The 144179-nt window shown below is 44.6% G+C and overlaps 1 protein-coding gene across 4 annotated transcripts; it reads left to right on the top strand.

Moving 5' to 3' along the window:
• The first annotated feature begins 36579 nt into the window (after positions 1-36579).
• Positions 36580-80550, top strand: PDGFRA (platelet derived growth factor receptor alpha). Of its 4 annotated transcripts, none has more exons than XM_045079744.1 (23): positions 36580-36793; positions 45796-45856; positions 47653-47970; positions 50604-50864; positions 52045-52175; positions 53406-53577; positions 53668-53857; positions 56581-56696; positions 57906-58032; positions 59306-59499; positions 60229-60323; positions 60533-60665; positions 62859-62963; positions 63328-63438; positions 63640-63793; positions 64686-64852; positions 67127-67242; positions 67551-67673; positions 68437-68548; positions 69806-69905; positions 70027-70132; positions 72140-72381; positions 77511-80550. In XM_045079744.1, the coding sequence occupies exons 2-23, from the start codon at positions 45805-45807 to the stop codon at positions 77656-77658; spliced, it is 3273 nt and encodes a 1090-aa protein (XP_044935679.1). In that variant the 5' UTR covers positions 36580-36793; positions 45796-45804; the 3' UTR covers positions 77659-80550. The 4 variants fall into 4 exon arrangements, with proteins under 4 accessions (XP_044935679.1, XP_044935682.1, XP_044935680.1 ...); XM_045079747.1 differs by lacking the exon at positions 36580-36793 and adding an exon at positions 37880-37997; XM_045079745.1 differs by lacking the exon at positions 36580-36793 and adding an exon at positions 39529-39656.
• Positions 80551-144179: the final 63629 nt, after the last annotated feature.

Here is a 144179-nt window from a genome sequence, read left to right on the forward strand (position 1 = left end):
ACCTAGACTATTTCAACAGACGCTTAGCCGACTCTTCCATCCATGAAGATCTGGTGCCTGTCTCTGCCTGAATAATTTTCCAATGCAAAACTCTAAAAGACCTTTAGACTCATTAGTCTGGTTTTTAAGGCTCAAGTCTCAAGCCTCAAGACTGTCCAAAATGGCTCCATTAACAATTAGCTTGCATATTTGCTTAATAAATGCTTTTTGACTCTTCAGATTCCAGCAAATTCCAGGAGAAATAATGGCACTGTTTTTTTCCATGTGCTCCAATCCAGATTTGACAGCATTTTCCAAAAACATTGCTCTTCTCAAAGTTACTGATGAACCCACACCACCAATTCCTATAGTCACTTTTCTGTGCATTCGTGTTACCATGCCTGTGGGCTGTAGGATTTTGTCTTTCTTTTACATACTCCCTCTCTGCCATACTGAATGGAGTCAAGCATAATTCTAAAGTTTTTGGCCTGAGAAACCTGAAGAAGGGGGGTATGAATAAATGAAGGGATGACCTATGTTAAAAAACAAAATTCGACCGAGTGGAATGGAAGATCTAATTGGCTTGATTAAGTGATTCATGAATCAGGCAGCATTCCACCTAGGAAGCAGAGAGATGCTCCAAGGTGTAGTACAAAATGGAGGGCTTTTATAGGAAGAAGGGTGCTATAAGGAAGTTATAGCAAAAGAAGAGAAAAGATTATTTCAGAAAAAAATCACTTTCTCTAGGGGACAAGCAGGGGGTCTTATCATGCACATTACCTCATCTTCCTTTGCTGAGGGGTAGGGTTGGAAAGTGCCAATGTGAAGATTACTGATCAGAAAATTCCTGACTGACCTCTTAAGACTACAGTCCACTCCTGGGGGAGGTTGAGGCTACACTTCGGTTAGGTGTTAAGCCTCAGTATGGTAATTTGGCCTAAGTGACTTTATTTTGGGTCTGCGGTTTTCTTTTTGGCCACTGGAAATAGAGAAATTGTGGCTGGAGTTGGAATCGTTGACTGAGACTATGGAAGGGATGCATAATACAAGATTTTGGGATGAGAAAATCTACAGACCACCTTGGGAGTGAGTGACTGAGGTAGCGTAGAGAAAAAAATCATCAGAAGTGAAAGAGTTTAAGAAAATGAGAGGCCAAGATTTGGGGAAGAATATTGCAGACAGTGAAATCAGCAACAATGAGACAGCACCACATAAAACTCTCAATATATGTTTGTCAATTAAATTAGGGAGGGAATATTTTGTAGAGATATCTTAAGAGGATTGTTTAGAGCCTTACTCTAAGAATACATTTCCATGTCTTTTAATTTAGATTAGAGGTCAGCAAACTTTCACCAAGTAGTAATTATTTCAGCTTTCAGTTTACCTAGTCTCTGTTGCAATGCTCAGCTCTGCCACTGCAGCACAAAACAGTCAAAGACAAAAGGGAGGGGACGCCTGGGTGGCTCAGTTGGTTAAGCAGCTGCCTCCGGCTCAGGTCATGATCCCAGCGTCCTGGGATCGAGTCCCACATCGGGCTCCTTGCTCGGCGGGGAGCCTGCTTCTCCCTCTGCCTCTGCCTGCCATTCTGTCTGCCTGTGCTTGCTCTCTCCGACCCCCCCTCTCTCTCTGATAAATAAAATAAAATCTTTAAAAAAAAAAAAAAAGACAAAAGGGAGGGGGCATAGCCAAGTTCTAATAAAACTTTATTTATTTATTTAATTTTTAAAAAGATTTTATTTATTTACTTGAGAGAGAGACAGTGAGAGAGAGCATGAACGAGGAGAAGGTCAGAGAGAGAAGCAGCCTCCCCATGGAGCTGGGAGTCCGATGCGGGACTCGATCCCAGGATCCCAGGATCATGACCTGAGCCGAAGGCAGTCGTCCAACCAACTGAGCCACCCAGGCGTCCCTAAAACTTTATTTATAAAAACAACTCTAAATCAATGTTACCCAATAAAAATATAATTCAAAATGCCTTTTGGTCACTTTTCTTGCAGCTATATGTGACCATGTGACCCAATCCTAGCCAGTGGAAACTGAGAGGACATTGGCCGAAGTGACTTAAAAAAAAAAAAAGCAAAGCGACAGGTGCAGAGAAAGCCTCCTCCTTGCTCATGGCGGACGCGCATGCATAAGGATTGTCGCTGTGGCGGCCATCTTCTGCAAGCAGGCCTGACTCAGACAAAAGGCAACCCTTAAGGTTGCCAAAGCGAATATGGAAAACAACCCGGTCCCTGATGATGTCATTACACTTTGTATAATCAACAATCATAATAGATGTTCTGTCAAGTGAGCTAAAGAGTAGCCTCATAGCGTGAAACTTGATAAGTTTTCATTCAGTCAGTTACCAGCAAAAGCAGCCCACTTATCCTGAGAGAATGATTTAGGATCCTTCCGGGTCTCCGTTAGGGCTGTTTTGGTTGCAAGTGGCCACAGGAATCCAACTTCAGTTTGTTTAGCCAAACAAGGCAATTTTTACAATTAATACACATGAGTGTTTTGTGACACTCAGCAGAAATATGACCAGCTCTCAGAACAGTTGGAAGGGTCAGGATTTTCTGACTCCATTATTACATCTCACCACTTTGAGGTAATAAATTCTTGGGCATTTGTCAGGAAAGAAAAAAGAAATGAAAAGAAATATAATTCAATCCACAAATGCAAGCCACATATGTAATTTTAAATTTTCTGGTACGTACACCAAAAATATAAGTCATGCAAGGTTTATTTTATTTATTTATTTCAGATTTTATTTATTTGAGGGAGCAGAAGCCTGTTGAGGAGCAGAGGGAGAAGCAGACTCCCCGCTGAGCAGGTAGCCTGATGCGGGGCTGGATCCTGGGTCTCCAGGATCATGACCTGAGCTGAAGTCAGAGGCTTAACTGACTGAGTCATCCAGGTGCCTGAGGGTTAATTTTATTTATTTTTTATTTTTAAATTTTTTAAAAAAGATTTTTTTTTATTTATTTGACAGAGAGAGATCACAGGTAGGCAGAGGGGCAGGCAGAGAGAGAGGAGGAAGCAGGCTCCCTGCTGAGCAGAGAGTGGATGCAGGGCTTGATCCCAGGACCCTGAGATCATGACCAGAGTTGAAGGCAGAGGCTTTAACCCACTGAGCCACCCAGGTGCTCCCCTCCAGGGTAAATTTTTTTTTTTACTTTTACTTTTTTATTTTTTATAAACATATATTTTTATCCCCAGGGGTACAGGTCTGTGAATCACCAGGTTTACACACTTCACAGCACTCCCCAAAGCACATACCCTCCCCAATGTCCATAATCCCACCCCCTTCTCCCAAACCCCCTCCCCCCAGCAACCCTCAGTTTGTTTTGTGAGATTAAGAGTCACTTATGGTTTGTCTCCCTCATATTTCATTTAATCCAATATAGACAAAATGTTTTTTAAGTTTTCCATTTGTTTGTTGCTACCATATAGAAATACAGTCAATTTTTACACATTGATTTTTATATCATTTAATTGTCCTTTTGACTATTTTCATCTTAAGGTTTCTTCTTAGATGACGTTTTCCCCCATTAGGTGACATATTTATATTATTGAATATCCACTCCATTTATATGGCATACTTCTTAATTTATGTAGGTCTTCTTGATTTATTTCATCAGTAACTTTTAGTTTTCTGTGTAAGGATCTTGCGCACATTTTGTTACATTTATACCTAAGTATTTCTCTCTTTTGGGGGGTGCTATTGGAAATTATCCAAAATATGCTTTCTGTGTGTAATGAACATAAAAAAAAATTCAGCTATTTTACCTTCTTTTTTTCAGACTGAGTCTTCTAAATCTCATGTATTTGCAGTACAGTTATCTTACCTTGTTTTTTTCAGACTGAGTCTTCTAAATCTCATGTACTTGCAGTACATCTCAATTCACATTAGCCATCATGTCTTAAATGCTTATTAGTCATGTGATTAGTGGGCATTATATTGGATGAGGCAGATCTGGAATTTTTCTTGCTTACTTAAGATCACAAGCTAAGTAGAAAATAGGGAAAACTTTGCTAAATTTGTACTGAACCATTTGCTTTGGGTCTCTAGAGTCTGTGCTTTTGTAGATTTTTTGGTAATAAAATTGTTGCCAGTTATTTTGGCAAAGTTGAGTTGGTTTTAAAGGAGTATCAGTTAGGGCAGGCTGCATCATGCTGGCATAATAAGTAGTCCCAGTGACTTAACATAAGCAAGTATCACATAATGTATTATAACCAACAACATAATCAAGCACATAAGCAAAATGTTGGTTGTGAATTAGTCATCCCCTGAGCCCCAATGAAGCCTCCATATTTTTCTTTCTTTCTTCCATTCTTCTTTCTTTCTTTCTTTCCTTCCTTCCTTCCTTGCTTCCTTCCTTCCTTCCTTCCTTCCTTCCTTCCTTCCTTTTTGAGAGGGTGCATGCATGAGTCTAGGGGACGAGCAGAGGGAGGGGGAGGAGAGAGAGAATCTTAAGCAGGCTCCACACCTAGTGGGGAGCCTGAGACGGGGCTCAATCTCATGACCCTGAGATCATGACCTGAGCTGAAATCAAGAGTCAGATGCTTAACTGACACCAGGCACCCTGAAGGCTCCATCTTAACAAATGGTTCAAGGTCTCAGGGCAGGGAAGGGGCTGTGTCTCTTAAATTCATCTGTTTGGGAGGGTAGCATGTTATCTTTGTTGGCATTTCATTGGCTAAATGAAGTTACATGACCAAACCTAACTTTAAGGATGGCAGGAAAGTGAAATCTTACCTTGTGCTTAGAAGACCAGGGATTTGTATGATTAACCCTAATATCTATCACAAGTTTGCAACCTGCAAACTTCCCAAATACCATGAATTGAAAAATAATCATCATGTAGTAAGTGACTATTTGGTATGCCTGACATGTAAAAATACATATAATGGAAACCTAGGGTCAGAAACTCTTCAATAAATAATGCTGGGATAATTGGTTATCCAAATGGGTGGGAAAGCACAAGTATATTCTTATATTACACCATATTCAAATGACAGTTCTGGGTAGAATGAAGACAAAAACAAAACTCTAGGGCACCTGGGTGGCTCAGTGGCTTGAGCCTGTGCCTTCAGCTCAGGTCATGATCTTGGGGTCCTGGGATCAAGGCCTGAATCGGGCTCTCTGCTCAGTGGGGAGCCTGCTTCCTCCTCCCCCTCTGCCTGCCTCTCTGACTACTTGTGATGTCTCTCTCTGTGTCAAATAAATAAATAAAATCTTTAAAGCAAAAGAAAACTCTAAAACCTTTAAGAGAAAATGTAAGAAAATATCTTTATAAGTCCAGGGTTGGGAAGGATTGATTAAGACACAAAATGTACAAATCATTCATCCATTAACTTATTTTTCCATTTACTCAACAAATATTTATTGGAATTCTACTGGATACCAAGCATGATCTGGGCATTTGGAATAAGAAGAGGATAAAACAAACACAATTCCTGATCCCAGAGAATTTATAGTTTAGTGGAACCATAGAGAACCAAAGAGGATTACAAAATGCGATTAAATTACATTTAATTATGTTATTACAAATCTTTAATTAAATTACATTTAATTATATGAAATTAAAAAGCTTCTAAAGAACCAAAGTTGTCACCAACAGAATAGCAAGACAGACAACAGGCTGGGAGAAGATATTTAGAATGCAGACAACAACAAAAGACCAGTATCTGGGATATATAAAAACTCTTCCTAACCTAAAAGAAAAAGACAGACAACCCAAGAGAAAAATGAGCAGTAAATACAAAAAAGGAAAGCCAAATGGTCAATAAACATGATGAGATGTTCAGCATCATTCATAGTGCAGGAAATGCAAATTACAGGATATCACTTAATGCACAGAAGATTAACATAAATTACATGTATGACAATACCAAGTACTGCTGACCAGTGAGACAGCTTATAAAAGGCTGGGGAGAGTGCCAAAAAGTATGACTATTTTAGAGAGCAATTTGGCTAAAGCTGTTCCCTCTTCCACCCAGTAATTCTACTTCTCTGTACATAACCTCAGTGAAATTTTTGCATGTGAGCTCAAGGGAACAAGCAATGTTTATTGCAGCATTGTTTGTGATTGTGAAGAAATGAAAACAATTGAACTATCCGCCAATAGGAGACTAGATAAATAAATACATTATAATATGTTCATGCTATGAAAACTTACAGCAGTTAAAATAAATGGCCTTGAGCTGCCTGTTTTAAAATGGACAGATTTCAAAAATATAATTTTGAGTAAAATGAACCAAAACTGAAAACAAAAGCAAGCCCCATGCTACTGTGGTTTCAGATGATACGAGCTTGTCAAGTTTTTAGAACTTGCAGAACAATACTGTATCTTTTTTGTGAATATAAACCAGATTTTAAAAAGAATGAAAACATACTTGTGAATGAAAGCATCAAATTTCAGGTGGAGAGGAGACGAAATGGAAAAGGAGAGGGATCTGCAATTTTTTTTTTTGAAAGATCTTTATCCATTTATTTGAGACAGAGGAAGAGCATGAAGGAGGAGAGGAGCAGAGGGAGAAGCAGACTCCCCACTGAGCAGGGACCCCTTACATGGACTTCCATCCCAGAGTCCTGGGGTTCTGACCTGAGAAGAAGGCAGATTCTTAGCCAACTTGAACCACCCAGGCACCCTAAGGGATCTGCAATGAGTATTTCAACTCCACCAGAATGGAACAACAACAAAAAAATTGAAACTGAAATTACAATACAGCATCTCTTCCTGCCCATGGGTCCCGTCCCCATGCTTTAATAAAAACACCCTTTTGCACCAAAGAAAAAAGGAAAGAAATTAGAATACAATTTTTAAAATTTGAATCTTTTAAGAATAAGTGGTTGGTGATGTAATGCCCATCAGACTCAGACACTTCAGGGTGTTTTTTCTAAAACAAGAACATTTTTCTATATAACCAAAATAAATCATCAAAATGGTTAAATTAGAATTGATGTTGCTACTAGCTTGTCTTCAGACCCCATTCAAGTTTTGCCACTTATATCAAAATGAGTTGATTCTGAATCAAGCACTGCATTTAGTGGTTATGTGCCTTTTTTTTTTCTTTTAAGATTTTATGTATTTACTTTAGAGAGGAAGATAGAGTGACTGGGGCGAGGGACCGAGGAAGAGGGAGGGAGAATGCAGAGCAGACTCCGTGCTTAGCACAGAGCCCAACACAGGGCTTGATCGAAGGACCTCAAGATTATGACATGAGCAGAAATCAAGAGTAAGATGCTTAACTGACTGAACTGCCCAGGCACCCCAGTGGTCATGTGTCTTTAACCTATTCTATTATGGAATGGTTCCTCAGTCTTTCATTGACTTCTATGGCCCTGTTACTTTTGACGATTACAAGTCAGTTACTTTGTAGAATGCCTTTCTATTTGGGTTTTTCTGGTTTTCCCTTGAGATTAGATTCATAGTGTACATCTTCAGCAGAACTGTCACAAAAGCAATACCGTGTTATTCTCATGGTTTGTCAGACAGCAAGTTTCAGTTTGTCTCAGTAATAATGTTCATTTTGATCATGTGATCGCAGTGGTGTCACCTGGGCTTCTCTACTGTAAAGTACTCACTTCTCCTTTGAGGTGATAACTATGTAAGCTTCCCATTCCTCTTCAAACTCTTAATTTATTCATTGGCTTATAGCTGTATGAGCTCATGATTCCTATTTTATTAAACAGGTTGTAATTTATTACTATTAGTATTTAATTTTATGTTGAAATCATTTATGTCCTTTTTGACCATTGGGAGCCCATTCCGTTTCACTTCTGTGTCCTTCCACAGGTTCTCATCACTGTTTGAACACTTTCTTGGTTTCTGGTACAAGATGTATGTTCCAGGCTCATCTTGTACTTTCTCAGTGCTAGCTCTAGAATTGGCCCATTCTCTAAGAAGCCCCCATTCCTCTTGGTGGAGAACAATATTTAGAAATCAAGCTCTGTTTACTCTATGTGCTCATTGTGAATGGAGTATCACTGCTCCTAGTGGACAGAGGTAGGAAATATATGTGTATATACCTCTATTGGTTTTGCTGATCTCTAAATATGGAAAGCTTTATGTTTTCACCAACACATCTAATTCTAGTCCAACATCATAGAATTTATCCTAGTTTTCTTCCTTTCCATAGAAACCTGGTTCCCATTATCCTTATTATTTTTATTTGATCAATTCCCTGAAATATAGCGAATCTTCTATCTCTTCCATCACCCTTTCCCTATGGGGCAACTTTCCTCTCCTGTTTGGGCTCTGCCTCCCCATGCCAGAGGTTGTCCTCTGTGTAGATACCCTCCTCATGCTTTCTGGACTCTGATGCTCCATACCCTTTCTTTTACGTGGGGGTCCCATGGATCTGTTGTGCTCGAGCTTTGCTTTTCCATACTGGGCCACTGTAGCTTCCTCTCTTCCCAGTCGTGGAGGCCTACCATGCTCTACCTACCTAAAAGGAAAGAGGAAGGGAGAGAGGATAGGAGAGGGCAGAGGAGGGGAAGGGAAAGGAAGGAAGGGGAAGAGCAAGGAAAGAAAAGGGGAGGAGAGGGCGAGAGAGGACGAGTGGAGCCAGGAAGCGAAGAAAGGGAAAAAGGAAAAGCAACGTGTGGCGTTTTATCTCTTAAAAAAAGGTCCAGACAAATACGGTGAAATACTTAGATTTGACAAAGCTTGGGTAATTAATGGGTATCTGAATGTTTTCTGTAGTATCCTTTGCTTTTCAAACTGTATGTGATAAAATTTTTCCTTTTTAAATTTCCAGCGTATCACAGGCTAACATCTTTGTAAATACAATCAATATGACTATCCAGAAAAATAAAATTAAAAAACCAAACATAGATAAGAGATAGGGCACCTAATGTTTATTATTAGATTCAACAGACATAGGTGACTCTGTGATATTGCTGGGAAAGTTTCTAAACTCACTCGCTCAATTTCTGCATTCTTCCCTCTGTTGACCAGGAAAGCTGTGTCAAGCAGCAGCCATTCCTGGCCTACAATCTGAGTAGTACTGCTGTCCACACTATTTTTTTTTTTTAAGATTATTTTATTTTGAGAGAGGGAGAGAGAATATATGTGAGGTGGCGAGAGGCAGAGGGAGAAGGAGAGAGAGAATCTCAAGCAGGCTCCCAACTGAGCGTGGAGGCCAACCCTGGGCTCAATCTCATTGCCCTGAGATCATGTCTTGAACAGAAATCAAGAGTCAGATGCTTAACCCCACAGAGCCACCCAGGTGCCCCAGCAGTCCACATTTTTGGTGCAGGCTGGCTGGGTGTAAGGGCCCAGAGTGGGATTCGCAGGACCAGCCAAGAGTGTCCTTGGCTTCACACAGGATAGAAATCAAACATGAGCTGAAAGTCAGTGAGAGAAGAGTTTACTGACGATGCAGAGTCTATAGATATGGACAGAGTGTTCAGGAGACTTTGAAAGGAAAGGAGAATGAGTCTCATCTTTGCTTGGGGCCTGTGGTTTTTATTGAGGAGGGTGATCTGCTGTACGTGTCTTCTCTGTAATCCAGGAACAAAGACAAGTGTTTAGCTGTCCTCCATAAGTCACTTAGGCCCTGAGCCAAGGGTCTTAATGAAGTCAGTGGTCTTGGAAATCATTCGCAATGACCCCACCCCGCCACTCCTTAGATGTTATCTATTGTGCTGGAAGACTCCAAAGACATCATTAAATCCTTGACCTTTATAAGAAGGACATGCGTGATGGGTTCTGCAAGGTCTGTGCAGGGGTACAGGTCCTAGAAGCAGGAAAAGGAGGGAAGAAAGCAGTTTTTCGTGAGATTCTTTCAGTTCCCCTGTCTCACTTTTTCATGCTTCACATACAACATTTAAAGAAAAGATTAAAAAAATAGAAGGGGCACCTGGGTGGCTCAGTTGGCTAAGTGGTTAAGCGTCTGCCTCATTCTGGTCAAGATCTGGGAGTCCCAGAATGGAGCCTCCCATGGGGCTCCCTGCTCAGCCAGGAGTCTGTTTCTCATTCTCCCTCTGCCCCTCGCCTCTGCTCCTTCCCTCCCCCTCACTCTTTTTCAAATAAATAAACACAATCTTTTTTTAAAAAATGGAAATATCCTAAAACCAAGGGCCCAGCTTCTGCCTTGAAAAGTCAAAGGTGTGCTCTGGAATTTGCGGGTGTCTGCATGAGGGCCCCAGATGACCTTTTGCAAGTATTCATTCTGCTGTCAAAATACCTTGTCACCCTGTCTGGGGACCAGACAGGTAGGGTGCTCTGACTGTGGCCTCCTGGAGTCTAGAGAGGAGACGAGAGAAGGAGCCAAAAGACCAGGAGGAGGAGGTGGCAACATGGCAGTGTGCAGAGCCAGGAGAAAGCCTCGTCCCAGAGGAGACCTGCACGGTCACCTTCCAACTGCTGCATCTACGTCCTGGCGCTGCCCTGGACCAGGCCGGCTCCTTTCCATCGGGTTTCTGAGTCGTTCAGCGGGGGCCGGCGGCCATTCTGAAAGCCCCACCTTCGGCTCCGAGGTCTGCAGACTGTCCATCTCCCGGGGAGGCTCGTCTTCTGTCATCTGTGGGGAGCGTCCACGGTCCCTGTCGTGTCTGGGATCCTTAAACAGAACCACCGTGGACGAGGAAAGAGAAGGAGCGGATGTGAGAAACAGAACAGAGCAAAAACCAGGCACTGCCTCATTTTCTCTACCTATCCGCACGGACAGGGCTCCATCCAGACATTTCGGGAGCTGGAGGGGTCCGTGGGCCCTGAGCGTCCTCAGCACAGAGAGAACAGGCGTCTTCGGGATTTCCATCAGAGGAGCAAACAGTTTGATTTGAAGATATGCCAGCTGAATGCCAGAAGTCTCCCCAGGAGCCTCAAAGACCATTTCTTTAAATGTGATTTTTCCAGCAAAATATTTACCAGCTTTCTTTTTCTTTCTTTCTTTCTTTCTTTCTTTCTTTCTTTCTTTCTTTCTTTCTTTTTTTTTTTAAGTACCTTTAACTTGGAATTTTCCATAGTATTTCCAAGTTGTTTTTTTTTTAATGAACTCTTCAGTGCAGCCATGTGGAAAATATTATCCTTTATATTTCCTCTGCTAGAAGCCTTCAGATTGCATTTTCCTTCAGGCTAATGGTGTTGCTCTTGGTGGCTGAGAAGCCACCGGGAGAGGTGGCGCTGAGAATTTTCTGGAGGCCAGGGTGAGGCCTGGACACCACTCCCAGGTGGTCTGAGAACAGGGTGTTCGGAAGCCAACTCTGCATTCTGGGTCTGGAATCATTTCTCACTGGGTTTCTCAAGCGGCAGCACCGCTTGTTCTAGGAGACTTGTTTTCCTTCCAATGTGTGAACTGGGATTTTTGGCTGTATGTGCTCATTAAGAAAACCCATGTCACTTGTCACAAGTATAAAAAGAATGTTTCAAATGTTCCTGGAAAACTTTCAGCTGGTTCATGTCCATGCCTAGGTCCTCCCTATAATTTTTCCTATTCGACCCTCCCCAAGATGTCGAGTGGAGTTATTCCTGATGCAGAATGACTGCGATGCTTCAGCCAGGGCTGTGCGTAGGTAATGGATGAAGTCACTGATGTGGATGACTAACTGACATTGTAAAGTTCTTCAGGGATGGGGTGAGGGGGGCTTCTGGGCTGGATTTCTCTTAGTGTGGCCAAGAAATCAGATTTACAACCCATCAAGGATTTAATACCCTTTTGCGGACATGCTCCCAGTGGAGCTTATTAAATACAGAGGCTTATTCTAAAGCAAGGAAATTTGATGGGTGTGAAAGTACAGGGGAGAGAGCCGAGTCTTTATTTCCAAACATTTATTCAGGACAGCATTTTTCCTATTGAAACTCCATTTAAATGTAATTTTTCTGGTGCTGTTTAATCCTTGTTTTTTTTCTAATTTCTGATTGCCAAAAGAAAATGCCCAGTGAGATCCTTCTGTGTTTGTAGCCAACGTTGTTTATTTTATTGAAGAAGGCAGCTCTCGTACTAGTACAATGGCATAGCTGAATACAGCCCCTGGGTTTCAAGGAGTAATAACTTGCATTCAAAATAATATGACTCTTCAAAGAAAGAAAAGACAAGCCACCGACTGGGATAAATGCTTTGCAAAACGTGTATTTGATAAAGGACTTATATCCAGAAGATTCAAAGACATCTTAAAAGTTAGCAATAAAGAAACAAACAATCCAATTAACAAATGGGCAAAAGAAACAGATATCCACCAAAGAAAATAAGCAGACAGAATAAGCCTATGCAAAGGTGCTCAACCTAGATGCCATTAGGGAATTGCAAATTAAAACAACAACAAGACACTACTGTATTTTTCTAAGAATGATGAAAATCTCTAACACTGACAACTCTAAATGATACCCAGGTTGTTGAATGACAGAAACACCCATTCATTGCTCTTGGGAATGAGAAATGGTAGAGACATTTTGGAAGGCCATTTGGCAGCTTCTTAGAAAGCTAAACAGTCTTACCATACGATCCGGGAATCATGCTCCTAGGGATTTGCACAAATGAAAGCTATGTCCATACAAAAATCTGCACGTGAATGTTTATAGCAGCTTTATTCGTAATCACCCCAAGCTGGAAACAACCACGATGTCTCTTGATAGGTGAATGGGTAAATGAACTGTAGTGCATCTCACTATGGAAATGAGCTATCAACTCATAAAAAGCCATGGAGGAGTACTAAATGTTTATTTCTAAGGGAAAGGAGCCAGTCTATAAGACTACGTATTTTATGATTTCAACTCTACGATATTCTAGAAAAAGACTCACTAAAAAGATCTGCGATGGCCAGGGGTTGTATGGGCTGGGGAAGGATGACTCGGTGAAGAACAGAGGATTTTCAGGATGGTGCAACTATTCTGTATGATTCTATAATGGCGGATACAGGACAGTGTGTTTTTATCAAAACATACAGTGTACAACACAAAGAGTGAATGCTAATATTAACTATGGTCTCTGTTAATCATTGTATATCAGTATTGGTTCATGAATGGTAATAAATGTAGCACACAAGTGTTAGATGTTAGTGACAGGGGAAACTGTGTATGTGTGGGTAGGGTGTCTGAGATCTCTGTATTATCTCTCAATTTCTCTGTAAACCTAAAACTCCTAAAAAGTCTGTTTAAAAAAACAACAGCTGGAACAGGACTCAAAGGATCAGTTTTCATCATAAAGGAAAACTGTCTTCCGCTTTATCTTGTTTTCTGTGCCCTTGGCTATCTTGTCCACTGGATCCTTAGTGCTCAGTCTTTACTGCTGAATGAATATGCTCACTAAAGTTTAGCCAATAGAACTCGGCTCTTGTGTCTTTCATGCCCTGTTGGATCAGGTAAATCTTGACCAAATGTGAATCACTGTAATGAGTTAGTATGTATGAAACGTTCAGCATGTGTCAGGCATTTTTCTAGACCTTTGACATAGAGTAATTCGTTTATTCCTCATAAGAACCCTATGAAATAGGTACTTGTTTTATAGATGAGGAAACTGAGGCGTAGAAAGTTTAAGTCATTTGCCCAAGGTTATAAGACTCGTAAGTGGTAGAGTAGGGATTTGAACGCAAGAAAGTCTAGCTCCAGAGGCACACACTCTTCTGACAACTCTGCTAACATAGTAAATGTGGGAATAAGGAGATATACCCACGAATAGTCTCCTTTTGGATGTTTCAATCCATTAGGAGAGCATGCACAAATTCTGCAAACAACAATAGAGGGTTGACCTTTTTCCCCTGGAATGCTCACTCAGGGCCAGCCCAGACTGGCCTGTGTGGGGCTGTTGGGTCATTTCTCTGTGTCCAGAGCTTAGTTATCTCCTTACATACCATCCCAGTCAACACTCAAGAGCTATTGACGTCACTAAGTAATTGCTTCCTCTGTGTTTGTCTACCCCCAATTAAACTCTGGTCAGAGATAACTTCTTAGACTTCACTCTCTACCTGAATGGTAGGTGGTAAATAAATACTTTTGGACTGATTAAGTGTTGGGAGAATGCTTAGTAAGAAAACAAACTTAAGTCCAACTTTCAATAAACCAGTTCAAGAATATCGTGTGTGTATGTGTGTGTGTGTGTGTGTGTGTGTATGTGTTTGCTTATTTTTTGGAACTTTTGGTGGCAAATTTGCACTTCGTTACATTTGATTCGCTGTGAAAGTCAAGATGTTTGATATTCACCCTATCGTTGATGGCCCATTAGTGGGCAAAGTGCTTGAGTAAACAATTAACACACAGGTAGAGAGGAGCTCACCCTTGGATTCCAGGGTTCAGAGGTGAAGGGTCAAAAAGGTAGGGAGGAGACTGTCTTGAGGAATTGGAGATCCGTGTTTTACCGTGATACTGTCACAGATCGTGTGGCTGAGGCAGATCATTTACATTCCCCAAGCCTCAGTTCCCTCATCTGTTATGTGAAGCTAATTCTACCTGCCTGTCTACTTTTCAGGGTTTTTGTATCAACCAAGCCTTTGGTGAGTGAAAGATCAGGATATCACATAACTTGAAAGAGAGAAGGTGGTGGGAAAGGATAGTAATTAAACATTTTGATATTCTCCATCAGAGGTTTACTGTTTGAAACAAGACAGCATAAATACACTTCTGATTGCTGTTTTAGACTATGTAAGAGTTTTTACAGGAGGGTTAGCTCATCTGGGTCAAGGACTGTTGAAGGACATCAAGTTAAGGCCCCTTTTCCTCTCTTAATAGGTTTCCCTTGAATGGGTTTGAAATATTCGTAACCACTCCACTGTTGTGCAGCCGAGTAGTGAGAACACGTGCATGCGGGCTACTCATAGCAATGGTTGTAATAGTATGATTTCTACTGGGGGAAAATGTAAACCATCAGTCCACAATTTTCCTACCAGTTAATCATGGTTAAATAAAGACCAAGAGCAAATAAATGCTAATAAATCATCCAACCTATTTAATATTTGCTGACAGCCATCAGAGCACTTTACAGTCATGGGTACGTGGTGGAAACAGTTACCAGGTTGCCCAGGAAGAGTCACTGTGATGGCACCTTGACTGCCCTTAGCTTTGGAACCAGAAATTAGGAAATAAGGTTTTGGGAGCTAGGTCTAGGCTCAAATAACAGGTAGGAGAATGGTGGAAGCAAGGACATGAGCCCCTTGCCACCTCATGCTCCTACTCTTCCATTGCCTCCCATGGATACTGCTATTGATCCCATCTGTGGGTAGGAAGGTGACAGGACGGAGAGCTTGTCCATTGTCCAACCATCCCTGTTCTTTCTTCCCATCCCCTGAGAATAAGGAAGCCGAACAGCCTTGGCAGAAGTGCCATAGGCAAGCTCCACCAATGTGGAAATTGCCAAGAACTGTCAGTCTCAAGACACACTGGATCAGTCGTCTTCTCACTGCCTCCTCAGCAAAAAGGGGTGGTTCCAGAGAAGGAAGAGAAGGAAGCCTCATAATCAGGAGGCATTCCAGTGTCATGAACTACTTTGGTGCAGAGGTTGAGTTGGGTGTGTGTTTCCAGTCTAAGAAGAGAGGCTTCAGAAAACTACTTTGCAGTTTGAGGGAGACACCTTGGCCCTTAGAAGACAGATTGTCAGAGACAATGTAATTGTCTGAAAGTATGCACTCAAAGTGAGATATGGGAGGAGGGGAGAAGAACGTATTTTGAGGGAAGGATGCATTTTGGTGATTGCAACTCCCTGAATCACACTGATACCAAGCTCTGGGATCATTCTAGACAGGGCTGCAGAGAGAGGAAAGAATTGCAGTGGGAACACTACCCAGAGTAGTAGCTGTGATAGGAGACCCATCCAGGATGGGTTTCTGGAGCCCCTCATTCAGGCTGGACGCTGTTTGAGTTTGGGCCCCCTTCCATTTTTGAGCCTTTAGTGGGTCACCTCAAAGTGGCCCTGATGCACTCCTGGATGCATAGAGCTTCAGGAGACATTTAGTGGTAAGAGGCAGGGGGCTGGGGAGGATGGAAGCTGTTTGAGACCAGGTTACTTCCTCTTTCCAGGTCTCATTTTCATCACTGGTGAAAGAGAATTATGATGATAATTTCTGACCAGTAATTCTACCTGAAGAAAATGAAAACACCTACCTGAAGAGAGAACTCTACACCCTTATGTTCATTGCAATACTTACAATATTACTTACAATAGCCAAGATATGGAAGCAACCTAAATGTCCACTGACTGATGAATGGATAAAGAAGATATGATTTGCACGCAGTGGAATACTACACAACCATCAAAAAGAATGAAATCTTGCCATTTTGCAACAACATGGCTAGAGCTAGAGGGGATTATGCTAAATGAATAAGTCAGGGAAGGCAAGACGAGTACCATATGATTTCACTCCTGTAGAGTTAAATTTTTTTTTTTAAGATTTTATTTATTTATTTGACAGAGAGAAATCACAAGTAGATGGAGAGGCAGGCAGAGAGAGAGAGAGAGGGAAGCGGGCTCCCCGCTGAGCAGAGAGCCTGATGCGGGACTCGATCCCAAGACCCTGAGATCATGACCTGAGCTGAAGGCAGCGGCTTAACCCACTGAGCCACCCAGGTGCCCCACACTCCTGTAGAGTTAAAGAACAAAACAAATGGACAAACACAGGACAACAGAAATAGACTCAGAGATACAAGAAACAAACTGCTGGTTGGGGTGTGGGGGGTGTGGGAGGAGCCGGTGAAATAGGGGAAGGGGATTAAGAGATATAAACTTAAACTTACAAATAAGGCACAAGGATGTAATATACAACAAAGGGAATATCATCAACAGTATTGTAATAACTTTATATGGTGACAGATAGCAACTAGACTTACTGGGGGGGTCATTTCAGAACATATAAAAATGTCACATCACTATGATACACATATGAAGCTAATATAATAAAAAAGTAAGAATCTCTAACTAATAATCTGCTGGGGAGGAGGTTAAACAAAGTAACATGTGTGGCATCTAGCACAGTGTCTCACATGTGGTAAGAATTCCATTATTGTCAGTAATTATCATTTCCCATGATACTTATACTGGAATTACTTGCATATATGCAAGTCACTCCCATTTGATAATAAATCTTAGGGGCAGACACTGAGTATTTCATCTTTGGTTTTTGTTTGTTTGTTTGTTTTAGGAGCTGAAAACCCTTTGGAGGCAAGGACCTTTTCTTATTCCTCTACATATCTGTTCCTAGCAAAGGACCTGGCTCATGGTAAACAATATAGAAACTATGTTGAATGAATGAATGAATGAATGAAAAGTGAATGAATGAATGAATGAACAGAGAAATGAAAAAGACACTAGCATGAAAAGAGTGGAAATCTGAGAACAGAGTGTGACTCCATGTGGCTGTTATTTTTGCTTGAAATTAATTCTCAGATCTCTGCTGGGATCTTGGCTGACATACATTTACGGGGGTTGACTAGATTATATAATTGCTGTTTTCTGTCTCTAACCACTGTGATTATGACTCAAGTAGTGGATACATTTACGGTGCTATGTAAATAGTAATTATTTTAATTATGGTTTGACCTGTACAATATATTCTAACAACGAAGCTGACTGTGCATTTGTGTATATGCACTCTCGAGAGTGGTAGAGAAATCTCCTATTATGAAGGTACAAAGGAATCTCCCCTCTATGCACATGGTAATTTTAGAATTATAACATAGAGAAGTACAATACCACTGTAATTATAGCAAGTTTTCAGAAAGAAATGGCTTTGAAATAGTATATAATCTAAGTGTATTGTATTTAGATAATATAAAATTTAATTTTATTGACACTTTTATTTTTGGTGCCAGGAAAAAGGGTAATGGCAATTTTTCAGGCTTCCTGTAAGACTATGAAAGTGCCTTCTGGATTTAAGTGTGATTTAAGCAACATAACTTGTGCAGAAGCTCAGTCAAGTGGCTGGCATGTAGTAAGTGCTCAGTAAGTATTAGATGTTGTCATTTGGCAACAGCACATATATAAGTAAGCATTTGATGCAGATGGTGCCCTGTATGCATTTTTAGAATGAGCTCCAAGAGGAACTCACATTTGATCTACATGGTACCTGGTAGACCATGATGAACTGTAGCAAATGTTATTTTTTGCACTTGAAATGCACAAGGGACCATTTTAGACACTGGATGGATTGGAGAAAGGTCCCAGCCTCTGGGTAGGACACGGAGATGAATATCATAGAATCTGCTTCTACAGAACTTACAATGAAATGAAAGAAGCAGATGCTCATGGAATAATAGCAGAACTCTAGCTGAGCACTTACTATATGCCAGGCACTATTCTAGGTGCCTTGCTCCTACTAACTTTTATAATCCTCCCACGATGACATCAGTTAAGTAAGGTGTCACAGAGAGCAAGCAGCTCACAAGATTCCAAACTGGGCTGTCTGACCCCAGTCCAGACTCTTGACTCCTACCTTAAATTGCCCCCCTAAGGGCGTGCACAAAGCAGTAACTCAAGTGTAATCTTCAGAAAGGGGTAAGAAAACCGCTATGGGAACATTCCAACCAAGAGATTGGGAAGGCTTCTCCAACGACTGGCCTCTGAATTGAGTTTCAAAGATGGGGGGGGGGGCAGAGACTGTCAGGCAAGAGAGAACAGCTTTCTAGAGCCTTTGATAGCTCTCACCATGCGCCACAATTCTGGAGTAAATTCCTCCTTTGGACTCCTACATCAACTACAGTCCCCTGCTGTAACCCTTAGTACATTTGACATCAATCGCCCCCATTCAATATACCTGCAGGAAATCTCTATCCTGAGCACCTAGGAACTGCTACGATCTACCACTGACTACACTTTTTCTGAAATTAGGTATTTTATACCACAAAACGACTACATTTAATTTAAAATACCATGTGCCGCACAGAAATGTACATTTATATGGTGTGAAGATACATTGAACACACAGCTCATTATTTGAAACATAGTTTTCTGGCTAAATCAGTAGGATTATTAGAGCCAAAGTAAACCCTTTAAATGCATATGTCACGGAGGATGAATGCCTTCCAATTATCTGGAAGTTAATATGGCATTTTAAATGAAAACGACAATAAATTCTACTCTTGTTCTCATCTGAATACTCTGTATTTTTCTATTCTCCTTACACACAGAAAACGCTTAGCCTGTCTAGTCCAGTAGAAAAAATACAGCCACGGTTGTAAGAAAGGTGCTATTTGATGGAACAGACAATAGAGGAAAATTAGGTTAGCACAAGGGAAGCTGAATGTATTTAAGAAATGCACAAAATTACTAACTTATAATAATTAATGCATTCTCAAACTTCTTGCCAGAAACACTACTTTTCATATTATCGAATTCTGTCCCCATTGTTATTGAAATCGTTGAATATCTGAAGCATATTCTTTTTCACCCTAAAATTATTGGCCTTAGGATCCGAACCAGCTGAACCCTACCACCTACAACACCCACTACGAATAATTTAAGCCCTCAGAAAAAGGCATTCCTCTTGGAAGACATTAGGGTGCTTTGTGGGGATATGGAAGATTATTTGATTATTAAAAAATTCATTTCCTAGAATATCCAGACCTTCCCCCAGGGACCAAATCATGTCTTCCTTTAGAAAACCTCTTTAGGTTAACTCTGACTCTGCTTTTATCCCCCAAAGACTTCTTCCTCACAAACAAGCTCTGGCCTACCTGGCTGAGTGTTGCTGGTTCATCCCTTAGGTCCTCTGCCTGTCCGCTTCTGGCTAAGTGTTTTACAGGCACCCAGGGAAAGACTCCTTCCTTCAGTGGATGTCAAAATTCCACATTCAAGGATGGTATTAAACATTATTTTACTCATAGTCTGAAATAGACTGGGTTCATTCACTTGTTCTTTCTTTAAGATTTTATTTATTTATTTATTTATTTGACAGACAGAGATCACAAGTAGGCAGAGAGGCAGGCAGAGAGAGAGGAAGGGAGGCAAGCTCCCTGCTGAGCAGAGAGCGTGATGCGGGGCTCAATCCTAGGACCTGGGATCATGACCTGAGCCAAAGGCAGAGGCTTAACCCACTGAGCCACCCAGGTGCCCCCACTTGTTCTTTCAGTAAGCATTTGCTGAGTGCCCAGTGTGTGCTAAGCACTATCTTCTAGGCATAGGGTCTATAGTAGTTTTCAAAGCTGACAGTCTCCTACTTTTCATGAACTTTAAACTCTAGAGGGAGAAACAAACAAAGAAAAACAAAAAACAAAACAAAAACAAAACGAAGAAGAAGAAAGAAAGAAGAAAGAAGGAAAGAAATATGTAATTACAAACTTTGATCAAGTGCTATGTGATTGGTTCTGTGAAGGGAAGCACAGGAGAAAGTTGTCAGGGATCTCCTCGGGACAGACTCTACATCTGAGAAAGGAACTGTGGAGAGGGGGTGGGACAGAAGGAACTTTTCCCAGGCTAAGAAGAGGTGTGTTCACATCCAGAGGTGGAGGAGAGCTTGACAGATTGACAGAAGACCAGTGTAGAAAGAAGAGAGTGATACAGGGTGACATGACAGGGATAGGCAGGGTCAGCTTTAGGAGTCTGGGTTTTGTTTTAAATTCATGGAGAAGCCATTGAAGGTCACTAAGTAGGAAGTGACATTGATTAGATTTGTGAAAGCACACTGTCCATGAGAATGACTAAAATTAAAAATCAGACAAACATCAAGAGTTGGCAAAGATACAAAGCAAATGGGACATTCATACATTGCTAGTGAGAGCAAAATTGGTACAGTTACTTAGGAAATTGGCATTATCTATTACAACATGTACATTCCCTGACCCGACAATTCCACTCCCAGGTATATCCCCAGCAGAAGCACTTTCATAGGCTCACCAAAAGACAGGCATGAGAATGTTTACAGAAGTATTATTTTCGATAGCTGAAAACTGGAAACCATTCATGTATCCAACAACAATAGAATGATTAAATAAATTGTGAATTACTTCAATGGACTGTTTCCCAGAAATTAGAATAAAGAAACTACAACTACAAGCAACAAAATGGGTGAATTTCATTAACAAAATGCTGATTGGAAGGAGTCAGACACGGAAGATTACACCCTGTTTGATTTTATTTGTCTATGATTCATATAGAATCTATGATTCAATGATCAAGTTTTAAAGTAGGTAAGAGCCATGGTGTTGGAGGGTAGGACATTGGGCACCCTTGGAAGAGGCTTGTGTAGAAATGGCATGAAAGGACTTCTGGGATACCACTCATGAGTGTTCACTGTATGTAAAATCACTGAATTATACACTATGGTTTGTGTTCTTTTTGTATATATGTTGTATTTCAACAATATATATTTGACTTACAAAAAAAAATTAAGAGTTTACATTTTAGAAAGGGCATCCGGACTGCTGTATGGAGAATGGATTGATAATTGGTAAGAGTAGATGTAGAGAAGCAACCCGAAGGTGATTCCTAGAGTGAGAGGAACCTCTTGGCACATGGAGGGGTGGGGGTGCAGTGGAGAGGGAGAGGAAGGGACAGATTTTAAATATTTCTGGAAGATAAAATGGATAAAACTTGTTAATAGCCTGAACACAGGGAGAAGGAACAAAGTAAACACGTAGATGTGGGGGGCTTGGGCAATTGAAAGGATGGTAGGTAGTATCATTACCTGAGATGGGAAATCAAGTTTGGGTGAAAACCTATGGTTTGTAAATCAAGGCTTCCCAGGAGCTCCTTTGGTACAAGGCTGATCTCAAGGGAAGTGGAGAAGGTCCAAAGGACTCAGAATGCCTATAGCCTTGCCACACCTGAGATAGATTCTGTGGGCAGAAAAAGGGGGAACATTCTCATTCAGAAAGAGATTGTTTCTTCCTAAGACTTTACTGTTTGTCTCCAATTCCTCCCCACTCCCTTAGCTCTGGATCTAACAAGCCAACATCTGCCACCAGGAAAGTGACAAGGATATCCTTACACTCCTCTATTAGCCAGAAAGTAGAAAGTTCCCATCTCTTCGGGTCATAGATAGTTGCAATTAAAGAAAAAAAAAAACTTTTTGGGGCAGCTGGGTGACTCAGTTGGTTAAGCATCTTCCTTCGGCTCAGGTCAGGATCTCAGGGTCCTGGGATGGAGCTCCAGCTGAGCGTGGAGTCTGCTTCTCCCTCTGCCTCTGCCTCTCCCCTGTCATGCGCATACATTCTCTCTCTTGTAAATAAATAAGTAAAATCTTAAAAAAAAAAAAACAAAAACCTTTTCTAGGAATAAAAGGAAGGGAACCCAAATACCCAACCAGAGAATGCAAAGAGGGGAAGAAAACAAGAGTGTGTTCTGAGCTGTGTAGGGTCTGACCCAAACAATGGGGCGCTGAGAGCCTGCAATGTTGAAGCTGAAGGGGAGGCATAGATGTCGCATCAGGGTGAGGCTGGGGAGGTAGCCAGGACCCTTTATGGTGGGCTTTGCACCCTGTGCCAAGGGTTCTGAAACTTGATCTTTTTGGAGTTGGGATAGTTAGTCGGGGGGCTGTGATCGGTCTACAGGGGAGATGCTGAAGACTTGAAATAGGGCACTGGAGACAAGAAGGGAGGAGAGGAAGAGATGGTGCCAAGAAGATCTGAAAATCAATCTGAAGGTCTTGGGTATTAAACAGATCCAGATGCAGAAGGAGGTGGGCTAGTCAAGGGTAACGCCCATGCTGGAGGGACCCTGGGGACTGTGACATCAACAAGCAAGAGAATACAGGACAGGAGCAAGTTTAGAGAAGAAGCTTGAAATGGATTAGGTGAATCCTGGTGACAGCCTAAATACTGCTTCCTATAAACCCCCCTGCTCCCACCATATCCAAGCCCTATCCCTAGGCACTGAGTAACTGGTTGGCTGCATTTGTTCAGATGCTAACGCTTGTTTCTTAACAAATAGATTATAAACTTGAGAAAGTGGCTATTTCTTGTAATTTCTGTGGCGTCTGTTCCTGGCTACCTAGCACACAACCTTGGACATAGAAGGTATTTCATATGCCTTTTGAATTGTGTGACATTTATGTAGCGTGAATCATAATACTAGAAAAAAGGCACAGGAACATGAAAATCTACCCTGCTCAGATTATAGGAGGAAAAGCACGTATTTTACTTCTGAGTTCCTTGATTCGCAACTCTATCGCCATTGTATCTACATAAACTATTTCTAACTGTAAAGAGCATGATGGTGGTGGGGAGACCTTTGCTGGGAGCCAGGAGGGTGCCTGGTCCCCTCTACCTGAGAATGATGGCTTGTATTAATCAGAACCTCTATTTTAGTGTCTATGTCACTGCCCTTTTGCTCATAGTGGTGAGGGACACTGGAGGAGCTTGCACATCCAGAAACACTTTTGGAAGGTGTAAAATGGCATGGGAGTGTGAACTTACGGAAAATGGAATAGAAAAACTGAAATGAAAGGGACGTGTATTTCCAGTGGGTTCGAAAGTATCAGAATAATTACAACGTTTTTCATTTGTCCTTTCTGTAATGTGAAGACACGGCTGGCCTTTATCCTCCGGGGGGTAGGAAGTGCTGGTGGAATGAGGAAGAGCTTTTGCGGCACAGCTTTAGAATAAAACTTAACAATGGTCAGGGAGAGGGCGGAGCATTTTAACCAAGCGTCTTGGAAGTCTTGTGCTCAAAAGGGAAGTATTAAGCAACACCCTTCAGACAAGCTCTTCCTCCAGGATCCAGGTGGGGTGGGCGCAGGGAACTCCTGAACACCGAATTCCACTTTCTCAAGTTTATCCGTGGCTTGAGGGAAAGCAGACAGCACACAGATAGGCAGATAAGATAACCACTATCTGAAGTGTGAGTCTGCAGTTTTAAATTGACCTTTATTTGGAAATGCATTCAATCTCCTTTAAATGCCAAAGCAAAACTTAAAGATTCAGCTACATAGCTATAGATAATCATTTATTTTATTTTATTTTTTAAATGTTTTATTTATTTATTTGACAGAGATCACAAGTAGGCAGAGAGACAGGCAGAGAGAGAGAGGGGAAGCAGGCTCCCTGCTGGGCAGAGATCCTGATGTGGGGCTCCATCCTAGGACCCTGAGATCATGACCTGAGCCAAAGGCAGAGGCTTAACCCACTGAGTCACCCAGGCACCCCCAAATCATTTTTTAAAAGACGTTATTTTTTTTATTTAAGAGAGCGAGTCCGTGCATGTGCAGGGGAGAGGGGCAGAGGGAGAGGGAGAAGCAGACTTGACGCTCAGTGGGAGCTCCATCCTAGGACCCTGAGATCATGACCTGAGCCAAAGCCATATGCTTAACAACCATCTCAGCCACCAGGTGCTCCAGACAAATCATGTTCTAAGTGTGTAGAATAAATATATAACATGGATTTTCATCAGCAATAATAGAGTCATTCTGTAGGCTAGGTATTTGTTACACGGTATGAATTGCTGATGCTTACCTGGTTTGGGAGCTACGGAAACAGCAGTTACATATGCTAGAGTTGTCAAATGCACGCCACGTTCTGTCACTGGAAAATTCACACTGATATTTTTTAAAAAATTAATTAATTAAATTTTTGTTAGCATATAATGTATTATTAGCCCCAGGGGCATAGGTCTGTGAATCATCAGGCTTACACATTTCACAGCACTCACCATAGTACATACCTCCCCAATGTCCATAACCCCACCACCCTCTCCCTACCCCACCATTCCCTAGCAACTCTGTTTCATAAGATTGAGTCTCTTCTAGGTTGTCTCCCTCCCAATCCCATCTTGTTTTATTTTTTTCCCTCCCTACCCCTATGACCCCCCTCTGAAATTCCTCGTATCAGAAGATCATATAATTGTCTTTCTCTGATTGACTTATTTCGCTTAGCATAAAACCTTCTAGTTCCATCAACATTTTTACAAATGGCAAGATTTCATTTCTTTTGATGGCTGCATAGTATTACATTGTATATATATATACACCACACTTCTTTATCCATTCATCTGTTGATAGACATCTAGATTCTTTAAAAAAATTAACTAATTATAGCATTGCTGCTATAAACATTCAGGAGCACATGCCCCTTCGAATCAATATATTTGTGTATTTAGGGTAAATACCCAGCAGTGCAATTGCTGGGTCTTGGAGTAGCTCTATTTTCAACTTTTTGAGGAACCTCCATGCTGTTTTCCAGAGTGGCTGCACCAGCTTGCATTCCCACCAACAGTGTAGGAGGGTTCTCCTTTCTCCACATCCTCGCCAACTTCTGTCATTTCCTGACTTGTTCATTTTAGCCATTCTGAGTGGTGTGAGGTGGTATCTCATTGTGGTTTTGATTTGTATCTCCCTGATGCTGAGTGATGTGGAGCACTTTTTCATGTCACATGGATCTTTGACAGAATTTATATGTTACTCTTTACCTTTTTTATGTGTGATAGTCAGGTGTGTCTCTAATTATCACAAGGAGTACTGAAACACATCTTCAATTTACTTTTGTGTGTTTTTATAAATCATGTCATTGTACTCGTATTTAGTAGAGGATGGGCTTGTAGGAGAATTAAATGCCAAGGTTGGAAGTCACGATAATCTTCCCTGAATTCAACTAAAATGGAAATAGGTATTGGACCACATTGATCAAAGTTCTTCTGAAAGATGTAAGCGTGTGTCAGTCCAGTGTGATCCGTGTTTGTAGTAACATGACCTAACCATAAAAGTGTGAGTGTTTGAGTTGGGTAAATCACACTGGTTCGGTTGGCCTTACTATTCCCCAGTGGAACAACGGGACTAACCAACAGTATTAATAGCGGTTTTTTTCACAGGGCTGTCATGGAAAATCATTTAGTAAGAAATACTTTCCATGATGCTTGCCTATTCTAGAGCCCTGCTAATTCCATATAGGAGAACCTCAGAAAACTCAATCTTTGGATCCACAGTCTAAGCCAGTCTGTCAAAATACTAATTTTCTGGTAATACATGCACAATATACTATGTTATTCCTTACCGACAGGTGAAATTTTTATTTTAATGTTTGAGAATTCCAATAATCAAGGCCGACTCGACGTTATGAGGCACTGTTATTTGCTATGGGAGCCAATTCTAGACATTTTACTTTGAGTTGGCCTTAAGTTCAGGCAGGTCCTGAGCTAGCACTCTGAAGTCGGGGCGGGGGGGGGGTAGGGGGGGTGAGGGGGTGGGGAGTTGGCTTTCAAATCTCTAGAGCAGCCGCAGAGCCCAGGGCTCCCCGCGCCTGACCCCGGTGGACAGCAGAGCTGCCCCTCTCTCCGCTCTGGCTTCCTTGCCATTGCTAAACTGCTCCCTTTGCAGGGAACACTTCGCTCCCCTTTCTTCCAGGGTTATTCTACTCACTCGTCTGGTTTTAGCTCAGAACCCACGGCAGGAGTGTTTTTCCCAACCTCTGAAGTTCCCTAAAGTGCCCTAATTCTGTGCTTTCAAGCCTTTATATTTATACCTTTCGGCTCTCACCCACCTTTTCACGCTGACATTCCCCACCACAGAAACTGACCTGTGGTCGGAGATGGCAACGGGCTGTGTCTCCTTTGCATTTTGGCTTCTGATTGCATCATATGCCCCTCCCCTCCCCCTCGCGCGGACACCCAAACCTTAGTGTTCTGAGGATGTCTCCAGTCAGCCTCCGACCTTCAAGACGAACCTCGAGCTTGCCGAGGGCTGGACTGGAACTGAACCAGTTTTTAGGGGTGCCTGGGGAGTCTTAGGGAAGGGAGAGACCCTAACCTGGCTGCTCTCCAGGACGTTTGGGAACAGTCCTCTCCTTTTTACACGCTAACGTGGACGGCCGAGTGGACTTAGATTCTGAGTTGGCCTCTTGCGCCCTCTAGTGGTCCAAGGTCACAGCCGCGCAGAGGGAGAACTCTGGGACAGCTCAGGGTTTTTTCTTTTCGTTAATCCGAGTTAACCATTTAGACATCTACCAGGCGGCGAAGTCATTTCATAAATGCACTTAGGGAGCAATGCAAAAATTAACCAAATGCACGAACAATAAGGAACTTGGAACATTTTGTGGAATCCTTGAGGGGCCTTGGGTTATTCATTTTGTAGTGCAAACTTTTTTTTTTTTAAGTAGTGCGAACTCTTAACCGGCTGTGTGTGCCCAGTGGATAACTGAAAACGTGCTTTAATCAAAGGCAATCATTCTGTCATTGTCAGCCTGTGAAACATTAGCTCAGGGAGCTGCGTGACAGACAGCATGCCTTTCTCTTATCTCCCAAGACTGCTCCATCCCAAGGATGACCCAAGAACCAGATCTGGCAGTTGTGCCTAGTCTCAGTTATATTCAAATTCCATGATAGGCAATCTCTAGGGCACCAAGTGTCTCCTCTGAACAAGGACAGTTCCTCAGATGAGTGTGTTCAATTCATCTGTGATTCAACATCAGCAAATTAGAGTTCCTTTAGGGGCACTGGAAACCGTCCTTTTCAGAAACAGGAGCGCAAGCTTTGCTGTCTTTGCAAATGCCCCAAACACATACTCTTCATGAGACCTAACTTTTTGAATGACTTAAAAATCATAGCAGAATATAGCTACATCCCTCAAAATGGCACACAGCTTTCAGTATCACCTCCTGGGGGAAGATTCCTTGAGGATTTGGAGTGCTCTGGCTTCCTGTTGTAACCTCCCCAAGACCAGATGACAGAGGGGCATATCACATTTGCCATTTAATCAGGGTGTGGGTTTGTTTTCCGTCTGTCTCTCCGCGCACACCCCCCCCCCACCCGCACAGAAGCTGAGCCGCATAGTGCAGAGGTCCTGTTTGTTTCTCTACCACAGCATCCCTGAGTCTAGCACAATGCCTGGCACCTAATATTGGTTAGCTGACCCATAGAACCCAGTGGGGGAAATGCTAAGGAGATAGGCCACAGAGGAAAGCTGGTTTTGCTTCTTATTTTAGGGCTTCACTCCAATCGTGAGCAGTGGTATGTGCTTAAAGACTCAGTGATAGCTGGGTTGGAGGGTCCAGATGAGCACCCAGAGGTCACGGCACATCTACAGCTATAGATGGAGGGCGGGGAGAGGAGACACTCAGGCTCTCATTAGATTCCTGAAGCAATCAGAAATCAGCATCTCCTTGCCACGTGGGCCTGCATCTCTCGACCCAGGGCCTGGTGGAAGCTGGCCTGAAGTCTGTGAAGCTTTAGCTGCAGGATTGTTTCCGTTTTTAATCAATTAATTATTAATTATTTTTATTTTTTAAAAGATTTTATTTATTTATTTGACAGCGATCACAAGTAGGCAGAGAGGCAGGCAGAGAGAGGAGGGGGGAAGCAGGCTCCCTGCGGAGCAGAGAGCCCGATCCCAGGACCCTGACATCATGACCTGAGCTGAAGGCAGAGGCTTAACCCACTGAGCCACCCAGGCGCCCTGCAAGAATGTGAGTGGGCTGAGAGAGCCAGAAGTGTGCGGACTGTAGGAATATGATGAAGGGTGAGATCAAGAAAGCAATGAAGAATGAAAATAGGAGACCAGGAGGAAGGATGGGGGAGAGGGAACTAACCGGTACTTTGTTTTGTCTGAGAGTCCCTTTTCCATTACTATCCAGAGACAAATTAACTTGAATACGCAGAATACCTGAATGTAACACACACACACACACACACACACACACACACACACACACATGCTTAGATTCGCAGGGATACTGTTAAAATGAGTATGTACGTCACCAGGGACACATCCAAGCCTTGTAGGCTTACTGGGGATGTCATGCCACTGTGTATGTGTTTCAACCCTTCTATTCCCAGTTTTCATTTTTGGGCGAAGGTGATTTTGTTTGTAGTTAGAATGAATGAACGCTTTGTGATTTTGTTGGTTAGCATCAAGCCAAGCTGCTGGTAATAGAAAAACTCAACATAAAAGGCTTAATGAGATAGTTTTGTTTTCAATGGGTAGTCTCCTCGGAGGGTGTGTTTGAAGCTTCCCAGGTCAGGGACCTTCCATTTATTGGGCCATAGTGCTTGGTTTCCACTTTCAAGGTTGCCTCATAGTCTAAGATGGCCGCTGAAGGGCCAGTCATACATCTGCTTTCCATCCAGCAAAAAGACCAGATTGAGAAAGAGGTCCCCTTTACCATTAGGGACACTTGTCCGCAATTGCACCCCAAAATTCTGCTTATATACCATTGGCCTAAACTTTTCTTCATGACCACATCTAGCTGTAAAGAGACATGAAACAAAGGCTTTGTCCCAGGAAGCAAAACAATCAGAGGCTCAGTTATGGAGAAGGAAGGGAGAAAGATTACTAGGGGACAATATGCAATCTTTGTCCCTGAAATCATATTTTTCTTTTGGTCCCTGAGAGTAAGCTCTGCCTCAATCTTTCCAGTGCATGGTGAGGGCTGGGGGTGAGGGATAGAGCTAGAACTTGAATGTCCTTAGGACAGGATCTGGCTTCAATCCCACTTGGGTCTTTGGGTCATCTGAATCCAAATCTGAATGCACATGTATTTTTAAGAGTATGACTGACAGAAACCATAATCTAGTATTGCCAGCTGTCTAATCAAGTTCTCACGATACAAAGCTACCAGGTGTGTCTGAGCAGAATTTATAACACTGAACTTAAGTAAGTGTAGAGGGCTCTTTAAATTCAACTAACTCCCATACAATCCCCTGTATTGTATCGGGGATCAGGGATGACAACTGAATATTCAGGAGACAGAGGATTCCTGGGGGTCCTTTCTTAGCCTCTTCTCTGCCCACCGGGAAATGCTGGAGTTACCGGCAATTCTGTTCTGGATTTTCTCCTCTTTTGACTCTTGCCTTCCAGAGCTTTTTCAAATGTACCATGTTTAACAGTGGGCACATCATTTTCCTCCCCAAATTTGTGTTCCTTTTGTGCCCCAACTGAGGAACAGCGCCTGCTAAGCCTCCACTCTCCCCCAGGGCTCACATTCAGGCAGGAAGGGTGTGCGAATAACTTTCCCCTTTCACATTCACTTTCTCCAAACTCCCTGCTTCCTGGGAACCCTGGGGCCAGGGAAGCATCCTCTCCAGCCAGATTACAGTGGTGGCCTCCCCGCCTCCAGGCATCCTGTAGTCTGATCTGGCCTAAAAATCAGCTCTGCTTGAGTCTTGTCCTTCCTTAAACCAATCCTAGTACTTCCCTAGAATTAAGACCAGATTATACAGGGCCCGAAGGCCCACGATTAGGCCTCCTTCTCACTCCTCTCCATCTGGTCCTTTCCAAGTTCCAGCCATTCTATGACCTTGTGCTCTCTCTCACTTCCAAGTCTCTGCATAAGAGATTCCTCTCCAGCTAGACTGTTACAAGGAGAAGATGTCTCCTGCCCCTCTGGCCCCCAGGTTGGGCCAGGCTCCTTCTACATGCTCCCCTGTCGCTGCGCTCCTCTAAAATTTGAGTACAGCGCTGTAGTGCAACTGTATGTTTCACTGGTCGAGGGTTTAACTAGGCTACAAACTCTGCAGGTAGGGCCATATGGATATATTGGATTGGATTGGGAGTTTCTCCCAGCCCAGGCTGGAGATCTCAGTTGTAAACATTCTGGAGAGTTCGGGAAGGTTGTGTGGCCTGTGATTGAAGATGGTGCCTGGTCTGCTTTCTCTGGCCATCTTCATTAGAGTCTCACAAAGCAGTGAAGGTTGTCCCAAAGGGTGCTCTCTCAAGACTCAGCAGTGAGGTTGCAAAGGGGGAAACTTTGGTGGCCAGACAGGAATATTCTAGCAACTTCCTGAAGGCAAGGACCATATCCATTCTGCTTACTACCGTATCACTAATGCCTAACCTAGAGCCAAGACACAAGGCAGATGCTCAGTAAGTGTTTCTTGACTCAATGAATGGACTCTCCAAAGCTGAGAAGAAACTCTGGCTGGCACATACCATGAGTTTTTGATGGGTTAAAAAAATGGAAAAAGAAACTCTTCCAAAACCAAGATTAAGGGGAGAGGGAGTCTGGTGGGAGAGGAGAGCCATGCATGAGGTGCATGCTTGGGGATATCTTGGCCCAGCGGGTGCATCCTGTCAAAGTCAGGGCGTCTGGGGGTGCCTGGGTGGCTCAGTGGGTTAAAGCCTCTGCCTTCGGCTCAGGTCATGATCCCAGGGTCCTGGGATCAAGCCCCACATCCGGCTCTCTGCTCAGCAGGGAGTCTGCTTCTCCCTCTCTCTCTCTCTGCCTGTTGCTCTGCCTACTTGTGCTCTCTGTAAATAAATAAATAAAATCTTAAAAAAAAAAAAAGACAGTTCATTATTTAAAAAAAAAAGTCAGGGCGTCTGGTGCACAGCCCCACAAGACAGCCAAGGGGTTCCCTCACTGATCCTTACCCCAAATTCTCTGCACCGAGTCCCCCCCACCCCTTCCTTCTTCCTGGCTTTCCTGCAGCCCCTCTGGCTGGTGAGGCCAGGCCGGCTTCTCATTTCCAGTTCCTCTCTTTATCCTTCCTCGCTCTGTCTTCTCTAGCCCTCTCGCCTCCGGGTCATTTTCTTCCTCCCTCCCTCCATCTTTCTTTCTTTAAGGATTGTATTTATTTATGACGGAGAGAGACAGGGAGAGAGGAAACACACAAGCACAGGGGAGCTGGAGAAGGAGAAGCAGGCTCCCTGCTGAGCAGGGAGCCCTATATGGGGCTCAGTCCCAGGATGCTGGGATCCTGACCTGAGCAGAAGGCAGAAGTTTAACGACTCAGCCACCCCTCGGGCTCATTGAGCTGCCCTCGGGCTCATTTTCTTAGGAGAGCCTGAGACTCGGAGTAGTGACAGCTGAGAGACATGACACCTCCACCCATCCTTGATTGAGAATATGAAATAGAAAACTGGACTGGCTTTCCCCCATCTCTTGAGGCCAATCCAAGGGAACCGGCAGTGATGATGCGGTGGAAAAGCCTGAAGAAGAGAGAGAAGGATCAGTTATTTAGCTTTTCGCTGGGCTTTACAGACCTCATCTCACCTTTTTTTTTTTTTTTTAAAGATCTTACTTATTTATTTGACAGAGGTATCACAAGTAGGCAGAGAGGCAGGCAGAGAGAGGGGGAATCAGGCTCCCTATTGAGCAGAGAGCCCAATGCGGGGCTCGATCCCAGGACCCTGAGATCATGACCTGAGCCAAAGGCGGATGCTTAACCCACTGAGCCACACAGACCTCATCTCACTTGATCTTCACAATGATGCGGGGACTTAAGGCAGACAGTGTGCCCATTCATGTACACAGGGAAATGGAGGCTAGGAACCATGACCTGTCTTGACCAGATGACACCATACCTGGAGTCATGACCGCGGTAGGCACATCGAGGCACTGCTCTATGCAAATTGCTTAACTCCTCTGACTTTGTTTGCTCATGGGGGGTAATCATGCACAAGCCACAGGGTTGCCTTGGGGATTAAATAATACCCTGATTAAATAATGGGGCCCATTTTCAAACATAGGTACTATACTTAATGTAATTGTAGGACGCAGGTCCCAGTGGCTTTCTGCTTCACAACGCCTCTGCAGGATTTTTTTTTTTTTTTTTTTTAAACATCACAGAGCCTTGCTGTACTCCTGGGACTTGCCGAGGACAAGGCCCTTTCTTCAGTCAGGCTGACCTAAGCACAGCCAGCCCTCCCAGCCCTCCCCGAGCCACAGCTGTGTGTTGGAAAGCTGGCCGCTCTGGCCGGTAATAAGGAGCAGACCTCCCAACTCTTCGTTCCCTCTCCCTCCCCTCACATAGGTTTTCAAATTAAAAGTAACTAAAAGCTAAATCCTAAAAAGAAGGAAAAGGGGGAATGGGAGGCCCCCAAGTGCCCTGAGATGGAGGAAGTGGGGCTCTCTCCCTAGGAAAAGGGTGCCCTAAAATCCAGATCTAGAAGGGGTTCAGTCCTACCGCGCCTTTCTCAACTCGGAAGCGTGTAGGCCCACCTGGCCAGGGCCGGGCCACAAAACAGACCTCCGGGTCTCCCGACCTCTGGGAGGTCTGTAAGCAGGCGGCACGGTTAGGGACCTTAGGAGCATTTGAAGCTGGTAGCCTGCCCACAGGAACTGCTCTGTCTGCTTCTTCCTAGATCCAAATCTCTGGACAGAAAGACCCAAGGAACCCAGAAGAGACGCTGCACCTTTAGCCAAACAGTAACCGCCAAGGAGAGGAGATGTGCGGGGGTTGGGGGGGGGTGCTGGACAGACAACTCCAACCCCCAAGTTACACATGCTGGTCTGGACCCTCCTGGAGAGCTCTTCCTCTTTTTCAAAAGTTGAGCCTCTCGGCAGACTGAGCATGCAAAGAGGCTCGGATCCAAGCCTCCGCCGGCCAGGACAGACCCAGGAGGCAAGGGCGGGGTCCTCGCCGCCCTCCCTCCCTCTCCCCGCGGGGACCCCACATCTGTGCGCCACATCCACACGCCTCGTCGGAGCCTTCCCTAGGAAGGTCCCTTTGCGGGGCCCAGGGAGGCGGCTCTTCCAGGCGCAGGCAAGTAGCGAAGGGGTGGAGGGAGGAAGGGGTGGTTAGCGCCGTTTTGGCGGTTTGCATTTTCAAATTGCGAACCTAGAAATGCGGCCCATTCCATCAATCTCATTTTGGGAAGGGGGGAATCACAAGTTTTTTAAACTGTGATTTGCACAACGAACGGTTTGGAGAACTGCTACAACCCAAGTCTTGTAAAGCAAAAGGACCTTCTGAATTCTCGAAGGAAGCCAGAATTGGGGGGTGGAGCCGTAGAGCAGGGGAGTAGGGAGAAGAAACAAAACCCCAGCTCAGCGGGGAACGCCCACGAGAGCCAAAGGTGCGCCGCCCAGGGCTGCGGCCGGGGTTACGGAGGAGTGGGGGGCCGCAGGCTGGAGCCCGGGAGCGGCGCGGGGGAGATTTTGTTTTGCTTTCAGGGACCATTTTGTTTTGGTTGTGCGGAGTTCGTCAGGCCCTCTTTTTGATGGTTGGCTCTACACATCCCTTTTCTACCCTTGACCCAATGTCGTGTCGCCTCGGGGCCTGGACGAGCGAGGCCAAGCCAGAACGGCCGTGCGCCCTGCGACTTTCCCCAACTTCTCGGCCCGGCTCCACTCTGGAGTTAGGCTTCCTTCCCAGAGGGCCGCGGCGCCCCCCCCCCCAACCCCCCGACTCGCGGTTTGGTGAGAGAAGACTCCTTTTTAACCTCATGATTCCTCAAGGGAAAAAAACACAAGAGGTTAAAAATAAAAACCCGGTTTGGGCTGGGACCTTCGCACAGCTGCCCACGTCGGCGAAAGTCACCCCTCGGCGCGCTCCGGGTGGCCTGGTCCCCTGCGGTGCCAGGGGCCGGAGCCCGGGGACAGGAGAAAGGACCTCGCAGTCCGCCTTGGCCCGCGGCACTTCTTGCCCGCGGCGGCTCCAGGACCACCCAGGACCCCGGGCGCCCAGGGAGCAATCTGGAAAGATCTTAGAACAACAAGGGAAGAGAGCGGCTCGCCTCCCCCGCTTCCATTCTCCCCCCCCCCCCCCGCCCCGCCGCCTCCCGGGCTGACTACGCGGCAGACCAGTCCTGTCCCGAAGGCTCGGACCGGCGGCGCAGGGAGAACAGCCAGATTCAAACCCGCCTATGAGCCGTGGGAGGCGCGGGTGGGTGGTGGCTGCGGGACCCGGCTGGTTTTAAGGCACGAACTGCCTCTTTTCGAGGGCCTGCAGGCCCGAAGTTGCTCCCGGCCACCGGGTTTATTTTGCTTTTGCCGGGGACGCAGATGTTGCCCTCTCTCCATCTTCGCTCGGCCCAGACTCGCCGAAATCACCTCCCCCCGCCCCCCAACCATTTGCTTCCCTGCGCCACCCCCCACCGGTGCGCTGTCCCGGGAGTCAGCATCCCAGTCCTTTAAACCTTCTGGAATGTCACACATGGAAACCTTTAGCAAATGTTTGTTAATGATCATAACAAAGGCATCATTCAAATTAGGCAGGTAATTACTACCAGAAGGACAACTGGGTGCTCGCTGGCTCATCCATTCTCCATGCTTCAAACTCCCGAGGAGTTACTACGCGAAGACGTCCCCGCCCAGCCTGCTTTTCGGGCCCCCTTTAAGCATCTCTGAAATGAACTGTGAAGTTACCGTTTGTGGGCTGGGAGCCCAGGGTTCGGGAGACCCCGGCGCGACCGGGCAGGCAGTTTCCCAGAGCAAAGCAGGCCTTTCCTGGGTAGGCTCCCTACCTTGCTTCCTACTTTTTAGTTTAGGGTATTTGATACAAAAACTTAGATCTCAAGTTGTTTTTATTAATAGCCTGAAAGCCAGCACCCACCTTTCCCTATTATTCCGCACTATAATTTTTTGGGGGGGCTGGGGAGGAGGGTCATGCCTCCCGGTTCATTATCTACAAACATTACGGTATCCTGTTAGCATTCCGAACAAGGGGCTGTTCATATATTTGCCTTCAATGATTTCCTGAAGGAACATGTGGAAGTAATAGTGAGCAATGCAGTCACCCGAACTGAAGATGCACGAGAGGCGGGCGCGCAGAAGAGCTGGGGGGAATAGGGCCCCTAGCCCAGCCCCAGGCGTCTTCCCGAGCCTGACACCCCAGGAACCCATCCCAGAGCAGCACAGGACCCCACACCTTTCTGTGACCCTCTCCTGCCGGCTCTTCTTGTCCACCCTCCTGAGGAAGGAGGTTGATGACTGTCCGACGTTCCAGGCTCAACCTGGACGTCGAAACCCTTCTGAGACTGTGTGTGTGTGTGGGGGGGGGGGGATGGAGGTAAAAAATGACCGCTTCCATCCAACAGGAGAACTCAAAATTAGAGAAGGCGGGGAAGGTGAATGACCTCCCCTCCCCCTCCGTCCCTTGGAAGCCCAACTGCGCCTGGTCTGGTTCCTGGAGCGTGAGCGCCCCCTTTCCTTCGCGAGCAGAATCGTTCTCTCCTTGTACAGTCTCTTGCCTGGAGCTTGGGGATAGGATTTGGGGCTCCGCTCAACCCCAGGGCGTCGGTAAAGTCCGTCCCTTGCGGCGGGAGGGAGCACGGGGAGGCGAACCTCCCCTGAACGAGGAGGTGGCAGATTTGTTGTGGACGATTCCTCAAACGCCCAACCCTGAGCCTTTTTGTGTGAGTGATAGAAGCCAGGGCAACCTCGCCCAGATTACCCCGAAAACAAAGACTCGACAAGATAAGTGGCTCCGAGGGAGTAAAGGTCATTCTGTTGGAGAACGTTCCAAACCTACGCCAAAGACCCTCAGTTCTTTGTACCTTGTTTCAAACCCGTTTTCAAAGCAAAACAAAACAAAACCAAAAACAAAGACCATCATCTTCATATGGGACTCAAGAGTTTGCCTAATCACATTAAGGGATTAGCAACTACCCCGCACTTTCCCTAAAAGACCCCAAGTTGTAAAGACGCAACCGGTTGGAGACCTCTCCGGGCAGCCCCCTGTCTAGCTGGGCTAAGAATTTCTACAGAAGGGACGTTCTCGACTCCAGATGTATACTATTCGTGGGCATTAAATGAAATTTCACAAGTTCTTTTTCTTTCTCTCAAAGAGCATGCAGAAGCAATATAGCAGCGTAGGAAAATAACCCCCTAAATCAGGAGGCGAACTCATTCTGGAAATGATGGGCAGTTTGTATTTTCACGAACCTCTTTCCCGGCAGAACAGCAACACCTCCCCCTTCCACCACCCCCACCCCATCTGGTCTGCTCCCCGCCCCCCAGTTGTTGTCGAAGTCTGGGGGTTGGGACTGGACCCCCTGATTGCGTAAGAGCAAAAAGCGAAGGCGCGATCTGGCTGCGTGGAGATTCAGAGCGCACGGAGTTCGAGAGAAACTTTTATTTTGAAGAGGCCAAGGGGGGGGGGCGCTTCATTTCCTGACAGCTATTTACTTAGAGCAAATGATTAGTTTTAGAAGGATGGACTATAACATTGAATCAATTACAAAACGCGGTTTTTGAGCCCATTACAGTTGGAGCTAGAGGGAGAAAAACAGAGGAGGGGACTTCAGGAGAGGACTGGAAACCGTGGACACTTTTAACTCCATATGTAGGATTTTCATTACGAATTGACATAGGAGGAGAAGGTAAGAAAGGAGAAAAAAAATGATTTTTGTCTCTAAGAGAAGTTCCTTATCAGGCCCTTTGGGCTCGAAGAGAAGAAACTTGACTCAAACTCTGGGCGATGAGGAAAAAAAAGTTGAATTCCAGCTATGTGTCCCGAGAGTCATTTATGTTTAATAAACTTCACTTGGAGGAAAGATTACCGAGAGCTACAAAGTCTAGGGATTAAAAAAAAAATTTTTTTTTCCAGACCTATTTTTAAAAGCAGTGTTTTTCTAACAACTCTATAGCCTCCCAACGAAATTGTTTAGGCTTACATTTTTGAGGTTTCTTTTGGGGTTGGGGGTGGTATTCGTGTATACTGGGACGAGCACCAAGTAATGCTGGGAGTGGGGGCAGAGGTGTTTGCCCTCTTCTTGGCAGTAGGTCCTGGAAGGCGACAGGTTTTTAATGAGTATTTTCATTCCTCGCCCGCGGTTTGGCGGGACAGCGCTGCAGCGGGTGGTGTGGAGCGCGGCTGAAGGGCTGGGGGAGGCGGAGGGAGAGGAGCGCCGAGTGGGGCGCGGAAGGGGGTTGCGAGGAGGGGAGGCGTGAAGGGCTCGGCTGGAGAGGGCCGGACCTCGGGTGCCAGCCGGGGGCACATGGCGCCGGCCGAGGGCGCGTAATTACTGGACCGCGCAGAGCGCCGGGTGCGAGCCGGGGCCAGACACAGCACAACCGGGGCGGCTGCAAGACGAGCAGAGGGGGCGCGGACGGGGGCGAGGGTTTGGGGGGACTCCCCAGCCGTTTGCGGGATCAGTGAAGTGTGAGGGAGAGCGGGCGCCAGTCCCGCAGTGCGCTGGGGTTGCGCGCCCGAGTGCGGGGGCGCAGGCGGCGCGGGCGGGCAGGCGGTCTGGAGTAATGACAAACACATTTGGCCGCGAGTGAAGAAGTCGTCGTCGCCTCGCATTCCAGCAAGTGGGTTTGAGGAATTTCGTACTGCGCTCCAAGGGGCCCTCATTGTGCGCTGTGGTCCCCACCCCCACTCGTCTCTGCGCGTCCCCTTTCCTCGGTGGAATCTTTTTTTTTTTTTTTTTTTTTTTTTTTTTTTTTTATTTGCAAAGCCCGGGGTTCTATTGCTGCCCAGTCCCGGTCACAGGAAGGAAAGGAGGGGGATCGCCAGAAAAGTGCAAAACTTTTCTTAAGGGAAGTTAGGGACGACTCGGAACGGGAAAACTTGTTTCCCAGGTAAGAGAAAGATGGTAGGCGAACTGGCCTCGTCACCTTCCTCCGGGCACCTGAGTTCAAGACCCGCCCCCCCTTGCGTGTCCCTTTCCTCGCGTGGCACTCGCCGCTTGCACTCGCCCTGCGCTGCTTCAGCCTCTCCAGTGCCCCGATTTCACTCTTTGCTCCGGCCTCCTTGCCTGCTTCGGAGCCCTCTCCTCGCACCCCTCCTTCCTCTTCCGTCTGTCCTCATGGAAGTCGGTTTTTACTTGTGATATTAACTTCTCCCGGTTGTGCTGGGGAAACGGGCGGCGTCGGTTTGGCTCGGAAACAGCTGGGATCAGAGGTTCTGTTCGGAAAGGGTCGCAGCCAGCTCAGAGCCAGAGGGGCCCGAGTACGACTGCCCCGGGGGCCAGGAACCGGGCCGCCTGGCCAGGTGTTGCCAGTGCTGCCAGTGCCCTGGCCAAACGTCTCCGACGGGAAGAAGTGCTGGGCCGTCTGTCTGTTGGCTGTGCGTCTAGCCAGCAGCCGGAGCGCCCGTCCCTCTGCTTCCCTAGCCCTGCTAAGACCTCAGGATTGCAGAACGAGTGCTTGGAAGAACTTGCCACTCACCCCATCTGCCAGGGTGAGAGGCAAACCCGGGCTCGAGAGGGAGTGTGGATGGCCTTTATCAGGTCCGGACTGCCCCGAGCCCGGCCCAGCTGCCTGGAAAAGCCCCGGGCTGCGCTGTGTGGGAAATGGATTTTTGGCTCCGCAGCCGAATTGCTCAACGTTTTGGGCCGCCTCGTCTCGCCGCAGTCGCTCGCGACCAGAACTAGGCAGCTTTTTAGGGCAGGGAGATATCCAGAGCACACGGGCAGGACAGTCAGGCGCACAGCTCACGGGACTAGCACCCCTCAGCCCAGCGAGCGTCCGGGCTGCTGGAGGGCAGGGAGAGCCACTCCGGGCTTGCCTCCTCAGCCGCAGCCCTGGTGGCTTCGGCTTTAACATCGCCCACCCTTCACCCGCTTCTGACCCACTCGGACCCTGGCGCTTCTGCTTTGCATTCCTTCCCAGTTTTCTTTACCTTTTGGTTTCCTCCTTCTTGGTTTCCCTCTTTACACTCTCTTATAATAAAGGGGCCCTTCCTCCGCTCCCCGACAGGCGAGAGCCCGTCCATCCCCGTTTTGACACCCTGGTCAGTCCCCGCTTCGAGCCTCTTACACAGTGGTGTTTTTGGTTTGACCCAAGTGTAGCTTGGGTGAGTCCCCACAGCGGGGGTGGGGGGTGGGGCTGGGGGTGGGGGAGGGGCCGGGAAGGAGTGGGTAGCTGACCCTCGGGCCTTGCACCAGTTGTTAAGTGGACCGAGAGGAACTCGAAGCAGAACCGCGGCTCCCGGCCCCAGGTCGCTTTCTTGCTGGGGCGCGGACTGGGGAGGGGTGCAGGGGGAGGGGCAACAGGCCGGGCTTTCCAGCTGCAAACTCGTCTGGCGCCGAGGCGGGCCCGTTTTGTGCCTCCTGGGGACCGGCCGTGGGCGGCGCACAGCGCCTGGACGCGTCCTGCAGACGTGGTGGCCAGCGCCTTCGTGCAGACTCCAGCGGGTGGACTCCCTCTGGCCTCCGGGAGCTGCGACAGGGCTGCGTGTTGCTGATGGACGAGTGGCAGTTCCGGGGGAGAAGCTAAAGCCTGGTCGGTGACGGAAAGGTGCGGCTCTCAGCGTTCCTTGAGTCTTGGTTCGAGGGGCCCTCGAGCAGCCTCAGCCGTCGGGGTGCGAGGGGGTAGGTCCCGCGCGGCATGCAGGCTCCGGGCAAATTGCTTTTCTCTGCTGCGCCCTGGTCGGGCTCTGCCGCTGCATGTCTAATGGTGAAGTGGCTCTGCGGCGTTTCCTTTTGTTTAAAACGGAACAGAGAGTCGGGAATCTGTTGGAAAATAGGTTGGAGTAGCTACACAGGACCTCGGGTTTGGGGCGCTCCACTCCCAGCCAACCGCAGTCCTCCCCTTCCCGGAGAGAGGGAAGCGAGGGGCGCGCGCGGGCGCGAGAGTGCACTGGGCAGCGGGGACAGAAGGGACCATGGGGGGGGGGTGTGGCAGGGGGGAAGGTTCGGTTCTTTAAAGACGAGGAGGGGTCGCAGTCTCAGCGCTCCGCGGCCGCCTTTGCCAGCGGCTGCCCGCGACCGTGTGGCTCTCGGGCCCATAGGAGGCGCTGGCGCGCGGCTGTAACCCTAAACCCCGGCCGCTCTCCCTCCCACCCCTCCCGGCCCCCTCTTAGGTCTCCGCCGAAAACAATGCAAACGCCCAGCGTCGTGCTTCGAGCGCCGCGGCCTCCGCCGCTCTGAGGCCGGGAGTGCGGCCGGTCGGGACGTTCAGCTCCGACCGAGCGGGCGGTCGTCACCACCCGCCCCGGAGTGACAGCGGCCGAGGGCGTGGGGGCGGCGAGAAGGGAAGCGGCCGGCGCGCGTTCGTGTGCAGCAGCGGGGCCGGAGGCGTGACCGTGCGGAACCTCCCCGGCGAAGCTGGTCGGGCCGCCGGGCCCGAAGGCGCTGTCGGGGACCCGGACCCGGAGCCGGAGCCGGAGCGGCGGGCGGGCTGGGGAAGATTCGCGGGGCCGCTGCGCCCTCTAGTGGCCGTCCGGAGCGCGCGCCCGGTTCTCCTCCTGCCTCTGGCGCTCGGCGAGGCGGACCCGTCAGAGCGCGGCGCTGGGCTCGAGGGCCCCGGGCGGACCGACCCCGTCAGCTTCGCCGCGGCCCCAGGGCCTCGGACAGACGCCTGCAGGCACGGTGCGTGTGGGTCGGGAGGAGCTCGGGGGGGCGGCGTGCAGGGTTTGGGGATGCGCTGGGGGCGTCGTCGTGATTGAGTGTGGGACCAGCGGAGGAGGGCGCAGGGGATGAGGTCCCGGGTGCTTTTGGGGGTAGCCGAGGACTTCAGAGACCCTCACAGGGTCTCCGGCGCGGGCGGTCCTTGGCTGTTTTGCGACCCTACGCTGTTGAGCCACGGGAACAGTCGTTTCCAGTCCGCCCGCGGTTCTCGGCTGCGCGGCCGTCGCGGCCCCCGCCGGGCGGTTTTTTTTTTTTTTTTTTTGCGATGGGTGACAGTGGCCTGAGAACTGATGGGGCTGCCTGGCCAGGGTCATGGCGTCGCAGTCGGCCACCCGGCGCGGGCCAGGTCGTTTCTCTCCTGCGGGTGTGCGCCATCCCCGGGGTGGCGAGAGCGTGGGGGGAAACAAAGCCCCGGATCCCCCGACCTCCTCTCGAGGGGCTTCTCCTGCCGAACCCTCGGAACTTGTGCGGCCCGGCGTGGCAGCGCCGTCTTCCGGGCTCCCGAGGCCCCGCGGCCCTAGCCGGCTCGCTCGCAGCGACGGTGCCGGTGGTGCCTGTCCCCCGCCTCCCCAAATTCTCCCAGGGCTCCGAGGACAGTGGAGCATTTTCGGCAACAGTTTGCCTCTTCCTGCTTCCATTCTCTGGGCTCTGGACTGAGGTCACCGTGACACCTAAAAGTACGATGGGAGAATGGAAGAGATTGGAAGTTAAGATTTGGGACATTTTAGCACAGAACTTCCAGCGGTGTGTATGTGTGTGTCTCCACGGAGTCCGGGACGCGCGTCCTTGGACCAACACTGTCATCTGCTGGCCATACTTGAGAACTGCAACGACCCTCTGGGAATGGGCTTCGCGGAGATTCTAATCAAGTTGTGGCTTGAGGAAGATGCATTCCCTGCCTGGTAACCAGGTGGAAGGTGACGACGCGTTTCTTACTGCAAAGCTGCAGAAATCACGGGGCTGATCGCATTTGTTTTGTGGACTTTTGTGTAGTTTCTGCCTTAAGTTTGTTCTTCGCATTTGTGTAGTGAGCAAGCTGCAGCCATATCACGTCTGACTCTCAGAGCAGATCTGTCCAGAAGCTGGGTGGGTATTTGCATATCCCTTAATGAGTGCGGCGCTGGAGTCAGGAGCTTGGTGATCTTGGGTTCAGGTGCACTGTAAGCGACTACACCCAGCTTTGTTTGTCTCATTGAGTCACACCAGTTTGGCGACAATGAAGAGGAAGTCTCCTTTCAGTTGGTGGCTAAGTATCTGGTGCAGAAGAGCAGAAAGGTTTACGGGCTCCGATTGTCCCATAAAATGCTCCCGTGTGAAATAATACTCCAGCCACCACCCATCCCTGGAACGTCTGATGGAGCGCACGCAGGGAGATCAGAACGGCAAAACGCCATCTGGTGGGGTGCGGATCCTGGTAAACACACCCTCCTGTGAAGTTGCCACCGGCGTCGACCCGCATTTTGGATTGCTGGGGCTAGAACTACGAGACGGGCTAGAACGTTTGTCGCAGGATAAAGTGGGATATGTAATTTTCACAGTTAGAATTAACTTAGAGCTGAAATTAACCGAGCCTTGGAAATCTGAATCTTGAGGTTGTCAGTGGCTTTGGGGACCGTGAGAGAGTCTCCTGTGGCCTTTAATCATGCCAGGGCGGGGTGAAATTCAAGATTCAGCGGCTCCGCGGCGGGGTCCGTTGAGCCGTTGGCGATTCGGGGGCTAGCTTTCTGGATTTCTGAGAAGGCCAGCCTGCTCTCACTTCTCGAAATAGTGCCCAAGCTCTGTTTACTCTCTAGCTTAGCATGTTGTCTTTGGTTATTGAGTTGCTTTCCAAGGCTCTTCACTTGTGTTTGCAGAACAGGGGGGTGGAAGCCCATTAAGGACAGTGGGTGCAAACAGATTTCTTTTTCTAATGTGATCATGTGTGCTGGTTTGAATTAAAACAGCCTGCCTTGATCGTCCAGCAGCAGGCCTTCATCTAAGCTGAGTTTAGATCCTTGTCTTCAGTATGCAGGCGATGAAGGGCAAGTTCAAAGGCCTCTGGGTCTGACTTTCTCAATAAGTAGAAGTTAAAGGAGTTACTCTGACGTTCATTTCATCTCAGACATTTGGGCAGGGGGTCACCTGGGTGGCACAGTTGGTTGAGTGTCCCAGTGACTCATGATTTCAGCTCAGGTCATGGTCTCGGGTTTGTGAGATCCAGCCCTGTGTCAGCTCCGTGCTGAGCAGAGAGTCTGCTGGGATTCTCTCTCCCTCTCCCTCTGCTCCTCCTCCCCCCACTCATGCTCTTTCTCTTTCTCTTTCAAATAAATAGTCTTCATAAAACATCTTCGGAGTCTGCAGGACTCTTAGGTCGATATAAAAACCAATGGCTGCAGTTTTCAAAGCGCGCTTGACTAAACTGTAACTTAGTCTTTATAATAACGTGGCAAGGCAAGCCAGCAAGTTAGGTGTTACCATTCCTTATAATAGAAGAAGAGCCAGAGGTTCAGAGAGATGAACTAAGCAAGCATCGATATAGGATGAACCTAGTCCAAAGCGGTTTCCACCGTACTTCGGAGACAAGGAATGAGAAAGACCAGGGAATGCCATGGAGGAACCACGGGTCCCTTGGCCTGAGCGAGAACGTGGCACACATCTCTTTTCCCTATTTCTCTTAACCCTTGGCCTTGATTTCTGCGTTGTGGTTATAGAGGATGAAGCCTGAAACCAACTTGTAGCTGGCATGAGAAGATACGATTATGATTTTTTAACAAAACAGATTTGGATGAAGTCCGCTGCTCTCCTTGCAAAGTGGTTGGTTCTTGCTGACTCCTTTCTCTGAATCTGTACAGTTACTTGTGTTTGCGCATCTGACTATTGGATATGCTCCAGGATGGGTGAGTGGGTGGGGTCTACTGATGACGGGTTGGCGTGTACTCCCTGGGTGGACAAGCCCCAGAAATAACGAGCCAGACTCTTTGAGATCCTTGCTATGTGCCCAGTAGGCAAGGAGGCCTTCCTCTCCTGTTGTTTTCCATTGTCTCTCTGTAGGGCAAATGCTGCAATTACTCACGATGAAATTGTCTTGAGTTGCATATGAGTAATGACGCGAAACTTCCCAAATATGCCTGGGTTTCTAGCCAGGGAACTACTCTTATCAGAGAAGGGAGTTGGAAGTCTTCGGCAAATACATGTTGATTCTCAGTGTTGGGATCGTTATCACTGGCTCTCCGGTCTCGCTCTCATTGCCCACGTAGCTTGTCACTAAAGATTCCTCCCTGGCAACAGGGCTTCTGTATCTGTAGGCACAGAAGGAAAGCTGGTGGGGCTGGCCCAGGGCAAAATGCTCCTCAGAGCCCTTCTCCTAAGCTCGGGAATGCTTTAAAGATGCACCATTGGCAAGTCCTGCTCCAGAAATACAGGATATAAATGTGATAAAACCCAAGACATCAAGCTGGCTCTGGAGGGCTCCTTTGAAGTTGGCTAAGTGGATTATCAGTGGGAGGCTGATATTTATATGTACAAACACACAGGCCGTAACTGCTAATTGTGGTAAATCAGGCTGGCTGGCCTGGCTCGGGGACCTGCTGTGCCCGTCACCACAGCAGTGAGGAAACCCTGCAACCCCTGCCCCCCTCAAGCTCCCGGGTACATGCCAGGAGCCTCAGAAGCCATCAGCGAGCCAGCATTGTGCAAATTGCATTTGGGTTCAAGCGCTGCAATTGTATTTCTCTCACTAGGGTGAGCAGAGAAGGGAAACAGGGCCCCAATTTGCATGAGGAAATAGTGCTGGGAGAGGGAGGGAGGAGACACACAAGGCTGAAGCACTGACCTTCCCTTGAGGGAGACCATATGGTGAATTGGAGAGAGCATGGCTTTTGCATCACACAGACTTCGTGTTAGAATTCTGGCTTTAGCGCTCACTGTGTGACTTGGGGTGACTTGCTAAACTTCTCTGAGCCTCAGCTGGCACTTTTAATTAAAATCAAGTATGTCTCAGGGTTATTATTAGTAGACATGGCATACAGATTTAGCATGTGTTTCCTGTCCAAGCCTCCCCTCCCCGCCCCCTGCCAGCATTCTGCCTTTCACTCTGTCTTCCTCCTGCATTTTCGCGGTAGAATTTGATGTAGCAGAAATCTGGGTTGTGCATATTGGGCCATCTGAAAGCAAAAATGCACAGTGAGGGGCTAACCACAAGCATACATGGAGCTTTTTGTTGTTGTGTTTTCTTGGTTTGTCTGTTTTAGGCCAATTGACTCAAGAATCATGAACACATCTTAGTTTCCAAAGCTAGCCGTGGAACAAATGAAATCCCATGAAGGCCTTCCATTGCATGCTTTGGGGTTTTGAGCAAGGCAGGGACCCTGGACATCCCAGGCTAAAATCACTTAGGTGATTTTTTTTGGTGGGATATCCTAAGGCTTGCATCCCCACTGGTCCTCCCCCTGCCCCACCCCATCCACACCTCTGCATGGCAGAGGGACGTCCTTCAATTGACATGGGTTTTGACTTTAAAAAACATGACATCAGAAAGGCTCCTCCATTAAAAAAAAAATACTTGCTGTAGCCAAAGCATCTTTTTTTTGCAAAGGTTGTGGAGGATGTGGACTTCACCACATACTCTCTGTAGCAAAACATGCCATTGACAACCTATTTTGAGTGAAAACAGCTCCATTAATGGAAGTTGAGTAAATAACGTGGTGCTTTTCACATTCTTCATTTCAGTGGGTTAAAAGGAACAGATCTTCTATACACTTGGATGCATTCTGAGACCATAAAAGCCAGACTTTTCTGGAATTTGGAAGCTGTGTGCGATCCAAAAGGGTTTCAGCTTCAGATGGCTCCTGTCATGATCCTGGGGTCCCTTTGGGCTGTGGGATTCTTTTTTAGGTATCTTAATGGCTTTAACCATGAATCTTAAGGTGAGGTATTTTCGACTAACATGATGCTGTTAACGTTTTCCATATTGCAAAGCACAAAAAGAACGAGGCTCACTGGTGGTTTTATTGGCTAACGCTGCTTCTGTTTGACGTTTGATTTTCCAGTTTTCTGGAATGATGGGGACCTCCCTTGTGGCCCTGCTGATCTTAGGCTGTCTCCTGCCAGGTAAGGATCCCAGTACTCTTTGACTTCATTGTTCTGGGGGAAGCCTTGCCTTCTAAGTTCTGTGCTCTGGGAGTGTGTTCCCAGTGCTCAGCAAACACAGTCCAAAAGTGGGGGGGGGGGATTCGAAAATGATGAGAAGTTAATGTAGAATGACCACAGACCTTCAGTGCCCTTTGCTGTATCCTGTTAACTCCAGTTAAGGAATGCTCACCAGTGGTAATTTTAATATACGTATAATCCTGGCATGGAAACGTGGTAGGAATAATAGCCTAAATTTTGCCCACCGCGCTTTTTCCCTGGGACATGGGTTTCCGGAGACTTCATGAATGTTCGAAGGAAATAATTCATGTCCAGGGAATCATACCTGTCTTTAAGTGGAACATGCTTAGATTGCTGGAAAAATCTTGGAGCCGTCTTTCCCTCTTGCAATCTGATTGGTAGCATATTTGACTCTTGGGAAATCTTACTGACATTTTCTACCAGGAGGATATTATTGGGACCATTTGCGGAAACATTTACTAGCACTTTTTAGTGTTCATCCAGATGTTTGTACGTCACAGATGTTCACCGGGAGCCCAGTGTTTTTCTGGCGGGAGGAGTTAAGTCTGTTCGTGTCTGTAGGGCTTAACCTATATGGGCATGTTAGCAGGAAGCAAGGTCAGTGGCTCGGTAGTTCCAAATTCCACCAAGGATACCCCGCCTGCAGGAGTGGGTGACCAGAGGCACTTGTGACTTCAGCCTGGAGCTACAAGTCACCGTGGGCGCATAGTGCAGTTGGGTTGGGCTCCAAAGGAGGTCAGAGACCACTGATTAATAATGAAGTCAAAATATCTCTTCTGTTTTATAGGGGAAGCGGGACTAAAGTTTTAGGCTCTAAGATGAACTTAGAGTTTTAACTCTTGGACTTTAAATATTCTCCCTTAAAAAAGTTAAAATCCAGGGGCTCTCAGGTTGGCTCAGGCAGTAGATAGAGCGGGACACGCTTCATCTCAGGGTCATGAGTTCAAGCCCTGTGTTGGGTGCAGAGCCTACTTATAAATAAAACTAAGTTAAAATTAAAATCTCTATCATCCGGGACGCCTGGGTGGCTCAGTTGGTCGGACGACTGCCTTCAACTCAGGTCATAATCCTGGAGTCCCTGGATCGAGTCCCGCATCGGGCTCCCAGATCCACGGGGAGCCTGCTTCTCTCTCTAACCTTTTTCTCGCTCATGCTCTCTCTCACTGTCTCTCTCTCAAATAAATAAATAAAATCTTAAAAAAAAAAAAAATCTCTATCCTCCTGCTTGGGTTTCTGGGAGGCCATTAGCGAGAAGGCATGCCCGAGTGTCGTGCAGAATGGAAGAGACTAGTTCTTGAACACAAACCTGCTTTGTGCGTTGTGCAGCCTCCCTGGCCCGGTCCTCACCCCATTCCCTACGAAGGGGAGCACCTGCAGAGCCTGTGGACACTGAAGAAGCCACATGTGCTCGCGTCTCCGCCCTCTTGGGATATTTTATGGTCACACATGGGAGTCTGAAATAGGGAATGGGAATCCGGCGTCCTCTCTCCCATCTGAGTGTTCGCTGGGGTGAGTCCCGGGGTGGGGTGAGGCTTCTGAGGCCTTTGGAGCATTTGCTGCTCTCAGCAGATGCGGCGGCTGTTAGAATGGGGGGCCTTTCATGGGCATCCAGGCTAACGGATTTTTGCGCAGAAGCGGTCATTGTTCCCGTAAGCCGCGGCTGTTGCCGCTGTCAGTTCCCTGGGTGAGACGGTCCTTTCTGGCGGCGCCTATTCAGAGCCTGTTTCCTTTTACAGGGCCCGGCCTAATCCTCTGCCAGCTTTCATTACCCTCGATCCTTCCAAACGAAAATGAAAAGGTCGTGCAGCTGAATTCGTCCTTTTCTCTGAGATGCTTTGGGGAGAGTGAAGTGAGCTGGCAGTACCCCATGTCTGAAGAAGAGAACCCCAATGTGGAAATCAGAAATGAGGAGAACAACAGCGGCCTCTTTGTGACTGTGCTGGAAGTGGTCAATGCGTCCGCGGCGCACACAGGCCTGTACACTTGCTATTACAACCACACGCAGACGGAGGAAATGGAGCTCGAAGGCAGACACATCTACATCTATGTGCCAGGTGAGCTGTGTGGGGGGGCCCCCTCCTTCCCCCGAACCCCGCGCGTGACCCCCCCCCCACCCCCCTGCCACCAGCCCGGTTAACGTCTGGAGAAATAGGAACATCATAAATGTGTAAGGGAGAAAACTTGGAAAGTACGAGAGAACGCACATTAAATCAAGGTCGCTTGGGAGACCATTATCAAGAAATATTTATGGGGGACGTTTGGAAACCACGTGAAGTTTTAGAAATCATTTGTACCATAGCATGTTTTATTCACGTTCTGCAAAAAATCTGAAATGATCTCGTTTTGGTTCAGCCAAGTTTGACAAGTGTTTGGTTTATTTATTGTGTGTCAGGCCCTGGGCGAAGTGTTGGGGACACGAAAAGTAAGTAGGTAGATCGTGTCTTGGAGGTGCTTATCGTTTCTTTTACTAGCTTCTCAATAACCAGGCTATTTTTTTCAGATGGAATGAAATACATATTTTTGATTAATTAGGGGGAGATTTTCCTTTGATTAAAATTTGGGGCAAATTGATACTGATGATGCTGTCTCTGACCGGTGAGAAGCAGGTGCCAAGACAGGAGTTAAAATGGGATGAAGCACACTAGGGATTGAGGAGGGGGCGGCCTGTGAAGGATCCCACAGAGCCTGCCTGGAAGGGCTGTCTACCTATGTTGTCGGTGTGACCTTAAATGGAGGAGAGAAGGAAGGAAGGTAGAGTAGATGAGTCCTAGAACTCTGCGTTGAGAAAGTCTAAGAGGCTGAGGAACCCCAGTGCCCCACAGCCCTTGGCTAGTGACCCCTCCGGATGGCATGGCCTTGGGGTGTGATGGGTTTCAGAGCCTGCCCTTAGAGTGGAGGACAGTGTGGTGCTTCTCCCAGTCGACCCGTTAATCAGCCAGGCTTAGCCATGAGCTTGAGATTCATTTGGTTTGCCACCCAGCTAGTATTCCCCGTGCCCTCCTTGCAGTGATCGAAATCCCCATCTGTATCTGTGTCTTGTGTCTTCGATGTTCCTTTGTGCCTCTCTGTCTCTCTGTGTCTCTGAGTCTATACCATCTCTGTCTGTATCCATCTCTGTCTGTGTCCATCTCTGTATCCATCTCTATCTGTATCCATGTCTTGTCCATCTCTGTCTGTATCTGTCTTTATCTGTATCCATCTCTGTCTGTATCTGTCTCTGTATCTGTCTCTATCTGTATCCATCTCTGTCTGTATCTGTCTCTCTCTGTATCTGTCTCTGTCTGTATCTGTCTCTATCTGTATCCATCTCTGTCTGGATCCATCTCTGTATTCATCTCTATCTGTGTATATTGGCTTCTACCAAGGACAGTTGTTTAAAGGAGGGCCATGATGTTATTCAAACATCACATAGATAGTGCATAATGGTAGGAATGACTTGCATTTTTAAAGGAAGCCTTGGCTGTTGTGTTAGAAATATCAAACTGTATATTTTAACCTGAGATGAATTTGTAGCTTTGCTGAAATCTTGACGAACAGAGTTCAGGGATGTGGAACTCTGAACATGAACTCAGGTAACAGCAGTCTTCGTACTTAAATTAAAAGAGGCTATAGTTGGATTACTTGGCTTAAAGCAGACAGATATACAAACTGTTGATAACTCTTGCCATCCTGTTTTGGCAGAGGTGAGGTAAGGGGGTCTCTGAAGTATATCTTCCTATCTTTCTGCCTTTTCCTTGTAAGTTCTCCCCAGCCCCCAAATCGGCTGCTCTTCTTGTCCTCTGTAACTGTGGGCGGCCCATGGGATCTAGACCCTCTTTTCATGACACTCTTAACTGTCTGGACCCTCCTTCCTAAAAATAAAAGGTTTTGTTTTAAGAAGGGTAGGCATTTAGAATGTCACCCCAGCTTTGTTCACACATAAATGCCTCCTGCTTTGAAGAGAATGGAATATGGGCTTGTTAAAGGCATATGGTGTTTTGATCTTTTGTTTGTTTTGATCTCTTAAGATTGTCCAAAAATTCTTGTTCCTCCCTTCCCCTCAGCACAAACGTCATCCAAGTAGGCTCTGAACTGCTGTCAGTTAGAGATGATCTTACCTGTACCGGTGGAGAGTAAGGGGCCCTTCAGAACCCAACGTTTGACACCCTTAGAACTCCTTACTGTAGTAGCTTACATAGCTAGTTTTCTTTTAGAAATAAAATTCTCAGGCTGTGGAACTGTAAATTGTTTATTACTTGACAGATTATTTTTTAATAGATCCTCTGTACTACTTTTCAGTGATATTGACTATAGGCAATAGGATTTTTTGAAATTAGGAATATTTTCTCTTGTTTCGAATAGACTTGGTGATTGATCATTTTTTCAATAGTGCTTAAATTTTGATTTCAACTCCTAGCTAATTTATAGTCATCACCAGCCTTTTTTTTTTTTTTCCCACTAGGGTACAGGTATATTGGTGGGGTTCATACTTGTGTTATTTTGTTGTTCATACTATATTTTATTTTGTTCATACAAAACAGCCTTCTAGCTCTTACGATGGTTAATATCATTGTGAACATTCTGGATATAGGTGAAGGTATCATTCATACCTAATGCGATTTCATGCCAGTGAGATAATTTTTCTGAGTATAATAGGTAAAGGTGAAGGTAATGCCTAACGTGTTTTTCTCTCTTCGCCAAACCACAGACCCAGATGTAGCCTTTGTACCTTTGGGAATGACCGATTATTTAGTCATCGTGGAGGAGGATGATTCTGCCATCATACCTTGTCGCACGACTGACCCCGAGACTCCGGTCACCTTGATAAGCAGTGACGGGGTGGTGCACGCCTCCTATGACAGCAGACAGGGCTTCAATGGGACCTTCAGCGTCGGGCCCTATATCTGTGAAGCTACCGTTAGGGGGAAGAAGTTCCAGACCATTCCATTTAATGTTTATGCTCTAAAAGGTACTTGCTTCTTCTCTCTCCTTTACATAAGAGTTAAAAAAAGAATAATTCAATGTATATGGATGGGATTTTTAAAAAATCATAGTCCCTAGTAATGGAGACCCTAAATATTTGGGGATTTCGCACCCCACCTTTGCCATAAAATGTTAGGCTGCCATCTGTGTCTGAAGTAATACTAAGCTTAGCATTACTAACGGCAAATGCTCCTTTATCCCAGTAAGATTTCCTATTTCATCAGTTGACTTCAAAATACTGTGAGGAATTCTTTTCTCGCATAAGCCTCTTACTGTTGTACCCACATTCCTGACTGCAGAGGCCCTAAATACAAACACACCTGTGGGGGGTAGATGCCTCGATTAACTTCAATAACTTAAGATTCTGATTCTGAGCGAAGCTTGTTGCTGTAGTCCTGCCTTTGATGTGAGTGGTTCGTGTGAATGGGAAGGAAGAATGTGTGTTCAGGGTCAGAAGTTTGGGGTTAGCAAATGCTACTGAACGCTGGGTAAGGGCCTTTTTATGCCAGCGCTGTGCTTGGTTCTAGAAAAGAACTGAGAATAGCTGAGTAGCAGGTCGGGGAGAGAGAGAGGGGTAGGGGAGGAGCAGAGTGCCCAGAGCAGTGCTGGTCAGTCAAGGCTGGTTGATGAAATGAGTAAATACATCCATAAAGCTGGTTGCAGAAGAGGAAAGCCATCCTCAACTCAGATGCTCAGGAATGGGGTGCTCTGTTCCATTGGAATTTAGGTTTAGTATGGTTACTGTTGCGTGTGTAGGTATTTTATGTGTGTGTGTGTGTGTGTGTGTGTGTACGCTATTTTATAACTGTGCCAAATTACATACGTCAGCACAAAATCAAAGCTGCTGAGACTTTAAACATTTTGTCTTGATCACAGTGGTTTGAGAATTATTTTTTTATGGGCAACTTGGTGGCTCAGTTTAAGTATCTGCCTCTTGCCTTGGAGTCAGAGTCATATTCTTGGGGTTGTGAGACTGAACCCCGCATCAGGGCTTAAGATCTCGCTCTTCCTTTGCCCCCTCCCCCAAAACAAACACACAAAAAGCTTAAAAAGAAAAGAAAATATTTTTTCAGGGTTTTAAAAAGGAAAGCAAACCCAAACCTTACAATGGTTCTTAACTGTATTACGGGTATTGAGGTTCTTGTGTCTGTTCTTCTTTTCAATAGCAACATCAGAACTTGATCTAGAAATGGAAGCTCTTAAAACTGTGTATAAGTCAGGGGAGACGATTGTGGTCACCTGTGCTGTCTTTAACAACGAGGTGGTCGACCTTCAGTGGACGTACCCCGGAGAAGTGGTAGGTACCTGCAGGGCTCTTGGTGGCATGGAGAAGAGCCCAGCAGGCCTGGAACACCCGTCACTGGTGACGCAGGATCCCGGGCTTCTCAAGAACTCAGCTTCCCACCTCTGCAGTGAGCCTGTTCTACTAGATCACTTCATGGCTCTTTGGGCAGTGGGAGAGGTGGAGACGCTAGCTGCAGCAGACCTGCAGAATCTATGTACGCTGAGCCTTTTTCTTCCCCACAAGTCAGAAAGAAATAGGAAGGTTCTATCTACATGGTTTTGTCTGTCTGTCTGTCTGTCTGTCTATCTAATTACCTTTCCCTCCTGATTTGTACATTTCTGCTCCCTGTTCTTTTTTTTGGCATTTGATAGCTTCTCTCATTTTACCCATTTCTCTCTCCTCTGCTTTGGCTTCCCCTCCTCCTCCTTCTCTGGGGCATCACTTGGAAGTTGGGCATTTTCACATTCAACCTTAGAACCTCATGCATTGAAGAGACATTCATAGTCTGATACGCATACATCTTCCCTGGCTATGAGGGAGTTTGGTCTCACTGTTCATACTTGATTGGCCTTAATCCTTAAAGCATAAACATTCTGCTCACTTACTGAAAATAGACATTTTCCCCCCAAACCACAGTACCTGCATTTTGGCCCAAAAATACATAATCTAAGTATCAATTTTATAAAACAAAAGTTTTCAACAGGTAATAAAAATAATTCAGGTTTATTTTCATAATGTTACAAAATTGAGAGAAACAGGAGAAGCCACTTCCCAGGACATCACCATTAATATTTTAGGAAGATGAGTCCTTTCGGTACTTGGTATACAGCATAAATGCAATCATTAATTGGTATTAGGCTTTAAATAGTACTTTGTCGTATCCTTTTTCCTTTAGCAGCATAGCACAGACACCTTACTATGCCATTAAATGTCCTTTTAAAATACGATTTTCTAAGGAGCTAGTCTAAGAACATTTTTTTTAAATTAGACTTTATTTTTTTAGAGCTGTTTTAGGTTAGTAGTAAAATTGAGTGGTCGGTACAGAGATTTCCCATTAGCCTCTGCCCAGTGCATGCACAGCTCCCCGTTGTTATCGACAGCCCCGTGGGGTTGGTGGGGGAGGACATTACAATCTAGGAACCTACATTGGCTCCTCATCCCCACCCATGGGCTGTAGTGTACATGAGGGTTCACTCTTCAGAGCTAGTTTTGAAAGTTGGTTTTCCTCCTCTCCTGCTGTAGAAAGGCAAAGGCATCACCATGCTGGAGGAAATCAAGGTCCCGTCCATCAAATTGGTGTATACGCTGACGGTCCCCGAGGCCACGGTGAAAGATAGTGGAGATTACGAATGTGCTGCCCGCCAGGCCACCAAGGAGGTCAAAGAGATGAAGAAAGTCACCATTTCTGTCCATGGTACATTCTGCTTTCTGAAATGTCAGTCATCCCGGCTGCTCGCGATCCACTCTGGTAATCGTTACTTAATGGAAACTCTTCTCCCTACAGAGAAAGGGTTCATTGAAATCAAACCCAACTTCAGCCCGTTGGAAGCTGTCGACCTACATGAAGTCAAACATTTCGTGGTGGATGTGCAGGCCTACCCCCCTCCCAAGATATCCTGGCTGAAGGACAATCTGACTCTGATTGAAAATCTCACAGAGATCACCACGGACATAGAAAAGATTCAGGAAATCAGGTAAAGAAACAACCCTTGCCACATACGCATTTCTTTTTACTGTTTCCCTCGGGATAGACGGAGGTTTATGCAGGTCTGTGACACATGGATGGATCTAGAAAATGAGCAGTCTGACCTGGGAGATACTTGAAATCAGGTGCCTTTCATGATAACCATTGCCATGGGCTAATACTGTTGATAAATATTTAACAATAAAATGAGAAGAAGGAACTAAAGAGCTGTGTTCCCAATGAAAGACTATTTCCTGCATCCAGGACAGGATGGAGGAAAGGAAGTCAGGTGGGACCCACTTGAGCTGAAGATATTTGATGACATCCACCATCTGTATGGCAAGGAGATAACGTATGATGAGGCCATTCATCACTTAAACCTACATGAAGCAAAACATCACTAGTTTCATCAGAAACACATTTGCCCAAGGGAGGCTTCTGCTGGAAATAGGAGTAGTGGCTGCTTAGACCTGGTTTAGAGCAAATGGATTCTCACTCCCCGAGGAGACAGTCTCCGGCCCCCATCTCTTACGTAGGGGTGGAGTAAGTTACCTTGGCCTCAGTCTCCATGTCTATAAAGTAAGGTTAAGAGGATCTTATGTCCTTCAAGGCAGGGAATTAGACCAGATGACACTTGAGGTCTCTTGCAGTTTTTAAATTCTGGTTGGAATCGCAGAGCAGAAGGCACATCCTGCGCTAGGTTTTCTGACCCCGTGCCCTCATCAGAAACACCATGCCAGAGAGGCGCATGTCAGTCCTCTCTTTCTGGCCCTCAGGGAAGAAGGGCAGACCCTCTCCCCTTGGTTCACTTCACCTTGGGACTTGCTTGCTTCTTTGTGAACTAAATCCCATGTGTCACTGAGAAGTAGTATCTGAGCAAACAGAGTTGTATAGCCTCTGGAGTACAGTGATGTTAAGAGTGTCAAGTGCTGAATCTGGAGGGCTTTTCTGATGACACAAGGGGAAGGTGTGCAAAGACATGGGCAGGGCCAAACTTGACTTAGGGCTGTCAGGCCAGAGGAGCAGGGTAGTCTTGGCACAGCTAACCCTTGGGATGCTTGTAGGCATGCTCTCCGCAGGCCAGAGTGAGAGTCAGGACCAGACAAAGCTCGCCAGTGGAAAGGTGTGGGAAAGCTGCCTGTGAAAGTGATCCAAGAGCTCCTAGCACAGATGCGCCTAGTTCCCATGGTGGGCCAGGGACCATAAGGATGAATGCACTGAATGGTGGATATGGCTTCCCTGGAGCTTTGGACTAGTGGATCTGCCAGTTTCCTTGGCTGAGCCAGTGGAGACAGTGAATGACAGAGGATCATGTGGTGACGACTAGCTAGGAGTGCCTACGGGGACTTGCTCAGAAAGTTCTGGTCTGGAGCACGTCCCGCATGGTCCCCGGTGGACAAAGCACAGCCCCTGTGCTCCCATTAACGGTGTTGGTGCCTGGCATCTTGGACTAGAAGACTCTATGTTTACAGCATAACTTTGGGGCTTCAAAATCCTTCCACACGTATAATTTCATTGAATTCATTCTGGAAAGGACACTGTGCTGTAGCACATGATAGTTATCCCACGCTACACGTAAGGACGCCGAGGCGTGGAGGTTTTCGGTGATGCCCCAGCTCTTCTCACTTGGTGACTAGCGCTTTTCCCATCCATCCCGTTGCTTTTCAGCACTGTGATGTTTTACTTACTCGTTTATTTAAAGATTCATTTATTTTAAAGATTGATATTTTTATTTGACATAGCAAGAGAGCACAAGCAGGGGGAGTTGAAGCGGGAGAAGCAGGCTCCCCACTGAGCAGGGAGCCCAGTGCGAGGCTCAATCCCAGGACTCTGAGATCATGACCTGAGTTGAAGGCAGACACTTAACCTGCTAAGCCTCCGAGGTACTCTTGTGAGGCTTCAAAAAGAAGGGCAATCAAATGGGCAAATACTTTATTGATGAACCCACACAAGCACACAGAGCCAGATGTCATTTATAATACATGGAAGAAATCTTCAGGGGAAACTTCCCTTTAATAAAGTATGAAGAAATAGATTTTTCTAATTTCTTCTAATAGGCAATGCAATCTTTTGCTTTATCGGTATTGAAGCATAAAGAAGTTGCATTGGAAGAAGCCTTGCTCCATTCCTGCCACCATGTGCCCTGGTCTCCCTGCCTCCCCCAGCTGAGGGAAATAACCTTTATTAGTTTCATTAGATTCTTCTGAAACCTTCTAGAGTTTTCTTTAAGCAAATACCAGCAAGTAGGAAGGTTAAGTCCTGGAGATTTCTCCATGACAGTGTGCAGACTGTGTCAGCATTCTTTCTTCAAGAATGCCCCCATTGTTTGGCTGTACCACCTCAATGATGGATATTTAGGGGAAGCAGGTATTTTTAAAAAGGTAAAAATCAAGTTTTTGTTTTGTTTTGTTTTGTTTTTTTTTTTTAAAAGGAAAGTTGGGATGTGTCTGTTTTGTTCAGAAGTCAGGCCTTAACAGAACCGATTGCTGTTCTAGCCACATAAGCTGTTGCTCATCAAGATACATGGTCTTCGTTTGAGAATTAAGTTTCTGTAAGTCAGACCTTCACTGTGTAGAAAGGGCACCAAAAATCCCAGAAAAGCGATGATGCAGACTAAAAAAAACATGTTCTTACTTTTTACAAAATCAGACTTGAACGTGAGCATGGTAACTGCTGGAACAGTTGGCATCTGTTTGGCTCCGACTTGCTGACACAGAGTCCTTGTCATTTCAGATATCGGAGCAAATTAAAGCTGATCCGTGCTAAGGAGGAAGACAGTGGTCATTACACAATTGTTGTTCAAAACGAAGACGATGTGAAGAGCTATACTTTTGAACTCTTAACTCAAGGTGCGTCAGGCAGTATGAAGATAATGGTAGCCCAGTGACTGTGTAAATGAGTGCACCCCCCTCCTCCCCACCGCCAAGGAGAGCCTGGCACTTTTCCTCCCAGCGGGTGAAGAGAAAAACAACACTTCATGGGAAACGCAGTGGGTGTAGACGTCACCTGTCAGGGAGAGCTTTGTTGGCCTTAGGAATTCACACAGTTCTGGGAAGTTCCGAGCTGCTCTGTAACAGTCTGGGGGAATTCCTAGCTTACAACACCACCTGCTTCTCAGGCTGGCTCCTCCAGTTCTTGGAAGAGGAAAGTGATGGTTTTGGTCCAGATGACCTCAGGTTGTTCCGGAGAGTTTTTAGCCTTTTTGCTTCGCTCCCCTCACTGGCATCCACGGCGCAGTGGCCCTTACTTACCAGGAGGGCGTGCCTCAGTCTCTCCACGTTCACGTCCAGCCCTTGTTCGCTGGATACCTGCCATGTGCCCAGGACTTCTTACAGGCTCCCTTAACCCTCCCAGTAAACCTATGATACAAATGCTAGCATATTTCTAATTTATTTGATCAAGGATTTAAAAAAAATCTTTAAGAGCTAGTGACATTCTACAGATGCACTTTGGTAAATGCTGCTTTACATGATATACTCGGGCTGCATCCATTAGTTAAACCCCAAGCCTTAAGACAGCTTTAAGAACCTCCTTGCTTTTCAAGCCAAATAGCCACAGGGGCCTTTTGCTTTCCTCACTCCAGATTTAGAACACCACAGGACACAAATCCCTAAACGCTGCGACTGTGAAAATGCTCTTAACCAAGTGGGTCTATGCAGAGTGGAGCCTGTAACTGCTTTCAGCCTCTTCTTGGGGGGTTACTCGCCTGACAGGTTCGAATGTGGGGAGGGGCCAAGGGAGACGAATTCTGAACCTGATCTCTGTGACCCTGGGGCTCGCAGGAGCTCCGGGGCCCAGACCATTCAATTCTTTTTTTTTTTTTTTTTAAAGATTTTATTTATTTATTTGACAGAGAGAAATCACAAGTAGATGGAGAAGCAGGCAGAGAGAGAGAGAGAGGGAAGCAGGCTCCCTGCCGAGCAGAGAGCCCGATGCGGGACTCGATCCCAGGACCCTGAGATCATGACCTGAGCCGAAGGCAGCGGCTTAACCCACTGCGCCACCCAGGCGCCCCAGACCATTCAATTCTGATGGTCCTTCCCTTCCCCTCTTGGCAGTTCCCTCTTCCATTCTGGACTTGGTCGACGACCACCATGGCACTACGGGGGGCCAGACCGTGAGATGCACCGCTGAAGGGACGCCGCGTCCTGACATCGAGTGGATGGTTTGCAAGGATATTAAGAAGTACGGAAACTAGAGGTTTCTTTCTTTTTTTTTTTTTTAAAGATTTTATTTATTTATTTGTGAGAGAGAGTGAGAGCGAGCACAGGCAGACAGAGTGGAAAGCAGAGTCAGAGGGAGAAGCAGGCTCCCTGCAGAGCAAGGAGCCCGATGTGGGACTCGATCCCAGGACGCTGGGATCATGACCTGAGCCGAAGGCAGAGTCTTTAACCAACTGAGCCACCCAGGCGTCCCTAGAGGTTTCTTTCTCATTGGTGGTCAGAATGTTTCTTCCTTGATTCAAAGAACTTGAGATGCATTTTCTTTCTTTGGCTTTCCCTTCTTTTGTGATTCTTCCTGGGCCAAAGTCCCATAAACTCCAGGCTAGGATCTTAAGCATAGGCCTGGCGTGCCTGCGCGGATGGCCTGCGTGCCCGTGCACCTGTGTGGTCATGAGTACTGTAAGGAGGAGGTCCCTAACTCACACCAGATTTCTCCAAGGGTGCCCCATCAGAAAAGAAGATGAATTTAAAGGACCACAGCTCTAAGGATTTTTACTACCCTGGCCCACTTCACTTTATAGGTCTTACAGGGTGAGCTTTATTTGGTAGCTAGACTGGCGTGTGAACATAAGTGACAGTCTTGTGCGTGGTGACTGCCCCCTTTGCCTACCTGCTGTCTGGGTGGAGTTAACTCACCAGTTCCTCTTTGACCCACCATCTGTCCACCTTTTCTGATGGGCCCTCGAGCAATGTGCCCATGGTGACCGCGTTTGGGAGCCTCGATTGTTTCTCTTGGGGGCTGAGAGTCCTAGACCTCCCCCTTCTTAGGGCAGAATGACAGGACTGGGATCTTGACTGGGGCTGGAATCTAGGTCTCCTAACTCAGCCAGTGGATCACTTCAACCCTACTGAGACAGTGTAGGTGGGGAGAAGAGGAGGGAGCCAGGCGTTTCCAGTGGCTGGGCAGTTGGAATAGTTAAACATTCTTGAAGTAGATCTGATCCATTGGCTCATGGGTTCAAGGCTTGGAATTGGTAGTTACATTTGATGGAACTAACTTCTACTTTGCCTGCTTCATCAGCAGTTAACTTTGAATTATCTGCATATAGGTTATCCTCTGTTGGGTCTTTGCAAACGAGTTCCATGTTAATATGCACATAAAATAAAGTCTACCTGTAGCAACCCCAGATGCAGGCGAGGTCAGAATGGCTGCCACCGTCGATGATTCTCTCTGCTTTGCTCACCTCCATTATCCTGATAACTGGTTTTAAATGAATGTCTTTTTTTCTCCCCAGGTGTAATAATGAAACTTCATGGGCGATTTTGGCCAGCAATATCTCAAACATCATCACGGAGGTCCACCCCCGAGACAGGAGTACTGTAGAGGGACGAGTGACATTCACCAGAGTGGAGGAGACCATCGCTGTCCGATGTCTGGCCAAGAACCTCCTTGGGGCTGAGAGCCGGGAGCTGAAGCTGGTGGCTCCCAGTGAGTTGCTCTTAGTCAACACCCAAGCCCTTCCTCCCGCAGGCAGAACCTTGAATCCCAGATGGGGTCTGAAAGGAATGAAGGTCCCAAGGCAGAAGTTCAGCTCTGAATGCTTTTAAAGGGCTTTCTCTGGGCTTCCATGAGGGAACCCTTTCTTTCGGATTCTGACCCCAAACTGCATCTTGAGGAGGCATCCGAGGTATTCTGCCTGTCTAGCAGGGTAGCTGGTCGGTCTCTGTAGTCTGAGTGCGGGGATGGATGATAGGGAAGGAGGATCTTCTGCCTTGTTGCTCCTTTGAACTGTCGAGACAGGTTGCATTTTTTAAAAAATAATAATAATAATAAATCAACGAAGCCCAAAGTATAATATAAACAAAATGCAGCCTTTCAAAATAAACCGAACCTACATGGCTTTCAGTCCCATTTATCAGTCTTTACATTCCAGCCCACCTTCTGTCTAGAAGGTTAATGTTGTGGCACCTTTGGAACAAGTGCTACATTTCCCTGATGGAATTTTGTTCCCTTTCTCCTCTAAGGGAAGATCTGGGGTAGTGTTAGATCATGTTAGATGATTGAGAGGCGGTATCACCCATCCTTAAAATGAGCCAGGCAGCCTCGGTGCTTCTCCCCCAGAAGGGAGAGGTTTCCGACCCACACACAACCACATCACCTTCCCGCCCTCCTGCGTGTTTGTGGAAATTTCTACCTCACGCAGCCTTTCTCCTTCAGCACTGCGATCCGAGCTCACTGTGGCCGCTGCGGTCCTCGTGCTGCTGGTGATTGTGATCGTCTCACTCATTGTCCTGGTTGTCATTTGGAAACAGGTAGGTATTTTTCTCCAAGAACAAAAACCCTTGAGGCCACTAAGAACAAGAAGAATGACGGTCTAGTTCAGGGCTTGGCACAGAGAAGGAGCTCAGTAACGATGTGTTGAACATGTCAGTCCTGCTGTGTTCTGGTCGCTTGGCTGCGGTCAAGCTTCGGTGCCTTTGGGCTTTGGTAATCACCAGCTACCTGTTGTGCTCATTTGTAGAAACCGAGGTATGAAATCCGTTGGAGGGTCATTGAATCCATCAGCCCTGATGGACATGAATATATTTATGTGGACCCAATGCAGCTGCCTTATGACTCGAGATGGGAGTTTCCAAGAGATGGACTTGTGCTTGGTAAGCGCCTCCTGGGCTGATCCCCTGACTCCCTTTTGATTTGGACATGACCTTTTATAGCCTTGTATACAGGGATTAGGGATCTGAACTTCCACTCAGTTAGAGCTAGGTAATAGAAATTGGCTTTCAGAAATATTTTTCTGTCTTGAAAATGAATGAATTATATCACTGCCGTGGTTTTTATTAAAAAAATCTCGTTCCAGGGGCACCCAGGTGGCTCAGTCAGGTAAACATCTCTGATTTCGGCTCAGACCATGATCTCGGGGTCCTGGGATCGAGTCCCGCATCAGGCTCCGCCCTCGGCAGGGAGCCCTCTGCCCTTTCCCCCTGCTTGTGCGCTCTTTCAAATAAATAAATAAAAATCTTAAAAAAATAAAAACATAAAAAAAAAATAAAAATCTTGGTCTATAACAGATTATGGTTAAAGAAAATTCTACGTGGGCTGGAATGTAAAGAGGAGAGGAGAATGTGAGAATGTCCTGCCAAAGAGAGTCGTTGAGATGGCTTGGCTTTGGGAGTGACCCGAATTGATGAGATGAATTTATGTGACTGAAAAGGAACAGACAAGAATTGAATGAGGACAACCACACAGGGTATTTTAATCTAGCCCAGTCTGAGGATGTATTAGATGCTTCTTTAGAAATGTATATAGAATATAATAACACAGCTTCTTTAGAAATGTATATAGGATATAAAAACACAGGTACTTTCCAAAGCACTTTCCAAAGCACAGTACTTTTCCAAAGCAAAACATGTAAAAAGAATCAAGCCAACTTATCGCAAACTTTTCAGATATTTCAGTCTAGGGCTGAGAACCGAGTACGTGAATTAGTTCAAGGAATTTCTTTTTAAAATCACATCATGGATGAATGAAAACAAAGACAAAAAGCAGATGACCATGGGGGATGGGGGAAGCAAAGGGAAAATACGATGAAAACAGAGAAAGAGGCAAACCATAAGAGACTCTTAGCTGTAAGGAAAAAAACCAAGGTTTCTGGGCCGGGGAGGTAGGTAGGAGCATAGGGTAGGGTAATTGGGTGATGGGGATTAAGGAGGGCACTTGGTACAAGGAGCACTGGGTGTTACTTGCAACTGATGATCACTAAATTCTACTTCTGAAACTAATAATACAGTATATATTAACTAAATTGAATTTAAAGAAAAAAAAAAGACAAGTGAAAGACTAGAGGTTGTGTCCATGGGAACACACTAGACCCACTTGTCTTATTCCGAAGTGCAGCAAGTTTAGGTCGTCTTAAACTGAAATCAAACACGATGTCTTAGTTACTTCCAATGTCAACTACTTGGACCTGGAAATGAAGCTTGATCATCTCTTCCTCCCACCAATTGCACCCCTACCACCCCTACCCCCTGTCGATTTTACAGAAAGAGCAGAGGAACTTAAAGTAGTAAAATGTGGGGGAAAAGGGTGACACCCCTAACATGCTAAGAGGCATTTCTGTGTGTCTCTGCTCCTATGTGTTCCCCTAAGGCAGCCATACGTTTCTGGGTACAGTCTCCCACATGCACATGTGCACACACGCACTGCTGGTTGCTAGTCCCTTAGGAGCCAAGTCTTCCCCCCGGCTGTTTACTTACGTCACCGCCAGCGTGGAGCCAAGCGTGGCTCCCGGCGTGCAGTAGCCTGTGACATTCCTGGTCCTTCCGACAAGCAGCGGCAAGGACACCAGCCCGAAGTTCACTTCTTCACGCCTCGGAATCAGTGAGGTCTCGGAGGGATTTCCAGTGGATAAGGACTTAACTGCTGCAAAAGATGTGTCTGTCTGCATGTGGAGAACTGAAGGGTAGAGAAGCAGGGGGTTTGGGCGAGAGCCACAGGAAACGGGCCTTGGAGCCTGCAGACTGGCCCCGCACTAGAGCTAGGAGAAAGCTCACATCAGGGAAGGATGCGCCGCCCTCACTCCTGCCCGAGGATCCCTTCCCCTTGCAAATGGTATTTGATGAAAGCAGTTGCACTGATTGCCTTCTGTGGGCTCTGTTCTGGTCTCAAACTTGCTGACATGCAGGAATCACGACGCTTACTCCATCCTGGAGGAACAGCCTCCCTCCCTGCCCCGCCTCCCCACTGGCGCCGCCCTGCGCTTTCGGGCAAGCCTACCGCTGACTGTGCTGAATAAAACCAAGGGGATGGCGCTACATTTCACCCGTGTTAATGGTTCTGATTGCTCGCAGGTCGGATCCTGGGATCTGGTGCATTCGGGAAAGTGGTTGAAGGAACCGCCTATGGGTTAAGCCGCTCCCAGCCTGTCATGAAAGTAGCCGTGAAGATGCTAAAACGTAAGTGCCCTTTCCTGGGATTTTTTTTTTTTTTTTTTTTTTTTAAATCAAAGTGAGTCCAGTGTGTGCCACATTAAGGACCAGATCTTGGTTTTTTCCGATTCCAGGTTTTCTGTGTCTTCAGGCTCTTTTTTCTTCTGGGTCATTTAGATTATTCTCGTTGCCTGTATGTTGGAAAATCAGGAGTTATTTTTGGTGACTTCTTTTTACCTTGAAGACTAGGGGTTATTAGACCAAGTTACTCTGCGTTTCTCTTTTAGACTTTCGGTAAATAAAATGCCATCCGGTCGTGGGGTTGGCCGCGTTACTGGGTCTTTCTGGGAGGTAAAGGGCTTGAAATGATAGGAGATTGATTCTTCAACAGCCACAGCCAGGTCCAGTGAGAAGCAGGCTCTCATGTCGGAACTGAAGATAATGACTCACCTGGGGCCACATTTGAACATTGTGAACTTGCTGGGAGCCTGTACCAAGTCAGGTAGGCTTCCTGACCTGGGAGGGGGGATATAAGTCCTTAACTCTCTACCTCCAAACATGCCAGCAAATACATGTCCCCTGAACGGAGTTGCCTGACTTCCACTGAATCGTTGGAAGCTCCTCGTTTTGAGAATCATCTCGTGTCGGGGCAAACATATCTTCATTTTTATGCCTATTGCTTAACTGCTTTCGGTTCCCACAGGCCCTATTTACATCATCACGGAGTACTGCTTCTATGGGGATTTGGTCAACTATTTGCATAAGAACAGGGATAACTTCCTGAGCCGCCACCCGGAGAAGCCGAAGAAGGAGCTGGACATTTTCGGATTGAACCCTGCGGATGACAGCACGCGGAGGTGGGTGCAGAGTTACGCGTTGCTGAGAGTCCCAAGCCTCACCGCTGGAGACAGCCCGTGTTCTCATAGAATCCATGTCTGCAGACCCAGCAAGACTTAGAGCCCCACTACCCTGCCCGTCACCCCCTGACGCAGCCCGGACATCCCTGCCTGTAGGTGTTTGGGACTGGGTATCATGCGGGGAGGCCTTGCTGAGAGGTTTGAATGGAAGCAAGCGTTGGAATCATTGGACTCATTCTGGGAGCTATTTGGCTGTTAAGGTTCGGTCCACTTCAGGCCTGTAAGACGTGGCTCCGGCCAGGGAGGATGCCTGCTGATATCTTGTGAGAAACTGACCGAGGACCCCCACGTTTCGAGATTCTGCCCCTTAACTGAGCCTGGGCCTAGAGGTCAAGCTGGTGGTAGTAATCCCACGCACAGGAACGTACAAGGAGCTGTCAAGTTGTGTGTGGATTTCCAGTTCTGTAAGATCAGAAAGCGCAAGTTCACTTGATACTGAGTTACTCGATGAACTCCAAATTGACACTGAATTTATTGAGGGCAGGAAACATCTGCCCAAGTCCCGGGATTGTATAGCCCGGGTTTTGTGGTGGGTGAGTTGAAAAACGGAGTGAGACTAAAGACAGGCCCACTGAGTGGAGATGACCCAAGTGTGTGTGTGATTACTGGTCACGTCTCACCCACTGGACTGCCTCACGTGGGAGGTACATGTTGGTTTTGCTTTTGCTTTTGCTTTTGCTTGATGCCACTCCCCACCCCCTGCCCCCGACCCTGCCCCCTCACCTACTGCACTGCCTTGGTTACCATCGGCCTCTGGTCATCTGCTTCAAGGTCAAATGGCCACTCCCGGGGGGCAGCACCCTGAACAAGGTTTCTTCTTCTGTTGTTCCAGTTACGTTATTTTATCTTTCGAAAACAACGGGGACTACATGGACATGAAGCAGGCTGACACCACACAGTACGTCCCCATGCTGGAGAGGAAGGAGGTCTCTAAGTACTCGGACATCCAGAGATCGCTGTATGATCGCCCAGCCTCCTACAAGAAGAAATCTGTGTTAGGTAAATGGTCACTGTTCATTCTTAGGTGTGCCGGTGGTTTGATACGATCCAGATTTCCCCTGCTCTCCACAAACTGGGCTTCTTCCACTTTGCTTTTATAGAAAGACCTGCACTGGTACGTGTTCTCATATGCTGAAGTTTGGAAAGGATTTTTGGGTTTTACAAAATAGTAATTGCTTCTTTGCTCATAGGAGTGCGCTATTTTCAGATAGCCATGGGAAACCTGCACTTAAAATACTCAGAGGAAGGGGTGCCGGGGTGGCTTAGTGGGTTAAGCCTCTGATTCTTGATCTCAGTCCTGGTCTTGATCTCTGAGTTGTCATCAAGCCCTGTGTTGGGCTCCAGGCTGGCTGTGGAGTCTGCTTAAAAAAACAAAAACAAAACAAAACAAAACAAAAAACCCCTAAAAAACAAACGAAACCTCAGAGGAAGGTGATTAGACAAGGTGAGCGGAACTGCCATCCTGTGGTCCCTAACTGCGTGTCTGTGGGAGGGATCTGTGATGTGCTTGCAGAAGTTCATGGCCTGTGACTTGACAAAAAGAATAAACAATTAATGCAGTGTATTTTCACACTTTAAACATAATCCTCTTAAAGAATGGTTTATCCTGATATAATTAGCTTTTTTTTCCCGGTGTTAATGTGTCTTTTTATTTTTTATTTTTTTTCTTAATGAAAGTATGGTGATCACTGATTCCACCCCCCTCCCCGCCCCTGTTTGCAAAATTGAAAGCTAGCTATCCTCTGTTGGTTCCTAATAACTATTTTTAAAATCTCAAGTTCTCTAAGTCTCTAGTACCTAGGAGTTCAGTAGCCCTTGCTGTGAGCTGTGTTAATACCCACTTTGTGATAGACACTGGAAAGTAGACAATTGGAGGTTGTATTTTTCTGCTGAGGATGTTGGGTATGTCTATTGTTGTTTGAAGGAAGGTCTGTCTCGTCTTTTGAAACAGATGAACATGTGGCAGGATTGCATTGATTAATAAACTCCAGGGAGTCTAGCCGATGCCCAAAGCAGATGGACCACCCCACTTGTGCAGGGGAGGCGGGGCATAGCCCCCCCCCCCCCCCCCGGGTTCCTGTCTAATCCCGGGCTTGGAGCTGGGAGGACTCTGCTATTGGGTCTGAAGTTGACGTATCTTGTGATTCAGTGTTATGGGCCTGAGCCCTCCCATTAGTCAATTCACAAAAGTGTTGAGCTGCCATGGAAATGATTTTGAAAATCACCGATATGCTCTGAATGCTTGTAGGGTTCTTAAGTGAAAGGTACAATCTGTTAAAAAAGAATGTGCTTGTTTTGCAAAGCTCGGTACACAAGAGTATTTTCCATTGCCGCGGTTCCAAGTTCCACTCACTTGTTTTTGCCAAGTGGGTACACTTCCAAGCCCTTTTAAAAGATGAGCCAATGGGAGCTGTCGGAATCAGTGCTTCCTCTCCCCTCCCGTGTTGTTAAAAATAGTTGACATTGCTTCCCAGGCTGGACCTGGCTCCAGATGTTGGGGGAACCTGATTCATACTCAGCCCGGGTCCCGCTGGCAGGCAGACCTCGGCTTGCTGGCCTTCTCCTAGCTGGCTGGAAAAACATGAATGGCTACAGCTACTCTTCACTCGCCTGAAAATTTTTAAAAAGAAATGAGAGCGGCTGGCCTAGATTACCTCCTTCCTCGAAAACCCTGGGGCTCCTCCAGATGGGACTGACTCGGGAAAGTGGACAAGTTACAAAAGGAGCTAACGGCAAAGTCCTTGGCACTGACCTTTGAAGATTGTTACCTCTGGTCTGACGGGGGCTGGATTTTATTCAGGAAATGAGCCAAACGCTGTGAAGGTGGCTTTAAAAAGAGGGGAAAAAAAGTGGGGGGGATTCCTAGAAACTACTTTTTCAAAGGGCCCTCATGTATATTCATCATGGAAGATTTTGCGTGTGTGTGTGTGTGTGTGTGTGTGTGAGGTGGCTGAGGTAACTTGCGAACTAAGGCTGAAAAAAGAAATTTGGGAGGCAAACAACAAGATGTGTGAGAACCCACTAGACTGGTCCTTATGGATACATGTGTATGTAAACCAGAGAGAGATTTCTGCAGATAGATTTCTTTTTAATGGTAGAACCTTGGCGTGGCTTGCATACCCGCCCATGAGGTCCAGAAACGCTATAGGAAAAAAAAAATCTTAGGTCTGTTCTCTGGACGAGCCTTAAGTGGCCCAGCACCATGGGAGTGTCCCTGTGGGGGATGTTTCACGCCGCCCTCTAAGGCCAACTCCCTTCATTCCTTTTCTGCAGACTCAGAAGTCAAAAACCTCCTTTCGGACGATAACTCAGAAGGCCTTACTTTGTTGGATTTGTTGAGTTTTACCTATCAAGTTGCGCGAGGAATGGAATTTTTGGCTTCGAAAAACGTGAGTGTGTTCGTGGAACAGAGTTCTCTGTTGATCTCCAAGAGGCTGGTGGCAATGGCTCCTTCTCTCTTCCTTTTCCCTGAAGCATAGTGGGGAGTCTGGTATCATCAGGTATCTACCCTGTTCTAGAACTTCCTCCATCTTGCGAGTGGCTGGAGGGAGAGCCTGGAGGAGGTGAGCTCTCTGCTGGGACACCTTCTGTGAAGTGTGCCACGCAACTCCTGGCACCACCGAAGGTGGCCAGTCACATAGGGCTGACGTTGTCTAGTGACAGACGGACAGACTGTTGTTTTTCCCTTCCCATACAGTGCGTCCACCGGGACCTGGCTGCCCGAAATGTCCTCCTGGCGCAAGGGAAAATCGTGAAGATCTGTGACTTTGGTCTGGCCAGAGACATCATGCATGATTCCAACTACGTGTCTAAAGGCAGCGTACGTGATCCCTCCGCTCACTGGGCATGCTCGTCTTTCCTCACTCAGTCTCCAGACCTAGATGTCGCTTCTGGCCACTCAGGGTCCGCATTTTTAACATGGAGTCCATGAAACCCAGGAACGGGCTCCAGGGAATCAGTATGCAAAGCGTAGGCTCTGTAGCCAGATGGCCTGGGCATGACTACTGGCTTGAGCACTTAGTAGCCTGGAGATGAGGGGGAAGTTTCTTGCCTGTTCTGTACCCTGGTTTACCCTGGTTTTCCCTGTCAGTAGCAGTGACCTGATAACACTACCTGTCTCCTGGATTGCCGTGGTGATTCAGTGACTTAAATGTCAGATGCTTAGAACTGTGCCTGGTATACGACAAGCACTCAGCAAGTGTTAGCTACTGCTCCTACGTGCCTGTGTACATGCATTCATTTCCAGAGAGAACTGCTCTGACTTGTGTCAGATCTGCAGATGGCATTCAGGGCTCCTACACTTTGGATGAACATTCAGTGTTAATATTTTTGGGTGCTTTCCGTTGGGAGGACATAAGAGGTGACATCGACCATCTGTCCTTCATTAGATAATTTATTGAGCACCTACTAGATGCCAGGCTCAGAATAGTGTGGGGAGCGGAGTGCCAAACAAGAAACAAAGATTTCCTGGGCTAGGTTGTTAGTGCAAGTTATTATTAGTCCAAAGAGAAGCCCTATTATTTCCGCTGCTGTGGGTCATCAGCGGGGACGCTGGGTTTAACTTCCTTCCTCTCCCCATGCAGACCTTCCTCCCCGTGAAGTGGATGGCCCCCGAGAGCATCTTCGATAATCTCTACACCACGCTGAGTGACGTCTGGTCTTACGGCATTCTGCTCTGGGAGATCTTTTCTCTTGGTACGGGCCTGACATCTCTGCTCATTTGGGTGGTTTTGCAACAGCACTGGAAGGGAAACGCTGTTTTCCGAGCTCCAGGGTATAAACGATGCTAAGATGCCCGCTGTGAGTCAAGGGTGCGGCGGCTGCTTTGAATGACGAATTGCACGGTTGCGGTGGCTGGTGTACACCCACGCAGACTGAGCCGGGAGTCTTGGAGGACTGCACCTTCACCCCTGGGCTGTGCCCCTCCTCTCCTTTGGGCTGTGTCAGAGTGACTTTCTCCCACTGGAAGTGTTCCTTAGAACACCCACTCCCCAGCTGGTTTTTGAGTGGGATTGTGGGTTAAGTAGGTTCACTGGCGGAGAGTCACCTCTGTCGCTTCATGGTGATCGAGACTCAGGTGAAAAGGAGTATGCTGAGGGCATGGGAGTGACTAGCCTTCCTGGTCATCGCTCTGGGAGAGGAGAGGGACCATCTGGTCATTTAGTGAGCCGGTCACCAGGTCCCAAATAATACAGGTACCCCGCACTGCCAGGCGAGGGCCCTGAGGGAGGAGGGAGGAGTGATTTGTGACACTGGCCTTAGCTCCTTTGGAGAGGCAAAACCTCCATGTGGCAATAAACAGTTTCAACTTGTAAGGGAAGAAAGAAGGGAGCCCTGTGGTAGTTTTGGAAGGCTTTAGAGAGGAAGCTGAGCTTGATCTGACCTTGGCCATACACAGTGAAATGTTTCCTGAACTGTAGGAAAGGATTTCCTCTCTTCTTCGTCTGCTTTTTTTGATCCCCGTTCTCCCTGATTGGATGCCCGTGTGGGTCATCCCAGTGGGGGGCTTCACGGAGTCTTAGAGTCTATTAAAAGCAGAAAATTATCTAGATATTTTAAGCCCCCGCTTTGACTTTGGCTCTAGTTACTTGAATATTTTGGTGAAAAGAATTTTTCCTTCCATGGTTCCGAATTTTCTCTTGATTCTCTATTTTGCTTTGTGTCTGTAGATCCAGTAGTCAGATACATTGAAAAACACTTTTGTGCTCTTTCTAAAGATGTAGAATTTGTGCCTCAGGTGTCCGGACTCGACCAACGTTCGTTCAGTCCTAGTTACGTTCAAGGTTTGCGAAAGCCTGTGAAGTCAAAGGGATGATCACGCTTAATTTCCTTGAAAGAACCAGAACTTCCAAGGGGGGTCCCCAGGCGTTCTCTGTAGGTTCTGTGTCACCCTGAGAGTTTCAGCAGTGTCCCACATGCTGGCTAACCCAGGTGGTTTCCCTCGGTTTTCAGGAGGCACCCCCTACCCTGGCATGATGGTGGATTCGACTTTCTACAATAAGATCAAGAGCGGCTACCGGATGGCCAAGCCTGACCATGCCACCAGTGAAGTGTGAGCCCCCTCCCTCGTTTGGGGGCCTTGTGTTCATGCCCGGGGGGTGGGGGCGGTCTGTGGGGGGCAGGGGTGCCCTGACACTGCTCTGCGAGCCCACTCGGGTTGTGTGCTCCCGCAGCTACGAGATCATGGTGAAGTGCTGGCACAGTGAGCCAGAGAAGAGACCCTCCTTCTATCACCTGAGTGAGATTGTGGAAAATCTGCTGCCTGGACAGTACAAGAAGGTGGGTCTGGGCCCCTTCACGTTGGGTGGAAAGGAACCGGCAGAGGGAAGACGTCCGTAGCTGGTGGTTCTGCGGCAAGTCGCGCTGTTCAGCACTGTTTTGTTTTTATTTTATTTTTATTTATTTTATTTTCAAAAGATTTTATGTGTATATTTTTTAAAAATTTAGTATTTGTTCATTGTTATGGGATTCATTGTTAATGCACCACACCCAGTGCTCCATGCATGTGCGCTCCTTAATAACTATCACCAGGCTCACCCCACCCCCCATGCCCCTCCCTTCCAAAACCCTCAGTTTGTTTTCAGCACTGTTTTAAATATTTTATTTATTTATTTGACAGAGATCACAGGTAGACAGAGAGGCAGGCAGAGAGAGAGGAGGAAGCAGGCTCCCCAAGGAGCAGAGAGCCCAATGCGGGACTCGATCCCAAGACCCTGGGATCATGACCTGAGCCAAAGGCAGAGGCTTAACCCACTAAGCCACCCAGGCACCCCTCAGAACTGTTTTTTTTTTTTTTTAAAGATTTTATTTATTTATCAGAGAGAGGGGGGGGAGAGAGCGAGCACAGGCAGACAGAATGGCAGGCAGAGGCAGAGGGAGAAGCAGGCTCCCTGCTGAGCAAGGAGCCCGATGCGGGACTCGATCTCAGGACACCAGGATCATGACCTGGGCCAAAGGCAGCTGCCCAACCAACTGAGCCACCCAGGCGTCCCCCTCAGAACTGTTTTATTAAAGGGACATTTTCAGAGGAGGAAAAAGATTGTTTGATCTGGTGGCCTGGCTTATCCTGGAGCGCTCCCCAAGCCCCTGGTAGCAGTGATGTCTGAAAACCCTCCCTTTTCTGCAGGGCTCCCCTTTCACCTTAAGTGTGCAACACCTGTAAGCACTTTATTCTCCAGATGCTACCGAGCAGTTAGAAGTCTCAGAAGCTACCGTGCAGTTAGAAGTCTCGGGGCATCCATAGCCATTCTGTCGCTCATTTGAATGCACTTAAATTCATGTGAAATTGGATTTTACCAGCTTTTACCAGCTGACTAGAAGGAAAAACCTCAGCTGTTATCTGGGGCTCCAGCTGTTTGTGTGTGGGGTTTTTTTTGTTATTTTTGTTTTGTTTTGTTTTTTTGGGGTTTTTTTGGTGCAATAGGAAGCATTGTTCAGAGGAACAAACGTAATTTCATGGAACCAAGCAGGATATATTAATGAATGAAACAACTTCTGCTGAGATGCTGGGAGGGAAACCACAGTTGCATTATAAACTGCATTTCTGCAAGTCAGCTGAGTCACTCTGTGTAGTTTTCATATTTGTTGCTGCTCCTCAAAGAGGAGCCGTGTTAGGAGGTTGCGTGCTGAACTGAGAGTTAAATACTTTCATCTTTTGATTATTTCATTGCCGGTTACAACTCCTAGAAGTGAGGCCATGAGGAGGCAGAAGGAAATTAGGATAGGTCTGTCAAAGGAGTTCTGTCTGGGGTTCCTAAGATGTGTTGGTGGGAAGAGACTAGAACTGTTGTTGAAAATGGGGTCTTTTTCAATCAAAGGTCTGTGAGTTTGGAGTTAGATATCTTTCTCCAGCATTTAGGATCAGGAAGTTCCAGGGATGGTGCTCCCCGAGGAAGTCCTTGTCACCTCTTACTGGGATGCATCCAAGCCCTGGAGAGAGACTGTAATGGGGACCAGAAGGGGCCTGCTAGTCTCAGAGAAGGGAGTGGGTGTGTGCGTCGGGGGATGGTTGGGGGACACCGTCCTAGCTACCGACTCAGAGAACGGGCTCATTGTATCTTCAGGTGGATGAGAGATCTCTTCTGCAGGATGACCCTGTCATTGATGGCCCTTTCTCCATGGCCCACACCTGCAGATGGGTTGACATCAGACTCTCAGTTGTCTAAATCCTGTTATCTTTGAGGGAGCTTGGAGACACACCTGGTTAAGTGGGAGTTAAGATCTGAGTGCCCTTTCTGCAGTTCGGTCCGTGGCACGTGGCTAACCGTGTGAAATGCATGTCTGCAGAGTTACGAGAAGATTCACCTGGATTTCCTGAAGAGCGACCACCCCGCCGTGGCGCGCATGCGCGTGGACGCCGACAATGCCTACATCGGCGTCACCTACAAAAACGAGGAGGACAAGCTGAAGGACTGGGAGGGCAGCCTGGACGAGCAGCGGCTGAGTGCGGACAGCGGCTACATCATCCCCCTGCCCGACATCGACCCGGTCCCTGAGGAGGAAGACCTGGGCAAGAGGAACAGACACAGGTAGGGCTTCCAGCAGAGCCCCGCCCCTGCTCCGCTCCCCAGGGCACCTGCTGGTGAGGTTCACCCCCTGCTGCAGAGGCCCCAGGGGTCGGCTTCCTCTTGTAAACGCCTCCTAGACAATCCTAATGTGCCCCTATGGGGCTGGGCGAGGTGAGAGTGGGCAGGGGGAGAGTCTCTGACCCGAGTCCCCAGGTAGTTTGATCAGCCACTGCAGCCCTGATTTCTTGAGATACTGGAAGCCTCCGATGTTTCCTGCATGGATCCTGGGACCGGGGAGAGAGCCGAGAGAGGCTAGACTGGGCAGTTTGATACTGATGGTTACCATCATCTTAGCATCATCTGAACCCCAGCTGCACCTGGGGAGACTTGAAAACTGATCTGCATACTTCACCCAGACCAGCAGGTTATTAGAATCTCCGGGAACCCGGCCCAGGCGTCTCCTGGCTGATTTCTTCCTTCTTTTTAACTCATATCATGGAAGATTTCTGACCTGCCCCATTCCAGACGACTAGCGAACTGTCAGTTCTTTCACTCAGCTTGAGCATCTATGATCTCATGGCCAGACTGCCCGAAGGAGCTGTTTCCTCCTCTTCCTGATTGTCTTGAAGGAAATCCCAGACATCCTATCATTTCCTCCATAAATACTCCATTAGGGTGCCTCTAAAAGATACAGGCTCTATTTTTAAAAAAACAGCTGGAGTTACTAAGTTATTAAAAAGAACTGCAGTATCATTATCTTGCTCTCCCCCCGTTGACAATGAATTGTTAAGAGGATCACAGGTGTTCAAATTTCCCCGATTGTCTCATAAATACGGTTTTGCATTTGTTTTGTTCTGAGAACCAAACAAGAGTGACACATGGCATTTAGTTGCTATGTTTCTGTATGTTTGTCCTGCCCCTTCTTACCTCCTTGCATGGTATTTGTGAAGAAACTGGAGCATCTGCCTGTAATGTTCCCACATTCTGAATGTCGCTGAGTGCATCCTGTAGTGTGTCTTGTCACATGCTTTGTCTTTTGTATTTGGGGTCAACTGGTAGTCTAGAGCCTTGATGGTGTGTACGGCCATTGGGAACTACGTACTGTCCAGCTGTCTTCCCTTCTGTGACATGAATGGCCACCAGTGATCATCACCTGGATCCACTGATTAATTAACAAGGTGATGCTAACACCCAGCTAGGACTAAAGCCATTAGTTTACACAGTCTCAAATAGAGAACCGCGTCCCAGTTCCTCATGGTCTTTGCATAGCCCTTGAACAGAGGCAGGAGAAAGTGATCATAGTGGTCCTTGGTTCCAGGTCCAAGTTTTGTATGAGTCTCTCTCTCCCTCCCCCCCCCCCCCCTTCATTCAGGAGACTCTTGTCCCTTCTTCCTCTGTCATTTGGTTTGCTACGTACAGTTACTTAGGCAGAAGCATGAGGCATCATTACATTAGTTTGGAGCCTTGTGATTTTAGCATCCTTTGCTATTGGTATGAATCAGGTAATTTAAGAAGTATAGTTGGGTTCTTTGGTTTTTGAAATGTGCTATGAGAATAGGAGAGGTTGAGCAGAGTGCCCTGATTTACCTTTGCTGAGGACAATAACAAAAATACATTCATATTCTTCTAGCAAAGTGTTTCTCTGAGCTTTGGGTTATCTGTGGTAGCACTTGACCCCGGATCTGCCATCCATTTTGGTTATTTTGTATGTCAGGGACTCTGAATAATATTTCAGTTACATAAAGGTCTTGCTTCTAAGTTGAGTTAAGAAGTTGTATTAATAAGTAGCATAGGTAAATTGCCCAGAACTTTTCTGGGGGTGCACGAGACTGCACTACAGAATTTGACATCTATTATTACATGGAGAGACTAATTTTAGCTGATAGCTAGTTGTCATCTTAGATAATCAGAACTTTGGCGAGGGTGGTAACGTTTGATTTTTGAATTGTAAAAAGTATGTCCCAAGTGACTACCCCAGGTCAGGTGAAACTGTGGCTCTGACAGGTGGGCTGAGCTTGGGGAGCGTCTTGGTGGGCTTGGACTGCTGTTACACACTATCATAGATTTGGGGGCTTAAACAATAGAAATCTGTTTTCTCACTGTTCTGGAGGCTGGAAGTCCAAGATCAAGGTGTTGGCAGGTTTGGTTTTTCCTGAAGCCTCTCTCCTTGGCTTGCAGATGGCCGTTGTCTTAATATATCCTCACGTGGTCTTTTTCTGTTTGCCGTGGTCTTTTTCTGTTTGCGGTTTGCAAGTGTCTCTTCCTCTTACAAGGACCCCACTCCATTAGGGTGAGGGCTCCACTTTAATGACCTCACTTAACCTTAATTACTTCCTAAAAAGCCTTATCTCCAAATAAAATCACAATGGGGATTAGGGCTTCAACATGTAAATTTGGGGGGTGGAGTATACAGTTGCATCCGTCCTGGGGGTAGGGATGCCAGAGTTGGGATGTTCTGGGTCTAGGAAGGCATAGTGGTCCTGTGGAATCCCCTCCTTGGGCTCAGGAGGCTTGCCCTTGGGAGGGGAGTGGGCATGAGAAAGACTGGGCCTTGCTTGCTGTAGAGGGTGTTGGGGTGCTCCGTCGGTAAGAAGGGAATCAGAAGTAAGCCCAGTCATCAGATCTAGGTCCACCACGAAGCCTGGCATTAGGATCCTCCATGGTCATCCCTGCCCTCTGTCTGTGAGATGCAGCAGCAGAGAGGAGTGGGCTTAAGCCCAGGAGTGTCAGCGCACGGTGTGGTGACTCCACTGCGGGACTCAGCTGTCGAGTCGCCCCTGGAGGGGCCATTAGTCCAAATCACAGTGTCCAAAGAAGTCTCATAAAGGCAGGTCCTCATTCAGCTGGGGTCCGTATCCAAAGGTTGACTCAGGCCTCCAGCTACTGGTGGGGGCTCTAGGAAGTAGATCTGTCTGGCCTCTCAGGGAGAAGGGCTGTCAGGACAATGGGATTATCAAGACCAGCCCAGTGGACTGGGGTTCAGTGGGAGGCTCCCGGACCAGGGTATCAGTTTGGGATGGGGGTGGCGTACAAATGCGGAAAAGAGACCAAGGAAGGGCCCAGTCTGTGGGGTTGTGAAAGGAAACCTCAGTTTGGGGACCCCGCAGGCTCTAAGAGCTCTCTGGGCTGCAGTGGCCTTGGGGTGGAGGGCAGCAGACTGTTTTCCCATGGGCCCCTACCGGCCAGGCTCAGTTCTCTGTTTGGAAACGGAACTGACCTGGAGAGGAGGGGAGTGAGGCAGAGATTGTCAAGCCTGGTCCTCATGGAAGAAAAGCCACTGCAGGGTGTGTGTGTGTGTGTGTGTGTGTGCGCGCGCGCGCGCGCGTGCGTCTCCCTGCTCTGGCTGGCCAGTCCATAGTGAGGCTTACGTGATGTGTCCAGCATGCTGCTGGAGCCTCGCGGGGAGAGCGGATGGGCCTGCCTGTCAGCATATAGCCCGTCGGGGGTGGAGTGGGGGGGCAAAAAGACACATGTAGATCTGTTGCAATCCCAGGCAAGAAAATGATAAGGCAGTAGGGGTTCAGAGACAGGAACACAGACAGGGAACTATGACAGGCTAGAGACTAGGGAGCATTATTTTTTGAAAACTCTTCGTGACCAATTGTAAATGTCCAGAAAAATTGAGAGATTACATCTATCGCTCAGCTTTAGTAGTTGTTAACATTTGGTTTCTCTAAGTATATAATGTATACTTAATGCCTATTGTATGTATATATCTAATCTATACTACGTATATATGTATATATGTGATGTATGTGTACCACAGACACGTATATACCTATACTTTTTCTTTCCTTGCTCAAGCATTAGAAACTCCAGCAAACACCTCCCTGAGAAGAAGGATACTCTCAGGGTGCCTGGGTGGCTCATTGGGTTAAGCGTGTGCCTTCAGCTCAGGTCATGATCCCACGGTCCTGGGATCGAGCCCCATGTTGGGCTCCCTGCTCAGTGGGGGGCCTGCTTCTCCCTCTCTGCCTCTGTCCCACCCACCCCCACACTCATACCTACACGTACTCCATCAGATAGATAACTAAAATCTTAAAAAAACAAATAAGGATACTCCTACAAAAGCATAACAGCATGATCACATGTAAGAAAATTAACTATTTCCTGATATCTTTTTTTTTTCAAGATATTACTGATTTGACAGACACAGAGAGGGAACACAGCAGGGGGCGGGGAATGGGAGGAGAAGCAGGTTTTCCTCCGAGCAGGGAGGTCAGTGTGAGGCTGGATCCCAGAACCCTGGGATCATGACCCGAGCTGAAGGCAGACAACCTAACGAATGAGCTGCCCAGCCACCCTCCATGATATCTTCTACTATTCAGGGCCTTTTCAGGTAGGAGTTCGAGTGATGACAGTAATAATAATAGCTAATATTTACTGAGACGTAGTATGTTCTAGGTACTGTTCTCAGTGCTTTATGGTTATTACCTTCATTCGCCCTGACAACAGGAATAGCATCAGGTGCTGTTGACATCCCTTTCTGTAGGCCAGGGAACCACAAGCTCGGGGTTAAGTGACTGGTGGGACTCTTGACAGCTGCTGTGGGGTGGACCATTCCAGAACTACGGCTTTCCAGCTCTAGAACGGTCCTTTTCAGCCTCTGCTCTAGAGGGTAAAGAACCTTCACGGGGACTTCCAGACTAGGGCTGGGGGAGGTTGGGGGAGAGGTAAAGAGGAAAGGGCATGGGTTCAGATCCTGAGAACACTGTTTGGACACTGGGGAAATTTCAGGGACAGCAGGTGACTGGCCTGGCTATAGTTCGCAGCTGATTTCTTCCCTCTGTGCTTTTCCTTCCCTCATTGTCTTCTGATCAGGCCCTGCTTGCTTTCTCTTCCACTAGGACTGAGTAGGGAGCGTAGAAATGGTCACAGCTCTGCTGGAAGATTTGACAGGAGGAGGGCCGACGTGTGGAGATGACCTGGGGATCTGGGTTTTGCCCCGGGGCCCACTGTGGTGTGATGTGTGATTGGTAGCCTCCTGGCTTGGCAGCAGAATCCTGCCAGATCGGATGGCCCGAGGTTGAAAGCCAAAAGATCGTGCAGGAAGAGCTCCTTTGCCTTTGGGGGACCCATGCTAGCCACCCAATCCCAGTCTCATGGGTCTGCACGTGGGCCTAACCTTTCCCATCCTCTCCCTCGTCCAGCTCGCAGACCTCCGAAGAGAGCGCTATTGAGACAGGTTCCAGTAGCTCTACCTTCATCAAGAGAGAGGACGAAACCATCGAGGACATCGACATGATGGACGACATTGGCATAGACTCCTCAGACCTGGTAGAGGACAGCTTCCTGTGACTGGGAGATTTCGGCGGGGACCTTCCACTCCTGGAGCCACTTTGGATCCCTTTAAGCAAACCACTTTATTGCAATGCAGAAGTTTGGGAGGAGGACTTGGATGAGGTGTCAAGAGAAGTTCCCAGCCGAGGGCCTCAGGGAGCCTGCTCACTACGGCTGAATAGGAGATTTCGAGATGGACTTCGTTGCCTTGCCTTTTCGCTGTGATTCAGTAGCATCTCAGCAGCGTGTGAACTCTGGAGATGGATGGACAAGGAAGCGATAGGCCACGGAAGGTGAACTCCGTGTGTCAAGGGCATTTGGTGAGATTCCAACAGACACAACAACTTCGATTGTGAGAAAACTCCAGTATTGTAATTATGTAAATAGGTCTAACGGAGGATGTGTTTAGGTTTGTATTAACTGTCTTCTCTGGACTTCTGAAGAGACCACTCGTCCCATCCATGTACTTCTGCTTGAAAACTGGTATCAGCTGCTGTTGAGCTCCTCTGTGAAGTACATGCAAAACCACTTTTGAACCTTAAAAGGTACTGGTACTATAGTATTTCACTTTTTTTTTTTTTTTTTTTAGTGTTAAAGAGATAACAAATAACAATTAACCAATCTCGTTTACTAGATTTGGGTCATTTAGAAGCCCACCAGCTCATTTTCATATAGTAATCTACGTTTATAATACTACTGTTATTGGTAATGCTAAATGTGTAACACATTTTCCCTATAGAGAAAGCACAATTAAAAAAAAATTCTTACTAAGTAGGTGACAAGTTTGACAGTTTTTGACATTTATATCAAATAACCAATGTTTCTCTAGAAAATATGGTAATAGCTTTAGTGGATTAAATTTAGTTGAACATAGAGAACAGAGTAAAAGTAGCGTCTTCCAGCAAGTCAAGTGTTTTAAACTGTAGACTGAATAGGTTCCCTAATCCATTGTACTAAAAACAATTAATCGCCCTCTGAGGTGATGGGATTTGAAAGAAACAAAACCCCTAAATCCGAAATGTTCTCAATATGAAGGCATAAGCCCATGCCTAATGTGACTAAATACAATCATCAGCAAAATAGACTGAATTTGCAGAGGCCATTTTTATGCCTGGTGACTCTGGTGCATCCCAGCATCTGTATTTTTAAAAAATTTTACAAACCCTAGAAGAGTCAGAAGGATGCCTTGACTATGGCCCCCTTTGGTTTAGCTGGGAGAACACACAGGCGTATGTGTTAGTTTAGGTCCTTGGTTCCCAAATGTAACCAGGATCACCAAATTCTAGATCCCCACCTTAGAGCCTCTGAATTACCGAGTCTGGCAGGAGCAGGAACCTTGTATTTTTATAAATTGCTTGGCTGTTCTGATGAGCCAGGTTTGGGAAACACCTGCTTAGGTTCCAGGAAGTTGCCATGGGAAACAGATCATTTGAAATTTGGAACTGGGCTAGAAGTCAGCCATGCCAGAAGCCTACTATTTAAATCCTTGTCTCTGGGTCAGTGACATTCAGTGCCCTCCATCCAGTAATTGCTGCCTTTCGTTTAACTTTCCAGTCTTAGCTGAGGCTGAGAGAGTCAAACCTTATTTGGCAGGTCCTCTAGGAGTAAAGACGCTGCTTCCAGCTGCATTGAGGCACTGGACTTGCCCCCTGGACTTGCCCCCTGAGGCATGCGTGAAAATGATGCAATTCAGTATCCCAAGTCTCTGTGTCACCAGGTTGATATTTGGGTGAAAAAATGATCTTTTAAGTTTTGCCGAAATTGTGGGGTGAGACAGCAGGACAAATTGTCACATCATCCAAACTGTCAAACTGATTGGTGTGGGTTCATTGGCATTCTTCGCAGTAGCGCTTAATTGCTGACACCGTGTGAAAAAAACCTGGGCTGCGATTAGTGCAATCACGGCGTGTGCTCCTGGCAGGTGATGGCGTTGGAAGACACAGCAGCGGTAACAAACAAGGTCCTTGACTCCCCACGGGTGCAGTCTCAATGCAAGCCCCAACTTTCTTCTCCCCTGTTTTCATACTGAGTGTGAAGACTGAGCCAGATTGGCCAATTAAAAACAGAAAATCTGACTAGGTTCTGTAGAGCCAATTAGACTTGAAATACATTCGTGTTTCTAGAATCACAGCTCAAGCATTCTGTTGATCGCTCCCTGTCTGTTGTACAGCCTTCTTTTGCTGGTGCTTTGCATTTTGATGTTCCTTGGAGTTCTGCATGACATCATGAGGCTGGATGAAAATTCTCAGACGAGTACATTCCAGTCCTAATGAATACTCCACCTGAGCTTATGTGTGACTGCATTTTTAAAAAAAATTTTTTTACTGTGTATTCAGTGTATTACAGATTTGATTTCCTTTTTGGCCTCCTGCAAAGTCCCCAGATGAAAATTGGCCAATCCTCCCTGCTTTCTATTTTTATGAAGACAATCAAAGCTGGCCTGAGAAACACAATTTGTGACTTTTTTAAATGGTCGATGATGTCCTTAAAATGTGGTCTGCCGATCTGTACAAATGGTCCTATTTTTGTGAAGAGGGACATGAGATAAAATGATGTTATACATCAATATGTATATATGTATTTCTATGTAGACTTGGAGAATACTGCCAAAACATTTATGACAGAGCTGTATCACTGCCTTGGTTTATATTTTTTTGACTGTGATATTCCCCATAGGCACAATGACTGTTGCACTTTTGAATGTCCAAAATTTATATTTTAGAAAAATAAAGAGAAAAATAACGTCAGTGTTTCCAAAATAGTGGTGTGGCGAATGTGTGAGACATAACTCAATAGGGTCTACTGATAAAAAAAAAATGTATTACAAAATGCCCCATTTGTGCTTTTGTTTTAAAACGTGTAAATGAAGATCTTTATATTTCAATAAATGATATATATAATTTAAAGTTATGCTGAGGTTCTAGCATTTTGGTCTTTAGCTGAATCCCGGAAATCTAAAGCTATCCTGTGCAATTTGCTTTGTTAGCAACATTTCAGTGGGACTCCATAATAGGGTTTCGATGAAACCAATAGGAAATTTAAGATTGAAACATTATTTGAGCTGGTTAGTTTTCAGACCCAGGATTTGTCTTAAAGATGATGAGTATGTGGTTACATCTCTGATCTACTATTTATTTTAATAGCGTCGTATTGCATGGTATTTTTCTCCCCTGCAGAAGGAGTACAGGACTGCGTTTACTGTCTACAACCTTCAAACATGGTACATAGTTGTAATACAAAAGACGACAGTTTTTTCATTCTAACCTCTTCCCTGTCCCCGTGCTGGTTCCCAGAAGCAGAAACGCATCTTCTATCTTTCCAGTTCCCTTTCTGTGCATCTGTTTTTATACATACAGATACATCTGTATTTTTGCTTTGTATTTTACCTAAATGAGATTTACTTCTGTTTTTAGGAAAAGATTTTATTTATTTTTATTTTAGAGCATGAGCATGGGAGAGAGCATGTGCACATGAACTGGGTTGGAGGGGGAGAGAGGGAGGGACCCTCCAGCAGACTCCTCACTGAGTGCAGAGCCCAATGCAAGGCCCATGACCTTGTGATCATGACCTGAGCTGAAACCAAGAGTCAGAAGCTTAACCAGCAGTCAGACGCTTAACTGAGTCACCCAGATGCCTCCATAATGCTTTCTAAAGTGCTTCCCCCCACCTTTTTTTTTTTTTTTAAACAGACTTTTTTATTTTCTAGAGCAGTTTTAGGTTCACAGCAAATTGAACGGGAGGCACAGAGGTTCCCTTCTACCTCTTGCCTTTCCCATCATCAGCATCTCCCAGAGTGGCACATCTGTTACAGTTGATGAAACTATACTGACACATCCTTATCAGACTTTATGCTGCTCTTCTCTGTCAATGCTATGTTTTAGAGATCTCCGTGAGAAGTCCCTGTAGACAGGCTTCCCTCATGTTCTACATGTGAATGTAATCAATGCGATCATGTTTCTCTAGGTGTCTTTATGGTTCCCATGAGTCAATGCGATGGTAATCAATGGTTCTAGAATCAATGCGATCATGTTCTAGGTGCCTTTATGGTTCCCAGGCTTTGCTATGGAATGACTTCATGAAGCTCTTTGCACACACGTCCTTGTGCACACATTGTAGTGTTTCACTAGGACAGAATTCTAGAAATGAAATTTTGCAAGGCCAAAGGGTTTGCAGAAATAAGTTGATATTAAGCCCAAGTCTTCCTGTATGATTGTCCCAGTAAATTTTTGAATCACCTGATTTGCACATTATTTTAGGAACCCTAGTTTTCTAGGGTTTTCTCTGCCTTTCATTGCTCATTGCAGTATATTAAGTGTTGGGAAGATGTTGGTTTTTGTGTTCTAAAGCGTGCTGAATTAAATGACTTCAGGATTTAAAGAACAAAAATTAGAGGGGCACCTCGGTGGCTGAAATGGTTAAGCATCTGCCTTCCGCTCAGGTCATGATCCCAGGGTCCTGGGATTAAGCCCTGCATCGGGCTCCCTGCTCAGCGGGAAGCCTGCTTCTCCCTGTCCCTCTATTGTTCACCCTGCTTGGGCTCTCCCACTCTTCTGTCCAATAAATAAAATAAAAACCACAAAAACGATAACATTTTAACTTATTTTCAATTTCTGGATGATGGAAATGATTGTTACTAATAATTGGAATGTAGCACCCTACTCCAATATAATTCTAACTTATTACCCATATTCTATTAGCCTGAAGATCAAAGTTCACCTCCATGGAGTTCAGTTGGAAGGTGTGGATTGCAGGCTGGGTATTGACTCTGCTTCCATTCCAGCCCCAAGAAGGAGACGTGATCTAGCATCCACACAAGGCGCTCAGCCTGCAGAGTGATCTTTCTATTCTCCTTTTTAATGTATAATTCTACCTCTTAATATAATACAATGTGGCCTATTTTATCTCCTCATGCCAGTAAGAACAACTTTCACTATTGAAGGGTTTGTTTTTTTATTTGAATTCAATGAGCGCACCTATTAGCCCATGTCATTAGTTTCAGATGTATCCTTGAGTGACTCATCAGTTGCGTGTAACACCCGGCACCCGTCATGTCACATGCCCTCCTTAATGCCCATCACCCAGTTACGACTATTAGATGGTTTTAAAACTCTGTCAAAGATCCTTTTCACATTTACTTTTTTTGATTCTTAAGATAGCACGTTGAGGCAGGGAAGACATTTGAGGAGGAAACCAAGTGACTTGCAAAAACCATACAGCTGAGTAATGAGAGCACCAAGGCTAGAAATTCTGAATATACTAATTCCAGTGTTTATACCGTACGGGACCATGGGAAAGCAAGAGATCCGGAGAAAGGGTTCGTGTTCAGAAGTAGGTTGCTTTGCTTCTTGAGATACTTCAAAAGACAAGTGATGGACTAGTTGGCGTGTAGAAGCATTTCACACGTTTATAATAATTTCTTTTTAGGCTATACTACAATAGCTCTAATAATATTATGACTCTAATAGTTATATGCCTCATAAAATGCAGCTCAAGAAAATGACTTAAAATACCTGAATCCATCATAAACTAGGCAATTTCCCCCAGGATAATGGCAATAGAAATGCTTCATTATCTCTGACTCCAAATACATACAAGGATTAAACCCAACCACGTTGTTATAGCAAAATTAATATACTGTGCTAATAACACAATTTTTTTCACCCCTACAATTTAATATATGTGAATATATGTATAATATAGCCTTATTAGCAGATTTTAATGTTCTGTTCTACCCAGCTACATAAATAGCATCAATGTCCTAAGGAATAATGAACGCATCTTCCAAAATCTATTCCTATGTGGGTAATGTTTCCATCAACCACATTTTAGTCTACATGTAAAGCAATGGAGTTATCAAGGACACATGGTTTCACATGGCAGGGGGAGCATATTTGCTCCCTGTTTCTGGTTTAAAGGCTAATTGGAATTTTAAAAAGATTTGCCACATTATCCTGGCAGATGGTATTTTGCTTTATCATTATTCATGGGTATTAATGACTTCCCTCTGGAGCATGTGTATCCTGTCTATTTTGAATTTCATTACATTTCATGCTGACTGCTCCAAACAGAATTGGATCCAGAATTTTCTGTGTGGTGCTCGAGCTGCAGATTGTTGGGTTGGTCAAAGTTTTAGACTTGATTAGAAATTAAGTAACTCTTTGAAATGAAGAAAACCTTTTTCTTCTCTGACTTGAGTATTCCATTACACTTTTCATTTGGCTGAGCTTACCATCCCACAGGGTTGCATGTAATACTTGGCATGTATGAAGACAGTTCCAAAGTATCCTGCGTTAGCCTGAGATTATTAGAAATCCTTTCTTTTTTCCCTAGAGGGGTTAGGGTCGGTTTTCTAAATATGGAAAATGCATGAGGAACATGATGGTAATGATCTGGCCACAGAAAGTCATTTTTAAATTAATCTCTTCAACAAATACTATTAGAGAACAGCCTCTTCTTTGTTTAGTTGATCTCTAGAATATTTAAGCCTCACTGAGGCAGCTGGCAGAGTTGATTCCAACTGGCTAATTCCCTGAGGGGAACATGGCATCACAGAGCAGAGCAGCACCTAGCAGAAAAGGTGGTGGGTGGAGGGCCACAGTCTATACTTGGGGGTAACAAAAAGCTGGAGTAGTATATCGTGAATAATCTATACGATATGAGTATAGCTTAATGGAGACTTCTGGTAAAACTAAAGCTTTCCTGCAACTAGAGGACACAAAGTGTTGTCGGAACATTTGAGAATGGGAAGGTAGGGCTGGGGTAGTGAGACCTGTGGACTTGCTTCCTCCAGCCCCTGTCCTAGCTTGATTCCACACACTTCACAGCCACCTTCACATCCATCCTCCCCCAATTTTACCCCCCTATCCTTAGATGTTATTGAGCTAGGCACTGTTACAGGCCCTGGGATTCAGAAGTAATACAATACATAAGATCTCTACATCACGGAAGATGGAAATAGTTTCTCTCGAGAGCAGAAAGCAGATTTATTTGATGGTGTCCCCTTCTGGCACAGATGTTGGTCAGATGTGCTTGCAGCCTATCGTAAAACACTGGTGCTTCCTAAGCTCAAGGTTCTTGCCTGTGAGGACCGTTGCCTCTGAGCACCCACCCAGGCCACCTTGCATTACCCTTACAGGGTTCAGGATGCAGGGAAAACTGACATAAATATCAAGCTCATGCTGTTTACTGGATTGTGGGTAGTAAAGTCCCTTGTTTCTGATCCAGGAGTCTCTTGTATTTTCTGGAAGCATCCATGAAACTGTGGTGGTCCAACCTGTAAGCTTCCAAGTACAATAAAATCTTAGACCCTTCATAGTTCTTGACACTAACTCAGCATATATATATATATATATATATATATATATATATATATATATTTTACATAGAAAATGATGTTATGTATAAGTAAAGACAATTATACTTCTTCCTTTCCGATTTGGATGCTTTTGTTTTACTTGCCTTATTGCGCTGGTTAGGAATTCCAGTACAAAGTTGAATGAAAACAGTTTATTAGGAAGGCTTTTTTCTGCATCTATTGAGATTATCATATACTTTCTCTTTTTTCATTTGTTAGTTTGGTTAGTTACATTGACTGCTTTCCAAAAGTCAAGGATTCTTACATTCCTGGGTAAAAATACCCTTAACTATAATTTATTATTCTTTTTATATATTGCTGGATTCAGTATGCTAATATTTTGTTAAGAATTGTTCTTTTCCTTCTCGAAACAGCTTTATTGATCACCAACTTGATTTTACCCCACAAGATTCTTTGCCACAGTTTGGCGACTGTGGCCATTGCTGCTATGAACATTTGGGGTACAGATGGCCCTTATTTTCACTACATCTGTATCTTTGGGGTCAATACCCAGTAGCGCAATTGCAGGGTCATAGGGAAGCTCTATTTTTAATTTCTTAAGGAATCTCCACACTTCTCCAAAGAGGCTGCACCAACTTGCATTCCCACCAACAGTGTAAGAGGGTTCCCCTTTCTCCACATCCTCTCCAACACTTGTTGTTTACTGACCTGTTGATTTTGGCCATTTTAACTGGTGTAAGGTGGTATCTTAATGTGGTTTTGATTTGAATCTCCCTGATGGCTAATGATGATGAACATTTTTTCATGTGTCTGTTAGCCATTTGTATGCCCTCTTTGGAGAAGTGTCTGTGTCTTCTGCCCATTTTTAAAAAAATATTTTAATTTTTTAATAAACATATAATGTATTATTAGCCCCAGGGGTACAGGTCTGTGAGTCTTCTGCCCATTTTTTGGATATGATTATCTGTTTTATGTGTGTTGAGTTTGAGGAGTTCTCCTTATAGATCTTGGATATCAGCCCTTTGTCTGTACTGTCATTTGACAATATCTTCTCCCATTCCATGGGAATGGGCCTCCTTGTTTTGTTGACTGTTTCCTTTGCTATGCAGAAACTTTTGATCTTGATGAAGTCCCAAAGTTCATTTTCGCTTTTGTTTCCTTTGCCTCTGGGGATATATCTTGAAAGAAGTTGCTGTGGCTGATGTCAAACAGGTTACTATGTTCTCTTGGATTTTGATAGATTCCTGCCTCACACTGAGGTCTTTTAACCATTTTGAGTTTATCTTCGTGTATAGTGTGAGAGAATGGTCGAGTTTCATTCTTCTATACATAGCTGTCCAATTTTCCCAGCACAATTTATTGAAGAGGCTGTCTTTTTTCCACTGTTATATTTTTTCCTGCTTTGTACAACATTAGTTGACCATAGAGTTGCAGGTCCATATCTGGTCTCTCTACTCTGTTCCACTGGTCTTTGTGTCTTTTTGTGCCAGTACCATGCTGTCTTGGTGATCACAGCTTTTTTTTTTAAATTTATTTTTATTTATTTTCAGCATAACAGTATTCATCATTTTTGCACCACACCCAGTGCTTCATGCAATCTGTGCCCTCTCTAATACCCACCACCTGGTACCCCGACCTCCCACCCCCCACCCCTTCAAAACCCTCAGATTGTTTTTCAGAGTCCATAGTCTCTCATGGTTCACCTCCCCTTCCAATTTCCCCCAACTCCCTTCTTCTCTCTAACTCATGTCCTCCATGCTATTGGTTATGCTCCACAAATAAGTGAAACCATATGATAATTGACTCTCTCTGCTTGATTTATTTCACTCAGCATAATCTCTTCGAGTACCGTCCATGTTGCTACAAAAGTTGGGTATTCGTCCTTTCTGATGGAGGCATAATACTCCATAGTTTGTATGGACCACATCTTCCTTAGCCATTCATCCATTGAAGGGCATCTTGGTTTTTTTGGATAAAAGACCTCAACATGAAATAGGAATCCATCAGAATCCTAGAGGAGAACATAGGCAGTAATCTCTTTGATATCAGCCACAGCAACTTCTTTCAAGATATGTCTCCAAAGGCAAAGGAAACAAAAGCGAAAATAAACTTTTGGGACTTCATCAAAATCAAAAGCTTCTGCACAGCAAAGGAAACAGTCAAGAAAACAAAGAGGCAACCCATGGAATGGGAGAAGATATTTGCAAATGACAGTACAGACAAAAGGTTGATATCTGGGATCTATAAAGAACTCCTCAAACTCAACACACACAAAACAGACAATCATATCAAAAAATGGGCAGAAGATATGAACAGACACTTCTCCAATGAAGACATACAAATGGCTATCAGACACATGAAAAAATGTTCATCATCACTAGCCCTCAGGGAGATTCAAATTAAAACCACATTGAGATATCACCTTACACCTTAGAATGGCCAAAATTAGCAAGACAGGAAACAACATGTGTTGGAGGGGATGTGGAGAAAAGAGAACTGTCTCACATTGTTGGTGGGAATGCATGTTGGTGCAGCCTCTTTGGAGAAGTGTGGAGATTCCTTAAGAAATTAAAAGTAGAACTTCCCTATGACCCTGCAATTGCACTACTGGGTATTGACCCCAAAGATACAGGTGTAGTGAAAATAAGGGCCATCTGTACCCCAATATTTATAGCAGCAATGATCACAGCTTTATCGTAAAGCTTGAAATCAGGCAGCGTGATGCTCCCAGTTTTGTTTTTCTTTTTCAACATTTCCTTGAGCCAAGATGCCCTTCAACAGGCAAATGGATAAAGAGGATATGGTCCATATATACATGGAGTATTATGCCTCCAACAGAAAGGATGAGTACCCAACTTTTGTATCAGCATGGATGACTGGAGGAGATTATGCTGAGTGAAATAAGTCGAGCAGAGAAAGTCAATTATCATAAGGTTTCATTTACTTGTGGAGCATAAGGAATAACACAGAGGACACTGGGAGAAGGAGAGGAGAAGTGGTTGGGGGAAATCGGAGAGGGAGACAAACCATGAGAGACTGTGAACACTGAGAAACAAATTGAGGGTTTTGGAGGGGAGGGAGGTGGGGGTTAGGGTGAGTCTCGTGGTGGATATTAAGGAGGGCATGTATTGCATGGAGCACTGGGTGTGGTGCATAAACAATCTTGGAACACTGAAAAAAATTTAAAAAATTTAAAATTAAAAAATTAAAAAATAAGACTCTTAGCCAGCATAGTACAGTCACTTAGCTAATGTCCTTGTTGCTTATAGAATCCTCAGGTGTCTTTATCAAAATGTTTCCCCCTCAGGTACTTAATGGCTGGGGTCTGTTTTTGTTCTAGGGGTCTTTTATTTTTTATTCTAATTTTTAAAATTTTATTTTTTATTGTTTTTAATTTTAATTATAGTATAGATAACATTCAGTGTTTTCAGTTTCAGGTGTACAATATAGTGATCCAACAATTCTTTATATTACTCAGTGCTCATCATTTTAAGTGTACTCTTATTCCCCTTCACCTATTTTACTCATCTATCCACCTACCTCCCCTCTGATATGCTTTATTTTAAACAAGTACCCTCAGTTAAAGTTAATTTTTTCAACAAGAACATTTTTTACTTGAAGCACAGAATACACTGTTCTAATATATATATATATATATATATATATATATATATATACATTCCATCCTTGTTCATGATGAATATTGACTTTTTTCTGTTTTCTATAATTGTAATTTTCTACTCTTGTCATTTCTTTTTCTTGGTTTGTATAAAGGTAATAAGTGGCTTTATATAATGAGTTGTGACATGTTTCCTTCTCCTCTATATTTTAGAAGAGTTTGTGTAGAATTGGTATTATATAATTCACCATAGAAGCCACCTGGTCCCGGAAGTTTCTTTGTTGTAGCGTTGCAAATTATGAATTCAATTTCTTTAATAAATACAGGGCTCTTCAATCTGTCTGATTCTTTTTGAGTAAGTTGGGTAGTTTGTGTTTGAAGGAATTTGTCTGTATCAGTTATGAATGCATTAGGAGAAAGTTTTTGACTTTATTAACATGAAGTTATTGATAACATTCTTATTCTTTTTTATAAGATCTGTAGTGTTTTCTCCTTGTTCATTCATGATATTGATAATTTGTGTCTTCTTCCTTTTTTAATTGAGGATAGTCACAGTTGTGTGTTAATTTTAAAAATAATTTCAAAAAAATCAGCTTTTGGTTTCATTGTTTATCTGTTCTCTATTGTTGTCCTGCTCCTATTTTATTGACTTCTACTCTAATACTTTTTTCCTTCTGCTTACTTTAGGCTTAATTTGTTCTTTTCTAGTTTCTTAAGATAGAAGCTTAGATAATTTTTGTGAGACATTTACACTTCCTAACGTACAGTTTTAATGCTTTAAGTTTTCTTATAAGAGTTAATTTAGATGCATCCTACAAATGTTGGTAAAGTGTAGTATGATATGTAATTCAAAGTATTACCAGAGTATAGAGAAAAGAGCCTTTAATCAATGAAGGGGGTGTTGCAGAGAAGTGTTAGAGCTGGCCTTTGAATGACTTTTTTCCAGAGAGAGAAGAAGGTAAGAGCATTCTAAGCTAAAAGAACGATAAGCCAGGGTTCATGAATTGACATTTCCTTTTAAAGCATGCTCATGAATATTTAATAGCTGTAGTCCACAGATAGAAGATCTTTGAAAGGCAGGGACAGGGCCAGTCATTCCCATAAACCAAAAGTGGTATTAAGGCTGAAAGTTGGTTTGGGTCTTGAAGCCATCCTTTTAGCTGATAGCATTTTAAGTGAGAATAGTATTGGTCCAAGAGAGTTTAAAAAAAAAAAGAAAGAAAGAAAAAAAAAAAGAAAGTACTGTCATGTGTGAAATTCTTGGATATTGATCAAAACAAAGGCAAAATAAGGTGCACATGGAAACAGGAGCACAGTATTTGGTTATAACTCTTAGATATAGTTCATTAAGAAACACTCATTTATTAGAGAGATATTGCCTTGGAATCTCCCCACTTCCCATCTACTTCTACAATCATGAGACCTTTATCTCTGCATGGTTTCTTAATCTCTGTAGCAGATATTATAGATTGGCTCACTCAACATCTTTCTGTATGCTTTTGTTGCTTTTTAAAAATACCAAGGTTGGAAGGCAAAGCACTCAAATTCCCTTGCAGCTAGAGTTTGGCCATGTGACATGATCCTGACCAATCAGATGTGGGTGTAGTTTCTAGGGAGGACTTCCTTATTGCATTAAAAAGGCAAAGATGAGAAAAAGGTTTTATCTTTCTTACATTGTCCAGGATTCCCATTTTTTCCTTCCTGGAACTTGAAGACAATTCCTAGGGTGGCGGCAGTCATTTTTGACCATGACGTTCAAAATCACGTCCTAAAAATGGCAGTCGAGGACACTGCAACAGGCTTCCTGATGACATTCTTGAACAAGTACATTAGCTCTGACCTATCTAATCCCCCTTTTTTCGTTGTTAAAAAAACACAAGTTCAAGCGACTATTTTCATGTTTTCCATCACTTACAATAAATTCATTCATAAGTGTTGCAACCTTTTTGTAACAAGTAAAAAAGTTGTACGGGGATCTCTATAATTCCAACCTGTAACAACTTTCTTAACTGGGCTTCCAAGATATCAACGTCTCTTCATTTTCATCCTGCACTACTGGTTGAGTTTATTTATTTATTTATTTGAGAGAGTGAGCATGAGTGGGAGGAGAGGGAGAAGGAGAAGCAGGTTCCACATGGAGCAGGGAGCCCAGTGTGGGGCTGGATGCAGGGTTTGGTCCCAGGAAGTTGAGATCATGACTGGAGCAGAAGGCAGATGCTTCACTGACTGAGCCACCCAGACATCCCTACTGGTTGATTTTAATCAGTCTCTCTACTAATCCTTCTCTTCTCCCGGACTTTGTTTATATTGGAGTGCCCCAGGCAAATTCTGAACCTCATTTTTTTCCTGGTCTTATCTAAGTTCATGGCATCAAATACCATCTATGTGCTGGCAATTTCTAAATGCATATTTCCAAGCCAGTCCTTTTTCCTAAACTACAGATTCATGTGTCCAACTGCATCCTCAGCATCTTAATGTGAATGTCAAATAGTTGACCTCTTAACTTTATTATGTATTTTTAAATTTATTTATTTGACAGACAGAGATCACAAGTAGGCAGAGAGGCAGGTGGGAGGGGGATGGCAGGGGGCAGTAGGTTCCCTGCTGAGCAGAGAGCTAGATGTGGGGCTCGATCCTAGGACCCTGGGATCTTGACCTGAGCTGAAGGCAGAGGCTTAACCCACCAAGCCACCCAGGTGCCCCGACCTCTTAACTTGAAACCTTGACTCTCACTTCTTCCCTCAAGCTTGATCTGTCTTCAGTCTCCCTCATCTGTGTGTTGACAGCTCTAACCTTCCAGTTGCTTATGCTCCAAATCTTGGAGTCATTCTTGACAACTCTCTTTTTCTCACACTCTGAAATTAATCTGCCAAGACTTTGGTTCTACCTGAAGCCTAACCAGATGGATTCATAATCTGGCCACTTCTCACTACCTGCCTTGCTGCCACCATGGACCAAGGCCCCATTGGGTTACCAAGGCCCTTTTCTCTGCTCTCTTCTCTCCCACAGTAGACTGTTTTCAATACCACAGCCCAAGTGATCTTTTTAAAATGAAGTCAGATCGCAGTTACACCCTCGGCTCAAAACCCTATAATGGTTCTCCATTTTACTCAGAGTAAAACATAAAGTGTTGAAAATAGGAGTCAAGGCCCTTCAAGGTCTGGTCTCTGCCATCCCTCTGACTTCTTCTCCTCTTCCCTTTGTTCATTCCTTTCCAACCTCACTGGCCTCATTGCTGTTGCTGGAACACAAGGACCCACTCATGTTAAAGCTTTTGAATTGGAATCCTCGTCCCCAGCTATGCTTGGATAGTTCCCTCATTTCTTCCATGTGTCTTTGAAATTTCACTTTTCCCACGAGGCCAAACCTGACCTCCTGTTTAATATGGACATTGGTACCACCGCCCCCTGGGCCCCCGACACTGCCCCTTACCCTTACCTCCAGCACTTCCTTTTCCACCTACTCTGCTCTACTTTTTCTTTTTTCCTCTACTTACAAGTATCTCATATATAATTTATTGATATATTCATTGTTATTTTCTGTCTCCTCTGCTAGAATGTAAGCTGTATGCTTACAAGATACATATCTGTTTTCTTCACTGATATATCCTGGTTCCTAGAATAGTGCCTAGTTCAGAGTAAAAGCCTAGTAAATATTTGTTGCAGGCAGCAGAAGAATTGAGAAAGCAGCACTTAAGTCTCTGGCAATTCTGGAGGCCAAATTCAATGTTGATCCCAAAGCTCCCGCCTATGTGCACCAATCTAAAATGCCTATTACATAATGGCTGTTTTTTTCTCTAGTGAAAAAGAAAAACAATCATGACAGTGATTGCAGAGGGTTTTTTAAAAAATGATTTTATTTATTTATTTGTCAGAGAGAGCCTACAATCAGGGGGAGTGACGGGTGGAGGGAGAAGCAGACTCCCTGCTGAGCAAGGGGCCCTATGTGGGACTTGATCCAAGGACCCAGGGATCAAGATCTGAGCTGAAGGCAGCTGCTTAACTGACTAATCAACCCAGACGTCTCTGTATGGGAGGTATTTAGTAGGACACATTTGCGAAGTACTGGGAAGTGTTTAAATAGAGCTTTTCTTAAATCCCCCCAAATCAAACCTTCTGTTGAATGCCCTCATTTATCATAACATTCCTTTCAGACTTATGGGAAGAATTACATTACTTATTTTGAATACCCCCAATTTTTTAAATAATTGAAGTCTAATTGACATACAATGTTGTATTAGTTTCAAGTGTACAACAGTGATTCAGTCTTTGTATACATTGCATAATGATCACCTCCGGAAGTCTAGTGTCTATCTGTCCCCATACAAGGTTACTACAATATCACTGACTCTACTCCCTGTGCTATACATTACATTCACATAACTTGCTTATTTTATAACTGAAAGTTTGTACTTCTTTACTCATTTTATCCCCTCCCCACTTTCCTTCCTTCTGGTAACCACAAGTCTATTCTTTGTATCTATGAGTTTATTTATTTTGTTTTTTATATTCCATGTGTAAGTGAGATCATGTGCTATATGTTTTTTTTTTTAAAGATTTTATTTATTTATTTGACAGATGAAGATCACAAGTAGGCAGAGAGGCAGGCAGAGAGCGAGGAGGAAGCAGGCTCCCTGCTGAGCAGAGAGCCCGATGCGGGACTCGATCCCAGGACCCTGAGATCATGACCTGAGCCAAAGGCAGCGGCTTAACCCACTGAGCCACCCAGGTGCTCTCATGTGCTGTATGTCTTTCTCTGACTTATTTCACCTAGCATAATACCTTCAAGGTCCACCTATGCTGTCACAAATGGCAAGATTTCATTCATATATATACACACACACACACACACACACACACACACACACACCATATCTTTATTCATCATCTTAGGTGTTTCTGTATCTCAACTATTATTAAAAATGCTGTAGTGAACCTAAGTGTACATATATCTTTTTGAGTTAGTGTTCTGTTTTCTTTGGATAGATACCCAGAAATGGCATTGTTTGATCATATGGTATTTCTTATTCTTTCTTTATTAAGAGTTTTAAAAAATATTTTATTTATTTATTTGAGAGAGAGAGCATGAATGAGGGGAGGGGCAGAGGGAGAGGGAGAAGTAGACTTCTCGCTGAGCAGGGAGCCTGACGTGCTGCTCAATCCTAGAACCCCAAGATCACTACCTGAGCTGAAGGCAGATGCTTAACTGACTGAGCCACAAAACACTCCTCATATGGTATTTCTATCTTTAATTTTTTTAAAAAAGATTTTATTTATCTATTTGACAGACAGACATCACAAGTAGGCAGAGAAGCAGGCAGAGAGAGAGGAGGAAGCAGGTTCCCTGCTGAGCAGAGAGCCTGATGTGGGGCTCAATCTCAGGACCCTGAGATCATGACCTGAGCTGAAGGCAGAGGCTTAACCCACCGAGCCACCCAGGCAGTCTATTTTTAATTTTTTTGTGGAACTTCCATACTGTTTTCCATGCTGGCTGCACCTTTACATTCTCACCAATGGGGCACAGAGGATTTCCTTTCCATTTTTACCAACACTTGTTATTTCTTGTCTTTTTTTTTTTTTTTAAGATTTTATTTATTTGTTTGACAGACAGAGATCACAAGTAGGCAGAGAGGCAGGCAGAGAGAGAGAGGAGGAAGCAGGCTCCCCACTGAGCAGAGAGCCCAATGCAGGGCTTGATCCCAGGACCCCCGGGATCATGACCCAAGCGGAAGGCAGAGGCTTTAACCTACTGAGCCACCCAGGTACCCCTATTTCTTGTCTTTTTGGTAATAGCATCTTGACAGGTGTAAGGGAGATCCCATAGTGATATTGACTTGCATTTCCCTGATGATTAGTGATGTTGAGTATCTTTTCATGTGCCCAGTGGCCATCTGGATGTCTTTTTATGTATCTATACAGATACTCTGCCCATTTTTAAATCTGATGTTTTTGTTGTTGTTATTGAGTGTTTTGAGTTCTTTGTATATTTTGTATATTAGCTCTTTACCAGATATATGATTTGCGAGTAACTTCTCCCATTAGGCAGGTTTCTTTTTCATTTTGTTGATGGTTTCTGTTGATTTGCAGAAACTTTTTTTTAAGACTTTATATATTTGGCAGAGAGTTCACAAGTAGGCAGAGAGGCAGGCAGAGAGAGAGGGGGAAGCAGGATCCCTGCTGAGCAGAGAGCCCGATGTGGGGCTCCATCCCAGGACCCTGGGATCATGACCTGAGCCGAAGGCAGAGGCCTTAACCCAGTGAACCACCCAGGTACCCCCAGAAACTTTTTAGTTTGTAGTCTCCCTTATTTATTTTTGCTTTTGTTGCCCTTGCCTTTGAAGACAGATTAAAAAAAAAAAAGTCTCTAAGACCTATGTCAAAGGAACTTACTGCTTGTGTTTTCTTTTTTTTTTTTTTTTAAAGATTTTATTTATTTATTTATTTGACAGAGGTCACAAGTAGGCAGAGGGGGGCAGGGCTGTGGGGTTCGATCCCAGGACCCTGAGATCATGACCTGAGCCGAAGGCAGAGGCTTAACCCACTGAGCCACCCAGGCACACTCTGCCTGTGTTTTCTTGTTTTAGGTCTTACATTCAAGTTCTTAATCCATTTTGAGTTCTTTTTGTGTAAGGTGTAAGAGAGTGGTTCAGTTTTATTCTTTTGTATGTCTGTCTAGTATTCCCAGAGCCATTTATTGAAGACTATCCTTTTCCCATTGTATATTCTTGTGGCCTTCATTGTAAATTAATTGACCATATATGCATGGGAAACCCAGAGCTTTACTGGCAAGCTGTCCAAGCTTGGAGTGAGGCAACAGGGGAGGAAAATAGTGGCAAAATCTTGAGCTAGTGCTTTATTTATTATAGGAATTAAGTACATGGGCGGTGTTGGGTAGCGGCTACTTTCATAAGGACAACATTTGTATTTGTAGACGTGGAGGTGAATTTCTCAGAAACATTGATTTTCACCTCACTAAGATTGAGAATTTATTCCGCTTCTGGTATGAATAAGCAAACATTGTTTAGTCTCAATTCCTCTTCAAATTCAGGGCTCTCGTTAGGTTTTGATGGAGGCTACTTGGCAAAGAACCCAGTCTATCCATAGAGGCATGTTTCAGCATGGAGTATAGCACACAATAGTCTGCATTATGATTATGCTACAGCTGAGGGCTAGCCACTTGATGAAACTTCTCTATGTTAATGATGCTAGAAAGGAAATTCTTTATCCTTGGTAGCTGTACTGTGGGGTGGGGATCGGGGGCACTCACAGTCAGAAATCTCAAGTGCCTCCTTAAACTTTGCACCCTTGGCATCTCACTTACCTCACCCGGGTCATTGTCCTGCTGTGATCTGTTCTTGTTCTGAACCAAGTGGAATTAGCACTAAATGTTTCAGGAAATCTAGATTTCCGCCATCTTGGTTAATACTCTCTGAACAGTCTTGGACAAACCCTTTCCTGTTAGCATCTTGAAACTATGGAGAGCTCTCTGTGGAAAGTTTGTTATTTCCTGGAACAACAATAATGCCATTTTGCTTATGGAAAAGGCCATTTATTCTTTCTTTTCTATTTCTATTTTTTTCTCTATATCTTTCTCTATTTCTATTCTCTTTCTTTCTATTTATTCCCTCTCTACATAGATTGTCTCCCCTTCCTCCCTGAAACATTATTTATTCCATTTATTGTGTTTAGAGCAACAATTAAGAATCTGGTGGGAAATTTTTATAAACTAGCAATTGCATTTAACAAAGGCTTAATGGGGGCACCTGGGTGGCTCAGTGGGTTAAAGCCTCTGCCTTCGGCTCAGGTCATGATCCCAGGATCCTGGGATCGAGTCCCACATCGGGCTCTCAGCTCAGCAGGGAGCCTGCTTCCTCCTCTCTCTCTGCCTGACTCTGCCTACTTGTGATGTCTGTCAAATAAATAAATAAAATCTTTAAAAAACAAAAACAAAAACAAAAACAAAACAAAAAAACAAAGGCTTAATGGCCAAGTTCTGTTTAGCTGGACTCCTGAAAAGGTCTAACTAGAATGATCACAAATCCAGCCATCCTTTTATATTCTAGGGAGCACTTTTCATCTTCCCTTTCTAAATTAATCAGTTTTGTATGTGATGCTGCATCAAGTAAGTCCAAACAATTCAACAACTCCTTGTAGCTCTGTATCTGTTGCTTGAATTTACCTGGTTCTGACAATATATTCTTCACCTGGACAAGGATGATGCTTCATGAAAATGATTCGTTGACTATATTTTCAGGGGAAAAAAAAGTCAGAAGCTGATTTTGCTGAAAACACACTAGCAGATCAGTTTTTTTTGAGGGCTAATTATAATAATGAACATGTTCATAATGTGCAAAGACTGTTATCACCTATTTGAAGTAAATCTCATGACGACCATATGAAGTAACTCATTATTATTATTCTTATATTTTAGATAAATGAAAGAAAGTTCAAAGAAAGTAGCATGTCTAGAATTATACAGGAAGATGTGTGATTATTTTTACCCTTAATTTATAAATATAAAGAGGACTGAGTGATGACATGAAGTCAAATGCCATTGAAAGAAGATTCTTATTTCTTACATTTCCTGAGAGGAGGGGGGGCACAAGCCACACTGTGCAGGGCCACATGGGAAGCACCGGAGTCAGTCAGAAAGCAGATAAAAAGGAGAAAATACAGGTAGAACAGATACAACCTTATTGGGATTTCTACCAGAAAGGCAAGGCAGGGCAAGGTAGATGTCATAGGACCCACTAGTTTGAATAATTCTAGCAGGCTTTGGGGCTTAAGGGCTGTCCCTGGTTGTTTGGGCTGCTTTAAGATGGGGGAAACCGACATCGTATGTGTGAGTTGGATAAAGGAGGGGCTGGGGATATGGACTTGGGACTGGTTGGAGGGTTTGTAATGTGATTTTTGTGTACCTTTGAAATTTGGATTATGGGGGAAGATATAGATAGCTTCGGTCATTAGTTTGGCCGTGTGATTAATGGATGAATACAGTCTAAGAAAATACAGTTAGAATCATGTGGCATCAGGGCAGGAGTGACTCCAGATGCCAAGCTCTTCCCATGTAAACCATTTTGAGCCCTCATCAAATTATTCCTCTTGCAATCTCTATACCCCTACTCTTCTCCAAACCTCCTACCTTGGTAACATCAGCTACTGGTACTACCAGCTGCTTGGTTGCTTTAGGTAGAAAGCTAAGCCATCTGCTAAGCCCTTCAGTTCTACTAGTAAGTATCTCTTCAGTGTGTTCTCTTCTTTCTTTATGTCTGCTACCTTTGCCTTGGGTCAGACTCTCTTGGCTTTGCTCTCTCCTAATATGTCATTCTCCCCTATATCCATGCTAACCCAACTTCACCCTGTTCCCAGAATGAGCACTGCTAAGTGACAGATATGATGACATCACATCTTTGCTGACTACTGCATGCCTCCCTATCTCCTTCAAATTTCTTAGCAAAATACGAAGAGTCTTTCATGATTTGACCCTTGTCTATGGGCTACCTCTCTGCCCTACAAATGTATGGTATGGTTGTAATCATCTACTTACCTAAGTCACAGTCACAGGGTTGGTACACAGTAGGATTTTATTAATGTTTGGAGAAAGAAGAGAGAGAGATAGCAAAAGAGCTAGAGAGCTAGAGATGAAGATGGGGAGAGAGAGTCTTAACTGGTTCTCTTACAGAATTGAGTTTCACTGGTATGTAGGAAATAGACTCACTGCTAGTTTTATTTTGGTTACCATTAACTTTTTCTTGCAAGGTCTTTAAGATTCTTGTGCCTAGGACAGGGTTCTAGTGTATTCAAGGTCAAGAGCAGGGAGTGGGTCCTGGAACAGAGGCCCGGAGCTGTAGATTGTTTCAAGTACCACAAGGGGCTGCTAGAAAGTAAGAGATGCTCTAAAGAAACCCAGTATTCCCCCTTTGGCCACATCCTCATTTCCTTAGTCTCTGTTGGAAGTGAGAGGTTTTCTTCTATTGGGGATTATATTTATGTAGTGGATGGATATGGCTCTGCCTGGGTTACCCATATTTGTCTTCTTGAGGTACCGCTTGTCTTTATTTCCATCCATCCAAGTACTTCCTCCATCTTCTCTGCTGTTTGGAGGGACTGCTAGGATGCTTTCCTGTTCTTCAACTTCTTCAACGCCATCTAAATCCATGTGGTTTTCAGGCGAGAGGAATAAGGTGGGCCCATGTATCCACCAGAGAAACAGCTAGTACATCAAATATCATTGTGTCAATTTCTTTTTTTTTTTTTAAAGATTTTATTTATTTATTTGACAGAGAGAGATTACAAGTAGGCAGAGAGAGAGAGGAGGAAGCAGGCTCCCTGCTGAGCAGAGAGCCCGATGCGGGACCCGATCCCAGGACCCTGAGATCATGACCTGAGCCGAAGGCAGCGAAGGCAGCGGCCCAACCCACTGAGCCACCCAGACGCCCTCATTGTGTCAATTTCTAAAGGAAGCCTCTTATGGGTGGACAAATGGGAAACATGCCGCTGCTTCCAGGCTGACCCCACCTGACCCCAGGGCAGTCTTTTGGAATTAAATTCAAGCTGGATTTCAGCCCTCACTCCCTTCTTTGGCCAGGCAACCTGGGGATAGAATTCTAGAAGAATTAAGGAACCAAAAGGAATGGAGACTACCATGAGCTTTAAATATATATTTTCTAAAATTTTATTTTCACAGCAATTTTGTGGGGGTATTTTGTACAGAATGGGTGTGCATCTGTGTAACTGAGACATTGCACTCTTTGAATTGCCTGAAATATTCTAAACTTCACAATTATTCAATTATAGTTGTTAGATCTTAATCACAACGAGCACTATTTTTATATTTCTCTTCAGCACACAGAATTAACATTCCCATGTGATTCAAAGATGTTCAATTGCTAATAGACTCCCAAGGGGTGGTATCTGCGCTGATCTACTTTGGCTCCTGTACTGCCAGTTCAAGACATTGAAAGAAACGTGGAAAATTACCCTGATGATATTTATGAAAGAGCATTTCGTTCCTTCATGCAGCAATCTAACCTGCTTTTTCTTTCCTGTGCATTTCTACATGATCTTTAATTCACTGTCTTGTCTGAGTATCACATACATGATCTACCAGTTAGATTATGTTTGATGGCATAAATCACAAAATCCAAATATCAGTAGTTTATGCAATGTAGAGGTTCATTTTTTATTTCCCATCAAAGAAACCTGGAAATCACCCAGACTGGAGTGGTAGCTCTGCAGTCATCAGAGACTAAGGAACTATTTTTTCTGTCCATCCCACCTTTTTGTGTGTGGCTTCTATCTTCAAGATTACCTCATGGTCTAAGGTGGCCACTGTATCTCCAGCCATCAGGCCCAAGCGCCAGGGAGAAAATAAAGGAAGGTAGAAGAGCAAAAGGACCCATGCCTTTTTGATGAGTCAGCCCCTGTTGGAGGGCTTTTTTAGAAGTCTCATTCAGCAACTTCCATTTGTATCCCATTAGCCAACCCTACTGCAAAGGATGCTGGGAAATATCATTTTCTAGCTGGGCACACAGAGTTTTTTTGACAATGCTAGAGTCTGTTGTTAAGGCAGAAGGGAGAATGGATTTGGGGAGTTAACTAGCTGCCTTCACTACATATGAAAATTCAATTCCCTAGTGCCCAGAAGAATACAGAGCTTAGAAAACAAATTGCAAGAGGAATCACCACACAGAGAGTTGCTGTGCTGTCTTCATATAGTCACTGAATGCCTTTCTATTCAGTGGCTGTTAGGTGGAGTCACTCCGCCTCTCTTATCTTGAACTCCTCTGGCTTTATTTACCATCAGTGTGTTCTCTATTTCCAGTAAGAGCTCTGTCTGAGCTCCAGACTCATCTAGCCAATTACAACTTGATAGCTCCTCGTGGAGGACACATAGGATCCTCAAATTCAAGAGGTTCCCAAATGAGCCCGGAAATCTGCTCCTCTTCTAGAGTCCATGCACCAGCTGCTCAAGCCCGAGACCTGGAAGTCATCCTTGACATCTTCTCCCAGTTATTTATACTCTCTGGTTCTTCTTTCTAAGTCACTCCCAAATCTTCCCCCTACTCTGCGCCTGCCTAACCACCAACCAGGTCAAGCCCTCATCACTTCTCATCTGGACAGCCACGCCAGCTTCTTAACTAGTCTAGCCTTGCCAACCCTTCCCTCCCTCCAGTCTGTGCTCCACACAGCAGCCAGACAGATTATTATTTTTTTAAAACACAAACTCCATTATGTCACTCTATAGCTTGCTACCAATCAATGACTTCTTATTGCCCTTTGGGAAAAGTCCATCAATAACAAGGACTAAAAGCCACTGAGTGATCTGGCCTCTGACCACATCACTTTGTATCACTCTTCTTTGCTCTGGTTTTCACGATGGTCTTGCTAATGAGCTAAGTAAGATCTTCCCCATCTTACACCAAACTTCGCGTACTCAGTTCTTGCTGCTAGGAATGCTCTTTCCTTGGATTCCTACCTCTTTGTTTAATGAATCTCCATGAATTCTTTGAGATATTCTTTGAGATATCAGATCCACGCATCCCTAAACCATGCCAGATTGCTTTTGGCTCCCATAGCCTACGAATTTATCAGCTTTCTAATTACTTGCTCGGTTGTAAGTTTCTTGGAGGCAGAGCTCCTCTGTCTTCTTCCTTTCTGTATCCCTGGTACGTGGCACAGCCCTTAGTACCTATTCATTCGATGACATGATCCTTCATTCATTTACTCATTAACTCCAAATCATTTGTTGACATCCCTGTCTTCATTAACAGTGCAGTGGTAGGAAAGAATATAGGAATGTGTTTGCCATCTGTACTCTGAATGTCCTCTGCATTGGGACGCTAGCCTTAAACTGGACCAACAGATATAAACCCAGTGTGAAATGAATTCAGCTGAAGCATCTTTTAACCCATTGGTTAAAGTAGCACTATCTTCTTGGCATTTCTGATTTGAAAAACTTCATCCAGGAATTTGCTGCTGATTCTTCTGCCGCTTCTTCCACCATTTATCTGCCCATTTTTCTACCTTTAGACTCTGCTATCTTAGACTGGTTCTGCTCTTGTTGGAAACTGTGTAGAACAAGGCTCCCTATACCAAGCTAAACATGCCCCCTATATACCATCCCCCAGGGTCCTGAATTGGGCACTATGGGCAAGTGAGGTTGTGGACCTTATAATCGTGCAGCCTCTGCTGGCCCCAGGATAGTGAACAAGAGGGGCTTAGAGATGGCAAGGTGGCTGGGAGGGGGCCCTGGGCCCTTTTTATAGAAATAAAAATAGAAGTTTCAAAAAATCCTTTTATTCAAATTTATATAAAATTGAAGGACTATATGCATAATGGAAGGATAAGGATGACAAGGAAGAGGGTTTGGGGGTGCCTCTGTTGGAGGGCATGTTATCCACCAACTAACTCACTTCTCCCAGCCATCCTTTGACACCAGCCATTGCTTACAACCTGCTGACATCCTCACCAGGTGTTGAGGCTGATAGGCAAGCACTGTGTCTTAGAGAGTCAGTCCGTGAGCAACCACAAAGTTCCTGACTGAAATCTGGAGACTCCATTCGTGTGCCTAAATCTTTGAAACTTCAGATTTATTGTGAGCAAACTTGCACTTCCCTTACCCCCAAGGTAAGGATTTTATGTAAAATCTGTGGGCAAGGAGCTGGTGGGGATCCCCTCAAGGCCCCTAGACTGAGACCCAGGCTTCTTTCCTGAGTTGGTGAGTAATCCCTAGCAAGGAAGACCTTTGGAGAATTCATTACTTCCTGGCCAAAGTGGCAAGTTGGCCACAAGGGGGAAGCATCATACAGAGATAGTGTTCTGGCTGGACCTGCTCTTTGTTCTGGCTTTGCTATTGTCATCCACAAAAGGAAGGCAGGTGAGGCCCACTTCCCGCCCCGGGCCTGTTGCTCAGCTGTGACCTGTCCTCTTGTGGTCTTGGACACAGCCAAGCAGCCAATAGACACCGAATGAATAGTAATTCACATGGATGAATATTCAGGATTTAATTTATTAATGGGATTAAGCAAATCACTGAAACAGAGAAGTAGAGATGGTAAATTCTTAGGTTCCAAAGATTCATCATAGGCTGAAAACTTGGAATCAGAAAATCTGGTTCCACTGCCGGCCTTCAAGGACAGCTGTCCTATTCTTTTAGGCAAGTCTCCTGGCCTTATCTTTCATATGCTTCCCATCGTCTGTTTCTGTCTATGTTACAGGGCTGGCGTGGGGATGAAGGGAGAGAATATGGGTGAAAATGCTTAGAAAAATGGTAAAGCAGAATTAGAAATTTACTAGCACTACAAATTAGGTGAGCAAAGAAAATGCAGCTTGTTATTTTATTACACTGATTCAATCTTTCTGAGGTAGGTAGTACGTGTGTGTGTGTGTGTGTGTGTGTGTGTGTCTGCGTCTGTGTCTCAATTTGGTGCAACTTAATTTAAAATCTTAGCTCAATTTAATCATTGACAGGGTGCTGACATCTTCATTCACCAGGACTTCCCTAGTTTTAAAACTCAAAGTCCTATGCCCGAGAATCCCCTTTAGTCTCTTTAGGACCATTGCTCAGGCTTTCCAAATTCCCCTGCTCCCCTCTCTTCTCCAAGAATGAACTGGTGTAACTAGGAAAGGTATGGTTCACCAGATTTGCACAAGTGAAGAGGAGCCTACGTCTTTGGGTCCCTGTGAAATTCTCTGGATCCTTTCTGCCTGTCTTGGGGGTGGTCTTGGAGAATGAGTGAGGAGGACTGGGCAGGTTTGGATTGCTTGGTTGGGCTCTTGCTCTGGGGCCCACTTCTAGAGTCTCTGGTTCTTGTTTGAGGCCCTTGATCCCAGATTCCCCCACCTACTCCATCCCCTTAGCTGTGCCATCAGGCCAGGTCACCAGCCCTCAGTGGCGTTGCAGAATGTCTCTTTAGGCTTGGGCACTTCTGAGTCATCGCTTCATCATGGGGTTTACTTGAGGAACCAGAAGCACTATCTTAGGCTCATTTGATTATCCACTTCTCCCATAATGCCCATCACTGCCCTTGTCATATCAGGAATGGGAGCAGCAGGTGTAGGCTCTTCTCAGAGGCTTGAAACCTACCTCCAGGATGAAAGAGAAAGCATTCTCTAGCCCAGGTGTTTTCTGTCTCATTCAAAGCTGGGTGTTTGTGACTGCGTGTGGTAGGCAGAGTTCTAAGATGTCCCCAGATTCCCAGTCCTTGGTGTGCTCACATCTCTTCCCAGTATTCAATAGAATATGAATCTAGGTGCTGCTGTGAAGGGATTTTGCAGATTAGTTGATTTTAAGAGAGGGAGATTACCCCTTTCTTCAGTTAGACACAATCACACGAACACTTTAATCAGGTCTTGAGGTTAGAGATGAGTCAGAGGCCTTGGAAGCATGAGACAGCCTATGGAGTGGGAGCTGAGGGCCATCCCTGGGTGACAGATAGCAGGACATGGGACCCGGTCATATAGTTGTAAGAATAGGAATTCTGGTAACAATTGGAATTTGCTTGGAAGCAGATCTTTCTCTATTTGACCTCCCAGATGGAAAGAAAGTCAACACCTTGAGTTTTGCCTTGAGGGACCCCGTGTTGAGGACCTGGCTAAGACATCCTGGACTTTGGACCCATGGAAAATGTAGGGGAATAAATGTGTTTTGTTTTAAGCCACTAAATTTGCGCTAATTTGTTACACTGGGTGGAAAACCAAAACAATGTCCCTCTTTGGGGTTAGGGTCCCAAGATGGGAAGGGGAAATACCCTTGTGTCTTCTCAACCCTTTCTCCTTCCTCTTTCCCTATGATTCTTCTGATTGGAAGTGACAGACTTTCTCGCTCCTAGAGCAGCCAGCCCTATAGCCTTTCTGTGGTGTGGAAAGGACCAACTTCTCTGTGGTCCCAAGGAAATCTAGGATTCCAAACCTCAGAATAGGAAATGACTCTTGCTCTGGGTATTCGAGTACGGTCTGGAACCAGAGACAACGATTAATTTGGTGATTTATCATTCCCCAAATATTATCCTCATTATATGCTCCAGAGTTGTAGATATTAATATATGACTACAGCAAATGCTGAAGATCTGGTAGATTTTTGAACAATGAGCAAAATAATTTTTACTCATTTTCTGAATAGATCTTCAACCCTGCTCAAAGTGGTTGGTTCTTTCTTTTCTCTTCCAAGGTAATTAATTTCACAAATATTGTCTCAACTCCCTAATACAGTCAGTGCTTTTGGGGCCTGAAATACCAACACATATTTAGTGTTGGTAAATTACCTACACATATTTTTGAAATGTATACCCATTACCAGGGGGTGCTCAACAACGTGTTAGAGTCTATTAGTTAGTAGTCACAGAACCAACATCGTGTTTTATACTGGAGGGTCAGTTTTATTCAGAGATTGGGAGAACAAGCTAAGTAAGTACTTTTGATAGGTAATTTAAAACTTATTTGCAATGTTTAAAAGAAATAATCATTGGTTTTGGAGGACAATGGAACATACACATGAAACTTTGAGACAAAATCAAGTTTTCATGAGTTCAGAGAATAGTCTTATTTCAGGTTGTGATGCAGAACTCAGGGGCCACCTGGCCATTGTCTTTCACTATTGACAACCCACTGGGCAAGGATTTCCAAAGACCATTGCCCAACCGTATGAGGAAAATGGAAAAGAGGGAGAGAGTGGAGGAGGTGCCACTGAGGAGTTTATAGGAAGAAATAAAGATTGGTAGTGGTATGCTCCATTGCCATGGGAAGATCACCAAGCACCCTGGGCTGGCTGGGTTCAAGTCCTAGAATCATAGACTGATGGAATAGAAAGTTTCAGTTATCAGCTAGTTTCTAGATCTATAAATGGCACTATGCTTTCTTTCTTTTTTTTTTTTTTAACATTATTTCAAATATCCTCCCAGAGATAAGCCCTCAGGGAGGATTTGGATTTTTACAGTTGGAAAGCAACAAGAAATAAAGAGTCAAAGTTGAGATATTGACAGCCTAAATAGACTCTTGATGCCCATTTCAGCAATACTGGTTGGTTGGGAAAGCCATGCATTGATTGAAAGAGCCAGGCAGTTGAGAGAAAAAAGCTACTATTTTTCCAAATTCCAAAAGCTTTTCTTTAATTATTTAGCACCAGAGCTTGGAAGACCAAGCATAATTTTTTTTTCTTATAAACTAAAGAGTTACAAGAATTTAGGGTATGACAAATTCTATTTCTACAATTGAATTTCTACAATACAATTACTACACAGAAAAGCAATTTTAAACTTTTGGAGCTGAAGGAGAATGGTGGGTGGGGATGAGAGGAGAGAAGAGAATAAAACAAACAAACTTTGGAGAAAGTGGGCAACGGATGCTATGTAGGTAGGTTTGGGAATGAGGGGATAGAGGAAATTTCTACCCAAATTGAGTGGGAAGGGAGCTTATCAAAAATCCTATGCCCATACAAGGTTAGAGTTAAATCTTTAAATTTTGTGAGATATTCCAGGTCAAAAATTCTATGAATCTAAACCTTCCTATACAGATTTGCTAGATATTTTAAACATCCAGATCATCACATTTGCTGGAATTTTCTGAGTTTCTTCTGATTGTGAAATGTTTGTCATATTGGGGTCATCGGAATTACAGAGAGGTACGAGGTGGGGATCAGGATGGCTCTGCTCACAACTCCGTTTTCCATCATGAACTGAGGTGTGGATTGTTGGCTGCAGAAGGTGACTTCTCTGGACCTCTGTGAGACCTCTGAGTCTCATGAGCCTTTGAATTTTCTTCTTTGCACTTGGAGCGTACTTATGAGAAGTAGAACAGTGACCTGTGGAAGTAAATCCTGGTGGGAAGATCCACAGGAAATCTTGATCACTCCTCATCTTCATTTAAAAAAAAATTTAAAGATTTTATTTATTTATTTGAGAGAGAGAGAGAGAGAGAGTATGAGCAGTGGGGAGGGACAGAGGAAGAGGGAAAAACAGGCTCCCAGCTTGGAGCTTGATGCAGGACTCCATCCCAGGTCCCAGGTTGTTTCTACCTGTACTTTGTTTTGTGTGTCCTGTAGTATTGGGGATTCTACTACTGGGTACCTAACAATGACACCTACTTACCTTTGCTGAAAACATAGGTAGACGAAGAAAACCCGGTCTACCCAGACTTCAGACAAATCAAGTTCTATATGTGTTGAAGTGATGCCAAAGAAAGAGGCCAGTGGCTTAGAGAGGACCTCACAGTGCTGTGTCAAGATGGTGTCCAGGACAGAGCTGCAGAGAGGACCAGGGTCTCACATCCCTTCAGAGATTATCAGGCTCAAGAGACCTGACTCACATTTACTTAACTTACTAGAAACCCTAACCCAAACTGCCAAACTACCTGATAAACCAAAAAGTTAGTGCATTTATAGAGTCTCCAAACAGACCTGGAGTTAGGATTTGACTGGTATATCCATAATGTCCTTGGTGGGACGTTTGGATGAGAAGTCAAATTACCATCAGAAGATTGCCTTGTAAGTACCACTGCAGGCATAGGGAACTGGATTACTTGAAGGAATTGACATTTAAGCCATAATAGCTGGACACACTTTGATATGTGTCTGATAAGCATTCTTTTGTTCAAGACACCCTGCTTCTCACTAGTGCTGGATAATCACTGACCAACTCTTGCTATTTTCACCATCTCCTTGTCTTTCTAAGCTGACCATTGGCTTTCTGTGCACACTGAGACTTTACAATTGCTTAGAATAGCAGCATCCAAACTTTTTCTTATTATGCATCCCTATGATTAAAACTTTTTGAGCACGAAGTCCACTTTATTTATTTATTATACACATGTATTACTATCAAAATTTTAAAAAAGATTTGTTTATTTTTTAGAGCATGGGAGGGACAAAGGGAGAGAGAATCTCAAGCAGGCTCTCTGCTGAGTGTAGAGCCTGATGCAGGGCACAGTCCCATGACCCTGAAACCATGATCTGAGCCAAAGCCAACAGTAGGACACTGTACTACCGAGGTGCCCCAACTTTATCAATTTGTATGTTAAAATGAAGATTTATTTATTTCTATAAAATAAATTGAATCTAAATTGAAATGTTAAATGTTTTCTCTAACCCAAATTGTCTTGTCCTTCCCTTTTAAAGGATATTGTTTTTGGTTTTGCATTAAATCCATCTCGGATCTAAAGTCACACTTCAATCATCTGTTCTTTTAGTTGAGTTTATCTCAATTGTACCATCCTTACAGACCCGTCTTTTTTAAAAAAATTCTTATTAACATATAATGTATTATTTGTTTCAGGGGTACAGGGCTGTGTCTTACACAATTCACCGCACTCACCATAGCACATACCCTCCCCAATGTCCATCACCCAGCCACCAGTTTGTTTCCTGAGATTAAGAGTCTCATATGACAAACCCATCTTTTAAAGTAAGTTATTTAGATGAGATCAGAAAGCCTACTTCATGTGTTTTTTTTAATTGATTTTATTATTTTCATTTTAGTGAAAGTGTTTATTTCCCAAGATTCCAGGAGTGAGCCTGCTGCAGCCTTCTAAACATGGACTAAAATCTTGCAGGGAGGTAATGTTCTGTACTTAAGCTTCTTAGATAAGAGAAATGGTGAGAAATGAGTGTCTGTCTCTTAGCAGGAATGAGAGTAAGTGGCCCCAAGTTGATGAAATCGGGATTAGTAGTAGAATTTGGGAATTGGCAAAAAATCATTGAGAGCCTAAAATTGTCCGTGGTTAGCCTCTTGGAAGCAAGCACCGTACTCTGCTTAATTATGCTCCCTAATGTATAGATTGGGTTGTGGAGGTGCTTACAGAAATAGAAGTGGAGCTTGATCCCCAGAGCAGGGAACGTAACTGTTCCAGAAAATTCTCTGGTCATAATTGGGAGAAACCAGTAAATTAGGATTTGGGTACGCTAGAGAGAACACTTTTGGCTCAAAATAAAAGGCGAGTTGGGTTCCAGATAAAAATGAACGTGCTTCCTGAGAGATCAGTCTTGCTGAAGGAGAAAATTCTGACCTTGTACTCTGTCAGAGGTTCTTAATGTTGGTGGCCAAGTGGAACCACCCGAAGAGTGGTTAAAATAACAGATGCCTGAGTCTCATCCCTAGAATTCAATTCTGATTTCACTGGTCTGGGATTGAGCTTGGCCACTGGGGCTTTAAAAACAAACAAACAAACAAACAAAAAACCCCAAAAAACTTCTAATGTGCAGCCAAGGTTGGGAACCACTGGATTAGAGGGTGGAAGACTGGAGTGACCCGGGAAGTCACAGGAGGAAACTTGGAGGGAAGAGGTAGGCCCTGGAACAAGCTAAATCACCCCAGAAGCCTGAACTGTGGGTCCTCTGTGACCCCATAAACACTCTGAGGAGAGGACTGAGAAAGAGAAGGAAATGGGGGGAAAGCTGGGATTTCTGTAGCACTCCAGGAAAGTGGCCATAGAACGGAACGGGGTCTTGGAGCCTTCTCGTTGGGGGCCGCCATCGGCTTGGTGACAGCAGCAGTAACTGTGCTGTGACTCAGTAACTGGCTGGCGAGGACAGAACAGGGAGCAAAGCCGTGCTGGTAAATGGTGTCACCTGCGGGACCCTTTCCCTTCTCGCTCCCCTCTGGGCCTCTCTGCACGATGTATATTGCACCTGACCCCTTTTTTCCATTCCAGTCTGCAGTTGCCAAGCCTGGGGAGGAAGGCAGGGGGAAGGTTTCCTCTTGACTGGGAAGTATCTGGGGGATTCTGGGATAATCTGGTATAGGGTCTTCCGGCAGGTGCATATTCTGGAGCGGCATTTTCCGAAGCTTGTTCCTCAAACACTGGTTCCTCCTGGTGTCCTTCTGCGGGTGCACCTGAGCTTGGGAAACGCAGGGAGCCTCAGCACCCTCGCTGACTTTCGCAGCGCGCCCTATTCGAGCTCTGATCCCCCGCAGAAAGACACCTGTTTGCTTTGCTTTTACGCTCATGTCCCAACTCATCGGGCTATGGAGTTGCTTGTTTCTGCTTAGCGCATTAACGTTTGCCTCTTTCTCATGACACACTTTTGGGCCACTGCCCCAGAAACTCCCATCAGTGGCTTCATTCACAGGGGACAAAGAAGGCAGCTGCATCCCGCATCCCCGAAACGGGGTGAGAACCCCCAGTTGGGCCCTGGCCTCTCCCTGGAACTGTGTCCTTCTTCCACCCCCTCCGCTGCCCCCTGCCGGCTGCCATGGCAACGCCCTGGAGAGTTAGGACCAGGCCTTCTGTGTCTTCCCTTCACCCCTCCTCTCTACCCTCTTTGTGTCTCCAAGGGCGCTGAACACTCAGTAGGTGATGTTTTGAAACACTGGTTGATTGAGGGTTTGGGGTTTCATCCCTGCCCCGGGCTGCAGGTGCGCTGGGGAGGAGTAGGCGCTCCCAAGGATTTGCTTCTCTGGATCTGGTAGAACTGACGGGCTGGAGGGTGGGAGAGGGCAGGTCTGGGAGCTCACACAACCTTGGCATTGCTTTTTTTTTTTTTTTTTTTTTAATTCTATGATCACAAATATTTCACAAATTAGGAGCGGCAAAGGGCACAACGGAAAAAGAAAACAGTTTGATTTCTTGGTATGTTGAGTTCAGGGGTGAATTTTTCTTTCAGTAAAATTCCTGGTCATGTTGTTTGCTACAATGTTGTTTTTGTAATAAATAATTTTCCTTTAAGCTTTGAAGAAAAGAATGTCCTACTTTCTCCTCTGTCTCTAACTGGTGATCATTATTTTTCAAAACCCCAAACCAGGACACAGAGCCGGAGACACAGCCTGACAGGATATTTGAAATAGGGGGTCTGATGGGACAGAGTAGTTGAAATGAAGGTGCCCGTCTGGGAAAATCTGGACTCCTGGCTCACGAGTAGTGTCATTTCTAAATTATAGAGACAGTAAAGCCCATTTTGATATCCGTTGATGAAAACTGGGTATCCATATATTTTCTAAACCGATATCCACATTTAAAAAAATCTATTTATTGCTGCAAAGTCAAAAGCAGCCTTCCCAGGGCAGGGGGCGGGGCAGGGGGTGGGGGAGGCAGGATTCTATTCAGCGCCGAAGTGCATGAAAGACCTGGTTATTTCCAGTCTGCTCTGCCTCCCAAGCCCAGGCTCGGGTTCTTTATGAATGAAAGGTTTGTGGGCATCTGCTTGATGCAAACCGAGTGCTGGAAAAGCCTCACACTACTGGTTCTGTCTCCCAGACGCCTGAGAAGGCTTCCCAGGGTCTGAAAGTACAAATTCTTAAGGGGTGAGCACTAGCGGAGGATTCCAATTTAAATCAGCGGGTTCTTATTTTCTTAAGTGTGAAAAAAAGCGGGTGATTAGTAGTGTGTGCCTGTGTGTGATGGGCTAACATTTGTGGAGTATCGGCTATGTGCTGAGAATTTTATACATCCATAATGCACATAAATCGATATGTATCTCTATATAGATTTATATCTGAAAGAGATATATAGTTATGTATCTAGTATTTATAGATATCTGGTATATATAATGGATACATATATATAAATTGATATAACTGTATTTCAGATATTCATCTGATTATACGTCAATATATATATATATACCTGACTATATATCAATATCTATGTATCTATATCTGTCTCTGTTACTTTATTTCATTTTTACATCTTTGTTTGACACTGATAAGGAGAAAAGGAAATAGAGGCCCCCAATGGGCAGATGAAAGGGCTTCCCTAGGGTCACGCAGTGGAGCCCTTTTCCCAGCTCAGGTCCGAAGTGTTCTTTCTGCTGCACCTCATTATTATTATTATTAATATTATTATTATTATTATTTTACCATATCAATCTTTATAATCACCAGAAAGTTATGTATTAAGGCAGAAATAAGGCTCTAAACATGGGCCAATGATAACGCCGTGATCTCCACCTGACACTCTCCATTTAAAATCCCACTTTCCGGCCTTGATCGCCTATCCTTCTGCTGGCTTTTTTGAGCCTGTTCCTCTTCTTTGATCCCTGCAGTACCCTCGAATCCATCAACCTCACTCTCGTCCCATCAGATTTCTCATCTTCCCTTAAGCCATTTTTACAAGTCTTCTCTTGAAAAAATGGCCAACTCCTTGTATTACCCCGGGTCCCTCCTATCTGGGTTCTGGAAGAACCCAGCCCCAATCACCTGCCTTCTCTCTGCCTGCTTCCCAGCTGATAAAGGATTCAGGGGGGAAAAAAACCTCATAGATTGGTATTATTTCAAAAATATTCAATAATCCTGACACTGCCCACTAATCTTATTAGCAGTATTTCTAATGAGCTTGTTCCCCTCACTCCACAAACACCTGACTTCCCCATTCTTCCAGCCCCCTCCCTCTGGACTGACAACTTTGCTTTTCTCTTCTCAGAGGAAACAGGTCCTATCCAAGAGGAACGTACCCTCTTCCCACCACCCAATCTGCACACCTCCTTGCATTTCATCTAAATCTTGCAACTCCTTCTGCTTGGCAAGGTTGGTGTCTGTTGCTCTGAGTCCATCCAGGGACAACGACTGGGGACTCAGTTTTGCTCCACGGGACCTCTCCATGGGTCTGGGTTCCAGGGGTGGCTCCCAAGAGAGAAGACTAATTGGCAGCTATATTGCCTTTTATGCCCTACCTCAAAAGTCACGCCACCTCTCAAGGCAGTCACAAAGACCCGCCCAGGGGCAAAGGGAGGATTTGGTGGAGTAGCAGATACTGGAAGAGCATGTGGGGCAGACATGCGCTACTGACCATGTGCAGGAAAAACGATCTACTGCAACTTCCGGTTTTTCTTCCCCATTCTCATTTAGGGTCTGGTTTAAATGTCACCCATCTTTCTAGATTAGTTACCCTAGACAACAGTCAAAAAGTCACCTTTCCACCTTGTGGTTCTTATCAAAATTTTACATTATACAATGATTTCTGCAGCATTTTTGTTTACCATCTATTATTTATCATCCATCTCTAGCCATGGATGGAACACTTGAGGTCCGGACTGTGTTTTCCCTATTGACCTCTGATAACAAGGCTAAATAAACACTTATCAATGAATAACCTTAGGAGTGTTGAATAAAATCTGCGTTCCCCATCCCCCCCCCCCCAAAACATGAATTCAAATGGTATTTGGTCATGCATCTACCTTGAACTTATATTTGCAAATGGAAAGGAGTTAGATACAAACTAGAGGTATAACATGATCAATGGCAAAAAAACTTCTTGGCCTTGGTTATACTGTGGTTGATAGATGTTCAACACAGAATACCACAGAAGCAAGTAGGTATTTCTCCAAGGGAGGCATTTTTAAACTATATGGAAGTTTCATTTGAGAGGCTGTTGGACCAAACGTCCTTGTTATTACTCAGTGAGGTGAAGTTCTTCAGCCAGAAGGGATCTGGCAAAGTCACCGAAAGGAGAGCTCCTCTGCCTTACTTTTTAAACAGTCCACCTTCAAACAGAGACTTTAGGCTCAGATCAAAGAGTGATAAATCATGCATTTAAACTCAGAATTCTAAACTATTGGAGGACCCACTGATGCAGTTTTAGGGAAATAAGACGCAGGCATTGGTGGGGGTGGGGAACCTAGAGAAGGGAAATCTGGTGGGGGTAGGTGGGTGGTGAACTAGCATTGATTAAGGATGAGTTTTTTCCAGGTGATTTAAAATATAGTTTTGTCTAAATCTTGTAGCAGTTCAGCTAGCTAAGTAGTGGCATCTCCACGTGAAAGACCAGAAGACCAAGAGGTGAAATATCTTGACCAAAGTGACACAACTCACAAGCAGAAGGGATGAAATTCCTTCTCCTGCTCCCAGTAGTTCCCAAGCCTGCACATTTTCTACGGTACCAAACATGCAAGGTCAATCAAGAGAGCTCAACAAACTTATTTTGGGGTCTCAAGTGCACTAAGCTCTGAGCAAACGGTGGCGCCCCCCAAAAACACACATCCTTCCTCCTCTTGTTGATATAGATGGGATATAAGCCCAATTCTTCCAAATTTTGAAATTATAAGAATCTAGAGATACCAGTGATGGAATACACTGGTATGATGTTTCCAAATGTCAATTTTCCAAAATGTAGCAAAAGCATCAACAATCTCCTTATCTTATGACTCTGCAATTCTTCAAGGAAATCAGACATGATCAGAATCATGCATAAGGGTCGTCACTGTAATGTTAAAAAGAAGGAAAGGAAGAAAGGAAGAAAGAAAGAAAAGAGAAAGAGGGAAGGAAGGAAGGAAGGCAGGAAGGCAGGCGGGCAGGAAGGACCCAGCTGAAGACAAGTATAACTCTGTTGTTTTTGCACAGGAAATATTATGCAGCCATTTCAAATAACTCTTTGGAAAAATATATAATGATCGGGAAATGTAAAATGTATATTAGTAAAATAAAAACCAAACCAAGCAATATATATAAACTTGGATACTTTATCCTTCCCTTGTTACCCCACAACAGAACGAAGATATGGCTGTAGCATTTGTCTGGACCCTATTACAGATGTAGGGGTAACAAAAGAGACAAATTTAGAGAGTGATATGAACCAGAAAAGCCAGGCTGTGAATCGCAGCTTATACGTTTTGGGCTATCACTTCGTTAGGGCTGTCTTTTTCTCTAAACAGGCATGGGCAGAGGGCCTGTTTAAGCCGCTCATAAGAGAGTGCCTTCATGAATGAAAAATATAATATTTCCTCATCTGCCTGCCTAAGGGCTCACATTCCAAGTGCCACCCTCCTCTTAGCCCACCGACCTCTACCTGTATGACCGGTACAGGGAGCACCCACTCCTTTCAGAGAAGACCATAGGACTGAAGATTGAAGATGCCAACAAGACAAACGATATCAGAATAAGCACGTAAAATGCAGTGAGTACTTTTAATCTCCAACAACATAAAAATTCTTATTTTCCAAAGGAAATTGGTAGGAAGCTTCAATCCGAACAATTTAAGACTACGAGATGAAAGGCTGGGAGCCTTGGGTTGTGTTGATTTCTGAAAGAATGGCTGGTTAGCTCAGAGTAATGAATAATGAATGGAATCTCAGTGTCCTCCCTCAAGAGTCTAGACTGGAAATGCAATGTGAGTCATGTATGTAAATTTAATTTTCTAGGAGCCATATTAAAAAAAGTAAAAAGATACAGGTGAACTTAATTTTAACAAGACGGTTATTTAATTCCACCTATCTAAAATACTATCATTCTAGGGCGCCTGGGTGGCTCAGTGGGTGCCTGGGTGGCTCAGTGGGTTAAAGCCTCTGCCTTCGGCTTGGGTCATGATCTCAGGGTCCTGGGATCGAGCCCCACATCGGGCTCTCTGCTCAGCAGGGGGCCTGCTTCCTCCTCTCTCTCTCTCTGTCTGCCTCTCTGCCTACTTGTGATCTCTGTCAAATAAATAAAATCTTTAAAAAAAATAATAAAATACTATCATTCTAACATATACTAAATGTTATCAATTATTAATGAGATGTTTTAATTTCTGGTTTTGGTACCTCACTTTGGAAGTCCGGTATGTATCTGACACTTCCCGCACCTTTCAGCTCCAACTAGCTGCATTTCACATGTTCATTAGCTGCATGTGGCTGGTGGTTACATCTTGGAGATAAGGTTCAGGCCAAAAACTAGGCCTCTGGTACCAAGCAGCCAAGTTATGAGTGTAAAGGAAAAGTTCTTGAAGGAAATTAAAAGTGCTACTCCAGTGAGCACATGAATGGTAAGAAAGCAAGAGCCTTGTTGCTGATATGGAGGAAGTCTGAGGGGTTCGGTTAGAGCACAACAGATACAACATTCCTTTAAGCTAAGACCTAACCCAGGGCAAGGCCTTACTTAAATCTTTTCAATTCTATGAAGGCTGAGAAAGGGAAAGAAGCTGCAGAAGAAAAGTGTGAAGCCATCAGAGGCTGGTGTATGAGATCTGAGGAAAGAAGCCATGTCCAGAACACAAGGTGCAGGGTGAGGCAGCACGTGCTGATGGAGAAGCTGCAGCAAGTTCCCCAGAACATCCAGCCGAGAGAATTCATAAAGGCGGTCACACTAAACAGCAGATTTTCATGGAGACAAAACAGCCTTCTGATGGAAGAAGATGTTGTTTAGGACTTTTATAGTCCAAGAGAAGTCAAGGCCTGGCTTCAAAGTTTCAAAGGACAGGCTGACTCTCTGGTGAAGGGCTAATGCAGCTGGTGACTTTAAGTTGAAGCAAATGCCCACCATTCTGAAAGTCCTTATCAATCAAAGAAAGACAATTATCATATGATCTCACCAATATGTAGAATTTAAGAAACAAGGCAGAGGGTCATAGGGGAAGAGAGGAAAAAATGAAACAGGACAAAACTAGAGAGGGAGACAAATCATAAAAGACTCAATCATAGGATACAAACTGAGGGCTGCTGGAGGGGAGTGGGGTGGAGGGATGGGGGGACTGGGTGATGGACACTGGGGAGGGTAAGTGTTGTAATGAGCACTGGGAATTATATAAGACTGATGAATCACAGACCTGTAGCCCTGAAAAAAAAACCCCATTATTAATTGAATTTAAATTTAAAAAATAACCATCTAATGAATAAATGAAAATAAATTAAAAGAGAAATTATGCTAAATCCACTCAGGCTGTGTCCTATAAATTAAACAACAAAGCCTGGATGATAGCATATCGTTTTGCAATATGGTTTACTGAATATTTAAAGCCCACTGTTGAGACCTACTGCTCAGAAAAAAAAGATTCTTTTCAAAAGATTACTTCTCATTGACAATGCACCTGGTCACCCAAGAACTCTGATGGAGATGGACAATGAGATTGATGTTGTCTGCTAACACAACACTCATTCTGCAGCCCATAGATCAAGGAGTCATTCTGACTTTCAAGTCTTATTTAAGAGATACTTTTCGTAAGGCTATAACTGCCAGATAGTGATTCCCCTGAAGGATCTAGGCAAAGTAAATTGAAAACCTTCTGGAAAGGACTCACCATTCTAGATGCCATTAAAAACATTTGTGATTCATGACAAGAGGTTCAGCTATCAACATGAACAGGAGTTTGGAAGAAGTTGATTCCAACCCTCATGGAGGACTTGAGGGGTTCCAGACATCACCAGAGGAAGTAAGCGCTGGTGTGGTGGAAATAACAAGAGAACTCGAATGAGAAGTAGAGCCTGAAGATGGGCCTGGATTGCTGTGGTCTCATGGTAAAACATGAATGGATGAAGAATTGCTTTTAACTGAGGAGCAAAGAAAGCGGTTTCTTGAAATGGAAACTACTGGTGAAGATGCTGTGAAGACTGTTGAAATGACACAAAGCATTTAGAATATGACATAAACCTAGCTGATAAGTTTATCACATAAATTTAGTTTGAGAGGACTGACTCCAATTTGGAAGGAAGTTCTGTTATGGGTGGAATGCTATCAAACATCATTGTGTGCTACAGAGAAACTGTTCATGGAAGGGAGAGTTGATCGATGTGGTACGTCATCATTGTCTTATTTTAAGAAATTGCCAAAACCACCCCAATCTTCAGCAGCCACCACCCTATCATCAAAAGCATTCAACATCAAAGCACTCCACCCAGCAAAAACACTATAACTCACTGAAAGCTTAAATGATGGTTAGCATTTGTAGTGAGATTTATTTTTTATCTAAGATACATACATTGTTTTTTCAACACAATACTATTGCACACTTAGGCTACAGTATAGAGTAAACAAACATTTTATATGCATTGGAGGCCAAAACGTTCATTTGACTTGCTTTATTGTAATATTCCCGTTTACTGCAGTGGTCTGGAACTGAACCTGCAATATCTCTAAGGTATGTCTGTATGTCATGATGAATTTTCCCATTTATCTGTTTAATTTATGTTTCCCTCTAGGAGACAGAAATTCTTGTGTGTAAAACATTATTCTAGACCCTGGGTATGAAGCACTGAACCAAAATTTATAAAAATGTCCCTGCCTGCCTAAAGCTTAATTTTAGTGGAAGGACACTGAAAATAAACAAACGAATGAGCAGACCTGCCATATCATATATAACATTCTTCCATGGTCTATCATCTCATAAATCATTTAATGAGAAAAGGAATAAAAAAAAAAAAAAAAACAAAACACCAGAAGAGGTGAGGGAATAAAAAACAGTGTGGGAAAGGTAGGGTCTCCTGTTTTAAGCAGGATGGTGAGGGAGGATTTCACTTCTGATACTTGAATAGACACAGATGAAGATAAGGAACAAACCAGCAGCTATCTGGAGGAAGTGAATTCCAGGCAGGAAGAAGAGTAAGTATTAGGGTGTTTACTGAGAAGGAGAAGTACTTGGAGAAAACCAAGTAGCAGGAGACAGGAATCAAGATTTCAGTTGGGCCATTCAAAAGCTGAGATGCGGGACGCCTGGGTGGCTCAGTTGGTTAAGCAGCTGCCTTCGGCTCAGGTCATGATCCCAGCGTCCTGGGATCGAGTCCCACATTGGGCTCCTTGCTCCGCAGGGAGCCTGCTTCTTCCTCTGACTCTGCCTTCCACTCTGTCTGCCTGTGCTCGCTCTCACTCTCTCTCTCTCTTACAAATAAATAAATAAAATCTTTTAAAAAAAAAAATAAAAAAAAAAAAAAAAAAAAAAAAAAAAAAAAAAAAAAAAAAACAAAAGCTGAGATGCCTATCTAGCAGGGGTGATATTAAAAAGTATCAACAGATGTTCAACAGACATTGGCCAATGAGAAAGGATTTTCCAGTATTTGGAACTTATGGCACATATAAACCAATGGTAACACCATAGTTACACATGCCAGTGAGTGTTAGCTCTGCCTATGGGATGTCCAAGTGGAGACATGAGATTCTGAAATTTAGGAGAGGGTCAGGGCTGGAGATGAGTAGTTTAGGGCCATGGGATTGATGAGATCACCAACTGAGAGGGTGCAGACATAAAAGGTTGAGGATTGAGAAGAACAGCCTGAAGTGACCATTGAAGTAGAGGAAAACGAAGAAGTGTGGTGTCCTAGCACCAAAAGGAAGAACGCATTTCAAGGAGAGAGCACTCTATGGTGGCAAATGCTGCTTCAGGGTTGAGAAGAGCACTGAGGACTGATCATTGGATTGGGAATGTGAAGCTTATTGGCTTTGACAAGGAGAGTTTTAGTGGAGTTTCAGGGACATAAACCTGCTTGGAATGTGTTCGAGAGATGACTAGAGCAGGAAAGTCTAATGAACTCTTTGCCAATGGTGTGCTGCCAATGGTGTGCTCCTCTTTAGGAGCAGAGAAATGGGGCTGGAGTGGGAGAGGGATGTGGGGGCAACCAAGATTTGTTCACTATTTGTTTCTTTGTTCCAGTTGAGAAAAATTACAGTGTTTGATTACTGATGGGATGAGAGGGGTTGATAAGAAGCTACTTCAGGGAAAATCTTTGAACAGGTAAACGGAAATTGAATAGAGTACAGAATAGAACATAGATAGGCACCTAGTTCATCCTTTGCACCAGGGAAGGCAGAGTATGTGGGCACAGATTTGGAGTTGATAGAGTTGGTGGAGGAGAATGTAAAAATCTTCTTCCTATTGCTTCAACTTGCTTAGTGATATTTGGAAGGAGCTACTCTAAGATGCTGTTAAGTGTGTCTCTTTCACAATTAAAATGATAAGTATTTTAAATTATCTTCTTTTGACTTTTGTCATGTTGGTTTCTCTCTATCAAATGTGTAATGATATAGATTTCTTCTTAGTAATAGGTGTCTTTTCCCAGTGTCTTCCTTCTCTGTTTCTCATAAAGGTGATCCTGACCAGCCTGCCACTTACCAGTTCTAAGTCCTTGATTTAGTTACTTACATTTCTTTGTATCTTAATTTCTTTATTAGTAAAATGGGGATGATCATGTCTGTGCTATTTAAACTGCTGGGTTGGAGGAGTATTGAATGAGAAAATGTACACAAAAATAATTTTAAAAGAATCAGCATGGATCTAAAATGTTCTTATTGTGGTTATTTCTGGTCTTGGTAGGAAAGTCTGAGGCAGGCGTGGAGTCTAAGAATAGGCTGAAATCATCAATCCACCTCTTACAAGCTAAGTCCTAAGAGCAAACACTACTTTTCTGACTCCAACAGTGCTGCGTCCTTTTATCAAGTGTCTAATTAAGATTAAAAGCTTTGTGCTCAACTCTAGAAAACAAAATGCGGAGCATGTTTCCTATGCCTTTGCATTAAGTTAAGTTTATTATTTGACACTCTAAGTTAACATGTTTCCTACTGAGCTAGGTTTTGCTTTTTGGCTTCAGATACATTAATTATGACATTTTCCAAAATTTTTGCATATGTATTCAAAACCACCCAGAGAATATATAGCCATGATTATTCTTTTGTTATTTTTCTAAATTACTGTGATCGCATTGTTAGATAGACTTCAGCACATGGGCCCTGCCGACTTGTCATCATTAGACACATTCATAGAAAACTATAAATGAAAAAAAAAATCACCAGATGAAGATAAAACCACTTATTTAAGACACTTTGGATGAATTAAGTAATGATAGTGGAGTCACGTAACTCTACTGTGAGTACAATTCTGAACTGCTTTTGTGTTTCTTGGCATTTGAATATTTCATTGTCAGCTTGGAAGATTACAAAATGGAAAGACAAGGACCGTGTTTTTGTTGGTTGTACAATGTGTACACTATTGAAGATAAATGCTCATTAATCTTTGCTTTCAACTTATTTATACCCTCTCCTTTTTTATTGTAAGACTGTTTAACCCCAGCGTTAAAGAGCATTTGGAAAAATGAGAAAAACACCATCATCTCATCATCTGAATATAACTGTTTTCCCTTTTGTGTATTCTGGGTGCTTCTCTGTTCGTTCACATACAGAGCTTTCCATGGTCGCGATTGTATGATGTATACAATTTTGAGAATGAATTTTTTGAGTTGCATTTAAAAGGTGGTGTTTTTTGGGTACAGAAAAATTGCTCAAGTTATGTTTCTCCCTTTTGTTAAAACTAGACTGTGTTAGAAAAACTGAGGTCAGAAGACCTTACAGGGAGGAAAACCCCTCTTGGTCGGGGGCCAGGTGCAGGAACTGATGTGGCTATGGCAGATGTCTTCTCAGGTGGTCCTTGATTAAAATTTTGAACATCTTTGGCTTTGATTTTGATGAAATTCTTACGATTCATACTATCTCAAAATAATTTTCAACAGTGAAATGGATTTCTCAACTGCCATCTCTAATTTCATATACTATTGAGTATCAAAGTTATGGTAAGTTGATTGTAAATGTGGCCCCAAATTTTCATCTCTCTTTATATCCACATCCTTGCAACATGACTTTATAGCTATTCCCTGGAATCTAGGTGGCCTTCTATTGTGCTTTGGTCCATGGAAGGCAGTGGAAGTGATGGAATGTCATCTCTGAGCTGAGAACTCAGAGATTGTGTGCCTTATCCACACGAGCCTGGACTAGCCTGCTGAGGTATAATAGATCAGGTGTATGGATTAGGGTCAAGGCAGCCCGATGGAGGCTCAGTCCCAATCCAACCACAGCTGACCACAGATGCATGGGTGAATCCAGTCAAGCTGAGCTGAGCCAGGCAGAGGAGCCAAACCACTATCTGAGAAATCATCCATGGCTATTGCTATTTTAAGCCAGTAAGTGATGGGTGATTCACTGTACAGCATTAGTTTGGTAATATGTAACTGATAAAAAAGTTCTACCACACTTTGACATTTTGGACAATTCTAATTTTTCCCCTTGGGTTTCTCTTGTAACATTAAGTTGCAGAATTGGAGTGGAAGGAACATGCCTCGTTCCCCATTGCCATCACCCTCTTCCGCTAAAGACCAAAGATTCATGAAGCCTAGAGATACACTGAAAAGTACTTTGACTCTCCCTTGAATGCTTGAGCGCAGACAATCTACCTGAGGGCTTGTGTGCTGTTTCCTTCAAAGAGGCGAATGTGAGGTAAGACTGCCTTTATTTTCTATTTTCTCTTTTCTATCCAATCTATCAAGCGTACAGTGTCTTCATAACAAGTGAGCAGGAAGCTAGAAAAGATAAATAAAAGTTTGAGTCGTATTGTTTCAGGAGAAACGCTCTGTATGGCTGCAAGGTAACATCTAATGAACCTTGGGTGCAGTCGAGGCCCTTGATCACAGAATTGCCCAATTCCCAAGGAACTAACAAACCACCCCAAATCCAAGCAATTCACCTTTCTGTAGGGGGAGGTTCTGCGGCAGTTGTTATTTATTTTCCTTCTAATTTTAAATGGTTCAGGATATATATGCACCTTTTCCTTCTCCCCCAATGTGGTGTTTCTCAGTACAGCATAGGTATAAGGGGCACCTAGGTGGCTCAATGGGTTGGGCCTCTGCCTTTGGCTCAGGTCATGGTCTCAGGGTCCTGGGATAGAGCCCCGAGTCAGGCTCCCTCCTCAGCAGGGAGCCTGCTTCCCCCTTTCTCTCTGCCTGCCTCTCTGCCTACTTGTGATCTCTCTCTCTCTGTCAAATTAATAAATAAAGTCCTAAGGAAAAAAAAAAAAAAGAAATTTCTCATAGGAAATTATGTTGTTGCATGGACTTGGGCCTCTTAGAGGTCAAGCGAGTTCCCAGAGAAAGCAACAGCCTTCAGCAAACAGCAAGAATAGCAGAGCCAGTCTCGTGTGCAAAGTGGCATTGAGTTCCTGATTTCTTCCTCATATACCCCTATGGGGAGGTTGATTAAATTATTTGAGGATGAGGAAGAATGGACTTAATCTGCACTTCCTTCATTTTCAAACATGTATTTTATATGTTTCATTGTAAAAAACAGGCACGATGATGTTTAGAAAATAGCAAAATATGGAAAAAAAATAGAAGGAAGAAAAACAGACCCTCATAATCCTACGAATAGTTCTGGGCGGGGTATTCATTTCCAGTCTTTTAAATTATTTTCTGTACATATTTGGCAATGCAAATAAATAAACAAACAGAGGATACTCATATAAATAAGGGTTAGGGCAAAGTCCGAAATTAAAGTGGATCTAGAGAACAAGTACACGGCCTTTGTCTAAAGAGTAGGGATAATCCTGATGTCACAGAGGGGTGGTGGTGAGAGCAGAGAGTAGGTCTGTATCCCGCAGAGGGCAAAATTCACTACTAATCACAATACATGATTCTAATCACCTTCTCTGTATCAACTCACCTAAAATTCCCAACAACCCTGCCACTAAAGTGTTACTATTATTGACACGGAAGGATATGTTAGGTAATTTGCCCAAGGAGGGTGCTGGGATTCAAATGCACAAAATCTCACGGTGTCCTTGCTCTTAAAAGCTATGCGATTATTTCATTATTTTCTTTCTTATAATTATGGACCTGGATACCCCCCCAATCAGGACCCCCCAACATCTCGACCATTTGGAGGGAGCCCATTTGGCACAGTTGTGGAGAATTTCACGTCACCCTTGCAATCATTTATTGACTTAAAAGCATGTTTCTTTGAAACTGAAATCCGAGCGTCATTCATCACCATTCATTTGCATTATAGCCTGTCAGTACCTTTCCTTCTTTCTACTTTTCTTCAGAACACAATAAATTATATTCAAATGGCAATCATGGAGGAAACTCTCCTTTCCTTCCTCATCCACAAAGCTGATCGATGGGCGCTAAAGCCCCGGGGAAGCAGCATCTGTTGTAGCTCAAGGATCCCCTCTCGAGCTGAGGATGAAATTAACAGACGCGGAGCAGTTTGCAGCTCAACATTTGTTCAAGTCTGGCACATGCACACATCATTAGCAACTATATTTGAGGAGCAAGATCAAGGAGGTGAGGAGGAGAGTGGGTCTGATTAAAGGGGTATTCAAGGAAGAAGAAATTCAGAGCATATACGTAAAGCTTCATAGCTAAAATAAATGAACTGGAGAGCAGAGCAAACAGCCAGGGACACTGGATGATTTTGCTTTTGCAACTTCCCAAACAAAGTCATTTCATGCAGTGAATTCCCCAGAGCGCCCGCCTCTCTTACTTGAGCTCCATGAGCTGTCTCGCCGTTAAAATTCGAGGGCAAAGATTTTGCTGTCCTGTTCACTGCTGTAATCTGGGCTCATAGTAGATAAAATTAAATATTCATGGAATAAGTTAATGTATACTTGCTCAAAGCTTGCCTTGACCTGAGCCAGGCAAATAAGGTCTGAGATGTTCAGCAGGAATCAAAAGCAATATGCATATGCCAAAAGAATGGCGTCTTCCAGCTAAAACTGCTTGTTAATTAAAGTCTACGGAATTAGTGGTGAAATCTTATTGGAATGCCTCTCGTGTGCCCACCGTTACTCCAGGCCACGGAGGAGATACAATGGAAGCACAATCACAAGGAACAGTGAACCTTTGCCCAGGGACTGCTTTGGCCAGGCATCTGCACACGTGTCCAATCCCTGTAGCACCACCTACAGGGCGTGGAGGTAGGTATAAATAGGATCACCTCCATCAGGTATTCAAGGCAACTGGTGACAGGTCAATTTTGTAACATGCCCAGGGTCCTACAGAGAGTGAATGGTGAATCTGGGAGTCCCTCTGCTATGTACTTTCCTGCTAGTCTCTGCAGTCCTTTAGGAATTCGCCCTTAATCTGTGGACACAAAAGAGAAACATATGAACAATTACATTTTTTTTTTTTTAGTATTTATTTATTTTAAGGAAATAGAGAGAGAGAGAGAGAGAGAGAGAGAGAGAGAGCGTGCGCATTGAGGGGGAGGGGCAAAGAGAGAAGGAAAGAAAAAAACCCAAGCAGACTCTCCGTGGAGGGCAGAGCCCAACGCAGGGCTCGATCCATGACCCTGTGATCATGACCTGAGCTGAAATCAAGAGTCTGACTCTCCACCAACTTAGGCACCCAGGCACCTGTGAACAATTACGTCTTAAACTCTGTGGCCACGACAATAAAAAGCGGAGGAGTCAGTGTGGGCTTCGGCACAGAGCTCCCAGAAGAAAGCTGCGCGGAGTCTGTCATTCCATCACTGGTGTGTGTGTACATCCATCTCTCCCTCCTCCACTCCGCCTCCCTTCCAGCCACCTCGCAAACGCTCACTGAGCTCCAGCTATGCTGAGGTGGATTTTGTGCTGAAGTCATCGTATTTTAGCCACGCGTACTTCTTGGCTGGAGAGGGTCAAGGTTAAACCACACACACACACACACACACACACACACACACACACTCCAGTAGAGGGGCTCCCCCAGGAAGGGCAGTTTGGAGCTGTCTGTCAAACTGAGAATGCTTCCACCCTTGACCCAGCAATCCGACCTGCTGGAATGAAGCCCTGCTGTAACGAGCCCCGCGCCAGAGTTAGTCTCCGCAGTGCTGTTTGGAACGATCAAGGATTAGAAATAGCAGCGTGTTCATCAAAAGGGAGCAGCTTAAATAAAAGCTGATAGTACCCCCAAAGAGATTACTAAGCAGCTGTAAAGAGGAGTGAAGAGGGGGAAGGAGTATATCTTTAAGACACTTAAGTGAAAAAAGCAAGGAGCATATGTATAGTAAGCCTGCGACCATTTGAATAAAAGGAGGGACATATAAACATACTTGGTGAGAGATCTAGAAAATATCTCTGGAAGGATACGCAGGACACAGATGACATCTGTGGGTTTCAGTGGAAGTGAGTAGGGAGTTCAATGGCGAAAGGAGCAGGAGGGATTCTTAGGAAATACCCTTTGGTGTGTTTTGAATTTTGAACCTGGTACATATATTATCTATAGTCTCCTCCAAAAATTAAAAAAAAAAAATTCATGTGCACAGACCAAGTACTAGTGGTACATCTATGAGTACTGGAGTTTTAATTTTGGTACCCAAATCTCCCTAGCCGCTCAGAAGGGACCTGGGCATGCCAGGATGGGTTTGCAATCTGGAATTCGCATTGCCTGATTCACACCTGGTGTGCTGTAACATTTGGTCCTTGACCTGTCCTTGATCTGTCCTTGACCCAACCCAAAACCCTCCCCAGGGTCCTGTTCCTTAGCAAGGGAGCTTCTCCCCCTACCTGGTGTTTGCAGCTTGGAAGAGGGTGGTCATGGAGAAAGTGATATCTGTGCAGAGCTTGAAGTAGGTGAAGGGTTGAGCCCTAAGGGCATCCAGGGGAAGGGAATTGCCGAAATATAGAACAACAAGTTCAAAGAATCTGAGACAGAAGAGTAGCTGGCCTGGTGGTAGGCATGCCAAGAAAGGAGTATATAAAAGGCAGAGAAGAGACCAAGACAAAGATGTAGCCCACAGTTGTGTGGGAGTGTGGGAGGTGTGGATTGTAGAGGGCCTTCTACCCCTTTCCTCAAGATTCCATGTCCAAATATCTGTCCTATTTGTTGATTCTGATCTCATGTCCCAGCTCTACTAACTGGCCTGTTCCTGGGTCCCTGAGACCAAGTCCCTGCCCTGCACTCAGATTTGCTGTTGGCATCCTGGCCTCAAGTGCTGTCTTTGTAACCAGCTCCATGACCTGGTCTCTCCCAGCTGCCACCAAGGAATGGAGACCTGAATTCCGGTCTGGGCTGGAGAGTGCTGCTAGTTCAGTATACATGGGAACCAGAGGCACCATGAGGAGAGACAGGAGCAAGGAATCCATCTTTCAATCCCTATGCTCACTGGTCTTCCTGATACTGCAAAAGTGGCACACCTTTTCCTCAGGTGCCTTCAAATTTGAGAGTCCTCATCCTCAAACACTCTTCCCCTACTTTGTGTGACTAACTCGTTCTCTTGTTTCACTCAGAAAATGAGTGGTCTTCAGATGTCCTCTTCAGGCAAGCTTTCCCTGACCTCCTCTGCCATTATAATATGGCTGCCTCCTCTGCCCCTCTATCCCCTTACTCAAATGAACATCTTTACCACATATATGGATGTGTTTATTCTCTGTCTTTCCCCACTTGAATACGAGCTTGAGGAGAGTAAGGGTTTCATCTAGAATCCCAACAATAGCTGGTGGTTGGGCCTCTTGGAACTTGTCTTGGTGAATGAGTCTGGTTCCAAATGTTGGTCCTTCCAAGTCAACCGAGTTCCACTGGAGAGCCAGACTGACTGTGATGGGTTAGAGAGTCTTAGAAATTAGGAAGAGATGCATGGTTGAATAGAATGGCATTCTGTGTAGACACTCCAGGAACACCATGCCCTACCTTGTCCCCATTCTAAAGCAGAGGGCTGCGAGACAAGGACAGCATTTGTCTACATTCTACAAGAAAAAAAAAAAAAAAGGATCCTTTTACCCACTCAAAGTCGTATTTCTTTGGTCTTATGAAGGCTTGAAGATGAGCATAAAGAGCTCATAATTTTAAGGTTCACAGTTGTCATAAGGTGGCAATCTACTTTTACTGATTCTTCATTCTTGAGAAGAAGATTCGATACCAGTAGACTAGGTTTCAACTTCTGGCTCAGACATATGGTGACTTTGGGCAAAGTAAAGCTTTCTGAGTCCTTTTCCTCATCTAACATGGGGAATGGGGACAATATTTACTTCCTACCATTGCAGGTTGTAAAGCATGGAGTACAGTCTTTGGTACATAGTAAATGTTTAATTAATAATCATTTCCTTCTTCCTCAGCCCTTCTCCACATCTGCCACGGTGAAAAGTCTTTTCCATGTACTCAGTAGTCCGAGAGATTAATACTTGCCTGTAAGCTGTGAGGACTGAGAAAAGAAGCACACGATCTTTGAGTTCACTATTCATTATGCCCTTTGATGTCCAATACCCTGGTCCCAGGTCTGGTAACTGTAAGAGCTGATAAGGTAAAAAAAACAATTTTTGATGGTGGAGTCATACTACGTTTCAATCATATTTTCACAAATGCACAGGTGTGTTAAGGTATAGGCTTAGGTGGTAAAAAAAAAAAAAAGTATCCCCAAATACAGTAGCTTAAATATGATGGGAGCTTGCATCTTTCTTAAATAATAATTTGGAAATAGGTGGTAGGCTTAGGTTAGTGGCTCTGAGCTAGGAGGGCATCTAGAAACCCACGTTCCACCTCTCTCATTGCTCTGCTATCCCCTCAGGTGGTATTTTGTCCACATGATGGAAGCTAGAACAACACCACTCTATCCACATTCCAGTCCAAAGGGAGGAGGAGGAAGAGAGAATCGGTAACTGTCATCTCCTTTTAGGGACATTGCTAATTCCCTTGACATAAACTTAATCATATGGCTGTGCCTGGCTTCAAGGGTACTTAGGAGACTTTATTTCTACCTCTGTGGCTCTAGGCTCTGCTAATACTTGGTGATTGGGGCTCTACTGCTAAAAGGAATAAGAAGAAAGTGGTGGGGGACAGTAATCTCCTCAACACTCCTGGCATTAAGGGAATCAGGCGAAAGTGTGTCTAACTGGTTTGGGGTGAGTCCATGCCCACCAGAGGGTAGCTGCTGACAAGTGCCAGAGATTCTTTCTTACCTGCAGATAGTGGGGTGGGTTTATTTATTTATTTATGTTTTAATTATGTTTCTTTTTTAAATTATTTTTAAACTTTTTTTTTAGATAGTGGGTTTTAAATAAATGGTCAGTATACGTCTTCCCCTGCCCATTTAAACAAAAATAGATATCATATCCAACAAAACCAAAGGTAAGCAATTTCATGCCCATCACTGTATTTTTAATGGTTTCATACCATTCTGATCAGTCCTGGTTATTTTAGAACTCAACTGAAATTGGAAGGGTTTTTGTTGTTGTTGTTGTTTTGAAACTCAGAACCAAGGTTTTACCTTAACTCGTGGGGGTTTGGTAACCCGTGATGATCATTAGGGTCAGTACAGAACTGGGAGATGGTGTGGGCCATGGTCATGCGGGAAGCTGGGCGGTTAAGGGCAGAGCATCCAGACTGGGATGTCGGGACTTGTGACTTATAACTTATAACTTCACTTAACCTCAGCATCCATGCTTTGGTTTCCATTTCCATTAACAAGGGCCAGAAGCAGCAGCATGCCCCAGGATTTGGGGGAAGAGAATGACTCTGAACAATGATTGTTAAGCTCTTTGCCAATGTCAGCAGCAGCTGCATGGCCACAGATCTGCCCCTAGGATCTTCAGACTGGGCTCCAGTAGACATAGAGTGTGGTAAAATTAGCCACATTTGTATTGCCATTTTAGAGTTGAGAGAACAATTTGATATCCCTTCTTTCTTTTGGTCCTCTCATTTGGTGGGCTGATATTCTATTATTGTTATTATTAACTCGTTTATAAGTGGAGAAACTGAGATGCAAAGGGATTTGGGGTACCCCCAAATTGGGGAACTCCCAGCTGATGTGTGGTTCTCTGTTGCCTCTATGTCCTGCAGTATTAAATGAGATCGATTTAAAAAATGTTTACATCAGGAAATGCTTGTTTTATGAATGGTAACTATTGGTAAAAAGTTTGGTCATATCAGAAAATGTTAGACTGTCACCGAAAAGAGAACTCTTGTAGGCAGTTCAAGAAACTTTCTATCTACCCCTGCTTTGCACCCCAGCCTAGGGATGGCTTTGGCACTATGGAGCAGTGTTCTCTGGGCAGATTTTTCACATTTATTGTCCACTTTCTAGTTTGTGGAGCAGATTCCCATATATCTAGAGGCCTGTAAGCTAAGTAAGGATAGGACCTGAGTCTCATATCTTTTTGTAGTTAGTGTGGTATCTTGCACAGAGTAGGTGTCTTCTAAATTTCTATGGGATGAATACTCTTATTCGGTCCTTGGAACAGCTCCAGAGGGTACAGACAGACAGTTTCCCCATGGAATAGGCCTGAGCGCTGAGGTTCAGGGAGGATGGGTGGCAGGCTGCATGTCACAGAGCCTAGAAGCAGTGCAATAGAGAATGGGCCAGTCGTTTCCGGGCTTCCTGCCCCAGTGATCCTGACATCTCTCTGCACCTTGCTCAGCCCTTTAGCTACTTTATCTCTGAATCCAAAGCACGCACTCATAGGCACTCCAGAGGTCCAGGTAAGTATCATTTTTCTCTCTAAAGAAGCCTCCGTCTTTTTTCTTCAGGGAATAAATTCAGAGCTTCGTTCTTACTCTCTTTCAGTAAATGTGAAAATTCATCCCTTAAAAATTGCAGTTCCTGCTCTTGAAAATACAAGTGTGTTTTCTTCCCCCTGCATCTTTGCTACAGAGAATTTGGTCACAGGACCACTTTATCGCTTGATTTTTTTGAAAAATGAATAGGACTGGAAAAACTTCCTATAGGGTCCTCTGTGGCCTAACCTTGTCTTTTCTTCCCAAATTCTCTCTTTCCACAGTTGGACTGAAGTCAATTCTAAACTTCTAAGGAGACAATATCTGATTCTGATTCCCCACTGACAGTGAGATTTACAAACACTTCTCTTTACCCCTCAAACCTGATTCTCTTATTCTTCAAGTCCCTTTTTTGATCAATGGTATCACTTGTAAGTAAAAATCTGAAGAATCACCCCCCAATGATCCTCACCTCCTCCTGTGCCCACTCTGGGGTAACCCCCTTCTTTGAGTGTGGGCAGATTTTGTGATTTGTTTCTAACCCATGGAAGATAGCAAGGGTGATTGGAATGTCACTGCTGTGATTAAGGTACACATGGTGGTGACTTCTGTCTTGCTAGAAGACATTCTCTCTCTTACTGACTTAGACAAAGCAAGTTCCTATGGTGGGCAGCTTCTGACTAGTAGGTGGCAAGGAATTGAGGCCATTGGTGCAATTGAATTCTGATAATCAATAATCATATGAGCTTGGAAGTGGATGCTTCTCTAGTTGAGCCTTCAGATGAGAGCACAGCCCTGGATGATAAGCTGAAAGCTCTTGCATCTTGATATTTTTGTACACTCCTTCAGCCTCCACTTTGTATCAGTCTTCATTTGGAGAAAACAATTACCCTCTGTATCAGTCAAGGTCCCAGCAGGTAGGCAGAAAGAACTCCCAAAAGATTTAATTGAAGGATGATGTGGATGAAGCTAAGGGTACCCAGGGACTGGTAGCAGCAGGAAACCATTATCATCCCAGGCCTCGAAGGGCAAGAGGAGTGAGTGGTGAAGCCAGGGATTGATGGAAGATGGATTAGAGAAAGGAGTTGTCTGGCTAGAGCTGTGGCTTTAGGTAGAGAAAGAACACAGTGGCTGCCTAAACTATGGAAGACAAAGGGAGGATATGTCAATAGCCCTAATTTCTCTCTCCTTTTGTCCTCCAATCCCTGCCCGTGTCTTCCATTGGGAAAACTCATTTGGAAGCCAGGTTATTCTTCTCCTGACCTTAGACAGGTCTTCCCTGGTTCTTGGGTCTTCTGACTTGGATAGGAATTTCATCATGGGCTTTCTTGGGTCTCCTGCTTACAGATGGCAGAGCATAGGAATTCTCAGACTCCACAATTGTGTAAGCCACTTCCTTGTAATAAATCAATGTCTTTCTCTCTGTATATATCTGTATTTGTATCTGTATCTGTATCCTATCTATCTATATCTGGGAGACCTATCACTGGTGACTTGGTCCCTACATACGTGATTGCTTTGACCATCTCCTTTTTCTGTCAAGAACAGGGAATTTGGATTATTTACCTTTTTATCCCCAAAGTCCAGCACAAATAAAAGCTCAGTAAATATATGTTTGAATGAGATTTCCTTTACTATCCAATGTCTTAGCTCGCATTTCTCTCAAAGCAGACCTGAGACAAGGCTTGGGCACAAGTCTTTATTTTATTTGGGAGTTGATTCCAGGAGGCAAACGGAAGGAGTAGAGAAAGTAAGACAGTGAAAAGAGAAAAGCCAATGGATTGCTGCTGTGGGCAGTGGACCCAATCCCACTGAGAGTCCCTGAGAAAGCACACGAAGCTCTCACAGGGCCATCCATCACAATACAGGGAGGTAGGGGTGAATCCACCAACTCCTGCTTCCTGTTGGCTGAAGTTTGTCTCCCAGAAGAGTTAATTTGCCCATGCTTCTGGGTTGTTCTTGGCATGAGAGCAAGCCCCGTGGAGTGAGAAAGCCCCCAGATAGAGCAGCGAAGAGTGGCAGGCAGCTGAGGTGGGAAGCTGTCACAGGCTGAAGCTGTCTCCCCAGCTGCAGGTGAATGCAGGTGGTGTGGGATGCAGTGCGGGATGTGGTGGGGCGGGGCACTGCATCCAGCCTCCTGCATTAGAGAGGAAGAGCATGAAGTCCTTGTTTCCCGTTTATAAATACTTGCTTCTTGGTCAGTCTGTGTCTTTAAAGCAGGTTTGGGAAATATTTCTGGAAGGTTACAAGGGAAGTCAGTATTTTCAGTGATTAGTTTTAGTAATTATTAATGCTTCTTCCTCTTTAAAAGAGTTCTGCTTTGGACAATATATTTATTGGTCATCCTACCCTTAGAAAAGAGCCGTGGCAGCACCCATCCACACTACTGTCAGGAAGAGCATGTGGGCTCTGTGTCCACCTCTGTCCCGAGCCAAGGTCCAGGACAATGTCCAGAACTGGGGTACGTCAGGAGCTCCTCTCTTCCCCATTTGTGCAGGACAGTTGGACATCTAGAGGGCCAGGGTAGGGGCGCTCACTCTTTCCACTGTTCTACAGGCTGCCTCCCTCCCTGCCCTTGAAGAGTGTTTGGTTTGTCCCCTTGTCTGGCTTTCCTCCCTTCCTGGTTGCACTCCAAATTCCTCTGGGCTAGAGGCCACCCCTGATTTCCACCTAGCTGGGACCTTGACCTTCTCATCTTCCAGGTCCTTTTTCCTAGGGCTGGACCCAGATTCCTGATCCTTTCTGACCTTCAACAGTCATCACAGCCTCAAATTTTTCCCCACACCACATGTTTAGCTTTGACCCTGAGACCCAGAAATACACACTGGACTTGAGTTTTCTCTGGCCCCTGGCCTTGGAGCTGAGCGGTTAGACCTCCTCTAAAAAGTTTGCCCTCTATTGCCTCAGCTGATTTTCTCTCATTTCCATTTGAGTAGGTCCTGGAATTTCCAACATATTCTGAGACCAAGACTGTCTGGATTATAACAAGTTTTGGCACAGAGTGTGTTGAAACAAATGAGAAAAAACCAAAGGGATAGAAGTGGTGAGTTCCATAAGATTCATTCATGGGTTCATTCATTTATAACTTTACTCGAGTATTACCGAACTATCTGGCAACACCATTCTAGAATCACAGTATGTACCTAGAATTTGTGGGACTGCCCAGACAGGGTATATATCCCCCAGGGCCTCTGAAAACCAGGTAGGGGGAGACTGGAGGTACTCAACCCCCTACTTTCCTAATTCTGCACTCAAGGTGCAGACTCCCCTCATCGTGCAGGATAGATGGAGTTTGGTCCAGGAAAGTGCATTATGGTTAGCATCTCAGTTATACAACCCTAGGGATAATACTAATATTGAGATCTTTGTTCTTCCGGGTTTGAGTTTCCATGAAGTGGATAATCCTGGCTTCTTTTTGTTCCTTATTATTCTTCCCTTGAACTGCTCCATGTCTGGCTGCTAACAGAAAGGCCACGTTCAGCTCTGCTCTATGCTTTATGGGATCAGGCCTCTATGCTTTATTGGGCCCGATTCTGCGAAGACCCAGTGGGCAGTGGGACAATGGGGTAAGTTTGATTCTGGGGTGCAGCATTAGGGAGCCCAAGTCCTAAGCCATGTTCTCCCTCACATGCTATGTTGCAATAAAAAACATTTTGATCTCTATTTTCCAAATACCCATGTCTATCTTCCAGTTAGTTCTCCGCATGGTTGGGAAGCAAGGATGGAAGTCACTGAGTCTCATCAAAACCCACCACGTAGTTCTAATTCACAGGGTTCGTGTGAGAATTAAATGCATCTTTAGGATAGACCTTGGCACTTAGCTATGGTTATCATTAGTAGCAATAATAATAATAACAGTAACCTGATTCCTCACCACACCTAGTTGAGAATTAAATGCATCTTTAGGATAGGCCCTGGCACTTAGCTATTGTTATCATTAGTAGCAATAATAATAACAGTAACCTGATTCCTCACCACACCTAGCTAAGAAAAGAAAAGGAACACTATTAAGTATGTAGTTCAAACATGGGCAAATAATGTTTTGGACAAGGGAAAAAAGTGGACAGAAATGCCCACAGCAAGGTGGGGATTGGGAGAAGAAATGTGGGTGCTGTGGGATGAATTACACCCCACTCTAGGCAGGCCCAGACAACATCTCTGAAAGCAGGCTCAGAACTGGCATCTGGGTGGAGCCTGGGCAGCCTCAGAACATTCTACTATTTCCCCAGGCAGGAGTGCCACACCCACCGTCATCAGAAAGACCGGCAGTAAGGAACAGTTCAGTTTCTTTTCCTTCCTTCCTTCCTTCCTTGCTTCCTTCCTTCCTTTTAAGATTTTATTTATTTATTTGAGACAGAGAGAAAAAGAGTATGAGCTGGGGGAGGGGGAGAAGGGGAGGAAGAGAAAATCTTAAATGGACTCCCCACTGAGCACAGAGCCCGAGCTGGGGCTGATCCCACCACCCCGAGATCATGACCTGAGCTGAAATCAAGAGTCTCAGGCTTAATTGACTGAACCACCTGGGCGCCCCACCTTTGTTCCATTTCTTGATTGAGGGTGGTGGTTATGGGGGATGGAGAGCAGGAGAATACAAACCGGAGACATCACACCTAAGTCCAGTCCACCTGTGCTAGACGGTCAGGGCCATCAGTGCAGATTCATTCGTTTGCTCACTCAAAGTCCTGCTGATGGAGTAGGTTAGTCTATTCTTATTACTTATAATTAAATTATTGATTGAGTAGCTACCACATATCTACCTTAGCTCACTCTTTTTAATTAGGGTGTTAACTTGCCAGGGAACACCCCTAAGGAAGATGCCAATAACTCCTTAGCAGCTTGTTTAGGATCCTCTTTCTTTTCTTCCAAGTTGTTTTATTTTTTTTTTTAAAGATTTTATTTATTTATTTGACAGAAATCACAAGTAGATGGAGAGGCAGGCAGAGAGAGAGAGAGAGAGGGAAGCAGGCTCCCCGCCGAGCAGAGAGCCCGACGCGGGACTCGATCCCAGGACCCCGAGATCATGACCTGAGCCGAAGGCAGCGGCTTAACCCACTGAGCCACCCAGGCGCCCCTTCCAAGTTGTTTTAAAATACAACAGTTGGGAGAGCTATAGAGTATTTTTATGTTATTATTGGGTGTTTCTTACAACTTGCCTGAGGTGGCAATATTTATGGGGATCTTACTAACTTCCAATGGCTCCCCAAATGTACCCTAGGACCGTCATTTTCATTTTGATGGAGCTTAGAGAAAAATATTGATCCTAAGGGGGGTACAAATGGTGGAGAGATAGAGATTATGAAAATGTAAATGTTCCATTTTATATTATTAATGAAGACAGCTAAAGAGCCATGTTGGCAGCAAGCACACCTTTTAGAGTGTCTTACATATGTCTATGCCAAGAGCAGGGGGTTAGGGGGAGGGTGGGGATCCCTGGCCTGCTAGTTGTCCATTTCCAGCACATTCTAGCCTCAGACATGGTCCCAAGTCATCCAGGGTGGAGCAGGGTTACAGGGATCTCTTTCATTGACCACCTGACTTTCCCTTCTCCTTGAGTAAGTTGGTTGACTTCATCAGCTGAATGACCCAGGTCTGGGGACTAGGACTCTGGGAGTATGGTGGGGCTCGGTTGGCTAGGGGAGATCCTAACAAGCCTGATAGTGCATACTGGATCCCTAAGTACTTCAGTGCTGCTTCATTCATGGGGTTCGTTGCCGCTTACCTAAACTGGCTTCTTCTACTATCACGAACCTGCCAGACTTGGTCGCCATTAGCCTCTTTCATGAGATGATTTCCTTAAAGTGGGTATTTACTTTCTCAAATGCCAAATCTTTAAAGCTCATATAATTTCTTAACAGTTTTCCATTGGAGCCACCATAAAAGTATTCTCTAATGTGGATAGCAGGGGCACCTGGGTGGCTCAGTCGGTTAAGAGTCTGCCTTCAGCTCAGGTCATCATCTGGGGCCCCTGATTCTTCCCTGGGCTCCCTGCTCAGCAGGGGAGTCTGCTTTTCCTTCTCCCTGGTCGTGCTCTCTCTCTCTCAAATAAATAAATAAAATTTTTAAATTTTAAATATTTTATTTATTTATTTGGCACACAGAGAGATAGCACACAAGCAGGGGGAGTGGCAGGCAGAAGGAGAGTGACAAGGGCAAGCAAGCTTCCCACTGAGTAGGGAGCCTGATGTGGAGCTCATTCCCAGGACCCTGGGATCATGACCTGAGCTGAAGGCAGATGCTTAACCAACTGAGCCACCCAGGTGCCCCTAAATAAAATCTTTAAAGTGGATAGTCAAAGCCTTAAATATTTGACTCAAGGGCTTAAGTAGGTCTGGGGAGAGATTCTAAGTAGGGTATTTATCGCTACATTGATAGAGGAAAAAAAGATCAGGAACAACCTAGTTATCTATCAATAGAAGACTGGCTAAATCAGTTACAATGTATCCATCTGATGAAATACTGTAGAACCACGAAAATTGTCATAGAATTATATTTATGGACATACAAATATGCTCAGAAATATCAAGTGAAAAGCAAGTTGCAAAGTAGCACGCACAGTATGATGATAATAAAAGCCACCATTTACTACCTGCCTACCGTGTGCCAGGCATTGTGCCATGTGCTTTTCTTGCAATATCTTAAATAACTCCTACAACACTCTGGTGAAGTAGGAGGTATGTTTTTTTCATTTCCAAGATGAGAAAATTGAGGCTGGAGGAAATTCCAGTGCTCCCTGCTATAGACTGAATGTTTTTGTGTCCTAAAATTCATATGTTGGCATCTAATTCCCACTGTGATGGTATTTGGAGGTGGGGCATTGGGGAGGTGGTTAGATTATGAAGACAGAGCCCCTATAAAAAAGAGTAGTGCCCTTACAAGACCCCAGAGAACTGCCGTGTCCGCCGTATGAGGTCATCTCAGTAAGACATCTATGAACCAGAAAGGGAGCTCTCACCTGACACTGAATCTGCTAGAGCGTTGATCTGGGACCGCCCCGCCTCTAGAGGAATAACTGTCCGTGTTCGAACCACTCAGTCTATGGTTTTCTGTTGTGGCAGCCGAATTGCCTGAGAAGCTTGTTCAAGGTCACACGCAAAGCTGGGATTCAAGCTCCGATTCTCACAGTCTGTTTTTTGGCTTAAAATACACACATGCTCAAAGAGACAGAGGGACATCTGAAAAGATACATAACACAATGCTCATGGTGGTTAATTCAGGATGGTGAGATCACAGATGGTTTTAATTTTCTTCTTTTTGCCTTTTTGTGTATTCTAATTTATCATGAGTGCACAGGTATTCTTTCTTTCCCCCCCCCCCCCCCTTTCTTCATTCATCTATTCAGCAAATATGTATGGAAAACTCTCTGCATTCCCGGTACTGTTCTAGCCCTGGAGATAGAGTGGGAATGAACAAAACAGAAATCCTTGCTCCCGGGGAGCTTACCTTCTAATGGAGGGAGGCAGACAATTAACAAATGGATAAGTAAAGTACATGGCGAATTTGAATGTGACAAGTGCAGTGGGAAAACTAAAACAGGGAAGGGACAGAGGGCTGGTCAGCTCAGGGGTTTGTGACTGTGACTTGGAATAGAGTGGGTCAGTGTTGGCCTGCCTGAGGACACGGAGCTGAGAGGTAAGAAGGCCTTGGCCCACCAGAAATAAGGGGAGGGTGGGAGGAGGTCATGGGACAGCTGTGACTGCTGGCTGAACCTCGGGCTGACCTGACCTGGCAGCTGGGGACTCCTTGCCCCTCCCTGTCCTTGCCTGTATGCCCTCCCCAGAGCTCCCAGGTGGGAGCCATAGCAAGGACGGAGCCTTGAGAGAGCGAGGAGTTAACACCTGCCTGGTACGTGAGATGGAACCTTATTAGGGTCTCCGTAGAGACTTTAAGATTCTGGTCGGTGGATGCACAGAGCTGCTCGTGTTGGGTGCCGGAGACAAGCCTGGTGAGTTCCCCTTCTTATTAAAAATCCTGCCAACCGGGGGTGGCTGCCTCTGACGTGGGTCTCTCCCTGCCCTCCACACTGGAGGCCAGTTTCGGATTTCGCCCCGGAAGCGCCGGAGTTTCTGAACCAACCCAAGTGTACTAGGCAGAGGGAGAAAGAGTAGGGCCTCCGGACAGAAGTCGACCTGGAGGTGTCGAGGTCTAACCTGAGGCTAGCGTGGCTGGAGGGCTTGGAGGAAGGCGGGAGGAAGATGAGGGTCAGAGGTCTATCAGGGGCCCTAAAGACTTCTGAGCCTTGGGGAGATTTGGATTCTTCTGAACATGATGGCAAGCAGGGTGAGTATTTTTGACAGAGAGATGACATGAACTGACTTATTTTAATAGGATATCTCTGGCTGCTGTGTGGGGTATAGTGATGGGGGAAGAGGCCCGAATAGAATTAGAGAATTGGAGAGAACAGTTAGGAGGCTGCTGAAATTATCTGTGCAAGAGAGAGACCCATGTCATCTCAAGCAAGTCTCTTCCAGCATGGCACTCTTGATATTTTAGGGATGGCAATTCTCAGTTTTTAAGTTTTTATTTTAATTCCAGTTATTAACATACAATGTTATGTTAGTTTCAGGTGTACAATATAGTGATTCAACATTTCCATACATACGGTGATAATTCTTTGCTGTGGGGGGCTGTTCTATGCATTGGTGGATGGTTGGCGGCATCCCTCATCTCTACCCACTAGATGCCAGTAGTGTCCTCTCAGCTGTGACATTGGAAAGTGCCCGTGGATATCGCCAAATGCTCACTTGGAGGTGAAATGAGCAAATGTGGTTGAAGGTCACTGAGGAGCCAGGCTGATAGCTGTGGGGATGTGAGAAGTGGTCAGATTCAGGATTTGTGGAGTTTATATGTGTCAAATGAGAGAGAGAGAGGACTCAAGGCTGACCCCAAGGTTTTTGACCTGAGCCACTGGAAGAGGAGAGCTGCCATTGACGACATGGGGAAGACCATTGATGAAACAAGGGCAGGGCTGTCTGGAGCTCTTGTAAGAGATCTGGATTCAAGTAGATGTCTTACTAATTGCTTATTTAATTTTAGAAGAGGCAGAGAGGAGTTAATCGTTAAGATCACCAAAGTATTAAATGGTGTAACAATGACCATACAAAAAGAAGGCATTGCCAAGAGTTCTGAGGACCTTGAGGTCCTAGTTTTATTCCAAGAGGTTATGCATTCTTAGGTTTGAGACTTAGGATCAAGAGTATCTTATCTCACTGAGGGTTAGCGTTTACTCACACGCTGAATTTCTCTCTTTGGGAAGGTCACCAGGGTGTATCTCTAGACCTTTAGCATCAAAACAATAGGCGAGAGCTAATCCTCTGATCTCCAAAGATTCGGGTCAATATTGAATTATTTACTATAGTGCATTGGCTACAATTATTCTGTGCTTGATTCTACCCCATCAAAGAGGACGGCATGGCTCAGGAAAAAGCCTGGCATGCAAATGAATACCTTGCATATTTGATTTACAAACTGAAAAAAAAGGAAAAACATTTTCTCTGGCTGCAAAAATTCCATTGTGCTTTACCTGCAATTCTTTGACTATAGTCAGAGCTGAAGAGTATTTTGCTACAGCACAGCTATATATAGAAGTTCTCATCTGTCTGAACATATAAACAACCTCAGGAAGTTTGGAATATGTTGCTAAGACTGTTCTCTTGGTTTCTTTGTCACAGATTTTTCTTGCCATTCTGCAAGGGATGTATTGCTTTCTTTCTATCTGGTACGTCACCAACCTCTTGTTGTCTTCATTAATCCTCTTTTCCTGAACGTTAGCAGAAGCTTTTCTTACTTCACTGTTGAAGAAATTGCCTAAAAGAAAATGGGGCCCCCTTTTCCCATGAATGAACTGATCCTTCAGTGTGTGGGAAGATAGCAAGATGGCGCCAATTCAGAATGGAGCTGGCGGGGGGAGAAGGGTCGGGAGGGTGGGAGAGGAAACACTCTGACTTAAAATTAATGAAAATTCTGAGCTAAAGAATTTTCATCTTACCTTCTTTCTTTTTAGAAAATACAATGACAAGAACTAAGCTTATAAAAATTCTTTAAGCAGAAGTCCTACTGGAATGCACTTTAATAAGTATAAAAATATATATAATGTGTGCTCTTTATTACTAAAGTACTTTTTAAAAATAGCCTGAAAAGAGACTTTCCTTAAGAGTTTCCATATTATTAACTAAATTGGTATATTTAAAAAAATTGCAATTTCATAAAGTCTGTATTAGTGGGTAACAATTAGTGAGGCTGGTGTACCCTTACAGCGCTTGCCCACTTGCCTGACTAATGTGATTCCTGTGGCAAGTTGATGATGTTTAAGCATAAGTTAGGTTTAAGAATAATAGAAATAATTAATCATAAAGGGTTTTTTTTAGATTACAATTTTTTCAAATTTATTCCGTAGACCCATGAACATTTTACCTTCTTAAAATCAGATAAATTAAACATCTGTTTTTGTTTCTTGTTTTTTTTTGTTTTTGTTTTTGTTTTCATCTGTTCTTCTTAAAGAAACACAAGTAGAATTTGTCTATAGTATATTTTAGGGTCTAAGAACTGGAACCTTTATTTTCTTCACATCCTTAGCAAAGCCACCACCGAATATTTCCCTATTTCCCCAAAACTAAATGTTTATAGACATTTAAGAGGCTTCTAGAATCTGTTCAACAAAACTTTCTGCAATGATGGAAATGTTCTATATTTGCTTTGTCCAATATGGTGACCACTAGCCATATGTGGCTTTTGAGCACTTGAAATATGACTAGTACTGATTACTGAATTATAAATTTAAATTGATTTTAATTTTAACAGCCACATGTGCATAATGACTACCATATTGGACGGTTCAGCTTCTAGACATATTGGACAGCTTTAGCTTCTATACTAAAGAACTAGAATTCTGTATAACTTGAGACCATCCCTTTCCTCTCTCCTCTCCATCTTTGTTATCTTTCTCTTCTTCCTTCCATTAAACTTGCTCTGAGTACCTACCACATACAAACTCTGTGGCTGGTACCAGAGTAGAAATTAAAGACATGTCTCTACTCTTAAGAAATCAATGAAATTCAGAATGATGATGACAGGTTGTAGGAAAAGCAGGTGTATGGTCAGGGCCCAATGAGCAGGCAGGTAGGGATTTTTCCTCAACTATCCATATTATAGGGACTCAGTTTTGCTAAATCTCACTTTTTAAAATGTTGAATATTCGGGGCACCTGGGTGGTTCAGTGGGTTAAGCCTCTGCCTTTGGCTCAGGTCATGATCTCAGGATCCTGGAATCGAGTTCCGCATCAGGATCTCTGCTAAGCAGGGAGCCTGCTTCTCCTCCTCTCTCTGCCTCTCTGCCTACTTATGATCTCTCTCTGTGTCAAATAAATAAATAAAATCTTAAAATAAAAATAAAAGTTAAAATGTTGAATATTCATCAAAATATCTATCAAAAGTAGCCCAGTGGGATTTATCCAGAAAGATGAATGAAACATGCATGACTTCGGTATCCTGGGGATGCGGATTGAGAGGAAGCATAAAGAAACAAAGAAATGGGAATAAGAGGAAGTGGGGATTAGTCAGAGTGAGAATGAGAAGGGGAGGCTCTGGTAAGAGGCCGAGTGTGGTAGTTTCAAATGAGGGAGGATGGCAAAGGCCAGGGAAGGGCTGATCCGAGAAGGCCTCAGAACATGAGGGTTGGGGAATGTGGAGGGACGCAGGAGTGTCTGGGTTATCGTTTGTCTCTGCTTAGGATTTATGCTTGGAAAACTAGCCAGGAAGGGCTTTCTTTGGCTCTTTTGCACATATAGTTGCCAAGAGAAGGTTCTGGCTGGACCCTGAATAGCTGGAAAATAAAATAGAGGCTAGCAACATGTTGGCCAGCCAGGCAGAAGGAAGCCTGGATCATGTTCATTATTGTCCCTGGAACATACTTCTGGCTCCAACTATGATTAACTATGTAACTTCTACATCTCTATTTTGAACCTCTCCATCCCTCACTCTGTGCTCTCCTGTGCCAGCCTCCTTTCAGATTCTCCGTGCCCTAAATTCCTTTTCACTTCTGAGCTTCCACACATTGTACATGTTATATATCCAATAGGTTTTTACTGAACACTATATACATACAGTCCCTACCTCAGGATTCCAGTGCTGTCCTTGTTCCTTATATGCCAATGACTGTCTGAGTGTGATGTTTCCAGTGAGTCATCTCTGAGGAGACAAGTGAACTATTCCGCCTTGGGCACATATTAATGGAATGAGGGAATAAAAAGACCTGGATTCCTGTGACCAAGTTAAACCAGGCACTACTCAGTGCTTCCAATGGCAGTGGAAGAGGTGGGAGAGGTGGGCTAAGACAATGAATGTGTTGTTGAAGTTTTCCTAGTCACCATGCATTCGTTCTTTTCTTACATTAATTTATTCATTCAACTGATATCTGTTTAAGAACTTAATATGCAGGGGTGCCTGGGTGGCTCAGTGGGTTAAGCCGCTGCCTTCGGCTCAGGTCATGATCTCATGGTCCTGCGATCGAGTCCCACACTGGGCTCTCTGCTCGGCAGGGAGCCTGCTTCGCTCTCTCTCTCTCTGCCTGCTTCTCCATCTACTTGTGATTTCTCTCTGTCAAATAAATAAGTAAAATCTTTAAAAAAAAAAAAAAAAGAACTTAATATGCAAGTAATACGGACCCAGTAGGGAAAAAGACTTATGATGTACTGAAGGAGATAAAGGTTACGCAAATAATTATAAAAACATAAACTTCTGGTGTAAGCTGTGAAGGGAAATTATAGAGTGTGTTATAGAGAATTTGACCTAGGCTGGGAATCATGGAAGGATTCTCTGAGGAGGTGACATATTAGTTGAATAGATGGAGAAGAATACTTTTTAAGCAGAGAAAACAATGCACAGAACTCTTCCTTCCTGGCCCCTTTTGCAATGGCATTATGTAGCCACTTATTTAATGTTCTTTACAAGTCCTTTTCTCTATTTAGACTGTCTGTCCCAAGAGACCAGGAGCTGTATTGGTCTGATTACTGTAGCACATTCAATACCTAGCTCAATGCTTGTCACATATCAGGTGCTCAGTAAAAACCTACTGGATATATAACAGGTAAAATGTGTGGAAGCTCAGAAATGACAAGGAATTTGTAGCTCTGAGAATCTAAAAGGAGGCTGGTGTGGGAAAACATAGAGTGAGAGATGGAGACATTCATAATAGAGATGTAGAAGTTATCCTGGGCCTTGTGGGTTATATGGAGGGATTGGGCTCTGTCCTAAAAGCAATGGGAAACTATTGAAAGACATCAAGCAAAGAAGTGATGGAACTTGTGGTGAGCATAGCTTAATGCATGAACTTGTGAAGTTACTGTGTTGTACACCCAAAACTAATATAACATTGTGTGTCAAGGGAGTCAAAGAAGAAAATAAAAACAAAAGAAGTGATAAAATCAGATTTTAAGTTTAAAAATTGTATTCTTGCTGCTGTATGAAAAGTATATTGGGAAGGAGCAAGAGTGGACACAGGAAGATTAATTAGGATGCTTATGTAGTGGTCCAGGTGAAACATGATGGTGTCTTAGGGAGATGGAGAGAAGTGGATGGATAAAAGACGTCAACTAAAAGGCAAATAGTCCAATTGAAAAATGGTCAAAGGATCTGAATAGACCTTTCTTCAAAGAAAATATGCAAATGGCCAATAAACACATGGAAAGATGCTCCATAGCATTAGCCATCAGGGATATGAAAATCAAAACTGCAATAAGATACCACTTCATAATTGCTAGGATGGCTCGAATAAAAAAGAGATAATAATAAGTGTTCATGATTATATGGAGAAATTGGAAATCTCATACACTACTGATGAGAATGTAAAAAAATTCCTCAAAAAAGTTAAGCATAGAGATGTAATATCGCCCAGAAATTCCACTCCTAAGTACAGACTCAAAAGAAATGAAAACACATGTTCACACAAACAGTTGTACATAAATGTTTATAACTACGTTATCCATAACAGTGAAAAATGGTCAACCCAAATGGACAAATAAAATATGGGGAGTAATCATCATGGTGAAATAAGAGTTTTCTACTGTCTTGCTTCCAAAGAACCCTGACTTAAACAAGCATCTACAGGAGAGAGAGGCTTTGTGGAAGTCCAGAAGCCCAACAGAGAAGTTTTAGAACACCTGATGCAGAGATCATTCAACATTCCCAAATTATTGCATGTGATTCAACACATTAATCCAATGAAAGACAAAAATCATATGGTCATCTTGATAGATAGAGAAAAAGTATTTGAAAAATTTATTTCATGTTAAAAACTTGAATGGTGGGCATCTGAGTGGCTCAGTGGGTTAAGCCTCTGCCTTTGGCTTAGGTCATGATCTCAAGGTCCTGGGATGGAGCCCTGCATCAGGCTCTCTGCTCAGCAGGGAGCCTGCTTCCCCCTCTCTCTCTGCCTGCTGCTCTGCTTACTTGTGATCTCTGTCAAATAAATAAATAAAAATCTTAAAGAAAAAACTTGAATGGTGACTATAATTAACACTATATTGTATATTTGAAAATTGCTACCAGAGTAGATCTTCAAAGTTCCCATCATAAGAAAAGTAAATTGTAACTATGTGTGGTGATGTATGCTAAGTAGACTCATTGTGGTGATCATTTCACAGTGTATACCTATATCAAAATCATTATGTTGTACACCTGAAACTAATATAGTGTTACATGTCAATTATATTTCAATAAAAACTCTTAAAATATCTGGTATAAAATGTACATAATAAAGGCCATATGTAATAAACTCACAGAT

Source organism: Mustela putorius, unplaced genomic scaffold (assembly GCF_011764305.1).
Source record: "Mustela putorius furo isolate JIRA1106 unplaced genomic scaffold, ASM1176430v1.1 tig00000430_pilon_pilon_pilon, whole genome shotgun sequence".
NCBI classification, from domain to species: domain Eukaryota; kingdom Metazoa; phylum Chordata; class Mammalia; order Carnivora; family Mustelidae; genus Mustela; species Mustela putorius.

Coding starts and splice junctions, on each gene's coding strand:
- PDGFRA (XM_045079744.1), top strand. CDS start 45,805: ATGATGGGGACCTCCCTTGTGGCCCTGCTGATCTTAGGCTGTCTCCTG. Junction 52,176..53,405: donor GGACGTACCCCGGAGAAGTG/GTAGGTACCTGC, acceptor CTCCTGCTGTAG/AAAGGCAAAGGCATCACCAT. Junction 58,033..59,305: donor GTTTGCAAGGATATTAAGAA/GTACGGAAACTA, acceptor TTTTCTCCCCAG/GTGTAATAATGAAACTTCAT.